Here is a 144,179-nt window from a genome sequence, read left to right as displayed (position 1 = left end):
CATCAAGCTCCATCTTCTTGTGGCCGGTTTTCTTGGAGGTGAAGAAGAGAAGGAAGTTTCCTATTTTGGCATTCCTTGGGTGGCCGAAACTTGTAGGCAAAGAAGAAAGGCTCGGGTGGATTTCATCTTGGTAGATTATCGCCCACATGACGCCCAAGAGGAGAAGAGGAATACAACAGAAGATCAAGAGATCTTTAAGATACAAAGAAAGGTACAACTAATTATTTATTTCCGCTGCATAATTAGTTTGTGTTCTTTGTATGGATCCTGAAATACCAACAAAAGAGGCTATCGATTTTATGTTTCGATTTTGTGTTTCGATTGTGGTCTCTATAGTTAAACCTAAGATTACTGTAAGAAGTTTAAATATTTAATTTCTTTGAAAGGCTTTGTTTAGGAAGTGGTGGATGATCTCATACCCAAGAAGGTCGAGTGACTCGCCATGTTTAACCTGGAAGCCAATCTTTGAAATAGATATTTAATCAACTTCTGTAATATGGTTTAACTTCTGAAGAACACATGGGTTGAACTTGGAGTAAAAATGTTAAGTTCTGTTTCCAATCCAAGTTTAACTTATGAAGAACAACTTAGATTAATAATGTTAAGTTTCGTTTGCAATCCAAGTTTAACTTCTGTAGAGCACATGTGCTGCTAGGAAAAGTTTTGTTCTTGTACAAATTTTTGTGCAGGGGTAACAGAACAAAATTCTAAGTAGCACCCAACAATTGGTATCAGAGCAAGTTTTCTACCTCTATGTGTTTGGTTTTCAGTTAAATTGTGCACTTTTCATACATAAATTTATGCAGGATAATTGTAGGATATGTAAATAGATTAACTCTGTGGTTGTAGGCATCCTAGTTCCAACTATTATAGCCCTATTGTGTCTGTACATGATTGGACCCTCAGGCATGTCGAGAGCATTTTATGTGTGTGCATGATTGTAATTATTAAATATAGCAGGAGCTGTATTAGTTTTACATCGGATGAGTTTTTTGCGGATCACTAGATTAAACTCCCTTTATGGATGATTATAGGAAATTATTTAGGTTTGTGTGATCTTCTCCATCTGAAGGGCACAATCCTATTTAATGGACTAAGTATCAAGTAATGGTATACACTTAGGCGCATTTAATAGTATCCTCCCCATCGGAGTCACTGCTATTATTTGTGTGGTCGAAGAAAAACCAACTATTAATTTTATTTGTCATAAAGTTAGGTTGACAAGATAATAAAATTAATGGATAAACCCCCCTCTTACAAATGTTTGAATTTGTATATGTCCACACTATCATGGCATACAAAATTCAAGGTGTTTTGAGGTGTTGGTGAATTTAAATGATATTATTTGAGGAATCAATATTATTTTAAATTCTTAAGTTTTGACCAAATATTTTATGATTCTTAGGATTTCAAATGGCCTTCAATCCTCTTGCTGTTATATTGAAAGAGAACAAACTTACTGGACCCAATTATATTGATTGGAAGCGAAACTTGGGCATTATCTTAACTGCTGAAGGCTACAAGTTCGTACTTTTTGAGATATGTCCAAGCTTTCCTAATAGTGATTCTAGTGAAGAGGAGATTGAGTGTCATAAGAAATGGGTTAGGGCAGATGAGATGTGTGGTGTTACATTTTGGCTTCTATGTCAAATGTACTACAACATCAACATCAGACCATGCCTACTGCTTATGACATGATGTGCAATCTCAAGGAATTCTTCGGACATCAGAATCAAGTTGCTAGGCAAGAGGCTATGAGAAACTTGATGACGACCACCATGACTGAGGGGACACCCATAAGGGATCATATCCTCAAAATGATGGCTCATTTAAAAGAGATATAAATCCTTGGGGTTGAAATCGATGGGGAAACCCAGGTCGATATCATTCTCCAAACACTGCCTAAAAGTTTTGAGCAGTTCCGCTTGAACGACAACATGAGCAAAAGGGTTTATTCGTTGGTAGAACTTTTGACAGCACTTCAAGCAACAGAAGGGTTATTTCGTCAAAGCTTTGAAATTCACATTGCTGAAAACGTTTCTGCTTCTAAATCGAAAGGTAGAAAGAAGAAAAAGAAATAAGTTGGTTCAGCAAAGAAAGTGAATCGATCTCTAGGGACTTGACCGAAAGTAGGTGTGAAGAAGTTGAAGGGCAAGTGCTTCACATGCAAGCAGTTTGGACATTGGAAGATGGACTGTCCTCGTAGAAAGGAGAACAAAAAAGGTATATCTTATTCTCTAGTAGTTGAAACATGTTTAGTGGTGTTATCTACCAGTACCTGGTGTGTAGATACGGGAGCCACTGATCATGTCTGCAATTCATTGCAGGGGTTCCAAGAAACTCGACGACTACATGAAGGGGAGATTACCGTCTACATGGGCAATGCTACAAAAGTGGCGGTTGTTGCAGTGGAAGATGTTTATTTGTCCTTTGATAGGAATAAAATATTGATTTTAAGAAATTATCTTTATGTACCAAGTTTTAGAAAGAACTTGATTTCAGTTTCTAAACTATTTATGGATGGATATTCTGTTTTTTTGATGATAAAGTAGTTGTCAAGAAAAATAAGGTAGTTATCTGTTCTGGTACATTGGTTGACAATTTGTATACTCTAAATCCAATAACTCCCATGATGCAACAAATGGAAATTAATAACACATCTTCTAATTCTAATAAGATAAAGTAACCTTCGGAAATGAACCAAACATATCTTTGTCATCTAAGGCTAGGTCATATTAACTTAAGTAGGATTAAAAGGTTAATAGCTGATGGACCTTTGGGTTCATTGGTGGTAGAAAATTTTCCAACCTGCGAATCTTACTTGGAAGGAAAAATGACTAAGAGACCTTTTAAGGCCAAGGGGTATAGAGCCAAAGATGGGTTGGAATTGGTTCATTCTCATTTGTGTGGACCTATGACTATCCAGGCAAGAGGTGGTTTCGAATATTTTAACTCTTTTATAGACAACTATTCGAGATACAGGTACATTTACTTGATGTGTCGCAAGTCTGAGTGCTTTGATAAGTTCAAAGAGTATAAGGCTAATGTGGAGAAATGTCATGGTAAAAGAATCAAGATACTACAGTCTGATCGTGGTGGCGAGTACCTCTTAGGAGAGTTTAAGAGTTACTTATCAGAGGTCGGGATTCAATCCCAACTGTCTGCACCTGGTACACTCCAACAGAATGGTGTGGCAGAACGAAGAAATAGGACTCTTATGGAAATGGTTAGATCAATGATGAGGTATTCAGAATTACCAAATTCATTTGGGGATATGCTCTGGAAACGACAGTGTGCATTCTGAACTTGGTACCTTCTAAGTCAGTATCCTCTACTCTCACAGAATTATGGAATGGGCGTAAGCTTAGTCTGAAGCATATTCGGATTTGGGGTAGTCCAGCACATGTACTGAAGGGAGACACTGATAAGTTGGAATCACGTACAGAAGTTCGCTTGTTTGTGGGTTTTCCTAAAGGAACGAAAGGTGGTTTGTTTTATAGTGCTAAAGATCAGAAGGTCATTGTTAGCACCAATGCCCGATTTTTAGAAGAGAACTATGTAATGAACCACAAGCCCATGAGTAAAATTATTCTTGAAGAAATAAGAGAAGATACGCCTACTTTAGTACCAACGGTACAAGATGAGATACCACGAGAAACTACAATACGTGTCACAAATGATGCACAATTACAAGCAGTGCCACGTCGTAGTAGGAGGTTGTTCGACAACCTGATAGATTCATGTTTTTGGGAGAGTCTTCGGACTTAATCCATGGTAAACATGAACATGATCCCTGCACATATGATGAAGCACTCCAAGATAAAGATGCAGCATCTCGGGAAAGTGCAATGAACTCTGAAATAGAATCTATATATTCTAATCAGGTCTGGGAGCTTGTAGAACCACCAAATGATGTAAAAATCCATTGGATGTAAATGGGTCTACAAAAGAAAAAGAGGGGCATATGGGAAGGTGGAAAACTTTAAAGCAAGGCTTGTTGCAAAAGGGTATACTCAAAAAGAGAGAATCGATTATCAGGAAATCTTTTCGCCGGTAGCCATGCTTAAGTCTATCCAGATTCTTTTATCTATTGCCGCTCATATGGATTATAAGATTTGGAAAATGGATGTCAAGACAACTTTTCTTAATGGAAGTCTTGAAGAAAACATCAATATGAAGCAACCAGAGGGATTCATTACGAAGGGCAAAGAGCATCTTGTATGTAAACTCAATCGATCTATTTATGGACTGAAGCAAGCTTCAAGATCTTGGAACATCTGGTTTAATGAGGTGATCCAGTCTTATGGATTCATTCAGTGTCCGGATGAGTCTTGTGTATATAAGAAGAGTGACGGAAACATGGTGGTATTTCTTGTACTATACGTAGATGACATTTTATTCATTGGCAACAATGTCAAAGTGTTGTCAGACGTAAGGGTATGATTGTCCAAACAGTTTGATATGAAGGACTTGGGAGAATGTGGACATATTCTTGGGATCAAAGTAATAGGGGATCACAAGAAAAGAATGTAGTGCTTATCCCAAGCTTCATACATTGATACTATCCTAGCTCGTTTTAGCATGCAAAAAACTCCAAGAAAGGTTTTCTACCTTTTCGACATGGAGTACCTTTATCTAAAGAGATGTGTCCTAAAACATCAAAGGAGATAGAGGACATGAAGGCAGTTCCTTATACTTCGGTTGTAGGAAGACTAATTTATACAATGCTATGTACGAGACCGGATATCTATTTTATCGTGGGCATGGTTAGCAGATATCAAAGTAATCTAGGACAGGGAAATTGGACTGTCGTAATGCATATATTAAATTACCTGAGAAGAACTAGAGATTATATGCTGGTTTACTAGGCAGATGATTTGCTCCCTGTGGGTTACATGGATTCGGACTTACAATCAGATAGGGACAATAGTAAGTCAACCTCAGGGTATGTGTTTACTTTGGAAGGTAGAGCCATAACATGGAGGAGTGTTAAGCAGAAATACGTTTCAGACTCCACTATGGAAGCTGAGCATGTGGCAGCCTCTGAGGCAGCTAAAGAAGCTGTATAGCTCAGAAACTTTTTGATGGACTTAGATGTGATTCCTGGTTTGCCCAAAATTATCATAATTTATTGTGATAATAGTGGTGCAGTAGCAAACTCGAAAGAACCATGAGCCCATAAGCCTAGTAAACACATTGAGCACAAGTACCACCTGATACGAGACATCATAAAGCAAGGAGAAGTTATTATCGCCAAGATTGCATCAGAAGATAACCTGGCAGATCCTTTCACTAAGGCTCTTCTGGCGAGAGCTTTTGATAGGCATGTTGAGGGGATGGGAATCAGATGTATGACAACATATATGGCAGCATAGTCTTTTAGTATAAGTGGGAGATTGTTAGGATGTATACTAAAAGCCTAGCTTTTTGTATGAACATTTATTTTGTAATAAGAATCACATTGGTCAAATGTCTGCATTTAGTTAAATGCAGTTATCCATTTAATTTATATTACATATAACATGGTGTGTGGTGTCACATAGAAGATCATGTTATCAATTTCTTAAAAATTATAAATAGTAGCTCACAACCAAGATGGATTATGACAAACCATTGGAATGGTTGTAGTATAATTTGGTACTAGTTTATCTTAACTATAAAATTATACTAGTAGACTATGTGTGTATTTAGCAGGACCATTTGAGGTTGTTCCTTTTATACTAACTGCATAAAAGAACATAATCTCTGTTATTATGGATGTGCATACTCTTAATCCTGATATAATAACAAGCACATATACTTAGTATTTATTTCTTTAATTTATCAATGGGTGATATTTATTTGTTAAATCAATAGGCTCGATAAGTTGAGAAATAATATTATTTATATGGTGTGTTGTTGATTATAGAAGGAAACTATGTCCTAGTTATCTAGGTTGATGATGTCCCCTTGAGGAACTCATAAGGATTGTCATGTAAACCCTGCAGGTAGACTTAGTCCGACATGACAATGAAGTTCAGTGGTACTACTCTTGGAGCTAGATATTAATTAAGTGAGTTGTCAGTAACTCATTTAATTAATGGGAATTCAATATCTTAAACACAGGGAGACTAATGCACTCATGATAAGAAGGAGCCCATAATGTAATATGGGATTGGTGCGGTAGTTCAATAATAAATCTTTAGTGGTATGAGTTATTATTGATGAACTTAAGTTGGGGGTTCTGGTCGAACACAGGAAGCTCAAGCTCATTAGGAGATCATAACCAATTCCTCCTCTAGGTCCCTGTTGTAGCCTCTTATTAAAAGCCTTTTTAGCTACCCAAAGTCCAGCTTCTTACCCAAGCTAGGGGTCGGCCACATCTTTGCTTGGTGCCCAAGCAAGGGGCCGACCAAGCCCATCTTGGTGTCCAAGATGTGGCCAGCCAAGCCTTGCTTGGTAACCAAGCAAGGGGCCGTCCACTAAAGTAGTAAAAAGAGATATTTTAATTTTTGTTAAAATCTTTCCTTTTATAACAATCAACAAAGGATTAAAAGAGAGATTTTATTTTTAAATTCTTTCCTTTTTTGAAGCTATCCACATGGTTTTAAAAGAGAGTTTTAAATTTAAAAATCTTTCCTTTTTTGTTGCCATCTATATTGGTTTAAAAAGAGAGATTTTAATTTTGATAAAATTTTCCTTTTTTGTAATCATGATTTAAAAGAGAAGTTTAATTTTTAAACTTTCCTTTTGTAGCCATCACAATAGAAAATTTAAAGAGAGTGATTTTAATTATTATTAAAATTTTCTTTTTTTTGCCATGATTGGAATTAAAAGGAAGTTTTAATTATGTTTAAAACTTTCCCTTTTGGCATTCACCAAGGATTATAAAAGAGAGGTAGATGGTGCCTTATGAAACAACACAACCTAAAGTTCCCTCTTCTCTTTTCCTTGGTGGTCGGCCCTTCTCTTTCTCTTCTCCCTTTGTTTTCTTCTCTTGAGGCCGGTGGCACATCAAGCTCCATCTTCTTGTGGCCGGTTTGCTTGGAGGGGAAGAAGAAGGAAGGAAGTTTCCTATTTTGGCATTCCTTGGGTGGCTGAAACTTGTAGGCAAAGAAAAAAGGCTCAGGTGGATATCATCTTGGTAGATCGTTGCCCACACGACATCTAAGAGAAGGAGAGGAATACAACAGAAGATCAAGAGGTCTTTAAGATACAAAAAAAGGTATAACTAATTATTTGTTTTCGCTGCATAATTAGTTTATGTTCTTTGTATGGATCCTTAAATACCAACACAAGAGGCTATCGATTTTATGTTTCGATTTTGTGTTTCTATTGTGGTCTCTATAGTTAAACCTAAGGTTATTGTAAGAAGTTTAAATATTCAATTTCTTTGAAAGGCTTTGTCTAGAAAGTGGTGGATGATCTCATACCCAAGAAGGTCGAGCGTCTCGCCATGTTTAAGCTGGAAGCCAATCTTTGAAATAGATATTTAATCAACTTCTGTAATATGGTTTAACTTTTAAAGAACACATGGGTTGAACTTGGACTAAAAATGTTAAGTTCCGTTTCCAATCCAAGTTTAACTTCTGAAGAACAATTTGGATTAATAATGTTAAGTTTCATTTGCAATCCAAGTTTAACTTCTGTAGAGCACATGGGCTGCTAGGAAAAGTTCTGTTCTTATACAAATTTTTGTACACGGGTAACAGAACGGAATTCCGAGTAGCACCCAACACATACAATATATCCTACAAGAAGTTCATCAAGGTTCATGTGGTAGCCATATGGGGGGGAGATCTCTAGCCCGTAAAATATTACTTACTGGTCGGGTATTTTTGGCCTACCTTACAAGAAGATGCGGCTCAATTCGTAAGAACATGTATGTCTTGTCAAAGACATCAGAATATCTCACATCATCCTACTCAACTATTGAAAACTTCTATAGTTTCTTGCCCTTTTAACCAATGGGGTATGAATATAGTAGGTCCATTCCCCTTGACAACGGCTCAGAGAAGTTTTCTATTAGTAGTTGTGGACTACTTCTCTAAATAGGTGGAAGCTAAACCATTAGCAAGAATTATTGAAAATACGGTTATCAAATTCTTGTGGCAACACATTCTTTGCAGATTTGGTATTCCCCATAAATTAGTTTCTGATAATGGAAGATAATTTCAGGGACGGAGAATTGAAGAATGGTGTGCAGGATATGGCATTACACAGGCATTCACCTCTGTGGCATACCCGTAGAGTAATGGGCAAATCGAAGTAACCAACAGAGAAATTATCAGAGGACTTAAAACTAAATTAAATCATGTTGGTGGTAGTTGGGTAGATGAGTTACCCAGTGTACTATGGGCCTACTGTACCACTGGTAGTGAGAGCCCTAGAGACGGGCATGTGATGATTGTTGTATGGACTCGATGTATCATATTCCTATATATATATAAAGGCATTTCTTTATGGTTATTATACTTACTTGTATTTGTGCCAAATAACTAAGTATATGATAGCGTCCTTAAGTTGAAGGTTCATATCTATATCAATCGATTGGTTGAATTGATAATGAGATGATATAGAGAACACTACTCTGAATCATTCCTAGTCAAGTATTAACATTCAGGGACAATGTTAATGCGATGAGATTAGCATGTAGGTCAACTCGATGCTTGATCTCATAAGTCATGGATATTAGATATCAAGTTGACACATGGGTATGTATTGGAGAATGTATACTGAATGACCCGCTATGAGAAAATATCATGGATCATTATATGAGTGTCATATACTTTCTCATTTAACTATTAGTATGACTATCAATCCTTGGACCTGAAGTCGCCATGGTTCCCTACATAAGGAGTTGCATACTTTTTCTTCGTCAAACGTCACCCATAAATGGGTGGACTATAAAGGCGACTACTGGGTATGTAACAAATTATGCGGAGGGATATGAGTGATGTAGATGGGATCTATCCCTCCTATATGACGGGAGTGACATCATGATTCTTGATAGAGTGAGACCACTAAGTGCATGGCCATGCCCAAATGAGTCAATATGAGATATTGAGCTCATTTGAATAGAGTGAGTCTACTTGGAGTTCAAGATATAGATTGATTAGAGGATGACATGGTCTATGCCTCAATTGATCAATCTAGATGTCAAGGATAGAAGGACATTGTCACATATTGTGAGAATCACAATTAGTAGTCACAAAGGTGATGTTGGATCTCAACATTCTTGTAACTTGGGTAGTAATGATGTGTTGCTAGATACCGCTCATTACTTATATTTCTAAATGGATTTAGGAGCATTGCCAACATTACAAGAACCTATAGGGTCACACACAAAGGGCAATTAGATGGAGAATAAGTTCATATGATGGACTAAGAGGATTAGGTTCATGTGATGAACCAAATTGGATTACGAGTAATCCAAATTAGACTAATTGAGATGGACTCAATTTGATTCATGTGTACAATGAGTCTATTTTAGATTATGATTCATTGAGTCAATTTAGATCAATGAATAGAGATTCATTAAATTAAGTTGACTTGAATCAAAGGTTGGATTTGATCAACCATGGGAGATAAGAGGTCAAGTTTGACTTGACTTGAGAGGGAAGATGAAGGGTCAAGTTTGACTTGACCAAATGCCACCTCATTGTGACTTGGCATGGGGCCAGCCAATGATGATGGTCCACATCATCAAGGCTACATCAAGTGTGTGCCACCTCATGAGGGAGACCAAGAGTCATGACTCTTGGTATTACATGGAGGTTTAAAAGCCTCTAAAAGTGGCTGGCCACATTGTGGGTGCATGAATGCATTTTGTGTGCTCATTCAAGGCATCATCTTATTCCTTTCTTCTTCTTCTTCTCTCCCTCTCCTCCATTGCCAAAATCCCTTGAGAGTGCTAGCACACTCTAAGTGGTTTATCTCCACCTTTTATCCGTGTGGATACTTGTAGAGGAGTGTTCACTTGACACTCTACAAGACCCGGCAACGTTTGGACGAGCGGGATAAGCGAAGTGCTTCGCTACAAAGGTATAATCTCTACCATGTAGATCTAGTGTAGATCTAGGAGAAAACTATGTATATGTAAATTTTTATCTTTGCACGGATCCGTGGCAAGAACTTCGAGGTTTTCCGCAACGTAAAAAACGGTTTTTGCGGCTCGAAAGTTCCTACAGTGGTTATCAGAGCCACGTGCGAAGCATATACTAGTTTTATTTGCATTTTTATATAAAATTTGCAAATCTGTAAATTTCTGTAAATTTACTAAATTTTAACATCTTTATGAGTATATTTCTCTTGGGGGCAAAACAACAAGTGTATAGTCACTTGGAGGTTTCGGCCACTAAGAGAAAATTTTTGCAAACGAGTTGGTCTCGGCCAAATCGGTGATCTAAATGATTTTAGGTACTGTAAGGTCTATGTAACACTCACAAAATTATTTTTGTGAGTAGGGGTGCTGCCCCTAAGGGGAGTTGTTACTTGACCTCGGTTGATAAATCAACAAACTAGACCGCCGCGAATTTGCGGCTCATAAAGGGTTGTTAGAATAGTAGTAAATTTATGAAAATTTATGAAAAATGCATATTTTGAATATGTGTGTGATGTGTTCATGGTTATGGCCCAAAAGACCCAATATGATTGTAAATTATGTGTTGTAATTCATAATACGGTCTGCGAGCCGTCATTTGGTTGTGAGTGTTGTATTTTGTTACACGACCTATGTGTCGTGCCCTCCTTCTTTTAATATTCTTATTGTAAAATAATTTTAGACTCGAATGTAACTCGAGTTTCACTTTTGTAATGTACAATTGAAGATGGAGTTACAAGAAGGAAGCCGACAACACAAGGTGGTCAAATGAAGGCCTTAGAGAAGGTGTTATCCCTAGGTTGACCATTCGATCTTCTCTTTGACTAGAGAGGATCGTAGTAAGGCCATAACCATGTCACATTATCTTTGAATATTGATATATTCTTTGTGTGTATGTGATGCATGCTATTGTAGGGTAATTAGTGCCTTGATGCGTATATGATACACATTAACGATTATATTAGATCTTAATCAAGTCAACTCGAAATGCCTACCAAGTTTTGATACCCATCACTACCTCGATCATTTGTTGTTGTTGAATCTGTCAAAGCAGAGCAACACATATTATTTTGGTAGGGTGCGGATGGACAATCTTGGTCCCTCCTATCAAAGCTTGGGTGAGTACAAACTCAATTAGATTGAGTATAACTAGTTAAATCTATTTGATCGGGTATAACTATAGGCATTTTCCAATGGTTGGAAGATAGGATACAAATCATATTTATACTAAATCTTGGGTGATTTAGCCAAAGCTAACTCAAGTTTTAGTATAAATGAGGATCTTGATCCTATAAACAAGAGTTGCATAGAGATGTAATTGATAATTCGTTATCTACCAATCATACTAAGTCTTGGGCGATTTAGCCAAAGCTAATTCAAGTCATAGTATGATGTGGATCTTGCCCCATGAGAATTATAGCTAATTGATATGAATCTAGTAGTGTGGTATGACCACATCCATGACTTGATTTTACAAAAGTCCTATAATTCAGTGGGAGCATCATTTAGTTAAAGGCCTAATTAAATGATAAATGGAATATGATATTTACTTTCTGCATTATTTCTATTGTAGATTGCCATATCGACAAACACGAACACTTTCTCCCTGCGTTCTGTCCTTGAGAAGGACAAGCTTAATGGAGCTAATTTCCTGGACTGGTACAGGAATCTGAGAATTGTTCTCACACAAGAAAGAAAACTGTACGTCCTGGAGCAGCCCATTCCGGAGGCACCTCCTGCCACTGCCACGCGAGCCGACCGAGATGCTTATAAGAAGCATCAAGATGATGCATTAGATGTGTCATGCCTCATGCTCGCGACCATGAACTCTGAGCTTCAGAAGCAACATGAGTTGATGTCTGCTTATGATATGGTTGAACATCTTCGTCAACTATATCAAGGACAAGTGAGGCACGAGAGATTCTAGATCTCCAAGGCACTGTTTCAGTGCAAGATGCAAGATGGGACTCCCGTAGGTCCATATGTACTCAAGATGATTGGGTACATAGAGAACCTACAGAGGTTAGGATTCCCACTTGGCCAAGAACTGGCCACTGACTTGATCTTGCAATCCTTGCCAGGGAGCTACAATCAATTTGTCATGAATTACAACATGAACGAAATTAACAAGTCACTGCCTGAGCTGCTAAGCATGTTGAGAACTGCTGAGCTCAACCTTAAGAAGGTAAAGCCCAACTCCATTTTGATGGTGCAAAAGCATAAAGGTAAAGGCAAGCCTAAAGGTAACGAAAAGTCTCAAGCCAAGGGTAAAGGCAAGATAATGAAACCGAAAGGAGGGGTTGCCAAGGATGCTACCTGCTTCCACTGCGGTCAGACCGGGCACTGGAAGAGGAACTGCAAAGGATACTTGGAAGATCTTAAGAAGAAGAGAAGTGAGAATTCTACTTCAGGTATATATGTTATAGAAGTCAATCTATCTATTTCTGCATTGTGGGTTTTGGATACCGGATGTGCTTCTCACATTTGTACTAATGTGCAAGCACTGAGAAATAGCAGGGCATTGACGAAGGGCGAGGTGGACCTACGAGTAGGCAATGGAGCACGGGTTGCTGCTTTTGGTGTAGGAACTTGCTTTCTATATCTGCCCTCTGGGCTTGTACTAGAATTAGATAAATGTTGTTATGTGCCTGCTCTCACAAAGAACATCATTTCAGTTTCTTGTTTAGACAAGAAAGGTTTTTCGTTTATAATAAAGAACAAATGTTGTTCCGTTTACTTAAACGATATGTTCTATTGTAGTGCACCTCTGATGAACGGACTCTACATTCTAGACTTAGAGAACCCCATCTATAACATAAGTACCAAAAGGTTCAAGTCAAATGATATGAACAGAACCTTTCTCTGGCATTGTCGCTTAGGTCATATAAATGAGAATCGCTTATACCAACTCCATAAAGATGGTTTGCTGGACTCATTTGATTTTGAATTATATGAGACATGCGAGTCATGCCTATTGGGCAAGATGGCCAAGACTCCCTTTAGTGGACACAGCGAAAGAGCGACTGGCTTTTTAGGACTTATATATAGTGATGTATGTGGCCCTTTCAATGTCGCTGTCAGAGGTGGTTATAGGTACTTCATTACATTTACTGATGATTTCAGTAGATATGGTTATGTGTATCTGATGACACATAAGTCACAATCCTTTGAAAAGTTCAAAGAATTCAAGAATGAACTATAAAACCAGCTAGGCAAGAGTATTAAAATACTTCGATCGGATCGAGGTGGTGAATACCTTAGCTATGAGTTTCATGACTATCTAGCTGAGTGTGGGATTCTATCCCAACTCACTCCTCCTGGAACACCACTGTGGAATGGTGTATCTGAAAGGAGGAATCGTACCCTATTAGATATGGTACGATCTATGATGAGTCACACAGATCTTCCTATATCTTTTTGGGTATATGCTCTAGACACAGCAGCCTTCACACTTAACCGTGTTCCATCCAAAGCTGTGATAAAAACACCATATAGGATATGGACTGGGAGAGATGCCTAGATGTCTTTTATGAGGATTTGGGGTTGTGAGGCTTACATTCAACGTCAAGTCTCGGACAAACTGGGACCCAAATCCGATAAGTTCTATTTCATAGGATATCCCAAGGAAATGAAGGGATATTACTTCTACATTCCCAGTCAACACAAAGTGTTTGTGGCTAAGACTGGGGTATTTCTAGAAAAGGAACTTTATTTCTAGAAAAACTAGTGGGAGTACGTTCGATATTGAAGAAGTTCAAGATATAGACCATAGCACTGAAGCCATGATGGAAGTTGAACTGGAACCACAAAATGTTGTGGATGTTGAGATTGTTCCACAAGGAGTTGAGGAACAACAACCAGTTCAAGTAGACCTACCTCTTCGAAGGTCTGATAGGGTACGTCGTCAGCCTGAGAGATACTCATATCTCTTGTCTGACCATGATGACGTTATGCTCATTGAGAATGAGTCTACCTCCTATCAAGAAGCTGTGATGAGCCCAGATTCTGAGTCATGGCTAGAAGCCATGAGATTCGAGATGGAATCCATGTACACCAACCAAGTATGGACTTTGGTTGATCCACCTGAAGGCGTGAAACCCATTGGGTGTAAGTGGGTCTTTAAGAGAAAGACTGACATGGATGGACTTATTACCTATAAGGGTCGTTTGGTAGCTAAAGGTTTCAAGCAAATTCATGGTATTGACTATGATGAAACTTTTTCTCCAGTAGCGATGTTTAAGTCCATTCGGATCATATTTGCTATTGCAGCATACCACGATTATGAGATCTGGCAGATGGATATCAAAACCGCGTTTCTGAATGGAAATTTGATCGAGGATGTGTACATGACACAACCTGAGGGTTTTGTAGATCCACTACATACTGGCAGAGTATGCAAGCTGGATAAGTCCATCTATGGACTAAAGCAAGCTTCTCGGAGCTAGGATCTTTGATTCGATGATGCAATCAAATAGTTTGGTTTAATCAAGAATGAAGATGAATCCTGTGTCTACAAGAAGGTTGTTGGGAACATAGTTGTCTTCCTTGTATTGTATGTGGATGACATACTACTCATTGGAAATGACATCCCTTTGTTGCAGTCTATTAAGACTTGGCTGGGGAATTGTTTCTCAATGAAGGACTTAGGTGAAGCAGCCTGTATTCTAGGCATAAAGATCTATAGAGATAGATCTAAGAGATTGTTTGGCCTAAGTCAAAGTACATATATTGACACGGTATTACTACGATTTACCATGCAGAATTCCAAGAAAAGGATTTATGCCGATGTCACATGGTGTGAGTCTTTCGAAGACTCAAAGTCCCTCTTCTAGAGAGGAGAGAGACTGCATGGATAAGATCCCTTATGCCTCAGACATAGGATCTATCATATGCGCCATGCTATATACTCGTCCTGATGTTTCGTATGCTTTGAGCATGACGAGCATATACCAGTTAGATCCAGGTGAGCATCGCTAGATAGCAGTCAAGAATATTCTTATGTACTTGAGAAGGACTAAAGAATATTTCTTGATATTTGGAGGTGATGGCGAGCTAGCTGTAAAGGGTTACAGTGATGCCAGCTTCCAAACTGACCAGGATGATTATAGATCGCAGTCTGGGTTCGTGTTTTTCTTGAATGGTGGTGCTGTGAGCTGGAAGAGTTTGAAGCAGTACACAGTTGTTGATTCTATAACAGAGGTCGAGTATATTGCTGCATCAGAAGCAGCAAAGGAGGCAGTTTGGATCCGCAAGTTCATTACTAAGCTTGGGGTGATTCCTAGCATAGTTGATCCTATAAAGCTCTATTGTGACAACAATGGACCAATTGCGCAGGCTAAGGAACCTCGCTCACACCAGCGGACCAAACACATACTACGGCGCTTCCATCTCATTCGAGAGATCATCGATAGAGGAGATGTGAAGATTTGCAGAGTATCCACAGAGGCTAACATCACTGATCCCTTGACCAAGGCTTTGGCACAGAGAAAGCAAGATGGTCACACTAGGTCATTGGGCCTTAGAGCCTACACTGATTGGCACTAGTGCTAGTAGGAGATTATTAGTGAGAGCCTTAGAGCGAATCATGTGATGATTGTTTTATGGACTTGATGTATCATATTTCTATATACTTATAAAGGCATTTCTTTATGGTTATTATACTTACTTATCTTGGTGTCAAATAACTAAGTATAATAGCGTCCTTGAGTAGAAGGTTCTTATCTATATCAATCGATTGGTTGAATTGATAGTGAGATGATATAGAGAACACTACTTTTAATCATTCCTAGTCAAGTATTAACATTTAGAGACAATATTAATACGATGAGACTAGCATGTAGGTCAACTCGATGACTTGATCTCACAAGTCATGGATATAGAGATATCAAGTTGACACATTGGTATACATTGGAGAATGTATACTGAATGACCTGCCATGAGAAAGTATCATGGATCGTTATATGAGTGTCATATACTTTCTCATGTGACTATTAGTATGTCTATCAGTCCTTGGACCTGAAGTCACCATAGTTCCCTACATAAGGAGTTGCATACTTTGGCTTCGTCAAACGTCACACGTAACTGGGTGGACTATAAAAGCGATTACTGGGTATGTAACAAATTATGCGGAGGGATGTGAGTGATGTAGATGGGATCTATCCCTCCTATATGACGGGAGTGACATCATGATTCTTGATAGAGTGAGACCACTAAGTGCATGGTCATGCCCAAATGAGTCAATATGAGATATTGAGCTCATTTGAATAGAGTGAGTCTACTTGGAGTTCAAGATATAGATTGATTAGAGGATGACACGGTCTATACCTCAATTGATCAATCTAGATGTCAAGAATAGAATGACATTGTCACATATTGTGAGAATCACAATTAGTAGTCACAAAGGTGATGTTGGATCTCAACATTCTTTTAACTTAGGTAGTAATGATGTGTTTCTAGATACCGCTCATTACTTATGTTTCTAAATGGGTTTAGGAGCATTGTCAACGTTACAAGAACCTATAGGGTCACACACAAAGGGCAATCAGATGGAGAATAAGTTCATATGATGGACTAAGAGGATTAGGTTCATGTGATGAACCAAATTAGATTAAGAGTAATCCAAATTAGACTAATTGAGTTGGACTCAATTTGATTCATGTGTACAATGAGTCTAATTTAGATTATGATTCATTGAGTCAATTTAAATCAATGAATAGAGATTCATTAAATTAAGTTGACTTGAATCAAAGGTTGGATTTGATCAACCATGGGAGATAAGAGGTCAAGTTTGACTTGACTTGAGAGGGAAGATGAAGGGTCAAGTTTGACTTGACCAAATGTCGCCTCATTGTGACTTGGCATGGGGCCGGCCAATGATGATGGCCCACATCATCAAGGCTATATTAAGTGTGTGCCACCTCATGAGGGAGACCAAGAGTCATGACTCTTGGTATTACATGGAGGTTTAAAAGCCTCTAAAAGTGGTCGGCCACATTGTGGGTGCATGAATGCATTTTGTGTGCTCATTCAAGGCATCATCTTCTTCCTTTCTTCTTCTTCTTCTCTCCCTCTCCTCAATTGCCGAAATCCCTTGAGAGTGCTAGCACACTCTAAGTGGTTTATCTCCACCTTTTGTCCGTGTGGATACTTGTAGCGGAGTGTACACTTGACACTCTACAAGACCCGGCAACTTTTGGACGAGCGGGATAAGCGAAGGGCTTCGTTACAAAGGTATAATCTCTACCATGTAGATCTAGTGTAGATCTAGGAGAAAACTATGTATATGTAAATTTTTATCTTCGCACGGATCCGTGGCAAGAACTATGTTTTCCGCAACGCAAAAAATGATTTTTGTGGCTCGAAAGTTCCTACACAATTATCAAAGTCTAATCCTCACAAGCATCCAATTGAACTGCAGCATGGTTGAAAAATTTTATAATTGGCATGGAAAGAGAATATGCATCTATAGCTTGTGACCACCATGCCAAGAGAATGAAATATTTTTACAAAAGTCAACAAACCACCAGTATCGATACCAAATTATGGTCACAATTATAACATATCTCAAACTATCTGAATCTAAAGCAGGAAATATGGGTTAATCAGTTCCATGATTACATACATACATACAAGCAGATCCCATATGAAGAGGAATTTAGCTAAGAAAAAGTTACCTCCTACACTATGCATTCCCCCACCAGTAACAATGGAGAAAATTCTAGCTGTACGGATGTATCTCCACTAAGCAAACATGAACTCGACGTTAACCTGTAGATTTCATTTCCAGATTAAATACTCTTGAAATTTTATCAGACTATAAGATTGTGCTGCAGAATATGATTTCTCAGCAACTGGTAAAAACCATGGGGCGTTAGTTATTTCTAAGGCAATAATAAACTTAATAAAGAATCATGAGTTTGGGATAAGACTATATTAAATGAAAATCTATTAAAAATTTTGAAACATTCTACTTTTGGATAAATTGCTTCAAATTCTTCAACCACAGCAAATACTCACGATTGTCTTTATTTATCATGTACTCATGCAGGAAATTGGTTGTCAAAGGGGAAATTCCTCTTATCACTAGATACTTGTGAAAAGGTTTATGCAGATTCTCATCCAGATCACTGCACAAAAAAAATATTGTATTGTTGTTCCTTAGCATAATCATACAAAATAACAAAATGAAGGAAAAGAATACAAACCTGAAATCAGGTCCTTCATAGGCAAGCAATGATAGTTTCTCTTCATAAGCTAGGCATGGAAACTATGACCTCGACACTCTCTCTCCATGATAGTTTCTCTTCAGAGTAACAGTGCTCATTCCCTTCTCATCTTGGATCTCAAAAGGAAAGCCACCTAGTTTCTCCTCCACCTGCTAAACCCATGTGTATATCAAGAACAACATGAATTAATTGGCTAGAAAAGTATTTTTGTTTTCTAGCAAAAACAAAAATTATTCGATAATGATAATAATCACCAAAGAATCATTACTAAACTCATCACCAAAGAATCGTCGATAACGATCATTGTAGCAAAAAAAAAATCCATTCAGTATCAGCCAAGTGCCATGAAGTGGTTGCATACCCATAAATTATTCAATTTAATCAAAAAATATCTCATGAGAAAAGTGATCGGACAATAACGAAGGAGGAATTGATATACTAGAAAGGAGTTTCCTTCTCTATGGGAGACGTCGGGCTAGGGATGATTGGAGGATGCGGTAGTCTTCCAAGGTCGTCGAGGTTGCCATTAGTACGATCCGTGGCTGCAGATCAGAGGTACACGATGAGGTTTAGGATGCCTCGACAGAGATCGCCGAGCATTGAAAACCTCTAAGCCTTCTTCTATCCTTCCATTCTACTCCAATCCCACGGCCGCACGCTCACCATCACCATAGAAAATGAGAGAGAAAGTGAGAGGTTTTAGGGATCAAGAAGGTAAAGGGGCGGAATGCGGCGGCAAAAAATTTCAGAGAGAGGGAAAGACAAAATGCAGTGGCAAAAAATTACGAAGGGGAAAAAGCGGCGAAAGAAAAAAAATAATGGTATTCAACAACACTTAATAGACAACGGTTTTCAAAAACCGTTGTCGTAAACCCAAAAAACGCATATAGACTACAGTTTTCAAAAACTGTTGTCGTAGCCTTTAAAAACCGTTGTCGTAGCCCCAAAAAAGCATAAATAGACAACGATTTTTAAAAACTGTTGTCGTAGACCAAAATAAATGCTAAAAGACAACGATTTTTATTAAAACCGTTGTTAAAAGGAAAAAAAACAACGATTTGGTATAAAATTGTTGTCGTTTGAGTGTTGTTGAATGAGGATTTTCTTGTAGTGAAAAGAACACATTTAGAATACTTACAGCAACGACTTGATGATTGTAGTTGTCAACCTAATCGAAAACACTTCTTCCCTGCATAGAACTCTGACTCTGTAACCAAGAAGTAGCCAGGGAATCTTTCAACTGAAGGAACCCATAAGAAGAAGGAGCTTGATTTTGTCCCAGTAAAGAAGGCAAGCCTTAGGCTTGCCTGAAAAGAACTTGAGGAGGAATAGGGGTAGAGGGCCTTGCTCAGGAAGAAGGTAATGAACTTAGACGAGGAAAGGAGGGACCAACACTAAAAGTAAGAGGAGGTCTTGGTACAGTAGTAGGGACAGTAGGAGGTAAAACAGAAGGCACAGAATCAATAGTCGACCCAATGATAACATCTTGGAGGGCAGAACTAGAGGATCTTTTACAAGGGGTCTTTCTAGCTCTCACTATGAGAAGAGAAGAAGAGGAAATCTGGGAAGGTGAGGAAGACACTGATACGGCCAGAGTCGGCCTAGAAGCAAGAACAACTAGAGGAACTAGAGGAGTCAGTAAAACAGGTCGCATCATGTTAAGGGAAAAATTGTGACGAAGATGACTATAAGGCATTGGCTCCTTACCTCTCTCGTGAGAAATCTCGGAGGGAACAATGGGGAGTTGTTCAAGCTCAGAGATGATGATCGGAGTCAAACTGTTCTTTAGGATGTGAGTCCATTTGTGTCGAGCAATGAAAGGACTATATTCCTCAGAAGATTTAGAGGATTCTGGGGCTACCTCTGGGGTTACTTCGTTAGAAGGAAGCAAACCGAGAGATGAAGTGTTGGGATTGAGGCGACCATTCTTCAATAAGTCTGCTCCCAATTTAGCTAAAGATGATTTATTCAGCTCAGGGTTTCTGTACATGAGGGCTGGAAGAACGCCATCAACTGGAAAGGGTAAAACGTATAAATTTAAGAAGGAGGCAATTTAAAGATGATGAATAGGAAGCTAGTCTAGAAATAGAAGGAAATGAAAACAATACACGTCAATGTAACGTGGTTCGGAGATAACTTGCTCCTACTCCACGGTTGTCCGTAAGGTGGACGATCCCGATCCTTCGATGGATTAGCCCCCAGTAAACTCCAGCTACTCAAGCAACTCCTTGTGGGTGGAGAAACCTCACCACAACACCAACCAAGAACACTTGGACATAAGAGAACCTTGAGCACTTTGGTGACTACTAATTAGGCTTTAACCAAGTCTAATTTCATCGCCTTGGTCGGCCATCCCAAGCTCCTTCTTATAGAGTTTGGAAGAAAACAGCCTTGCTGTTTTACCGTTACTAATCGACTGGTCCTTGCAACAGTCGACTGGTGCCAACCCAACAGCTCTCTACCAGTCGACTGGTCTATGGACCAGTCGATTGATCCCAGCCATTTTAGTCACAGAACCTCTCTGTGCTCACCACCAGCTGACTGATCCCAGTACCAGTCGACTGGTATAACCCTAAACTTAAGGTTTCCCATCCCAAGTACATTTCTCTCACACTCGGACCCTCACGACTCACTTTACACTTATTTGCAGTTTTGACCTCTTGCCTTCAAGCCTACTTCCTTTGGCTCTCGCCCCTCGGATGCATTCAAGCCCATGGCTCGTCCCTAATGTCATCCTTCACGTATGCATCGAAGTAGCTTCCCTCGGCCCTTGTCCTTGCTGTCTTGTCCACGGCCCCTCGGATGCTCCATCCTTCACTGGACCCGAAGTCATCAAGCTGAGTCATATGTGTATCCTGCAAACCTGCATACTCATATACACATATAAAATAACAAGGGTAAACTTAACTTAAACCCTTTGTCCAAACACCAAAACACATGGTCACATGGACCATTGGGATTGCTCCAATAATCTCCCCATTTTTGATGTTTGAGTTAGGGAAAACATAATAGAAAATAAACATGCTAAAAAGAAACAATAGACTTACGTTGTCAAGGCTACACACTTGGACTTATACTGCTGAATGGACTTACGTTGCCAAGGCTATACACTTCGACTTACACCGCCGAATGGACTTACGTTGCCAAGGCTACACACTTGGACTTACACTGCCGGAATAAAATGCAACATGCATTAGAACCTATCCCAAGGCTCCCCCTACACCTGAGCTCCCCAATGAGCTAGGATTTTAGGATTTTTCTACTGGGATATTTAAGAACCTATCATAAGACTCTCCCTACACAAAGGCACTTAAGGTTTTCCCAACTAAATCTTACTTCTCCCCCTTTGTCTAACATTCAAAAAGCACTCCAACAATATCGTAATTGTTGAACACTTATCGTCCAAACTGACCCTAAACTCATGTATTTATCCTCCATGGATCCCATACATCTAAACGAGTTGACATGGTCAAGAACAGCACTGAAAAATAAGTTCAAGCTGGTATCAGTCGACTGCCCCTTGGTACTAGTCGACTGCCCCTATTGAAATCAACACACAGAAGCATTCTGTGTTCGAAATCTACTGTTACTAGTCGACAGGTATCGGCACCAGTCGACTGGTATCGACAAAATGAGCTTACATAGACATTCTATGCTCAAAAATATTGTTACCAGTCGACTGGTATCTATACCAGTCGACTGGTATCTGTACCAGTCGACTGGTACCCTATTTATGAAAGAATCAATCTTTTCTAGCCAACTTCAGAAATGCACCAGAAATTCCACAGACCTCTAAAATTTTCCAAATTTTGTGGAGAGGTATATTTTACTAGTGTCTACTTGGGAAAAATACATTACAAAATGTCTATCACCAATCCCAAGATTGACACAAAATCCAAAACTAGCTAAATTGTTTAATTGAACATTGACCTAAAGTCCTAATTTTGGCTTCCTCTTGATGTATTTGCCCATACCAACCCATAATGCATCCCTAGCATTGATTTATATGGTATCCATACATCCAAAACTAATTATCATGCTATATGACCCCAAATGTCATATTTCTTGCATGAAACACAAACCATGTGTGCTAAATCCCTAGGTTTGAGACTCAAGCCTGTCTCCAAACCATTTGGTATACTCCATGGCTCCTCTAGACTCCCAAGTAGTTCCCACTTGAGACCCATTGTCCATGGGTCCCAAATTGACTCTTTGAGCTCCCCTAGAGCCCTTAGCCTTAGCCACCTCCCTAGGTGACTCATCCACAATTGCTAGGCCATATAGGTGCACCTCTGGTGACACTTGGCCTACAAAACTAACCTTCTTAACCTTGGACACCTTGTCCTTGGTTAATTTAATCTTACCTTTAAATGGCTTTCTTTTGCCATTTATTGGCTTCTCCTTGCTATAGTCATATGCAACCCTAGCATAAGACTTTTCCTTGGCATTGGAGACATTAGATTGGTATCCCAAACCCGATCTATTGTTGTTGGGTCTTTGGCTACCCAACACCATATCTAAACCCTTAGATCCAATAGTGAATTTCTTAAGGAATTTCTCTAAATTATTAAGCTTTGACTTCAAATTTTGATTTTCCCTTTCTAGGTTCCTAAACCTAGAGTCAACATGTCCACCTTGGACATTCCTAGACCTACCGTTCCTAGGCATATGTCTCCCTTTCTTGGGATTAATGCCTTGGTTCTCTATTACTTTCTTCTCCTTAGGTGATGAGAATTCAACTTTCCTAGGTCTATCATGCATAGGTCTCCTAGGGTTATAATCGATATTTACCCTATTCCTATCATGATATTTAAATCCAAAATTTTGCATGGGATCTTGAGCACTTTGGTGACTACTAATTAGGCTTTAACCAAGTCTAATTTCATCACCTTGGTCGGCCATCCCAAGCTCCTTCTTACAGAGTTTGGAAGAAAATAGCATTGCTATTTTACCGTTACCAGTCGACTGGTCCTTGCACCAGTCGACTGGTGCCAGCCCAACAGCTCTCTACCAGTCGACTGGTCCATGGACCAGTCGACTGATCCTAGTCATTTTGGTCACAGAACCTCTCTGTGCTCACCACCAGTCGACTGATCCCAGTACCATTCGACTGGTACAACCCTAAACATAGAGTTTCCCATCCCGAGTATATTTCTCTCGCACTCGGATCCTCACGACTCACTTTACACTTCTTTGCAGCTTTGACCTCTTGCCTTCGAGCCTAATTCCTTTGGCTCTCATCGCTCAGATGCATTCAAGCTCGCGGCTCATCCCTAATGTCATCCTTCGCGTATGCCTCGAAGTCGCTTCCCTCGACCCTTGTCCTTGCTGCCTTGTCCACGGTCCTTCGGATGCTCCATCCTTCACCGGACCCGAAGCCATCAAGCTGAGTCATATGTGTGTCCTGCAAACCTACACACTCACATACACATATCAAATAACAAGGGTAAACCTAACTTAACCCCTTTGCCCAAACACCAAAATACATGGTCACATGGACCATTAGGATTGCTCCAACAGAAGAATCAGGGGGGAAGTATATAACTTACCAAAAGGAGCCTCCAATTCTGTGTTGGTAGAGCTTATTCCAAAGATAAAAAGCAGACCTTCGACAACTAGTGCTTGTAAATAGAATTTAGCCCCTTTTAATTTTGACATAGACACATAAAAGGTCAAGTCAATAGTATCATCCTTTGGATTTGGAGGAGCAGGAAGAGTCTGTTGCCAAGTGATAGGGTATGGAGGAGGAGAAGGAAGGCGCAAAAAGAAGAACTTTTGTCTCCATTTCGCTTTGCGCTGAGATTCTATTGAATAAGATAGCCTTGGGATGACTCTAGAACTTAAAGAGGTTATCTTCTACTTGACGGAGAGCAAAAAAGCGATAGAACAAACGGGGAGAGGGGCGAAAGTCAAGTAATTGGGAAATAGCGACAAAGGTAGATAATATAGAGAAAGATTGAGGGATGAGTTGATTCAGGGGTACGTTAAAATATTGACCTACAACGACAAAGAAAGGGTGGAGAGGGAGTCGAAAGCCAGATAGTGCTTGTTCCCAAAAGACAGTGGCACTCCCTGGATGAGGAAGATGTGGGCGGTCCTCTGGATTAGGAAGGACCAAATAGGAGAGGAATCCATAATCTAAGCGCATTGCATAGACTTCTGACTCACTGGCACTGGAAGAGCAATGGGTGAACCACTCATGGGAGGAAGAAGAAGAGGCCATCATGGACAAAAGATCAGGGAAAGAGAAAGAATCGTGAATGGAACAGAGAAAGAAGGAATGTTGCAGAGGAGGAAGACGACAGGATGAACCCTTGATTCATCTCTAAAACCCTCAATGCAATTATTGAGAAGGGTAAATAGCGGATAGAAAAAAAGGTAGGGGTGAGAGAATCGATAGCGAACCAGTAGACACATAGGTAAAATATTAGGTATACGAAAATAGGTACACCTATAATCGCAAGGGTGACATTCCCAAAGTACAAGTTCAAACTGAAAAAGTTGCAAGATCCCGAGGGAAAGCATGACCAATCTTTTGAAAGCCTGGTAAACTCAGATTCATTGGACGTATAAAATAAGAAGCAGATCGGTCGAGAATAGGCTCGCCATGTCACCACTGGCTGAGCAGAGAATACATGTGTCCAACTCATCCGACCAGACAGGCCGAGTCAATAAGCTCGCCCTGCCATTATATATCGGGCGAGAAATAACCAACCTCTGGTGATAAGGGAAGTCAAGATGATTTCGCTCAGCTCTCATGTACAAATATGATAACTAATGTCAAGGGGAAAAACATATGTAAGTGCACGGGGTTACTCTATACTAAGCAAACATATAGTGAATATACCCTGTCCCTCATAGGGTGACCAAATGTATGAAAAGAAGAAAAAAAACAATATATATATATATATATATATAGACTAAGTTATATAGTCATTAATGATAGGACTGAGCGGTTAGGATGGGTCAACCGGGATATTAATTTACATATGCATGAGCACACAATCATTCGTTCGATCCCCATAAATGTATGCATAAAGAAGATGAACAAATATTCAGAAAATATAATTAATTAAAGGAAAGTAAAGTGAGTTATATCAAATCCCAAAAGAGAAGTCAGCGTGAGTTCATCATAGAGAAAGGGTCTGCAAAAGGATAGAAATACAATAGGCTAACAACTACACCAACTGGGGAAACAAGCCAGGAGGGTGATCCTTTAGTAATTCCTTTGATTAGGGAAGCTGGAGGGAGGATCAGACACCAATACTTTCAATTCCTTTAACTCTCTCACCCCCCCCCCCCATCAAGTGCGTAATTCACAGTCCATATAAGAGATTCATAAACGGGGACGAGGAAAGCAGGAAACTTAAGATACTCCTTCTTCTTCTTCTCAAAGCGGCCATCCTCGCCAGCTTTATAATCTGCCAATTCTTCCTGAGAAGCCTTCAGAGCAGCCCCTTTAAGGTTCAAAGTAGATAATTGTTCGGCCAATGTGGTTGCATGGGTGTCCTTTAATGACTGTAGTTGGGAGGATAATTGAGCAATTTCATAGGTGTATTTCTCTAACTTGGAAGAGAGCTCATCACCACGGGCATTGGCTGATAGCAGCTGAGACTAAAGACTCTCCACATCAGCCTTGTACTGGTGGGATTACTCAGTCTCAGTTTTAAGTGACTGATGGGTCTCTTTCAATTGGGTGGACAAAGTCTTTATCTTTTCAGCCACCTGGTCGAGAGATAACTCGGAGACCTGTTTCTTCAGTGCCACATTCTCTTCGATTAAGGTATGTAATAGATGGGCTACACTCATGTTATATATCCAACGTTGTAGAACAATGAGCATTAAGAGGATACTTAAGAAAATAGGACCGTAAAGGAAAATAAGGGTACCTTCGTCTCTTCAAGAGAAAACTTATCAACCACTTTGGAGCGATCGATTCCTTCAATTAATTGGTGCACCTCCTCCCAAGCTATAGCGAAAGACCCTCCCAAGAGTATGGGTAGAGTAGCAATAAGGGAAGAAGTGGAAGACAAAGTAGTCTGAATCGAAGGGGGACAAAAAATAAGGTATGGTGAGTTATGGGGGGGCCAGGTCATTTGTTCAGGAAAATTCACAAAAAAGGCCGACGAAGAACTACCACTGGGAATAGGTATGGTTGTAGAGGAAGAAGGAACAAGAGCAGGATAAAGGGCTAAGAGAGGGAGATCAGGAGAAGGAGGAGCAACATCTACGGGGGGAAGGTCTTCAGAATGGGAAACAGATTTTTGTTTTGGGGGCAGAGCAAGGGTTAGTTTGTGTCTTTTCTTGGTGGGGGCTTCTGAAAGAGATTTCTCTAAAGCCGAAGGTGAGGCAAGCTCAACAATTGTGGGAAGTTTAGGAAAGTTCCCTTCTAGAACTACAGCTTGAGAAATAGAAACGTCCTCTGTGGTAGCGGGGGCTTCTGACGAAGAGGGCTGATCCAATGCGGTAAGAAGTTCTTGCTCCTTAGCTTTAACTGCTTCTACCGCCAAATACAACTGCTCATCGATTGTAGCTTCGAACAAAGCATCCACTACACAAAGCAAAAAATATCTTAGTTAGTAAAAAAGGATTGTAATAGATAAATGGTGACTTACCAAGAGAGCCACGAAGCCCTATCTGGATGGGGCTCAATCCAAAAAGATAAAGGAGGTCATCCCGAATCCATTTGTGAATGAATAAACGACAACCTGATAGCTTCTGTGAGTAAGTAGTGAAGGAAGGATGTCTATGCAATTCCTTCACATCAGGAAGAGTAGGAAGAGGGAATTTTATAAAGAAAAAACGTGATTTCCATCTCTTGATGGAAGAGGACATTTCTTCAAAAAAGGTCATTTTAGGCCTGGATTGAAACAAAAAGATACCAGGCTCTGACCTCTTAGGATAGGAGAACATAAAGAAATTCTGAGGGGTTGGAGGGATATCAAAGAGGTGGAAGAGCATGAACAAACCACAAAGATAATGAAAGGCATTGGGGGTGAATTGTTGCAAGGGGATATCGAAGAACTGACTTATTTCTACCAGAAAAGGGGGAATGGGAAAATGTAAACCGATTGCTATTTGATCTTTGAAGAAGGTGACATGATTCTCAAGAGGGAGATGAGGGCGAGAATCAGTATCAGGAATAGCAATATGATAGGCTTTGAGAATTCCATACAAGGAACGAAGAGCAGACCTATCATCTTTGTGAAAGGTCGAAGAGGTTTGAGCGTACCATGCGGAAAATGATTCTTCAGCCATATATAAATATAAGAATAAAAGACAACTTACTGAAGCCTTAGGAAGAAGGACGACAAGGAAAGGCTGGAGAAGAAAGAAGGACGACAAAGGCTAAGTTATGGCACCAACAGAGAGCGTAAGGAAGAAGACAAAGAAGTAAGGATATAACGGGTTTAGGGTTTTTCAAAAATATTGACTGACAAAAATCACCATTGGATGTGAGCAAACTTCACAAGAGTATTCGTTGATTTATCGAAGAAAGAATATGATAAGGTGTTGCCAAAAAGTATACGAGTGATTACGTCAGGAGGAAGAAAGTGGTAACACGTGTCGAAAATCCATTCATGCTCGGATCAGCGCCGCAGCATAGTACATCACCGATACTCTCTTTCCGTTGAAGGACCAATTAACGAGAAGAAGATTTTAAAAAAGGTATTCGACTTCCTAGGTGTAATAAAGGAAGGAATGGAAAGAAGATATAAATGACATTATCAAATCGTGACTTGTTAAAATTTAAAATATATCAACAGACTATGATGCCGACCTGTCTTATAGACAGACCGGGACTCAGAAATTTGACCAAGTTCAAACCCGCCCAAACTCATACACAAAGTTTCTTATTTAGTTATTTCTTACACAATCAACTACGTGCTTACACGTGCTCTTACTCTCAAGTATACACATGAAACTCTGATATCATTACTAGTAACTTTATAACCACAGTAAGGAAGGGGGAATATTTTGCCCGGTACTGTTATAGGTCGAAAATATGTCATCCAACGGAATCTCATTTCCATTTAGAGACGCCAGATTGTTCTTCTACACCTAAATGGGGGCGGGAAGTAGAATGATAACTTGGACAAAGAGGAGAGGTTTGCCCTGTCCTCTGGCGCTTGTGTGATTCACTCCCCCAAACATGTGACTGAAAGGTCCCTTCTGACTTAATTTAATCTTATTCGGCTTACAGAGTATCCATCTTAGCCTTCTGTCGATCCAACTCTTGCTGCTGCTGTGATATTAGTAAACCATTTGTATGATCTTTTTTGTTTAGAGCGACTACCTCTGAGGTATGCTGGACTCTTAGATTATCCAGCTCCCTAGTCTTTTGTTTCAACTCTGAGTAGGCTTTATTCCTCAAAGTCACTTCTGACCGAACCTATGATTGAGCTGATAGCAGACGCACCTCTAGTTCTTGTTGAGAGGAATGATGTAAATCCAGGGCTTGCACAGCCTCGTTTAAAAATGTCTCCTTCTCGCACAGCAATTGATCCCAAGGAGGGGGTTCTGAAGCCATGACTCTCGATAAATCTTGGGAGGAAAGTAAGACTACAAGGAGCAAATGTGAATGGGAAAGGAAGCAAGAGCACATCTCTATTTAACTTGCCAAAAGGAGTCACGAGATCACTGTAGGAGGAGTCACGGGATCACTGTAAAAGGAGTCACGGGATCACTATAAAAAATATCACAAGATCATTGTAAAGGTTATCACGGGGTCGCCACAGAAGGTATCAAAAGGTCAGAAATAGACTTAGGTATAGTCAGTCGGCTACACCTCCTTTGATTAGACTTGAAGGGGAGACTAGTGATACGGATTATGATAAGTGGACCCTTTGTAGAAGAGAAAAAGGGGCAATAAGGAAAAGGAAGGCTGAAAAGAGCAAGATAAGGATATAGTGGGTTGTCCGAAAAAGGTTTGACCGAGTAAGAGTATTGCTACACGTTTGGTAGGCAAAGACCGGTCGAACGTAATAGATCGACCAAGCATATGAGTTCAGCGGATAAAGATCGGTCAAGTATAAATAGCTAACCGAGTATAGAAGTACTTAGCTTCATGCAGGATGAAGGCATAGCACGTTCGGCAGTAAAAGACCGGTCGAACGTAATAGATCGGCCGAGCATATAAGTTCGGTAGGCAAACACCGGCTGAGTGGAAGAGACCGACCGAACGTAGAAGCACTTAGCCTTAAGCTATCCAGAATGCTTATATACGCCCGACTAGTTAATCTCAGTCGATAATGTATGGTCGATCGGGCTCAATAGACCGACCGAGCACAGAGGCATTTAGTCTCGCACGACCCTTAGCATACGCCAACCGAGGGAAGGTCGACCGGGCAATAGTGTTTGAACACACTCGATTATTTAATCTCGGTCGATAATGTGTGATCGGTCGGGCTCAATAGACCAGCCAAGCACAAAGGCATTTAGTCTCGCACGACCCTTAGCATACAGCCGACCGAGGGAAGGTCGACCGAGCAATAGTGTTTGTACACGTCCGATTAGTTAATCTCGATCGATAATGTGTGATTGGCCGGGCACAATAGACTCACCAAACATGGAAAGTCGATCGAGCATAAAGGTCTTCAACCTTACACAGTTTCTGACATATTTATAATAGTAAAGTCCTAATCGGGTATAAATAACAGATCGAGTATAAAATACCGATCGAGACTAGTACAACAGAAGATATTCCTCATATATACAGAATGGGCTTATGTAACTAACCAAGTGTATGTAATAGGTGAACCATAAGAATATGTGATCATATGATAGCTTAATTAATTTGGCGACAAATAGCTTCTAGAAGTCTCTACAGGTATGCTAAACGACAAAGAAGGTACATCTAGGATAAGAAAAAGATTCCTTAAACTATTATTGCAGTTTTGGCTTACATCATCTCCTAACAAACTCTAACGAATCGGGGTTCACCTCATGACTGTGGAGGTTAGATGAGGTGGAATAAAAGGGGAATCCTCTCCACTAGCAAAGTACGCAAACATACGCATTGCATCAGAATCAAACCCTAATTCCATTTTCCCGTACTTCTTCTCCGAGAGACTGACTTGAGCGTTGGAGGGCCTAGCCAGGGATTCCCACCCCGGTCTTAGGTCGCTAACGCTTTGTTAGTTGGTCTCATAGTGCGCAGGAAGTGGAGATTATCCATTGGACCGCCGAGCCTTCACTGATCCACGGTGTTCCTCATCGGAGTTTGCCTTTCCACGGGGGTACCTCGCCAGAGTTCATTTTTGCGAGGTATTGTTCACAGATCCGCTTTGGTTTTCTCGAATCTATTATTCTACATTTAGGCTCTTGTGAGGTCCGCTGTGATTTTCTCGGAGGCTCCTCTGTTCTCCGGCATTCAAGTTATTGTTCATCACCGCCCATCATCGCCCATCACATCATCCTGCAAGCTCTCAGATAGGATTAGATGACATCAAAGTCCACGTCAACAATAGTCTGAGCACCCAGGCAAGAATAATGTATCATCATCAGACTGTTGTGTATCCATTGCGAGCAAATAAGGTGCACCACTAGGGGTGCCTAGATTAGGTCCAGACACTTGGATCAAGTCCAAGCGCCCGGAAATGCCACATCAGCAAAATGACTAGTTCGACTAGTATGCTATAAAATAAAGCCCTGGTCTTCATCATTCTACACAACACAAGTTAACGAACTCTGAGCTTTCATTTCTAATTCTATAGTTTTCTGTAAGAGGTTTCTCCGCCTACATCGAAGGAGAATCTTAATGAACCTCCACTGCCTTGGATTAGTAATCTCCCCGGTTGCAAACTAAGTAAAATATTCTTGCATCTTCTTGAATTTATGTTTGTTTTATTTGTTACCTTAACTTGTGTTTGTCTTTGCTAAACTTGAAAAGCAATAGAAAGTCTAAATCTGATTGCAGGACTATTTACCCCCTAGCTGGCGTACTGGGACCAACACCTAATTCTGGCAGTTACATATTACACTAAAATTAAAAGAGTGTAGATTATATAAGTTTATGATTTAATTAAAGTTGAGAACATGAATAAAATTATGTAAATAAAATAAAATTTTACATACATATAAATGAGCTCTTTATGAGATACCAAATATAATATTACATTTTACTCTGTGGACTAAAATACAATTTGTTAGTGATACTCTCTGATATAACTCAAACTTTAATTAGTCACACAATGTGTCTTCCTTTGGACCGACATATTGTACACATAATATGATACTTTATATGAGTTATATATTGGTTCATAACTCACAACAAGCTTAATTAACTATATAATATGTTTTCCTTTGGACTGACATATTATATACATGTTCTAAATAAATTTATTCCATATTGAACTCATAATATAAAATTAATAAATCCTAATTTGTCAATTTTACCCTCATATATATATATATATATATATATATATATATACAGAATTGCTATGCTGCGGACAAAGCCCTTGCGGACCGCTGCGGACATGCTTCCTGATCGGGCACCAGACCAATCAGGGACCTCCTGATCGGTCACCAGACAGATCAGGGATCCTCCTGATCGGTCACCAGACCGATCAGGGAACCTCCTGATCGGTCACCAGACCAATCAGACCTGATCGGTCTACAGACCGATCAGGAGGTTCCCTGATCGGTCTGGTGACCGATCAGGAGGATCCCTGATCGATCTGGTGATCGATCAAGAAGCATGTCCGCAGCGGTCCGCAGGGACTTTATCCGCAGCATAGCAATTCTATATATATATATATATATATATATATATATATATATAAACTCATATGATGTTTTCGAGAAGTTCTCACATAAAAGGACTCGTAATCAATTAATGTTCCTTGGAAGTGGGATCCACTATCAATTGATTTTCTTAAAAGTGGGATCCACCATCAATTGATGTTTAATACATTTAAGAGCATTCTCACCGTAGAAAGATATTTTAATTGATTAAAAATTAATTGAATCCATTAAGAAATATTTTAATCGATTAGAAATCAATGGAATCAATTGACAAAATTTTTAATAGATTTACTGAATGCTTTAATCGATTAGAAACACATTCTGTCATAGGTTTAAGGTTTAAGGTTTAAGATTGTTAATCGATTGAAAAAAATTCTTAATCAATCAGGAAAATTTTAATTTATTAATCAATTTCAATTATTTCTGTCGTGATTTCAAAGCTTTCAATCAATTGGCGATAATCATCAGTCGATTGGTAAGAAATAATCTCATATTTGATCGTGTCGTGACAATCAATTGGTGTCAACTTGATCGATTAACCAATCATTACAAATAGTTCTGTTCACTAATTTTGGCTTGTCAATCGATTGACCAACCAAGATAATCGATTGAACCATCATTATTCGACCTAAAATTAGGTCAAACAGTGATAATTTCCGTCATTCTTAGTGCTCTTCAAAGAACTACGAAAAACATGGGAAAACAAATCTTTCCTAGGTTTTCATATCAATAGTTTTCAACGATCAAATATGGTATATACTAGTAAATCCTAATCTAGCATCAACACCACAAATCGAAGAAAAAACTCTAACTTTATTGCCATGAAAATGATGAAACAAAGTCTTAGCTATGATACCACATGTTAGTTCTTGAAAAAATTAAGTCGCATGAATTCGAAAACACAAAGAACTCACATATAGGATATACAAGAATAAGAAGATCTGGTTTCATCAATTAAACATGACATAAGAAAGTAATATATAAATATAAAGACAAGAAATCTGATTGAAGAATCATCCTTGTCTTTAGTGTCGTCAAAAATAATTCCTGAGGAAAAAGAAGAAGCGGAAACAAAACGAAGAGATTTCCAAGGAGCTTAAAGGATGACGGTGCCGAAATGTAAAATACCGGAAATAGGCGAATATGAATAAGGGAATTTTTCGGAATTTTTGGAAATTTTTCGGGAATTTTTCATAGCTCGTATGGACGAGTTAACGGGGATAAAAATGAGGTCGGGAAAAGCCTGTTTTGGCTACCCCATTTAAATGAGGAAAAGTTGAATTTCTTAAATTCCTTATTTATTTTCTCTTTGCTCCATTTTTTCGCCGATTCCTCTGTTTCTCCTCCCCGTCGCCACCCTTTACTCTTTCCCGTGCCCTAATCGCACGAGCGGCTTCTTCCTCGGGCTTATTTCCTACGGCGCCGCTACTCCTTTTCATCTTTTTCCTTCCCAAGCCGAACCCCTCTCCTCCTCTGCCCTAGACCTTTCGCCGACGCTGAGCCACGTGGCCTCGCCACACGACAACGGCGCTGACGACGAGCATCCGCGTGAGATCTGCCGGCAACACAGCAGCCATTGCCGGCCGATTTTCACCTCTCCTTCTTGCTTTACCGGTTGCCACCGCCGACCGCCAGATGCCCGACGCTGCACCTCTGCACAGCCGCCACTTGAGGCCGTGCCACCGTGTACCGATCGCCACGGTTCCTCTGCCCTAGGTCGGCTGAATCCCGACTCCCTTCCTCTGCACGACACTGACCCGATCTCTGACCGCCGTCTCTTTTGTGTCCGAACCCTAGCACTGACATCGCCGATCAGATCGTCACCAGAGACTCGCCGGAAAGGAATTGAGCATCTGAGGCTCCACCTCACTCTCTGCCATGTACGCCGTTGTGCCCTGGATTTTCTTTTCTCATGACGCCACCACAGCGACGCCGTCCCTGTGCCCTGGCCGCCGGCGACGCACGGAGCAGCGCCGCACCTCTCTGTGCCTTAGGTCCGATCTGCCCATCTCCTGCTATTCAGGTCAGCGACTCCACCTGGGTTTTGTTTACAGCAACTTCATGGGCAGTGAGGCTATGAATGAATGTTCGGATGTGGTATTGATGTGGGTTTGATTTGTCTAATCAGTTTCAGTGATAATGTTCGCCATCCATTCGGAGCATCGGTTGTTATCACCGGTTGTACACCATCTCCGATTGTAGGACACTAGCGATCGCCTTGAAGATTAGTGAGTATTGGCTTAATTTATGTTGTTAAATAGATATGGAATTGAGGTAAATGTATTTGTTGTATTCCATTTGGATAAGTTAATTGATGATCCAATTGAGGTTTATAAATTGGATTTGTATTTAAGTTAGATTTCAGGGATTCGATTTAGCTAATTAATTTGTATATAATTAGCTAAACATGTGTGTCGTATTGATACAGGACTTTAACTCGAGACGGTGTCTCGAAGAGGGATCTATTTTGGATACGACTTTTCTTTTGTCGGAGGCGGGTACTTTTGACTTATTGTCTTTGATATGCTTAGTAATTAAATTAACAAGATGCATTAATTGTGTTTCTTACTTGTTTCGGTTAATCACTGCCCAATACATGCTACCTGTTGATTGATTGTTTGTTTACATCTTGTATGGATATGTACCTGATTCCACATGCTCATGGGTAGTGATATAACCATATTTTACCATGTCAGGACCTAGGTTTGATACCTTATATGATCAGATACCTTGATATGATTCATTCGCTTTGGTGCACATTATGATATGTCCAGAGATTGGTTTAGTATATTACCATGTTTAGTGACATGCACCATTCGCATGATTGCATGCTGAGTGATTGATTGCTCCTTTATTGTCGAGCACTTTGCCCGTTTTGTGCTCCGTTGTGACGCTCATGGGTAGCGGGACACGGCGGGTAGCAGTTTGGCTCTTCGGTGCTCCTGGTCCACTCATGGGTAGTGTGATGCAGTAGCACGTTAGAGATCCCTCCCGTCACAGGTACGGGGAGATGAGAGCATGGCGCCCCATTTATGATTTGGGGTAGAGTGTGTACTCCGACATCCCGTCCACTTGGTCCTCATCGAGTAGTGATCAGAGTGCACGTCGTCGCCCCTACCCTCGGTCCCACCTGTTGTTGTGAGTCGGTGGCGTCGCATGGTGACCATGACATTGGCATCATATGCATGATGCATTTATTGTTTGTGTTTGTGTTTGTTGCACTTATATGTTGCACATTGCTTTGATACCTTGATTGACATGCATATAGGTCTTCTATACCTTTCGGACTGTTTGTCCTTTTACCGGGTCCTGGTTAGTGCAAATTCCCTCCAGTTCTCTTCGATTTACATCTATCTTTATTATTGTCAGGAGACTGTATGCATGATTAGTGCTAAGTGTTATTTCTTTACTTTGCATATCAACTGTACCTGCTGAGTGTTGGACTCACCCCGCCTCCATTGTTGTTATTTTCAGGTTGATGCTGTCAGGAGGGAGTTCCAGTTGCTAGTCCCCTGCAGACCTCCAGCTATTTGCTATCGTTTGTATTATTTTTTATTCTCACTTGACTATATTTGGATTTGGATGTTGAATACTTAGATATTATATAATTTGTCTCGTTGATGGATTTGTTTTCGATTTTATACTACTACATGCCTGCCTGGACGGCAGAAGAGGTAAGAAAAATTGGATTTGGGCTTTACGAGTGTAGTTGAGTAGGGTTGATTTCGAGTCAGAGTATTACTATGTTGTTTATTTTATTAACTGCGTGGTTGTGACAGCCAGAGGCTGAATACTTATATAAACTGCGTGGTGATTGGTTTTATTTACTGTTATTATTCCAGCCGCCTGTGGCTGAGGTATATGGGTTATGTAGAAGTTTCAGATTGTCCGCCGTACAAGGGAGATGTTTCCGAAATTTCTTCGGACATGGACTCCTCTGGGGCGTGATAATTTAGTGGTATCAGAGCACAGGTATACGATCTTTTGTTTTCGTATTTTTGATGTTTGGGATAACCTGATACCAATTTATTTACTTGGTATCAGAGCGCCAAGTTTGGCGATACTTGTTGGATTTTTGTATTTTGGATTTTCGAGATTTATCTGATACCAATTTATTGGTATCAGAGCAGGTTATGGATACCTACTTTTGGTGTTTTGGAGATTTATCGGATACCTGTTGTTAGTATTCTGGATATTTGGGTTAGCCAGGTTTGCGAGTCAAACTGGGCATTTTCAGATTTTTGATATGGTTATGTTTCGGATTTCCGTTTCGGATTTATTTGGATTTCCGACGATGTTTCTCGTTCGTAGTTTGAGGTCAAAGGTTGGGGACAGGACAGCGACGGAACATCTCCAGACAGCAAATAGGTATGATGTTTATTTTATGATAGTTATGACATGTATTAGCACTTTATCTTTAGTACCTGTCTGGTTGTTGTAGCCATATTACATGTGATGGGTTAGCCACTGATCTGGGTCGACCCTCATAGAGATCAAGGATTATAGTCTCTGGTGATTTTTCATATCATACCATCAGTAGTTTTAGCTTCTGTTACTACTACTAGGAGATGGAGGCACATATCAGCCTCTGCTATTGTTAGTTGGGTAATGGATGATACCTATATATTCCTGTGGACTTAGCCAGTAGAGTTTTTATACTCGTATCTTATGGATAATAGGGTATCTGATACGATGAAAATTGGGCATTGGAGAGTTATCATGTTTGATCATTGTTGAGAATGATTTGAGGTTGAGGGATATTGGAAGATCGGATATTGTGATGTGTTGATTTCTAATGATTTATGAGAGTAAATGTTATGTGGTTGTTTGATGATCCATTATTAGATATTTGTTTTGATGATCTATTAGTGGATAACTATTTTGATGATTTATATTTGGGTTGTCATTGATGGTGACATAGTGAGTGTCATTTATGATATCCACAGGTTTGATGATTATGGTTGGTGATCAGATTATAAATTGGGTACTGGAGAGTTTTACGGTTGAATGTGCCTATGAGATTTTAATAAACCTGGTTGGTTATGGATAGTTAACAGGATGATATAAAAAAAAAATGATATATGCTTCCTCTGATATGGGACTATGTGGATAAATAATGATTGATGTTTTGAATGCTAACTTGCCCTCATGGGGAGTAGAGATTTATTCATCTGATATAGTGTGGGCTAATGTTTTTGAGGATGAAGATGAGAGTGTCTTGATGTTCTTAAATTCTGACTTTTTCTTTGGGTCGTATACATTTATACATATGATATTATGTGGTTGGATATACCTTAGTTGCTTGTGGAGGATTAAGGTATTCTTGATTAGTTAGTAGATGAATGATTTAGTTTTGTTGGTTGATCAGTAGAGGATTGTCATACTCTATTTTTAGAGGTTCGAACCTTTAGGTTATTTGTGCTTAGTTATGTATCTAGAGCACATTTGAGTACATGTTTTGTACTGACGTGAAAATGACTGATTTAGCCATATATCATTATCGGCTTTGATAGGTTATAAAGGATCGATGTATCTTATTCCATGAAGATTTTGACCGTGGATTGTATATACCTGGTGGGATAACTTAGAGGGTGCTTTGGGATATGTGACCCCGCTGATGTAAGGAAGTGTAGAGCTAATTCCTTAACACTTATGGGATTCAATCGTTACTAGTGTATACTGGAAGAGTACATTTGGATTTATGATGATAAAATTTTCCCCATTAGATATAGTCTTGGTAGTGTATGACATTGACTTGCAATGTTATACCATGGTGTGTATATCTTTCTTGTCCGATACTAGTTCCTTTGAACCTATAGCAGGGTTGTTACTGGATGATTAGGCTGCTTTATTTGGGTTGCTTTTGATTGATGTATTCATGCTTGATACATATGCATGAATTTTGTTTAGATATACCGGTAACCCATGAGTGTTGGTAGCATAAGGTTAGTCTCTTTGATTGAGCTGGTATGCTGATTTTCCATGTATATCAGGATTGTTTTGGGTTGTAGGAGTCCTGTGGTAGACTGTCCATTTGCAAGTAGTATATGTATCCATGTTCTGATATGATTTGAAGGTTCCTTGTGGATCATAGATATGTAGTTCGGTGTATGTATCTGGAGGTATTATTGAAGATAGCTTGTTGATTAAATCCGAGATGTAGTATAAGTACATCGGTGGTGTTTTGATGGAGGCATTTTGTCGATTTAATCTAAGTTGTGATATGTACATATGTGTTTGGTGTGGTATCTGAGGTAACTTTTTGATTATGTTTGATTTGTGAGTGCACCTGAGTTTAGTATGCTTTATTGGAAGTATATGTTGGTTATACTCTTGGCATAGGTGAAGATATGTCATGTGAGTGTTGTTTGTGGTGTATTGTTGATTTTACCTACATTGATTTTTGCACACGTGTTCGGTATGTATTGTTGGAGGTATCATACTGAATATACCTGAGTTGTGAGTAGGTTTGGTGTATAATAATTGGAGGATTTTGTTGATCATACATATGTTGTGTGAGCATGTGTGCTAGGTGTATACATTGGTAGCAGTATGATGATTCTACTTATACTGAATGCAGAATGTGGAGTGACTGCATTATGTCATTTGTTGAATTAACCCATCAACTAATTTTCCTATCAGTGGATGACCCACTAGGATGCTGATAGAGTTGATGATGGATTTGATTAGTTACTAGATTGTTATATCCTAGGCTAACCACAGCGAATTGTGGTAGAGAGATCTTGTACAGTCTCTAGCTGGATAGTTAGGTGCCTTGGGGTACTTAGGTATTGTTTTGTGGTGGAGCGTTGCTCCCACATATCACGGATTGCTGGTAGCGGAGCATTGCTCCTATATTTATTGCAGATACATATTTCAGATTATTTGTGGTGGAGTGTTGCTCCTACATATTGAGGATTTCTTGTGGTAGAGCGTTGCTCCCACATATGTGGTGTTTCCTGTGATGGAGCGTTGCTCTCACCTGGAGGATTTATTCTTTGGTGATTTATGTTATTGATGATCAGATTTTTGATTTATTATTGGAGATCTTATGGATAGGAATGTCTGTGATACGGACATTATGTGTATTTGTTTTTGCCATATAGGCTTACAGTGCCTTAGATGTTTTCAGGGACTCGATGATCCTGGTATGTCGAGGATGTTTGGATAGGTGTCCATTATCTTTGTGGACGATGTTGTGATCTATTACGGATCCGAGGTGAGTCACGTACACTACCTTTGCATAGATCTAGAGATGATTCGACGAGAACATCTATATATGATTATCAGTAGTGTTGGTTTGGATTGTCTTCTGTTATGATGTTTGGGACACACGGTCACCAGTAGGAGTGTACCGTGGTTCCACAGGAGATAGAGGTTGTTACCGTTGGAAGCAGCCGAAATCAGTGTAGGAGATCCGCAGTCTTTTGTGACTCGCAGGATATTACAGACCTTTCGTCGAGGGTTTCTTCCGCATAGCTATGCTACTTTCACGCGTGACCATGAAAGACGTGAAGTTTACTTGGACTGAGGATTGCAAGACCAGCTTCTAGGAGCTGAAGCGGAGACTAGTGTCGGCTTTGATTTTTGGTTTTTACCTTCGGAAGAGGACGAATTTGTCCTCTACACCGACACGTCTCTATAGGGTATGGGTGCTGTTCTGATGCAGCACGGTATTCTTATATGCTTCTCGATAGTTGAGGGAGCCCGAGAAGAAAATACTGTTCATGATCCGGAGTAGGCGCCGTTATTTTTTGCCACAAGATTTGGCGGCGAGACTGCATGATATTACATTGAGATTCTCACTGACCATCGGAGTCTCAAATATCTGTTCACTCAGAAGGAACTTAATCTTCGACCGAGGAGATAGATGGAGTTCCTGAAGTATTATGACTGTACCATTAGCTATCACCTGGGAAAAGCTAATATGGTTACCGATGCACTTAGCTAGAGGTCCAGAGGGACTTTAGCTTGCCACCGAGTTGTGGTCACAGATTTGATTCAGGATTTCTCTGAGTTAGACATTGAGGAGCAGGGACAGACAGAGCAGGGTATTCTTGTTACCATAGTTGCTCAGTCGTCGATCAGGACGAGAATCCGAGAGACCCAGTTGTTGAGACCTCATAGAGCTCAATGTGAGGCAAAGTGGTCCATATTATCAGACAGAGGATGTCAGAGGCATAAGACTGCCAGAAGTATTATGTTGACCGGAGTCGGAGACCCTTAGAGTTCTCCATTTGCGACCAGGTATTTCTACGAGTTTCACCCACGAAAGGGGTGAAGAGATTGGCCTCAGAGGTAAGCTAGCTCCGCGATACATTGGACCTTTCCAGATCTCGGAAAGGATTGGAGCAGTAGCTTATCGGTTGGCACTATTGCCGTCCTTGGCAGGCGTTCACGATGTATTCCACGTATCCATGCTGAGGAGATACGTACCTGATCCGACGCATGTGCTGACAGATATCCCAGTTTCCCCTTCAGCCTGATGCTACTTATGAGGAGGTTCCGGTACGGATTTTGGACCGGAAGGAGCGTCAGTTGCGGAACAAGACTATCTGGCTGGTTAAGTCGGATGTCAGTATCATTTGGACGAGGAAGTTACTTGAGAGCTCGAGGATACGATCCGAGCCCGATACCCCGATCTTTTCACTTGAGATATGTGATTTAATTTACCGTTCAGCATTTTATACTCTATATCTGTTGTTAGTACTTGCTGATGGTAGATAACGAAATTTGGGGACCAAATTTTTATAAGTGGGGGAGAATGTAAAATACCGGAAATAGGCGAATATGAATAAGGGAATTTTCCGAAATTTTTGGAAATTTTCCGGGAATTTTTCATAGCTCGTATGGATGAGTTAACGGGGATAAAAACGAGGTCGGGAAAAGCCTGTTTTAGCTACCCCATTTAAATGAGGAAAAGTTGAATTTCTTAAATTCCTTATTTATTTTCTCTTTGCTTCATTTTTTCGCCGATTCCTCTGTTTCTCCTCCCCGTCGCCACCCTTTACTCTTTCCCGTGCCCTAACCGCACGAGCAGCTTCTTCCTCGGGCTTATTTCCTCCGGCGCCGCTACTCCTTTTCATCTTTTTCCTTCCCGAGCCGAGCCCCTCTCCTCCTCTGCCCTAGACCTTTCGCCGACGCTGAGCCACGTGGCCTCGCCACACGACAACGGCGCTGACGACGAGCATCCGCGTGAGATCCGCCGGCAACACAGTAGCCATCGCCGGCCGATTTTCACCTCTCCTTCTTGCTTTACCGGTTGCCACCGCCGACCGCCAGATGCCCGACGCTGCACCTCTGCACAGCCGCCACTTGAGGCCGTGCCACTGTGTACCGATCGCCACGGTTCCTCTGTCCTAGGTCGGCTGAATCCCGACTCCCTTCCTCTGCCCGACACTGACCCGATCTCTGACCGCCGTCTCTTTTGTGTCCGAACCCTAGCACTGACATCGCCGATCAGATCGTCACCAGAGACTCGCCGGAAAGGAATTGAGAATCCGAGGCTCCACCTCACTCTCTGCCATGTACGCCGCTGTGCCCTGGGTTTTCTTTTCTCATGACGCCACCACAGCGACGTCGTCCCTGTGCCCTGGCCGCCGGCGACGCACGGAGCAGCGCCGCACCTCTCTGTGCCTTAGGTCCGATCTGCCCATCTCCGGCTATTCAGGTCAGCGACTCCACCTAGGTTTTGTTTACAGCAACTTCATGGGCAGTGAGGCTATGAATGAATGTTCGGATGTGGTATTGATGTGGGTTTGATTTGTCTAATCAGTTTCAGTGATACTGTTCGCCATCCATTCGGAGCATCGGTTGTTATCACCGGTTGTACACCATCTCCGATTGTAGGACACTAGCGATCGCCTTGAAGGTTAGTGAGTATTGGCTTAATTTATGTTGTTAAATAGATATGGAATTGAGGTAAATGTATTTGTTGTATTCCATTTGGATAAGTTAATTGATGATCCAATTGAGGTTTATAAATTGGGTTTGTATTTAAGTTAGATTTCAGGGATTCGATTTAGCTAATTAATTTGTATATAATTAGCTAAACATGTGTGTCGTATTGATACAGGACTTTGACTCGAGACGGTGTCTCGAAGAGGGATTTATTTTGGACCTTTCTTTTTTCGGAGGCGGGTACTTTTGACTTATTGTCTTTGATATGCTTAGTAATTAAATTAACAAGATGCATTAATTGTGTTTCTTACTTGTTTCGGTTAATCACTGCCCAATACATGCTACCTGTTGATTGATTGTTTGTTTACATCTTGTATGGATATGTACCTGATTCCACATGCTCATGGGTAGTGATATAATCATATTTTACCATGTCAGGACCTAGGTTTGATACCTTATATGATCAGATACCATGATATGATTCATTCGCTTTGGTGCACATTATAATATGTCCAGAGATTGGTTTAGTATATTACCATGTTTAGTGACATGCACCATTCGCATGATTGCATGCTGAGTGATTGATTGCTCCTTTATTGTCGAGCACTTTGCCAGTTTCATCACTGTTCGGTGCTCCATTGTGACGCTCATGGGTAGCGGGACATAGCGTGGTAGCACGTCAGTTTGGCTCTTCCGGTGCTCCGTTGGTCCGCTCATGGGTAGTGTGACGCAGCGTGTAGCACGTTAGAGATCCTTCCCCGTCACAGTGTACCGGGAGATGAGAGCATGGCGCTCCCCCATTTATGATTTGGGGTAGGAGTACGTGTGTCTCCGACAGATCCCGTCCCACTCGGTCACTCATCGGGAGTAGTGATGCAGAGTGCACGGTCGCCACGCCTACCCACTCGGTCCCATCACAGTGTTGTGAGTCACGACTAGCGTGGTGACCATGACATTGGCATCATATGCATGATGCATTTATTGTTTGTGTTTGTGTTTATTGCACTTATATGCTGCACATTGCTTGGATACCTTGATTGACATGCATACAGGTCTTCTATACCTTTCGGACTGTTTGTCCTTTTACCGGGTCCTGGTTAGTGCAGATTCCCTCCTGTTCTCTTCGATTTGCATCTATCTTTATTATTGTCAGGAGACTGTACGCATGATTAGTGATAAGTGTTATTTCTTTACTTTGCATATCAACTGTACCTGCTGAGTGTTGGACTCACCCCGCCTCCATTGTTGTTATTTTCAGGTTGATGCTGTCAGGAGGGAGTTCCAGTTGCTAGTCCCCTGCAGACCTCCAGCTATTTGCTATCGTTTGTATTATTTTTTATTCTCACTTGACTATATTTGGATTTGGATGTTGAATACTTAGATATTATATAATTTGTCTCGTTGATGGATTTGTTTTCGATTTTATACTACTACATGCCTGCCTGGACGGCAGAAGAGGTAAGAAAAATCGGATTTGGGCTTTACGAGTGTAGTTGAGTAGGGTTGATTTCGAGTCAGAGTATTACTATGTTGTTTATTTTATTAATTGCGTGGTTGTGACAGCCAGAGGCTGAATACTTATATAAACTGCGTGGTGATTGGTTTTATTTACTGTTATTATTCCAGCCGCCTGTGGCTGAGGTATATGGGTTATGTAGAAGTTTCAGATTGTCCGCCGTACAGGGGAGATGCTGCCGAAATTTCTTCGGACAGGGACTCCTCTGGGCGTGACACGAAAAGTTCTAGGTCAATGGAAAACCAAAAAGCTCTATCAAGATTATGCCTAAACCTTTGGAGACTTCCCCTTATATAGGCAATCAATCTGTTATCAAACCATAGATGATAACGGATTAGGCTAAAGAATTCTACACATTCAACCCACATCTGATAACCCGAAACCCAATAAATTTAAGTTAAAACATTTTAATGGATTCGATTTGTACTCATATACATAACATATAATTAAGTCCACTAATTAGAGATAATAACTAATACAAGAATCGTCCCCTCCACTTAGCACCCCAATTCAAGTGCTTAGCTTCCCAAGTCCCATTTAACTCGACTTCTTGAATCCATTCACGTGGCTCAGCCATCCCAGTCCCTCCTATAGCTCAGCCCTTCAAAATGACCTAGGTGATGGATCTCTGAGCTTCATATTTAACCTCCCCTCTTAGCATCATGGCCTTCCTCAAGCCCCTTATGATGGGCTTGGCGTCTGATCGCTGCCCTATTCCTGGGTGTAACCTTTGACATGGAAGGGGTCGGGAGACACTCCCTGACCATCATTGGTCAGAACCTCCTTGTAGTTTGTATGTATACAACAGAGCGTGATATGTATTTGTACAATAGGGCATGGTGCGAGCAAATCCCAACCATTACTGGTCAAAGCCCCCCTCACAGTGTCTATTGGTCAGAGCTTCCTCCTCACTATCCATACTTAACACGACTTATGTTCCCTAGGGCCCAACAACCTTAGGGCTCCTTAACTTGGTCATATAAAAAGGGTAAAGTTAGTGCTGATAAAGGAAGGGGCCTCTGATTCTCTTTTGTGCTCTCTTTACTGCTTATCATGAGCTTCTTCTTTCAAGAACTTTACATAAAGGAAGTAGAATTAGAACCTCTTACTTAGCATACTAGACAACACGTAGCGTACAAATACAATCCCCCCTATTGAACCACGGAGACCGACCAACTCTTGCACACATCAGTTAGGGCACTGACTGAAAGTGGTACCTTAAACAATTCATTGCTTACCCATTTGTTAAGGTTAAGGACTCCCTTATCGTAGTAAAGATACTTTATCGAACTTCTCTAGCACCCTGACACATGTTTAATCCACGTAGATTCATCCATGTCATTGGAGAAAGCTTTGTAACCGGCGATCCAATTTGGACGCATCAGTATACTAATTTTTTAAAAAATAAAAATAAAAATAATCACTAGTTATTCTTCAAAATAGATCTAGGTCTTCGGAAGATGGAGAGGTATTTTTGATCTAAGACAAGAGAAAAGGTCTTATTTTGGCATTATAAAATATGTATAAAGTGCTTAAATTTGCATAATTGCTCAATATAAATCTGTCCTCAAATAATTCTAGATTCTTTTTGTTGGGTTTTTCAGACCGCGAAAATCACTTTTTCGCATCGTGGAAACCCCGAAAGTTCCGTCACCGGATCTGTGTGAAGTAAAAATAAAACAAAATTCGAGTACGAGTTTACTAAAGCCTAGATCTATACTAGGAGAAGAGCCTTTTACCTTTGATGCGCGCCCTTCGCGAATCCCGCTCGTCCAAGGTGTCGGATCTCAAGATTGTCATAGTAGACAATCCTCTACACGTATCCACACGAACAAAAGAAGGAGAAAACCAAACTAAAGTGTGTTAGCACCTTAGTATGGTTCGGCCAAGGTAGGATGAGAGGGAGAGAAGAAAGAGCTCTAGGAGGAAGAAGATAGAATGAATACACTTAAATGAAAAATTCATTCTCTTTCATTTTGAGTGGCCAGCCACAATTGTAACTTCCTTACAATTAATGTGGTCGGCCACATTAAATGGAAAGGGGTTTGTAACCTCCATGATGTGGCACACACATGTGCTAGCTTTGATGATATGGCACATCATCATTAGTCCTCCTATTGCCAACTCACAAATGAGGAGGCAAATGGTCAAGTCAAACTTGACCTTTCATCTTCCTTCTCAAGTCAAGTCAAACTTGACCAAATCTCTCTCATGGTTGATCTAATATAACCATTTGATTCAAACCAACTTAATATAATGAATCTAATTCATTTAATTAAATTGATTCAATGAGTCATAATCTAAATTAGACTCATTGAACACATGAATCAACTTGAGTCCAACTCAATTAGCCTAACTTGGATTACTCTTAATCCAATTTGGTTCAATACATGAACTTAATCCTCTTGGTTCATCATATGAACCTAATCTCCATCTAATTGTCCTTAGTGTGTGACTCTATAGGTTCTTGTAACGTTGGCAATGCTCCTAAACTCATTTAGGAGCATAAGTAATGAGCGGTATCTAGCAACACATCATTACTACCCAAGTTACAAGAATGTTGAGATTCAACATCACCTTGTGACTACTAATTGTGACTCCTCACAATATATGACAAGTGTCCTTCTATCCTAGACATCTAAATTGATCAATGTGAGGCATAGACCGTGTCATCCTCTGACCAATCTAAATCTTGAACTCCAAGTAGACTCACTAAATCAAATGAGCTCAATATCTCATATTGACTCATTTGGGCATGGTCATGCACTTCGTGGTCTCACTCTATCAAGAATATCGATGTCACTCTCATCATATAGGAGGGATAGATCTCATCTATATCACTCACATCCCTCCGCATAATTTGTTACATACCCAGTAATCACCTTTATAGTCCACCCAGTTACGGGTAACGTTTGATGAAACCAAAATACATAACTCCTTATGTAGGGATCCATGGTGACTTCAGGTCTAAGAACTAGTAGTCATACTAATAGCCACATGAGAAAATATATGACACTCATATAACGATCCATGATACTTTCTCATAGCGGGTCATTCAGTATACATTCTCCAATACATACCCATGTGTCAACTTGATATCTCTAGATCCATGACTTGTGAGATCAAGTCATCGAGTTGACCTACATGCTAGTCTTATTGCATTAACATTGTCCCTGAATGTTAATACTCGACTAGGAATAATTAAAAGTAGTGTTCCCTATATCATCTCACTATCGATTCAACCAATCGATTGATATAGGTAAAAACCTTCCACTCAAGGACGCTATTATACTTAATTTATTTGGCACCAATACAAGTAAGTATAATAACCAAAATAAATACCTTTATTTATATAAGAATATGATACAATAAGTCTATAATACAATCATCAAATGATTGACTCTAGAACTCTAACTAATACATTTGAATCAGAATAACACAAAATACAATCACAATTCATGAATTCCTTCATGATCGGGTCCACTTTCCTGTGTAAGTCATGACATCATTCTAATGAACACTCACATAATTCACTAGCGTCCTCTAATTAATGGATACATGAGACCTTTTTTTTTACTCTGATGAGCATCAATCATCTCTACTAATTTATTTAATTCAAAAATATCCATGTCTAGTGATTATGAATAGAATGATTAGAACCGAAAGAGAAGATGATCATACTCCGTTTCATTATTAACATCCAATGCACAAATACTCTTGTAGCCCTATTGAGCACATAATAATTTAAAAGAAATGGCTGGCATAAATAAGATATATCAGTTAAACTAAACATTAAAATGAAAAATTATCAAGAGAATTATGACATGTAAATGAAACTATTTATCGTTTACTTGCTAACAATCTCATTTCATAAGCATCAACATGAGGACATCAAATCGATCCCAAGTACAATTCATGAGATAAAATTCCACCGACTACATTTATGCATGTGATTGAAAAGGAGATAATTGTTAGAATCCCAACAAATATACTTGCACATAAACCTCGCAATTGAATCCCTCTTTACCACACTTACACCACTTAATCTTTTCATTCCAATCTAGAATATAGGCACTTCACTTCCTGAAATTCAAGTATCCTTTCCTTCCTCCGGTGAGAGTAAGTGTTCCTATCTTCACATCCCACTTAGGGAATTAAGACAGAGCTCCATAGCATGCCACATATGTTGGTTACTGTAAAGGGATCTTCAACTTGACAGCTATATGCGATAAATTTAACTAACTCACCTATGGGAGGTGAAAACTACATATTGCTTAAGTCACTTGAGGAATCAGAAATGTCATCTCTCAGAAGAAGCATCAATGGTAGTAGTCTCCTGCTCTTCTTCCATAACCAAAGACAAAACTGAATCATCAGATGGTATATTGATCCCAGTAAAACCAACCATAACAACAACAGCTCCAATGTAATCCAGCAGGTGAGGAGCATGTCCAGTCAGAGAGTCCACAACTGCAGCAATCGGAACCTGAATTGTGAGACCTGCTGTTGCCACCGTTGTAGTTGTTAGATGGATTGCTTCTGCCCACAAGTAATCACTTAGCACATTGTCCAGCAAACCTGTATTGAACAAATGAGCTAGTGTTGCATTATTTCCCGACCTTAAACCAATTTACACAGCAGAAATGCTTATGTTTGTAAAAGAAAAAAACTTGTGTGACCAAATGAAAGTGAATTTGAGATTTTAAACATAACGTGTTTTTTGGACAATATTTTTCTTACATAACAAGTATATGTAGATGGATGATACGGATAAAGCTGCAAATGGAAGTTTATTATTAGTCTTTGGATCTAGTTTGGACCTTGGTTAGGAAAATGAACTAAAGAAAACCAAATTGAAAAGAGTTGAACTGAGTTGGATTGTGAATTAGGTCTAGTACAATTGACTGGTAGGAGCATAGTAGTAATAAGGCTTGATCAAGCTAAAGACAGCTTGACCAAGGTGAGCTGGCCTAATGAATTGTATTAGGAATTTAGGATTAAGGTGAAGCTGGGTTGTGGGGTGTGTAATACGGATTAATGTGCCAACGTGGCAAATATTGAAGAGATTAATGTGAGGTTGCTATTATTTGTTGGTTGGGACTAGGATTGAGTATTCAGTTAAAATTGAACCGAATTAACCGAAACCGAACAAACTGAATTTTTTTCAAGTTAATCGAACCGACCGAATTTTAGGACAAAAATCGAATAAACCGAACCGATATAATATCAATTAATTCGGTTTTAATCGAATTAATCGATTTCTCAGGCTTTAACTTCATTTTAATCCCTACTGAATTTAACTGATTTCTTGCAAAACTAATCACCGAATATGCTTTCAAATAATCCTTGTGAAAAGCATCAAATTAATCACCGAAAATTAATCACCGTGAAAAGCAAGCAACAGCTAAGGAATCTTTCAAATTCTTTGAAGAGTGATGGAAGGAGACAGGGAATCAAGAGGAAAGGGAAAAGGGGGAAAAAAAGAATATTAGAATGAAGCTTACTTCGAGAGGCGAGAGCGAAGGAATTCTTCCAAGGGCCTTAGTTGTGGAAGCCTTGGGGGAGGGCATTGGGAAAGAGGAGTCGGCGGCGGCGTCTAGCCTAGCCCTTAGGTTGTCAAAGCCGCGAAGGGGAGGCATCGGGCAACCGAGCAGAAGGTAGGAGGAGTCGACGACTAGAGCGATGAGATCCTTCAGTTGTCGAAGTCGCGGAGGGGGCAGGGGGGAGGGCATCAAGCAGCCTGGCAGAAGGTAGGAGGTAAGGAGTCGACGATGGCAGGTAGGGCGCCGAGCTCAGCATAAGCCTACGTAAGAATTAGCGTGCAAAAGGAATTTGGGATTTTTATTACAATTTTGGGATTTATTCGATTTGCCTCAAAAAAGATCATTTTTTTCAATTTAACTAAATTTTAACTTTTAAAATCGAACCGATTAAAATCGATATAATCAATATTTTAATAAAAAAAATTGAATTTCTAAATTAACCAAACTTTAAAATCCAATCAGTTCGGTCGGTAAAGCTGGTTTAATCAAAATTTTGCGCACCCCTAGCTAGGTCTTGCCCAGAGCATAGCCAGTCAATGTAGCAGATCTCCAAACTATTCATTCCTCCACGTGGCCCTAGTCCCTCGTCCCCTTTGATAGGCCTCAAATTGAACATCACCAAATTGCAGTCCACCATGTAACCAAGGAGTGCAGGTGGATCCAACTATCCCAGTAAATTGATTGGGCACATGTCGGCTTCTCAGTAGTCAAGCTTAGAGCCTTAGTTAACCTCTACTCACACTATTAATCTCCACAATATACGCATCACTCATCCAACAATTCCTAAAAACAAGTGGATAATTTTACCCATATCAATTACCTTCCCATATATCAAGCATTGTAAAGCATTTAGGTGAAATTTTATGCAAAATCTCACTTGATCTTTCCCTATCAGTATCCTAGTATAACTCTTGATCACCACTAATTATTATCTACCTCGAACCACACTCACACTTAATCTCTCTCCTCTAATAATCTTATGATATTAATAGTGCGGCTGGTTATAATTTTTTACTTTTGCCTACTTATTGTAGCATCCTAAATAGCATCCTAAATGAATGAGCCATTCATGGGTTTTCTCAACCTTTGCCATCTGATTTGCATCTCCCGTAACTTGAATGCTTACTCATTCCTTCAAAACTCTTGATTCAACCGAAGCATAACTTAGAAAAATTGCTCTTGTCAAGGCTTTCCAATTTCAAGCAGGGCAGACACAACCTATTCACCTATTCGTGCTATCCCTGATTGATGTGGCCCACAATCAAAAAGATATATAGGTTGCCCAAATTCATGATCCTAGTCTTGCGCCAATTACTCATTCGACGGCCAGGAACTTGGACTTCTAGAAGAAAGCTCAACCCACTTGATGATTTAGAGTCCAAGTTAAAGAGTTGAAGCCCAAAAAATCTCACAACTTAAGTGCTTCGCAGAGCAGTAATGAGCTGAGCACGAGGCAAACTTTGGAGACATAACTTTTGACTGAAGTGGAATCAAATGACTTTAATTTGTATATCAAACGTGTATTTTGAAGTCTTCTAGAGAAAGTTATAACTAGATTAGTCCAAGCTGTTCAAGTTTCAAGAGAATTTGTTTTTGTTTTATAGTTTGATGTTTATTTATTTTCTTTAGTTCTCATACTTGGAGAGGGTTGTTCTAAGAGTATTATCTACATTAAAAGGTTTAATGTAATGAAAGAGCTTGAATTTTAAAATTTAAGTGTTGATTGCATTTTTACCCTAAGTTCTTATTTAAGCAATTTACTTGTTTAGTGGCGAATTACATAGATTTTTATCATTCTTCCTTAAGAGTGTGGCAAATCAAAACTAGTCTCTCTTGTTTGTGGTGAACTTTTCTTATCAAACAAGGCTACTGGTGATTCTTATCACTCTTCTATCTTAGAGTGTGATGAATAGAAGCTAGCCTCTCTTGTGTGTAGCCGAACATTTTCATCAAACAAGGATGTTAATGTTTCTTTTATCTTTAAGGCACATCACTAATGCAACCTGAGCAATTGGAAAGGATTCTAATCCAAACCCTCCTACCATATTGATGTTATACTTGAGAAGATAACTGCATTTTGAGGTCCTTCCTCCTCTGTGCTCCCTCCAATACAGATAAAATATACCATTTGACTGTATTACTATCTTCTAAGAGTATTTAAATGTCGGACTCCAACTTCCACTTCACCCTCATACTTCAACTACAAAAATCAAAAGGGAGGGTGTGCATCACTCAATTTTCTTTAACATGTTGGCATCATTTAGAAGTCTTCATTGTTGAATGTTATGCTCTAAGTATCGAGGCAAATGTCAAGCTATTCCACAAAGAACCGGCTTGGTTTTTGAAAGGAAGCTCAACAAGCCCTCTAGAATAGATGGAAAACCAAGGAGGTCTCCTCTTACATCAAAAGAGGAAATTCTTTATTCCTAGCCAGCACACCCACTAGTGATGCCAAGATCCTCTCTAAGAGCATTAGCAACTAGGGGTGTAAACGAGTCAAGCCGCTCGCGAGCTATTCGGGTATCGGTGCGAAAAAAAGTTCGTTCGAGTTCATTCGATCAAGTTAACGAGCCGAGCTCGAGCTTAACAGCATTTGGTTCGTGAGCTCACAAACATATTCGTTTAGAGTCTCACGAACGTGTTCGTTAAGAGGCTCGTTTATCTTATTCTATATATATATATATATATATATATATCTTAAACGAGCTCGAACTAAGCTCATTTAATTTTTAAACGAGCTTTTTTCCAACCAAACTCGAGCTATTTAATTTTATTACAAGCCAAACTCGAGCTTTAAAACTAAAGCTCGAATCAAGCTCAAGCTTAGGGATAATGAACCGAGCCCAAGCTCAAGCCTCTTACTATTCGGCTCAGCTCATTTACAGCTCTATTAGCAACTCAATCTTCCTTAAAAAATTATGCAAAGTCAATTTTAAATTACAGAATTAGGAGTCACAAAGGTATGACCCTGATACCAGGGAGCAATTTTACTACTTTAGCTCTATCCTCTTAATATTCTTCCCATTTTTTAGATATAGACATCAACTTGGTGGACTACAAGTCAGATTTTTTAAATCATTTCTCGAGATATCTTGAAAAAAAAAAACATAAGGAAAGCACCTCTCACAATCCAAAACAAAAAACCCTTGCTCCAACCCCTAAGGCCAAGCTCCCTCCACAAGAGAATCATGTTGTCAAGATCCTATTGAACCTTTTGACACCCACCACTCCCGAAACATTGTTTAGCTACAAGAGGTCAACACCCTCTAGGAGTTTCCAGAACCATATATAGCCTATAAACTTTAAGGCCGAGGTATTAAGCACACAAAAACAGCTCTCACGCCCCAACTTTGTTAGATTTTGAAGCTTTTAAGGATTCAAATGAAGGATCCTCTCAAACTGAGTTCAAAGGCCCAAATTGATACAACATTAAACTTTGTTGAGTTGCATACAACTATATAATCGGAATCTTCAAAATCACTTTCCATAACCTAAGGACACTATTCCAACCCCAATAGGAAACTAAAGACACTAATGAGTCCTGAAGAAGCTCGAAACAAACCAGAAGCCTTCGTGGTGTGCTGCTGCCCATTCTTTCTGTCTAGCTTCACAGTATAGGCACCTCCAAAATAAACTCCTTTTTTGTCAAACACAAACTACTTCTTCCATGAACACATGGTTCTCAAAAACTATGCACAAGATGTTGGAGTTCATATTAATTGGCTGCTTAAGCAGGCCAAGAACAAGAAGTTCCATATAGAGAATAAAGATTTACTCAAGAAAGGATCTCAATTTGATATCGGCCAGCAGAAGAAACTCACAAAGAAAATGGAAAATTTGTGAATTTCACTCGCCTAATCAAAAAGCAAAGAATAGTAACTTGCTGGGAAACACGAACAGTTAGTTCTAGAGCACAGTTAGGTCACCTCATCCCACCAAGCTCTACTCCATAATACAAGGCGCAAGCAATGAGCATCTTTGGCCTCGATACCTTACTTAAGTAGCAGTAAAAATACTTAGCAAAGGTGGTAAAAAAGCTTATAGAAGCTCACCTCTAGGAACTTAACCTGAAATCATGTATAACAAGAGCTCGATATGGCAATTCAGGCCTATAAGGACTCTAATCATTTCACAGCGGATCTACTTAAATATGCTAGAATCTTCTTCCACCTGAGCTACTAACTTTTCTGCCATCAAGCTACTCAAGTCATACCTTCCTTGGAATCAACCTTTCCCATAAACTACAAAAAGGCTAAGGGTGATGACCAACTCGAAGAAGGGTAGATCTATTTGATGACAATGTGGAGCTTCACCCCATTCCTGGAACAAAATGCTAGAAGAAAAGGAAGGTTGCATAGAAAAGCTCACTCAGCTCAATTTCTAGTTGTTAGCTAGAGTCACTATGTACTTTGAATTTCTGTTGTTTGGCTAGGCATATAATTGAATGTAATTTTAAATCAGTATTGAAATAGATCAAAATTTCAGTCTGCCATTTACAACCAACAGGGCTCACTTTCTTTCCTTTTTGTGGGTAAGGACTTCAGATTTTTATTTTTTATTTTTTCAAATCTGCCTTTTTATGGCCTTAGGGTTCACCTCTTTACTTCAAAACAGGCTTACCTTTTACAGTCTTTAAGGCTCACCTCTTTCCTTGACAGAGAAGAACTTGGGACCTTGTCTTTTAGGTCTGCTTTTTATTACTTGTATGGTTCGCCTCTTTACTTGATGATAGATAAGGCTGTCTTTTGTAACCTTAAGACACCTTTCTTCTGATGTGATCTGTCCATCAGCAGTTCAACCTAGAGTCTTTACCTTATTTTAGTTAAACCAAAGGGTATACTTTATTGGCAACTCGTTCCGAGAATCATACTTGTTGCATTCAATTTGTCAGAGATGTGATCATTTCACCATCATCTTGCTCGATTTCTTTGCTGACTGAATATTTTGAAATGTTAGAATTTTATTATGAATGACATCATAATGCCCAAAGATACCCATTTAGTAATGGAAATGCATATTGAACTTCAAGTAAAACTATCAGTAATTTGGCTGCATGCCATGTTTAGGTTCCCTTCCACAGTAGTAAGTTTGAGTGTTCTGAGTTGCACCCTGACCTTGTTTAGCCTCTCCAAGTTATGCATAATTGCATATTTTTTCCTTGCTGCGTAGGCAGAGTTGCTTCTTATTTCCATATGACCATATCTTCCACCTAAAATGTAAAATACACATTTCTATAGGAACTGTAATGCTTCTAATTTAGACCTTCAATTCCCATTTGTACATATTCTTATTATACACTTGGACAATGATCAACTTAAATTGTAAAATATGCCCTCAAGTATGATTCTGAACAGACTCTAGAAAATTCATGTTCATATATAACTGCTGAGTGAAGTTCAGCATCTGATATGATGACATTGTTGTTTCTACCAAAATTATTACCTCAAAACCAAAGACCACGTTAAAAGGTTATTCTCCTGTCATTGACCTCAATGTAGTTTTGTATGCCCAAAGCACTAGAAAGCTCCTCCCCTCGCGTTGTTCTATTCAATATTGCATCAAGTACTATGAGCCTCCTCCAGTTGACAGTTTGTGCTTAATGCACTACCGAGGTGAATCTTAAATCAATATCATATTCTAAACACTACTTCAATTTAGAACTGAACTGTCCATTGTCCAGTATCAGAACTCTAGGTATTTCAAACTGAATTAATGTTCTTCCATGAGGAATCCTCCGATTGCTTCTTTGTGCATTCCTCACTATTTCTTCCCATTTAGAAAAGTGATCAACTCCAACAACTAAAAGGTTTTGCTTAATTATTTAACATGGAAAAGACTCAAGGATATCAACCCCCATAAGTAGAAAGGTTATTTTAACAAACTTTTTATAGAACTCACACTTCACAAATTCAGCTACATTGTGCAAACTAAGCCAAAAGTAACCTGCTCTCAGAACCTTGAAAACCACAATCTTTGCACTTACGTTGTTTCCATGCATCACATCTCGTGAACTTTCTACCTTGTAATGGCAATTTCCCCTTTGCATGTATGCATAGATTTTTTCCATCCAATAGCGACATTTAAGCATGTTAACAGCAAAATCCTTGGATAATTTGGGTTAGAATCATTCCTATTTCACACATACCCCTTAATGCCATTATGACAACCTTGGGAGGGGCATCAAAATTGGTATCACCTGGTCTCAGAATATACACAATGATGCTAAAAGACTGGAATTGCTCCCTCAACAGTTGCACTTTTCTAGGTATGTTGCCATACTGCTTTAGTCTCAAACTCAAGCACGCTTCACTACCATGTGAAAATTACTAAACACATGAATGTTATTTGTCATCATCGCTATAGCAAAATTAACCCCACTACTATCTGACTTAGTCAACACAAACTAAAATCTCAATGGCCTCTCAAAAGAACACCCCTCTATATTCATTAACACTAAACCAGCTCCCCCGTTGCTTCTAGTGGTGGGTACATCTATATACGACACTCATCTTCCAAACTCCTCTATGAACTTTGTCATTTCTGCAATAAAATCTGCCACATTTGATCCTTCACGCCAATTTCCTTTGGAACACCAGCTCAAATTCACTCACTTCGATGGTCTGATATAGCATTCTCCCTGGCACATTAGATTGATATAATCTGTTGTAAAGGATAACTTAACAACACTTGAATTGTATGTCCCTAGAAATATGCTTGAAGATTGGGGTTATCACCGATGAATAGACTGGTTTTTCAATGTTGCTTATCTTAATTTGACCCTTTCATGATAAGACACACAGTAAATCAGTCACCCCAGATCCTCTTCTTTCACTAAAACAGGATTCAATGCATGTTCTAATATTTAAGTGAATTATCATCTGATTCCTCACACTTGGTCAAGCTAATTGCAAAAGACTATCAAAAATCTTCTTTTAATCCTTTAAAAGCATCTTTTTCTTCGCCATTCACTTGGTCTTTAAGGTTTTCAAGAAAGGAGTAGAACTTTGAAAAAAATCTACATAGTGTTGCCAAAGATCTAAAATCTCATTCGAAGTTAGGGTTTTGATGTTAGAATGTATACTAAAAGTCTAGCTTTTGAATAAATATTTATTTTGAAATGAGAATCACATTGGTCAAATGTCTGCATTTAGTTAAATACAGTTGTCCATTTAATTTATATTGTAGATAACATAGTGTGTGGTGTCACACAGAAGATCATGTTATCAGTTCCTTATAAATTATAAATAGTAACTCACGACCGAGATAGATATGGACAAATCATTGGAACGGTTGTAGTATAATTTGGTATTAGCCTATCTTGACTATAAAATTACACTAGTACACTATGTGTGTATTGAGCAGGACCATTTGAGGTTGTTCGATTTATACTGACTGCATAAAATAACAGAACCTTTGTTATTATGGATGTGCGTACTCTTAATCCCGATATAATAACAATCACATGTACTTATGATTTATTTCTTTAATTTATCAATGGGTAAGATTTATTCGTTAAATTAATAGGCCCGATAAGTTGAGAAATAATATTATTTATATGGTATGTTGTTGATTATAGAAGGAAACTGTGTCTTATTTATTAGGATGATGATATCCCCTTGAGGAACTCATAAGGATTGTCATGTAAACCCTACAGGTGGACTTAGTTCTGACATGACAATGAAGTTGAGTGGTACTACTCTTGGAACTAGATGTTAATTAAGTGAGTTGTCAGTAATTCATTTAATTAATGGACATTCGATATCTTAAACACAGGGAGATTAACACACTCATGATAAGAAGGAGTCCATAATGTAATATGGGATTGGTGTGGTAGTTCCATAATAACTTTTTAGTGGTATGAGTTATTATTGATGAACTTAAGTTGGGTGTTCGGGTCGAACACAAGAAGCTCAAGCTCATCAGGAGGCCAAAATCAATTCCTCCTCTAGGTCTCTGTTGTAGCCTCTATGTATAAAGTCTCGCATCCACCCAAGTCATCCTTATGGCCGGCCAAGATGGGTTTAAAAGTGGGTTTTTAATTTTTTAAATCTTTCTTTTTGTAGTCATCTACAATGTTTTAAAAGAAAGATTTTAAATTTTAAAAACTTTCCTTTTTTGAAACCATTCACATGGTTTTAAAAGAGAGTTTTAAATTTAAAAAAATCTTTCCTTTTGTAGTCATCTACAATGGTTTAAAAGAGAAATTTTATTTTTGTTAAAACTTTTCTTTTTTTGTAACCATGATTTAAAAGAGAGGTTTAAATTTTAAAAATCTTTCCTTTTTGTAGCCATCTACAATGTTTAAAAGAGAGATTTTTAATTTTAAAACTTTCCTTTTGTAGTCATCCACAATAGGAAATTTAAAAGAGAGATTTTAATTGTTGTTAAAATCTTTCCTTTTTAGTCATTACCAAGGATTATAAAAAAGGATAGATGATGTCTTAGAGGAAATAATCATCTACACAATTTCTATTCCTCTTCTATTCTCCTTGTGATCGGCCCCCTCATATTCTTATTCTCCCCTTGCTTTCTCACCTAAGGTCGGCGGCATCAAGAGGCTTCAATCATCTTATGGCCGGCGGGTTGCAAGAAAGAAAGAAGAACAAGAGGTGGTGTTCCTAGCTTTGATCCCTTGGTGGCCGAAAGTCTTAGAAGAAAGAAGGACTTGGGTGATTTTTGCATCTTGGTAGATCGTCGCCCACACGACGTCCAAGAAGAGGAGAGGAATACAGCAGAAGATCAAGAGGTCTTTAAGCTACAAAGAAAGGTATAACAAGTTAATTGTTTCCATTGTGTACTAGTTTATTTTTCCTTTGTATGGATCCTGAAGTGCCAACACAAGAGGCTAGTGATCTTGTGTTTTAATCGAGGTCTCTGTAGTTTAACCTAGGGTTTACTGTAAGGAGTTTAAATATTAAATTTCTTTGAAAGACTTTGACTAGGAAGTAGTGGATGATCTCATACCCAAGAAGGTCGAGTGTCTCGCCAACGACCTGAAAGTCAATCCTTGAAATAGATATTTAATCAACTTCTGTAATATGTTTTAACTTCTGATGAATACATGGGTTGAACTTAAATTAATAATGTTAAGTTTCGTTTGCAATCCGAGTTTAACTTCTGAAAAGCACATGGGTTGCTAGGAAAAGTTCTGTGCTTGTACAAATTTTTGTACAGGGGAAACAGAACGGAATTCCGAGTAGCGCCAACAATTGGTATCAGAGCTAATTTTCTGCCTCTGTGCGTCTGGTTTTCAATTAAATTATGCACTTTTCATACATAAATTTAGGCAGGATAATAGTAGGATGTGCAAATAGATTAACTCTGTGGTTGCAGGCATCCTACTTCCAACTATTATAACCCTATTGTGTTTGTGTGTGATTTGGACCCTCGGGCATGCCGAGGACATTTTATGTGTGTGCATGATTGTAATTATTAAATACAGCAAGAGCTGTATTAATTTTAGTATTTTACATTCTGTTCGATCTAGATTATATGTACATTCCCTTGTGGAATATAGGATCGATAAATGTAAAATTTTATTTTATCGCGGATCATATTCTTGCGAGGCGTGGTGCTATTTGAGGACTAGAGGCGCAGCGGAAAAGGAAGATAGACGCGACGACATAACCCGTTAATGGCGGCTAGGGTTGGTGGCACACGGAGTACAGTTATGGATGAGGTCATAATAGTTGAAAAATTATTTTTCATATTTATTGCCTTTTATGTTGTTTATATGTGTTGTGTGTGTGCATGTTAAAATTCCTCGTTTTAAATAACTAAGTGGGAGAGGAATTATTTAAATTCCATGGTCTCCATTGCTGGTTTGTAAGTGATGCATTCAAACTTACGCATTGGCTTTGAGTGCCTTCCTCCACATCGGATGAGTTTGTTTGCGGATCACTAGATCAAACTTCCATTATGGATGATTATAGGAAATTATTTATGTCTGTGTGATCTTCTCCATCTGAAGGGGCACAATCCTATTTAATGGACTAAGTATCAAGTAATGATATACACTTAGGCGCATTTAATAGTATCCTCCCCATCGGAGTCATTGTTATTATTTGTGTGACCGAAGAAAAATCAACTATCAATTTTATTTGTCATAAAGTTAGATTGACAAGATAATAAAATTAATGGGTAAAACCCCTCTTATAAATGTTTGAATTTGTATAGTGGCATACAAAATTCACGATGTTTTGAGATGCTGGTGAATTTAAATGATATTATTTGAGGAATCAATATTATTTTAAATTCTAAAGTTTTGACCAAATATTTTGTAATTCTTAGGATTTTAAATGACTTTCAATTCTCTTGTTGTTATATTGAAAGAAAACAAACTTACTGGCCCTAATTACATTGATTGGAAAAGAAATTTGGACATTGTCTTAACAGCTGAAGGTTACAAGTTCATACTTTTTGAGATCTGTCCAAGCATGCCTAATAGCGATTCTAGTGAAGAGGAGATTGAGTATCATAAGAAATGGGTCAGAGCAAATGAGATGGCACGGTGTTACATATTGGCTTCTATGTCAAATGTGCTGCAACATCAAGATCAGGACATACCTACCGCTTATGACATGATGCGCAATCTCAAGGAACTCTTCGGACACCAGAATCGGGCTGCTAGACAAAGGCTATAAGAAACTTGATGACGACCACCATGACTAAGGGGACACCCGTAAGAGATCATATCCTCAAAATGATGGCTATTTTGAATGAGATGGAAGTCCTTGGAGCAGAAATCGATGGGGAAACCCAAGTCGATATCATTCTCCAAACGCTGCCTAAAAGTTTTGAGCAGTTCTGCCTGAACTACAACATAAACAAAAGGGTTTATTCGTTGACGGAACTACAGACAGAACTTCAAGCAGTAGAAGGGCTATTTCGTCAAAGTTCTCAAATTCACATTACTGAAAATGTTTCTGCTTCTAAGCCGAAAGGCAGAAAGAAGAAAAAGAAACAAGTTGGTTCAGCAAAGAAAGTGAATCGATCTCTAGGGACTGGCCGCATGTAAGTGTGAAGAAGCCGAAGGGCAAGTGCTTCACATGCAAGCAGTCTGGACATTAGAAAGTGGGATGTCCTCTCAGAAAGGAGAACAATAAAGGTATATGTTATTCTCTAGTGGTTGAAACATATTTAATGGTGTTATCTATCGGTACGTAGTGTGTAGATACGGGAGCCACTGATCATGTCTGCAATTCATTGCAGGTTCCAGGAAACTCGACGACTACATCAAGGGGAGATTACCGTCTACATGGTCAATGCTACAAAAGTGGTGGTTGTTGCAGTAGGAGATGTTTATTTATCTTTTGATAGAAATAAAACATTGATTTTGAAAAATTGTCTTTATGTACCATATTTTAGAAAGAACTTGATTTCAGTTTCTAAATTATTTATGGATGGATATTCTGTTTCTTTCGATGACAAAGTAGTTGTTAAGAAAAATAGGGTAATTATTTGTTCTGATACGTTAGTTAGCAATTTGTATATTCTAAATCCAATAACTCCGACGATACAACAAATAAAAATTAATAACACATCTTCTAATTCTAATAAGAGAAAACAACCTTCAGAAATAAACCAAACATATCTTTGGCATCTAGACTTGGTCATATTAACTTGAGTAGGATTCAAAAGCTAAAAGCCGATGGACCTTTGGGTTCATTAGTGGTGAAAAATTTTCCAACCTGCAAATCTTGCTTGGAAGGAAAAATGACCAAGAGACCTTTTAAGGCCAAGGGGTATAGAGCCAAAGATGTATTGAAATTTGTTCATTCTGATTTGTGTGGACCTATGACTATCCAAGCAAGAGGTGATTTCGAATATTTTATCTCTTTTATATACGACTATTCGAGATACGGGTGCATTTACTTGATGCGCCACAAGTCTGAGTGCTTTGATAAGTTCAAAGAATACAAGGCTGATGTGGAGAAACGTCATGGTAAAGGTATCAAGACACTACGATCTAATCGTGGTGGCAAGTACCTCTTAGGAGAGTTTAGGAGTTACTTATAAGAGGTCAGGATTCAATCTCAACTGTCTGCACCTGGTACACCCAATAGAATGGTGTGGCAGAACGAAGGAATAGGACTTTTATGAAATGGTTAGATCAATGATGAGTTATTCAGAATTACTAAATTCGTTTTGGGGATATGCTTTGGAAACGGCAGTGTACATTCTAAACTTGGTACCTTCTAAGTCAGTAACCTCTACTCCTACAGAATTGTAGAATGGGCGTAAGCCTACTCTGAAACGTATTCGGATTTGGGGTAGTCCAGCACATGTGCTGAAGGGAGACGCTGATAAATTGGAATCACGTACAGAAGTTCGCTTGTTTGTAGGTTATCCTAAAGGAACGAAAGGTGGTTTATTTTATAGTCCTAAAAATCAGAAGGTCATTGTTAGCACCAATGCACGATTTTTAGAAGATGACTATGTAATGAACCACAAGCTCATGAGTAAAATTGTTCTTGAGGAAATAAGAGAAAACACGTCTACCTTAGTACCAACGGTACAAGATGAGATACCACAAGAAACTACAACACGTGTCACAAACGACAGACAGGGCCTCGTCGTAGTGGGAGGGTTAAGCAACCGATAGATTCATATTTTTGGGAGAATCTTGGACTTGATCCCTAGTAAACATGAACTGATCCTCGCGCATACGATAAAACACTCCAAGATAAAGATCGGCGATCTTGCAAGTCGATGAACTCCAAAATAAAATCTATGTATTCTAATCGGTATGGAGCTTGTAGAACCACCAATGGTGTAAAAGTCATTGGGTGTAAATGGGTCTACAAAAGAAAGAGAGACAGGAAGGTGGAAACTTTCAAAGCAAGGCTTATTGCGAAAGGGTATACTTAGAAGAGGAATCGATTATGAGGAAACTTTTTTGTCGATAGTCATGCTTAAGTCTATCCGGATTCTTTTATCTATTGTCGGTCATATGGATTATTAGATTTGGCAAATGGATGTCAAGACAGCTTTCCTTAATGGAAGTCTTGAAGAAAATATCCATATGAAGCAACCCGAGGGATTCATTACGAAGGGCAAAGAGCATCTTGTATGTAAGCTCAATTGGTCTATCTATGAACTGAAGCAAACTTCGAGATCTTGGAACATGAAGGGTTCGGGAATTCCCTTCGGTTTTAATTTCCCTGACGAAAAGTATACAAGAAGAGTGACGAAAACGTGGTGGTATTTCTTGTACTATACGTAGATGACATTTTGCTCATTAGCAACAATGTCAAAGTGTTGCCAGACGTAAGGGTATGGTTGTCCAAGCAGTTTGATATGAAGAATTTGGGAGAATGTGGACATATTCTTGGGATCGCAAGAAAAGAATGTTGTACTTATCTCAAGCTTCATATATCGATACTATTCTATCTCGTTTTAGTATGTAAAACTCCAAGAAAGGTTTTTTGCCTTTTCGGCATGGAGTACCTTTATTTAAAGAGATGTCTCCTAAAACATCAAAGGAAATAGAGAACATGAAGGCAGTTCCTTATGTTTTGGCTATAGTAAGCCTAATGTATGTGATTCTATGTACGAGACCGGATATCTGTTTTGTCGTGGGCATGGTTTGCAGATATCAAGGTATCCAGGACAAGGACATTGGACTGCCGTAAAACATATATTGAAGTACCTGAAAAGGACTAGAGATTATATGCTAGTTTACCAGGCAGATGATTTGCTCCCAGTGGGTTACACGGATTCGGACTTCCAATCAGATAGGGACAATAGTAAATCGACCTCAGGGTATGTGTTTATTTTGGGAGGTGGAGTCATAGCATGGAGGAGTGTTAAGCAATCGCGCTTTGGACTCCATGGAAGCTGAGTATGTGGCACCTCGAGGCACCAAAGAAGCTGTATGGCTCAGAAACTTCTTGATGGACTTAGATGTGATTCCTGGTTTGCCCAAAATTATCACAATTTATTGTGATAATAGTGGTGCAGTAGCAAACTCGAAGGAACCACGAGCCCATAAGACAAGTAAACACATTGAGCGTAAGTACCACCTGATACAAGACATCATAAAGCAAGGAGAAGTTGTTGTCACCAAGATTGTATCAGAAGATAACCTGCCAGATCCTTTCACTAAGGCCCTTCTGGCGAGAACTTTTGATGGCCATGTTGAGGGGATGGAGATCAGGTGTATGCCAGCATATATGGCAGCATAGTCTTTTAGTATAAGTGGGAGATTGTTAGAATGTATGCTAAAAGCCTAGCTTTTTGTATAAACATTTATTTTGAAATGAGAATCACATTGATCAAATGTCTGTATTTAGTTAAATACAGTTGTCCATTTAATTTATATTGTAGATAACATGGTGTGTGGTGTCACACAGAAGATCATGTTATCAGTTCCTTATAAATTATAAATAGTAGCTCACAACCGAGATGGATAGGGACAAACCATTGGAACGGTTGTAGTGTAATTTGGTATTAGCCTATCTTGACTATAAAATTACACTAGTACACTATGTGTGTATTGAGCAGGACCATTTGAGGTTGTTCGATTTATACTGACGGCATAAAAGAACAAAACCTTTGTTATTATGGATGTGCGTACTCTTAATCCCGATATAATAACAAGCACATGTACTTATGATTTATTTCTTTAATTTATAAATGGGTGAGATTTATTCGTTAAATCAATAGGCCCGATAAGTTGAGAAATAATATTATTTATATGGTGTATTGTTGATTATAGAAGGAAACTGTGTCTTATTTATTAGGATGATGACGTCCCCTTGAAGAACTCATAAGGATTGTCATGTAAACCCTACAAGTGGACTTAGTTCCGACATGACAATGAAGTTGAGTGGTACTACTCTTGGAGCTAGATGTTAATTAATTGAGTTGTCAGTAACTCATTTAATTAATGGGCATTCGATATCTTAAACACAGAGAGATTAATACACTCATGATAAGGAGTCCATAATGTAATATGGGATTGGTGTGGTAGTTCAATAATAACTCTTTAGTGGTATGAGTTATTATTGATGAACTTAAATTGGGTGTTTGGGTCGAACACAGGAAGCTCAAGCTCATCAGGAGGCCAAAACCAATTCCTCCTCTAGGTCCCTGTTGTAGCCTCTATGTATAAAGCCTCGTATCCACCCAAGTCATCCTCATGGTCGGCTAAAATGGGTTTAAAAGTGGGTTTTTAATTTTTTAAATCTTTCTTTTTGTAGCCACCTACAATGTTTTAAAAGAGAGATTTTAAATTTTAAAAACTTTTCTTTTTTGAAGTCATTCACATGGTTTTAAAAGAGAGTTTTAAATTCAAAAAAATCTTTCCTTTTGTAGTTATCTACAATGGTTTAAAAGAGAGATTTTATTTTTGTTAAAACTTTCCTTTTTTGTAACCATGATTTAAAAGAGGTTTTAATTTTAAAAATCTTTCCTATTTTAGCCATCTACAATGTTTAAAAGAAGGATTTTTAATTTTAAAATTTTCCTTTTGTAGTCATCCACAATAGGAAATTTAAAAGAGAGATTTTAATTGTTGTTAAAATCTTTCCTTTTTAGTCATTACCAAGGATTATAAAAAAGGATAGATGGTGTCTTAGAGGAAATAATTATCTACACAATTTCTATTCCTCTTCTATTCTCCTTGTGGTCGGCCCCCTCATATTCTTATTCTCCCCTTGCTTTCTCACCTAAGGCCGGCGGCATCAAGAGGCTTCAACCATCTTGTGGCCGGCAGGTTGCAAGGAAGAAAGAAGAACAAGAGGTGGTGTTCCTAGCTTTGATCCCTTGGTGGCCGAAAGTCTTGGAAGAAAGAAGGGTTTGGGTGTCTTTTGCGTCTTGGTAGATCGTCGCCCACACGACGTCCAAGAGGAGGAGAGGAATACAGCAGAAGATCAAGAAGTTTTTAAACTACAAAGAAAAGTATAACTAGTTAATTGTTTCCACTGTGTACTAGTTTATTTTTCCTTTGTATGGATCCTGAAGTACCAACACAAAAGGCTAGCGATCTTGTGCTTTAATTGAGGTCTTTGTAGTTTAACCTAGGGTTTACTGTAAGGAGTTTAAATATTCAATTTCTTTGAGAGACTTTGACTAGGAAGTAGTGGATGATCCCATACCCAAGAAGGCCGAGTGCCTCGCCAACGACTTGGAAGTCAATCCTTGAAATAGATATTTAATAAACTTCTGTAATATGATTTAACTTCTGATAAATACATGGGTTAAACTTGGATTAATAATGTTAAGTTTTATTTGCAATTCAAATTTAACTTCTGAAAAGCACATGGATTACTAGGAAAAGTTTTGTGCTTGTACAAATTTTTGTACAGGAGAAATAGAACGGAATTCCGAGTAGCGCCAACATTTGATACCCCCAATAGAGCAAGAAGTTTTAGCATCATGCTGACACATGGTGTCGAAGACACTGGAGGTGGAAAGAATTGGATTGGAGGAGAAAAGGAATGTAGTGCTTGCATTTTAGATCAAAGGGCATGACTTGTAACAACAAATCCATTTAGTAGTTCATAGGGATGTGGGTTTCCTCTTTGGCCATTCAAAACGTTTGAGAAAACACCTAAACAACTTAACATTTCATATTGTGTTGTGTTGTTCACTATCTAGTCTATCAGAAGTAATAAGAAGCAATAATATGAGCATGCTTTATCAGATCAGTAAAGTCGCATCCATCATTTTCCATTAGGCTTCTTTAACAACAACAAGATGTTGACCAACCAAGTCAGGAAGTCTATTTCTCTAATGTAATTCACCTTTTAAGCAATATCTCAACCACTTCATCCACTCCTTCCTTTCTCTCGAGGACTTCTAGCTTTTTGATGAATTGGTTGTATCCACCTTTTAGTTGACTTATTGAAAATCCACCTCTCCTTTCTTGAGGACTTTCAGCTTTCTGATAAATTGGATGTATCCACCTCAAGCTTCCACCTTGTTTTATCTTCTTCTATACCTCGTGCTTCTTCATCTATGCTATGGTTTATCCACCACATGCTAAATTCTCAAATATGCAGTACTAAAAGAGGCTAAATGGGAGAAAATGGACCAGGTTCTGCTCAAGGCTGTCAGGCATAAGAAGAGGATGAAGTAGAAGTAGAAGTAGAAGTAAAAGAGAAGCACCCGAAAACTAGCTAGGATTTGAACATTTCAACTTTAGGCAAGTATTTCCACTTGTTTTTTCTTCAATTTGAGACTCTCATTGAGTTTCCTTATCTTTGAATTTACACTTTGTTTAATTTTGTTTTATTGAAGGTGCTAGTAATTTAAACTAATTATAATTTGAGATTAAACATGTTAAACACTTAGAATTTGCAACTATGATCTTCTTTTGACCGTATGATACTTTGACTTATGAATGGTTTGCATGTGACTGGACATGCTCATGGGACTGTTTATGACACTCTCATGTTGTGAGAAGGGTTTGTTGAGTGAAGTGATACATGTAAATTGCAGGTGCCTACCCCTCAAATTAACCACCCGACTATATGGGATTGAGCTCAAAATATTCCTTGTTGGTTTATTTCTTTGTCCAAGTTCAAACTTGGACTTTGGTGTTTGGCAAATTTGAAAAGCATTTTGTATATGATATCCATGAAATTAAACATCTTTGCTATAGATGTTGTATGCACCTACTAGCACTTGTTATATGAAATTACTATGAAATTAAAATTGCATATTTCTTACCTGATACTTTTGACATGTGTAACGTTGGTCAATTATATGAACATCTTTCATTTTAGGGTAAACTTGTTAAATAAATCTTTAATTATAATTACTTGGGGAAAATTTTAACTTCCTTATCCTTACTGGGATTTGCATCTCATTTGCTTATTTGGTTTGGCTTACTTTACAATGGTTGAGCTAATTACTTATTCAGATTAACCTAGGAATCATAGTTTAGAAGAGAACTTATAATTATAAACCATGGTTTTAAATCTCATGCTAGGCAAGATGGACCAAACGCATCACTCCGATAAATTATCAAACTTGTATTATTCGGCACAAACAATGACTCTTGTGCGGTTGTGAATTGCATCGATGAGTACTGTGCCAACCCAACACTTGTGTCGATGAGTACTATGTCAACCCAATACTAGTCTTCCCTTGTCATGCTAAAATACATGTCGAGATGAATTGCGATAATCTTGTAATTTTTTAGATTGTGTTCATATAAGATAATGTGAAAACTATACTACTTTAGATGGAACACAAAATCCGAATTATTAAGTTTATAGTTGTCTTATTTTCGTCTTTCTCTTCATCCTTTCATCTCCAATTCACCGCAAGCGCCATATATCAAAATATTGACACAATACTAAATAGTATAAAGATCAAAACTCCGACATAGCTCAAGATTTTGAATCTTGTTATGAACATCTTTTATGGTGTGGTCATTTTTTAAGCAAGTTGCATAGTTTAATAGATAGCTTTATGTGGATTTTCTTCAAGTGTTTACATGTTTTGGTTAAAAATATGTCAACATGGACTAAGTTTGTGTTTTGATAAAACATTGTATGTTATATATGATTTTGGGATATTAATTGTTATAATTATGCGTTGATGCATCTAATACTTCAAGTTGAACTTCATTATTTGATTTTGATTGGATTATAATTAGGATTTTAGTCCTATATGTTAAGAAACATTTTACTATTTGCCACAATTTGGCACAGGTGTTCTGTCTCACTAATATATTGAGAGAAATACTATCAAATCCTTTTCTTATTATTCTTCTTAGGGTGGGATGTCATTAATTGGATTGGTTGTGCTGAGTATTTAGGGGATTAGTCCGAGGTGGCAATTAGTCGTTGCCTACCAATAGCGTCGGGCAAAACAAGTCACTATGGCAGTCTCTAAAAATGCAACCATTATAGACCTCAAAGAGAGTGAGCACTTAATCATGGTATTGCCAGCCCTTTCATGTGGACTTAGACCCCTTTCACATTGTCCAAGTTGATTGAACACATGTTGGTTTTCTCATTGCTCAACCTTGGAGCATTTGGATAAACCTTTTCACACTACTTATCTCCATAATTAAATAAAAAGCTCATACATTAATCATTGGTTGCAGTAATATACAAGGATTTGAAACATCTCTTTTTGTGAAAGCCAATAATAATGGGAAAGGGCTAGCATTTATTTCTTTGATCAGAAACCTCATTTTCATCATGTAAAATCTTTTAGTTCTCCAACAATCCCTTATATCCGTAGTGATGTGGAAATACGAAATGCCAACTTGGTTAACAAATATAGAATCTTGATCTTTTAATCGATTTTGATAAAAATCTCTTAACTGTTGATTGCTTCATAGAAAGGTCAAATCTAGGGCAATCAGTTCCACGTACATGTGAAAGACATGAAAGCAACAATAAACAATGCAACTCGAATGTTGGCATAAAACATTTTATCAATAATGAGATAAAAAATATTCATGATCGTTTTAACCTAAAGAACATGTGGTAAAATAGATAGAAGGTATTCTATTTTGCTAAGGAATGAAGTTAAGTGTGCGGATATACGAAGATGGACATAATAAAAAATGACATTAGAGAGAAAATAGAGATTATGCCTATTGAGGAAAAGTCCAAGAGACACATTTAAAATGATAAAGACATGCACTTAGGCATCCAATAAATACCCCAATTAAGGGATGAAAAATATGCACATTAATATAGGAAAAGGAAAACCAAAGAAGACTTAATTAATAACAATAAAATAGAATATGATTCATTTAAATATAATGAGGATATAGTGAGGGATCAAGCCTAATGGCATAGGAGGATGAATAGCCGACCTCACTTATTGGGATAAAGACTTGATTGTTGTTGTATTTGTTTGTTCGAACATCAAGAGGTAGGACCAATACCAATTATTATAGAATTCATGTCATATACTTCTATTTTTCAATATAAATGTCCCAACTTTGTGTAGTTTTCAATGTGATATTTAAATCGATGTGAAAAATAAGATATCATCAAGACCCAACAATAGCAACCATTAGTCCTAGTTAGATGTATATTTGAGCGAGATATATTATTATTTTTTGAGTGAGAGGACTAGGTCTAATTTCTATATTTTTCTTTTTATTTGAGGTTGTTTTAAGTAACCCAAATTTCAATATCTATAACTCAAAAAGTGACTTTCTTGTTCCAACTCTATCCATCCATGCCCCTTATCCACACAAATATTGTTGGGGACCAATGTTTACGGATGGTTAGATGAGGTAGCAAGGGTGTCTATTGATTAGACTAGCACATGAATTCTTTCTACTCATGTTACAACACTAGCAAGGTCACACAAAACAATTAATAGCTCACACAAAACAATTAATAGCAGAATAAAACCATACAAATAATTCAAGCATACCAAACCAGTAATGCAGACATATAACGTGGTTCGAACCCACATTCCTACTCGGCCTATGATGCATCGGTGAGTCACTCCTGGAAAGTCCGCTATCATTCTCCTTCGCATATAACTTTGAGAGCTGGAGACCTCTTACAACATGAATAATTACAAGAAGAATTAAAAGAAAGGCTAAGAATATAAGGGAAGGCCTACTAGAATCTAACCAATCTATTTTGCTAGCCATCAACCGTCCACCTTGCTTCCCTTATTTAGCCTTAGCCTCTTCAAGCTTGATTTGTTGTTGAATTTATTGTCGTTGATCAAGTCAACTAGTTCCTCTAATTGCTTTAAGCCAGTCTACCAATAGCTACTTGAGTCAATTGGATTCGATTGATAGTTCCATTGAATCCTTTAAATCATCTGACCTTGTACTACAACTTTATGATCAATGGCTCCTTTTGACTTTCCTGACTAGAATTTTTCATTAGTCAATTATCCAATCCATGATTTAAAATTTTGTGTTGTGCAGAAGTTTCGATCCGAGACTAAAACAATACAATATCATATCATGCTAATAAAGTTTCGGAACTCTTTATTTTTTAAATATTAATGTATATTAATTAAAAAATAAATTCTATTTAATATTTGATAGTTATAATGCTCACTATTGATTTAATTTTACGTGTTTATTGCCGAGTTTATATCACCACTGTCGTCACTTCCATAGTACTTACACACATCACTGTTATCATTTGGAACTTCTCGTCGGATTACAGTGTCAGAAGGTGCACTGTCATCATGTTCTCACAAATTTTTAATTGACCCCTTTCCTTAAAGGCATAAGTTTTGCCTATTCATTTCTGTTTAGTAAAAATTGCAGAGGCTTTGTCTTTGCCTTTTTCTATGAACTTTGGTTGGGTTTGGGGTTGCGATGTTTGAGAAGGTTTGGGTCGAGATCCATAAAATCAAATTTTCAATCAAAAACTTCATCATCATATCTTCTCTAACTTGTACATTTTTAATTTGTTGGGCAAGCAATTGAGATGGTCGTGGTGGATCTCCTGCTTCATCAAATAACGGATTCTCAGCTTCAACCACACTCCACCAATCTATCATTGGATCATCCTCAATTTAGACAAATCTAATATCAAATGGATCTACATCATACTCTTGTTCTTTCTTTTCTTATGTTATGGCTCTTAGTTGAAAATACATATGATAATGAACATAGACCATCTTCTTAAAGCGACGATAAGAGAGACGATTTCGTACATTTTATGAATGAGAGAGAAAGTTAACTAATTTCTTTCTCAACCACTTGAAGATGCAAGAGAATTCGTATTGCAATTTTTTTCAAATTTGGGGTTGATCCTCTGTATTATAATTACCATACAGCTGTAAGATAAATAAAAAAAATTAAAATAGTATTCATATTTGTTGTCAATAATTTGTAATAATTTATGTTATATTTACCTGCATCCATTGCATATTTGCATGACACTACAAAAGGATTGTAAAAAAAAAACCATACTTCTTGATATAATCGACTTTTCATAAATAGCTTTAGCAGTTAATTCTCTATTTGTTTGTAGTTTTAATATATTTCTGAGAGTCACTAATAGATTGTCATTTATGGCTAAACTATATTAGCATTGATATGTTGGATTGAAATAATAGCCTAAAATAACTATATATATTTATTAATAGCAGTATTAAAAAAATATATATTATTAAAAAATTACATACTTATCAAATGAATATATTTTCCCATTTGGTTGTCCCATCTTGCGTTGATTATATCAATATAATTTTGATACTTAGTTGGTGATTGTAGACGTCTCTTAATTTCTTCTTTCGCTTCAGGAATTAGATGATAACATTGCTTATTTGTAACTTCTACCTTCTCTTAATTAACTTTACGCTGAACAACGTACAAGGGCTCTACTACCATATGTGCAATGTGGTCCCAAAATCTAGTATATATAATAATTTTTTGCGCCTCCCTACCTTCCATCATACTAGAGTATCGAGAGACTTCCTACATGGCCTTCAATTTGACTTTTTTTTCTAAAATAACAACTTTAACAAGAGAAAGTGAATCACAAACTTAATTGCTCCTAGTCGTAGAATCTTCCTATCAATAAATTTTCTCATTAATCTGTGAACTTGATGATGATTATAAAAGAATTTTGATAACGACTAAACTCTTTTCACTACCTTATTCACTATATCGAGTTTACTAATATATGTCATCATCAAATCAATACAGCATGTTGCGCATGGTATCCAAAATAATGTTTGATACTCTTACCCCAATAATTCTCCAATCCTCTTAGTTAGCATCATTGTCGGTAATCACCTGCACTATATGTTCTAGACCTATCTCTTGAACTAAACCATCCATCAAACGATATATGTAAGATGCATCATGATACTCTACAGATACATCAATAGATTTATGAAATATCACATTTCTATTGCAGTATAGAATAAAGTTGATAATACTCATTCGTATAAGTCCTGCCCAACTATCACACATCAATGTAACCCAATATAAGCCCCATTGTTTCTTGCATGACATGATCCAAGTCTTGATATCCTCCACGTGTTCATTTAAATACGAACCAACAATTTCATATGCAGTCGGAGGTTAAATACTAGGACAGATTTTTGGATGTTGGACATCATGCTGCGGTAGTATGTGTTATTTGCTGCATTAGGAAGAATTTGATTGAAATAAAAAATTTAGCAATACTTTGACCAATTGATTTTTTCTCCCTTGTATATGCATCATCAATCCTAGTCTGTTGCCAGTGGATTAATATTAGCAATATCGACTACACGCCTTCGTCTCATACAAAGAAAGAAACGACCAATACCACGTTGTGTTGAAGTTACACGAACACTTGTACTCCTCCAAGTTATTAGGGCAATTAAGTCACTTCTAGCACCGACTATATTATCACTATATCGCATATGTTGCTTACATTTATATTGAGTTTGAGCCGCACTAAGAGCTACTAAAAGTTCTTTGTTATTTGGACCTTCATCATGACCTTCAAATTCATCATAGGGTCTCAAGAGACTCACCAATCAAAAATTTCAATAATATAATTTAAAACTTTTAAATAAGTATTAAATTGCATAATAGAATTTTTATCACAAACTAAAAGTTCAAATATTCATAAATACGTAGAAAAATAAATTAAAAGTTCAAATATAATTTTAATTTTTTTTAAAGTCAAGGAAATATTAAGAATTATTAATTAAATTTTAAAGTTATTTGAAAGTTTTAAATTATTTTTTAAACATATTTAAAAGTTTATATTTAAAATTTAATTTAAATATTAAAATTATACTTTGGGAAACTAAAATTATTTAAAACATCTAAGATCATATATTTTAAAAAAAATAACATAACCCAAATTTTAAAATTAAATTCAGAAATATTTTAAATATCTTTGAAATTTTATTATTTTTTTAAGATTTTAATGATTATAATTTGAATTAATTGACAATATAAGTTTAAATTTTTTAATTGAAAGATTTTTTTTAATTTTTTATTTAACTTGTTTATATTTTTCATTTATATAAAAAATATAAATAATAATTATATTAATTAATTATCAATGTAATTAATTACTAATCTATATAATAAATATTTACATAGTTATATTATATATATATATATATATATTAAAAATTATTATTTATATATATAATTTATATTATAGTTCTAAAACTAAATTTATTTAAAACATCTAAAATTATATATTTTTTAAATTATTTAACAAATCAAAATTTTTAAAATTATTTACTAATTTTAAATATTTTTTTGAAACTTTGAAATTATTTTTTAAAAAATAAAATTAATTTAAAATTTCCTTTATTGGAACAGAGTTTAAAATTTTCAATTCATAAGCAGCAAGTCTTCGTAAAATTTTCAATTGTGAATGTTATGTGACATAGTGCATGGTTACGATCTTTTACCCCGATGTGATTGGATGTGTGTTGTAATTCATAATATGGCTTACGTGTCGTGTCTCTCCCTTTTCTTTCTTGTTGTAAATTTAGACTACCCTCGTATATAACTCGAGGCTTCTTTAGGTTTTGTAATCTACAAATTATAGAAGAACAAGTCTACTGGACGACGGTGAAAAGGGAGGAGGACAACAACACATGATGATCGAGGAAACACTTGGAGAAAATGCTTTGACCTAGGTTGACCTTACGATCTTCTCATTGGCTTGAGAGGATCATAGAAAATGGGGTCATAACCATGTCACGTTTATTTTATGCGTATATGTGATGTATGTCATGATATGTTTTGTATGCGATGCATGTGTAGTTTAATCATGATTAGGTCTTTTTAAATATGCCTACCAAAGTTCAATACTCTCTACTACCTCGATCATTTGTAGTCAAGTTTACCAAAGCAAAGTGACTCGTTTTATCTTGGTAGAGTGCGACAGGACAATAATGATGTCCGACTATTGAACTTTAGGTGTGACTTAACTAAGTTGAGAACTTAGAAGCATATCCCATATGATATAATTCAATTATACTAGTCTTGGGCAATTAGCCAAAGCTAACTCAAGATGTGTTATAATGTGGATTTCATAAGATGGGCAAATGAACAAATAGTCTTGTTCACCTAATGATACAAGAGTTACATAGGATGTAATTGGTAAACATTGTCTACCTAAGTTATACAAATCTTGGACGATTAGCCAAAGCTAACTCAAGAAAAGGTATAATATAGATCTTGTCCAATTGGTACACGTTGCCTACCTAAGTTATACTAAGTCTTGGACGATTAGCCAAAGCTAACTCAAGATGAGATATACTATAGATCTTGTCCCACATGAATGTTATCGCGATTGGATTTGAAGCTAGTAGTGTGGGTAAAACTACATCCATGACTTGCTCCTACTAAAGTTTTACAATTTAGTAGGAGAATCATTTAATTAAAGACATAGTTAAATAATCAAAATATGATACTTATTTCTGCATTTCATTGTTGTAGATCACCATGTCGTCAAATACTCTCTCTCTGCAATCTATCCTTGATAAGGACAAGCTCAATGGAGCTAACTTCCTGGATTGGTATAGAAACCTTAGAATAGTTCTTAAACAAGAAAGAAAACTGTACGTCCTAGAACAGCTCATTCCTGAAGCACCCCCCATGACTGCTACTAGAGCTGATAAGGATGCTTATAAGAAGCATCATGATGATGCATTAGATGTATTATGTCTTATGCTCGCCACCATGAACTCTGAGCTTCAGAAGCAATATGAGAACATGGATGCTTATGATATGGTTGAACATCTTAGACAGCTATATCAAGGACAAGCAAGGCATGAAAGATTTGAGATCTCCAAGGCTCTATTTCAATCCAAAATGCAAGAAGGAAGTCGCGTAGAGCCTTATGTGCTCAAAATGATCGGGTATATGGAGAACCTACAACGATTGGGATTTCCACTAGGTCAAGAATTGGCCACTGACCTTATTTTATAATCATTGCCTGAAAACTACAGTCAATTTGTCATGAATTATAACATGAATAAAATTGACAAGTCATTGTCTGAGATGTTGAACATGTTGAGAACTGTTGAACTCAACCTTAAGAAGGCAAAGCCTAGTACCATTTTGATGGTGCCAAAGGGCAAAGGCAAGTGGAAGCCTAAAGGTAAGGGTAAGACTCAAACTAAAGGCAAAGGCAAAACACATGCACTGAAACCTAAAGACGGGGTAGCTAAGAAAGGAACCTGCTTCAACTGTGGTGAAAAAGAACACTGGAAGCGGAACTGCAAGTTGTACCTAGAGGAAGTGAAACGAAAGGAAGTGAGACTTCTGCCTCAGGTATAAATGTTATAGAAGTCAATCTATGTATTTCTTCTTCATGGGTATTAGATACCGGGTGTGCATCTCACATTTGTACTAATGTGCAGGGGCTGAGAAATAGTAGATCTTTGACAAAGGGCGAAGTGGACCTACAAATAGGCAATGGTGCAAGAGTTGCTGCTATAGTTGTAGGAACATATTCCTTATCTTTGCCCACTAGGCTTGTTTTAGAACTTGAAGAGTGTTGTTATGTGTCTGTCTTAACTAAGAACATCATCTTTGTTTCTTGTTTGGACAAGAAAGGATTCTCATTTGTAATAAAGGACAAATGTTGTTCCGTTTATTTCAATGAAATATTCTGTTGTAGTGCACATCTCGTGAATAGACTCTATGTTCTAGACTTTGACAACCCAATTTATAACATAAATACCAAACGGTTCAAGTTTAATGATTTGAACCAAACATATCTCAAGCATTGTCGCTTAGGTCACATAAATGAGAGTCACATATCTCAACTCCATAAGGATGGACTTTTGGACTCATTTGATTTTGAATCATATGAAGTATGTGAATCTTGTCTTTAAGGCAAGATGACAAAAATTTCATTTAGTGGACATGGTGAAAGAGCTAATGACTAGCTAGTACTCATACATACTGATGTATGCGGCCCTTTCAGAATAGCAGCTAGAGGAGGCTATTATTACTTGATTATTTTCACTGATGATATTAGTAGATATGGCTACGTGTATCTGATGAGACATAAGTCAGAATCCTTTGAAAAGTTCAAAGAATTCAAGAATGAAGTACAAAACCAACTTGGTAAGCGTATTAAAATGCTTCGATCAGATCGAGGTGGGGAATACCTTAGCCAAGAATTTCATGACCATCTCGTTGAGTGTGGGATCATATCTCAACTTATTCCACCTGGCACACTACAATAGAATAGTGAATCAGATATGAGAAATCATACTTTATTAGATATGGTACGATCGATGATGAGTCAAACAGAACTTCCTACTTCCTTCTGGGGATATGCTCTAGAGACGGCCGCTTTCACACTTAATCGCGTTCCATCTAAGGTTGTCATAAAGACATCATACACAATATGGACTGGGAAGAGTCCCAAGATGTCTTTCATGAAGATTTGGGGATGTGAGGCTTATGTTCAACGACAAATCTCAGATAAACTAGGACCCAAATCAAACAAGTGCTAATTTGTAGGATATCCCAAGGAAACAAAGGGATATTACTTCTAAATCTCACACAAGGCAAAGTGTTTATTACCAAAACTGGTGTCTTTCTAGAAAAGGAATTCATTTCTAGAAAAACTAGTGGGAGTCAAGTCGATCTTGAAGAAATTCAAGATACACAAACTAGCACCGAAGCCTTAATAGAAATTGAACAGGTACCACAAAATATTGTGGATCATGATTTTGTTATACCACAAGAAATTATGGAGCAACAACCTGTTCAAGTAACACAAACTCTACGTAGATCTGATAGAACCCGTCGTCAACCTGAGAGATATTCTTTTCTCTTGTCTGACAACGGTGATGTAGTGCTAGTTGGTCTCAACGAGCCTACGTCTTATCAGGAAGTTATACAGGGCCCAAATTCTGAGAAGTGGCTAGAGGCCATGAGATCTGAAATGAAATCCATGTACACTAACCAAGTATAGACTTTGATTGATCCACCTGAAGGGATCAAACCCATTAGGTGTAAGTGGATCTTCAAAGTGAAGACTGACATGGATGAGCATATGCATACCTATAAAGGTAGATTGGTAGCTAAAGGTTTCAAGCAAATTCATGGTATAGACTATGATGAAACTTTTTCATCAGTTGAGATGCTCAAGTCTATTCAGATTTTACTTGCTATTACAGTTTATTATGATTATAAGATCTGACAGATGGATGTCAAAATCACATTTTTTAATGGAAATCTGCTCGAGGATGTGTACATGACACAACCTGAGAGTTTTGTAGATCCAAAGAATGCTAGAAAGGTTTGTAAGCTGCAAAGATCTATTTATGGATTAAATCAAGATTCTAGAAGCTGGAATCTTCGATTCGATGATGCGATCAAAACGTTTGGTTTCATTAAAAACGAAGATGAACCTTGTGTCTACAAGAAAGGTAGTGGGAGCACAGTCATCTTTCTCATATTGTATGTAGATGACATACTTCTCATTGGAAATAATATCCCTATTTTTCAGTCAGTAAAGACTTGACTTGGGAATTATTTTTCAATGAAAGACTTAGGCGAAGCAGCCTATATTTTAGGCATCAAGATCTATAGAGATAGATCTAAAAGATTGTTTGGCCTAAGTCAGAGTACATACATTGATAAGGTGCTAAACGTTTTGTCATGGAGAATTCCAAGAAGGGATTCTTGCCGATGTCACATGGTATGAGTCTTTCGAAGACTCAATGTCCCTCTTCTAAGGAAGAAAGGGACTGCATGGATCAGATTCCTTATGCATCTGCTATAAGGTCTATCATGTATGCTATGCTTTGTACTCGCCCAGATGTCTCGTATGCTTTAAGCATGACGAGCAGATACAGTCAGATCCAGGTAAAGGTCACTGAACAACAATCAAAAATATTCTAGGACTCAAGATTATTTCTTAATCTTTGGAGGCGATGAAGAACTTGTTGTAAAGGGTTACACCGATGCTAGCTTCCAAACTGACAAGGATGATTACAGATCACAGTCAGGGTATGTGTTTTGCTTAAATGGTGGTGCTGTGAGCTGGAAGAGTTCAAAGTAGGACACAGTAGCTGATTCTACAACAGAAGCCGAGTACATTGCTGCTTCAGCTACAGCAAAGGAGGCTGTTTGGATCAGGAAGTTCATCATAGAGCTTGTTATTGTTCCTAGTATAGCGAACCCAATAGACCTCTATTGTGATAACAATGGAACTATTGCACAGGCTAAGGAACTTCGCTCTCATCAGAGATCCAAACACATACTACGACGATTCCATCTCATTCGAGAGATCATCGATAGAGGAGATATGAGGATATGCAGAGTCCCGACCGATGTTAACATTGCAGATCCTCTGACCAAGGCTTTGGCACAGAGGAAGCATGATGGTCACACTAGGTCAATGGGTATTCGATATCTTAGTGATTGCCACTAGTGCTAGTGGGAGATTGTTAGTATTAGTCCTAGTACCAATTATGATATGATTGTAAAGGGCTCATTTTGTATCATACATCATTATTAATAAAAGGCCAAGTTGGTTATTATATTTATTTCAATTCAGTGCTGATTGAATAAGTATAATAATGTCCTTGGGTAGTAGGTTCTTATCTACAACACATCAATTGGTTGAATTGATACTAAGATATTGTAGATATACATGAAACACTACTCTTAACTATTTCTAGTCAAGCATTAAGATACAAGGCCAATATTAATGCGTTGAGACTAGTATGTAGATCAACGGATTACTTAATCTCACAAGTCATGGATATGAGATATCAGGTTGACACATGGGTATATATTAGAGAATATATACTGAATGACCCGCCATGAGAATGTTTCATGCATCGTTATATGAGTGTCATAAATATTCTCATGTGACTATTGGTATGAATAGTCCTTAGACCTGAAGTCACTACGGTTCCCTACATAAGGAGTTGTGTACTTTGGTATCGGCAAACGTCACCTGTAGCAAGGTGGACAATAAAGTCGATCATTGGGTATGCAATGAATTATCCGGAGGGATGTGAGTGATGTAGATGGGATATATCCCTTCCATATGACGGAAGCGATATCTGTGAGCTCCTTGATTAGTAGACGCAAGAATGCATTGTTATGCTTAAATGAGTCAATATGAGATATTGAACTTATTTGATTGAGTATGTCTACTTAGAGATCAAGAAACACAAAGATTGATAAGAGGATGACACGTTCTATGCCTTATTGATCAATCTAGATATCAAGGATAGAAGGATTGAGTCATACAAGATAATAGACACGAAAAGGTTAGATCGGATCTTGACATTCTCGTCACTTAGGTAACAATGATGCATTGCTAGATGTCACTCATTGCTTATGTTTCTAAAATAATTTTAGATACATTGTCAATGTTACGAGAGTCTATTGGGTCACACACAAAGGATATGTTGATTTGGAGTTGGATTATAGGGTTAAGTTTAATCCGAATTAGAAACATTAGGTTATACTCGAATAAATTCAGATTAGACTTATTGAGTAATGGGTTAGACTCATTGGTTTATTGGGTTAATAGCTTATTGGGTTAATGGTTAATCCAATATTCTAAATTCAACCCATTAAGATTAATGAATATTAATAGAAATTAATATATCATTAATTAAAAGGAAGACAAAAATATTTTATATTCATTGGATGAATACAAAAGTCATTTGTAAAAGTAACCTTTAGGTGAAGTAATCTTTTTGGTAAAGTAACATTCTTGGTGAAGTAACATTTTTGGTGAAGTAACCCTTTTGTGAAGTCCCCTTATATAGATAAAGTGGCCTTTTGGGTGATTATGCTCTTCTTAGTTTTTGCTCTTCTTCCTTCTTCCACTCTTGGCCAAAAACTTCCACAAGAGGTTGCTAGCACAATCTTTGGTTGTTTCTTTCTCCATTTCATGAGTTCGTGAGACGGACGGAGAACGTGTTCGTCTGGATAACATAGAGACACGGACGTGTTGATCGCGCTGAGATCTACATCTTAAAGAAACGTTGCTGTTGGGTTACGAAGAACACGCAGTAAAGGTATATATCTTTTAACAAAACTTAGTATATGGTTTCCTTTGCATGGATCTTCTGGATAGGAACTTATTTTTCTGCTGCGCTTTTCGGCGTGTTTAGCGCTATAGTTCCTTACAACTTCAACACAAAGTGGTATTGGCCGTTTCTTTCCTTCTATGGGACGAAGACGTACAGTTGATATTGCTGATATTGATCCACTAACATTCTCAGACCAAGCTAGTAAATAGACTAGGATTGATTATACTTATACAAGGGAGAAGAAGAAATCAATAGGTCAAAGTATTGCTAATTTTTTTTCGTTGTAATCGAATTCCTCCCAACGCAGCAAATAACACAAACTCCGCAGCATGGTATCCAACATTCAAAAATCTGAATTTGGTATTCAACCTCCGACTGCATATGAAATTGCTGGTCCGTATTTAGATGAACAAGTAGAAGAAATCAAAACTTGGATCCTATCATACAAGAAACAATGGGCTTATATGGAGTTACATTAAAGTGTGATGGTGATTTTTCATAAATCCGTTGACGCAACTGCAGATTATCATGACGCATCTTATATATATCATTTGATAGATAACGTAGTTGAAGAGATAGGTGCAGAACATATAGTGCAGGTAATTAACAATGGTGCCAACTTCAAGAGAGCTGGAGAATTATTGGAGCAAAAATATCAAACATTATTTTGGACACCACGCGCAGCCCACTGTATTGATTTGATGATGGCAGATATTGGTAAACTCGATATAGTAAAGAAGACAGTGAAAAAAGGTCAATCGTTAACAAAATTTCTTTATAATCATCATTGGGTTCACGGATTAATGAGGAAATTTATTAATGGGGAGATTCTACGACCAAGAGCAACTAGGTTTGCAACTCACTTTCTCCTATTAAAATCATTGTTTCAGAAAAAAATCGGATTGAAGGTCATGTTCACTTCTGAAGATTGGGAATATACTCTAGTTCTACTGAAGGAAGAGAGGTACAAAAAATTATTATATCTGCTAGATTTTGGAACTATATATTTCAGATATTCTTATAGCAGTAGAACCCTTGTACGTCGTTCTACGTAAAGTCGATATGGACAAGAAGCCATAGATGGACAACGTCTACCATCTAATTTATGAAGCAAAAGAAGAAATTAAGAGACGTCTACAATCACCAACCAAGTATCAATATTATATTGATATAATCACTACAAAATAGGACAACCAAATGGGAAAATATATTCATTTGGCAGGTGCGTATGATAAAGAATTTTTAATATTGCTATTAATAATTATATATGCTGAATTATTTTAGGTTATTATCTCAATCCATCATATTAATACCGTTACAATCTTGCCACAAATGAAGATCTATTAGTAGCCCTCAAAAATGTAATATCAAGACTCCAAAAAAATAGAGATTTGGCTACTGAGGCTATTAATGAAAGTTGATTATTTCGAGAGGCATATGGTTCTTTCAGCGATCCTTTTGTAGTGTCATTCAGATAAAAAATGGATGCAAGTAAATATAGAAAAAAATTATTACTAATTATTGTCAACAATTATAAATACTATTTTAATTTTATTCTTATTTATCTTACAGCTAAGTAGTGATTACAATATTGAGGATCGGCCTCAAATTTAAAAAAGATTGCAGTACAAATTTTCTCACAGACAACGTCTTCAAATGATTGCGAAAGAAATTGGTTAATTTTCTCCCTCATTCATACAAAAGTACGTAATCATCTTTTTATCGTCGCTTGGAGAAGATGGTCTACCTTCATTATAATATACATCTTCAACTAAGAGCGATAACAAAAAAACAAGAACAGGAAAAACAAGAGTCTAGTGATGTAGACCCATTTGATATTGAATTTGTCCAAACTAAGGATGATCCGATGATGGATTGGTGGAGTGTCGTTGAGGCTGAGAATCTCTTACTGATGAAACAAGAGATTCACCATGACCATCTCAATTTCTTACTCAAGAGATTGAAAAAATACAAGCCAGAGGAGATGTCAATGAAGAATATAATGATGAGGCTTTTGACCAAGAATTTCAATTTTCCGGATTACGACCAAGACATTCTCAAACATCTGAATCTCAAAGTCAACTAAAGTCCGTAGATAAAGACAAAGGTAAAACTCCTGCAATTTTTATTTAAGAGAAAAGAAAAGTCAAAACTCCTACTTTTAAAGAAAGGGGTCAATTGAGAATTAGTGAAAATTCACTACATAGAATTAGTGAAAATTCACTACATACAATTGATGAGCAAGAGCATGATGATAGTGATGAACATCATCACCTTCTGACACTATAGTCCGATGAGAAGTTCGAAATAATGATAGTGATGTCAATGGCAATGCAAGTACTAATGAAAGTGATGATAGTGATGATGCATCTGGTAGTTGTAGCACTTATGTTCCCCCAACTCCAGCACCGGAGCCTTGGATATGTGAGAAAGATTACACACATACAACCCAAGATGATGATCATGGAGGTAGAATTATTAAAACTCAATATCAACATCGATCAAAGGGTGACAAACAAAAGAAAACTCATAATTATCATGATATGCGGGAGAGTTTAGCTGAGATTGATTCTGATCGAAGTTCATCATACTCTCAGTCATCTTATTATAGTTTTGATGCATCATATGGTGATCCATCATATCAGAGCTCACGGACGTATGCTTATCCTTATCCTGTGTTTGTGCCTGTACCAGTTCCAATTCCAGTGGTGCCAATTCAAATTCAACTTTCAATGATCAATCGAGACATGCTGATAGATATGTGGAGAAATCAAAATCAATATTGCATGTCATGGGATGATTATTTAATCTGGGCATTGGAAAACTATGGATTGATTTAACCAGAATGTTGCAAGAACCAATGTTTCAATCTGATTCACGTCACTTCTTTTGATATTAGTAAGGTATTGTATTATGATGTAGTAATTTTAATTTGAGTTGTTCATATATCAATTTTCTTTAAAGAAAAATATATTTATTTGATTTTGCCTAACATTTATATTTAAAATTAAAAACTACCAAAACTATATCGACACGGCACGATATGATATCGAAACTATATCGTTCTGGTCTGAGACCGAAACTCCGACATAGTTCAAAATTTTAAACCATGATCTAATGTCAACTTAGTTATTTAAAGGAAGTGTTTTCCACCCAAGTAAGAAGTCTAGATCTAAATATAGAAAATAACTAATAGACAAGATATACAATAAGTAAGCACATTCTTACTCGATGTTTTTTTTATTTTTTCACTTTAATTTATTGTCATATTTTATTTGACATAAAAAATAATAAGAATATAAATTTATATATAATAAGAATATAAATTTATATATGATAATTGTATTAAATAATAATTAATTTAACTTTTATATATATATATATATATATATATATATATATATATACTGTCATTTATATTTTGATATACAATAAGTAATCACTATAATAAGACTCCTTCAATAGTATCACTTGATATAATTTTTAATTTTATTTTCATTTTTTATTTGATATAAAAAATAAGAAGAATATAAATTTATATATGATAATTATATCAAATAACTATTAGTTTACTTAATTAATTATTAATTTATATAATATATATATATATAAAATTTTGCAATTTAAATATTAATATATATAATTTATATTGTAGTTCTAAAACCAAATTTATTTAGAACATTTAAAATCATATATTTCTAAAAAAATATATAACAATTAATGATTTTAAATTTATTTACAAAATTTTAAAATATTTTTATAAAAAATAAAAAAAAAACTCAAGGTTTGATTGATTTTAATTTGAATAAATTATAAATACAATTTTAAAATTTTTAATTAAAATATTTAATTTTTTTTACTTTAATTTATTACTATTTTTAATAAAATAATAATAACAAAATTTATATTATAATTATATTAGTTAATTAACAATTAATTTAATATAAGGATAGGCTTGGAACAATGATAAAGTTACTGTCATGTGACTCTTATAAAGTCACATGACTCTTATCTTGTATTTTTATAAAATCATGGGTTTGAGTCAAAAACATACTCTTATAAAAATACAAGATAAGACCATGTACACTAACGGGAACTTCGTGCATTGGACTATTTTTTTTAGACCGTTAATTTAATTAATTATTAGTTTATATAATATATTTAATACAATTTATATATATATATATATATATAGGATTTTGATATCCTGCGCGCCCGCACAGTGCGCGACTGCGCGCGCGCAGGATATCATCCGTTTTAGTTTTTTTTTTTACTTTTTTTTAATTTTTGAATTAACAAAAATAATTAAAATATTTTTTAAAAATTATAATATCAAAACTATAGGGTTCAGACTTTGAATTATAGTATCAAAACTATTTTTTTTTAGATTTTACTTCTAGGGTTCAGGCTTTGGATTATAGTATCAAAACTATTTAGGGTTCAAGATTTGGGTTATAGTATCAAAACTATTTTTTTTTAGATTTTACTTCTAGGGTTCAGGCTTTGAATTATAGTATCAAAACTATTTAGGGTTCAGACTTTGGGTTATAATATCAAAGCTATTTTTTTTTAGATTTTATTTCTGGGGTTCAGACTTTCAAATTAAGTTATAGTGTTTGGCTTAAAAAAAAAATTAAATTAAATTAATTTAAGTATTTATTGAGTATTGTAATATATTGAGGGGATATATTAATGTATTAGAAATTTATATAAAGAAATATTAATTTTTTTAATTTAAAATATTAAAAAAACAAAGCTGTTGATATCTGCGCGACGCGCAGGATATCACTGTTCTATATATATATATATATATATATATAACACTGTTATAATTTTATAAAAAAATCATATAACACTAATATAATAATTATATATAGTAATGAAACCAGACTGCTCAATCACAGCCCCCCTACTCAATCATCCTAATGATCGAATCTCGCCTAAATTAAAACTATACAAGTTTCTCAACTGTTACCATTTTAAACTAGAGCTTATCTTAACTTCAGCACCATGACTATCTCCCAACAGATTATCCATCATGCACTAAGCTTGCTCACTCTATGTGTCATCTTTCACGCTTCACATACTTTGCCTGCTCCTGTTGTCGTCAACGTTGCGATTCAATGCTCCTACTCCCTCTAGTATCCCATACCAACCTTCACCCCTCGAGCCACCGAACTACTAACTTCATCACACCAAGCCATGCCCAACGAGTACTCCGACACCACTTCAATGCTTTTCATCCTACAGTCCCTCAATTATCTCATGCAACCTTCTCCAATGGATCTCAAAGCCGCTAAACGTATTAACTTAGTCGCCCAAACTCATCAACATTAATCGACCTTGTTGTGTCACGAGATCTCCAAGCTCTGTGTGTCATGTCAAGTCCATGCACAACTTAAACACATCAAAATTATGAGGCCTAACTTAAATCCTTTGCACAAATATCAAAATTCGGCAATATCAAAATTCAAAATCGAATGTGACCACGTAGGGTACAATTGCACTAACACATACAAGGTTAGAATAATATGTCCGTAGATCTATCTACCAGAAAGATTCAACTAGTCAAAATTGGATAAATAACCAAAAACAAAGTTTCAAGCCAAAGGTTTCCTATATGATTTATGTGTTAGCAAAGAGTGTGAAGAAATGTGTATGCAAGTGTAAAAAACAACAAATCAAAATCCACTTTGATATAACAATTGAACTTGAAATGATAACTAATTGACTACTAACCTTTTCCCACAATAAGTCCAAGTTGGTTCCAACTAAGTTTGTGAAAGGGCTCCAACTTTGTGAAATTCAAAACTAGCAAAACAGGGAAAAATATAAGTAGATTAAATAGACCAAGAAATCCAAGGAACTGAGCAGTGTTTGCTTGACAATTTTTTTTCTCATCAGTCAACTTTTGTCGAATAAGGGTGATATAAACAGCATATATCCCTGCTGAGACGAGAGCAAGAATATCCCCAAGAAGAGGATTTGTTGCAATTGCATTTAACCCAACACTTGAATCGGATAGGCTGACCATTATTGTCCCGCCCATGCAAAGAAGAACACTGACTAGCTTAACCCATGTGAACTTTTCTCCTAAAAATGCTACCGCAACCAAGAAAGTAAAGAGGCTAGACGAGCTGCTTAAGATAGTATTTGACTGCAGAAAATAGCAAAACCATTAGAATGCTAACAGAAAAAAAGAACAAAAAAAGGAACAGATAGGAACACCAACCGTAACAGTTGTGTATTTAAGAGAGAGATTGAATGTCAATTGAGCAAAGAACCAAAAAGGGCATATCAAGAAGCTAACTTTAGCTACTTGACAACGAGTCCAATGCTCCTCCGTATTCACTTGTTTAGTGCTATCGACAGTCATCAAGCAAGATTCTCCACCACTGAACGCAATAGCATGAGTGGATAATATGCTCTCAGAATCTTGAATTCTAGAGTGAATCAAAGAAATGTTTTCTTGTTGATTATTACTCAGCACATATGGGCCAGTATGTTGACCAGTCTGCACTAGAAGATTAACTTCCTCTGAATTAACAGACAATTGTGAGTCTGGAACATTCCTATTCCGAAACCAGTGCCAAGAACCCTTTAATATAACCTCAAGATACCGAGAGATCTCAATAATTGGAATAAGAACAACAAACAACGAATTACAGATATAGGTAATCAGAAACGGAGAAACACCAGAATCTACAACAGATTGAACTATATAACTAGCAGCAATCCATATTATTGCCACTGCAACAATGTATATGAGACCTAAAGCCCAACGCCAAGTTTCTCTGCTGAACCTCATCGGAGATGCTAGGAATGTTCATTCAAACCTGGGCAAATTGAAGCTCATAACTATTCCCTGCTGAAAATAAACCACCAGTCGACTTAACTTGTACCTAAACATTTTGAATTTGTAATCTTTAGAGTTGTGCATTCAATAATTAGTAAAAGGACAAAACAACAGCCAGCCACATAACGAACTGAATCGATTTAATAGAGAAACAAAATAGGATTGCAGATTTTGTTAGAAATTATACTTCCCATTACAATGTATTGGTGCAATCAACCTCCAGGATTGTGAAATTTAACAATATACCACTAGTCGAGATTGACCGAGGATTGATCCAAAATAGGTCAAGGTTGACCAAATGTTTGGAAGTAAGTGAGATATCAGTTGCTTGGCAGTCAAAAAGTCTAGTCAAGTCAAGGTTGACCGGATGACTAGCAAAGGGAAAGTCTAGCCATATCAAAGATAACCGAATGACTAGCAAAGGGAAAATTTAGCCAACTCAAGGTTGAGCGAATGACTAGCAAATGGAAAGTTCAAGTAGGTTAAGGATAACAGGATGTTTGGCAAGGGTAAAGTCCAAGTTAACCGAATGAGGGAAAGTCCAAGCAGATCAATATGACCAAATGCTTGGGAAAGTGAAAAACTGTTGAGAGTAAATCCTAGATAGTGAAAAATCTTAGAGAAGTAAAATCCAAGCAAGTGAGACTAGTAGGTCAAGTATAGGAAGTTCAAGAGACCGAAACAAGGTTTCCGGTTCAACTAGATATTCCAGTTGACCGAAAGCATAGTAAAATGACATGGCAAATGATGTGTAAAGGGCTAAGCCTCAGCTGATGTGACATAGATAAGCACTAGCCTGATGATGTGGCAATTAATGTGACATGGATAAGCACCGACCTGATGACATGGCAACTGATGTGTCATGACTAAAATATTGACGTGGAAGTTGAGTTGCCAAAGATGATGCCAGATAAGCTTCAGGAAGGTGGCATGGCCAAGAATAAGCATCGGGAGTTGATGTAGCAAAATATGATGTAAGAACAGATACAGATAAGATTTGATCTAGATAAGGTAAGAATAAATCCGGATAAGCTGTGGATCGGCCGACCATATATGCTTGTTCGGTTGACTGTAAAAAGTCCATAAAAGAGACTCGAAACAAAGACACAATATAATGATCAACTCTCAAATCTCTCTAAGATCTGTGCTCAAAATTCTCTCAAAGCTCTACGACCGAGGAACCGCCAAGAGTAGAGTCGCAGCACTCAGGACCTCCGGATCGGATCGACAAACCTTTGTTTGTATTAACTATTATATGCTCATTTGATTTATCTACTTGTGATTACTTTTACAATTTTATAAAAGATTTCTCCGCCTCCGGAATATTTCCGGAAATGAGAAAGAAAGTGGACGACGTTTCTATACGCAGGTCTTGGACGTAAAACCCTGGGAGTGTAAGCGAGAAAAATATGAGCGTTATTCATCCCCCTCTAGCACTAACTTAATAATCCTAGACAATATTGCATGATATTAAAAGTGTGGAATCAACAGGAAGACAAGCAATAACTTTTACTTGTTTAGTCTTCAAAAGAAGGCAACGAATTTGACAAGTTTTGCCAATCACAAAGTAACTATTAAATTAAGTTATTTATAGTTCCGTATGTGCTAATTTGGCTTTTCATATCTCCTACAATTTATTAACTTCTCATTCTAATCATTCATTGAATTAACATGTTAATTTCATCTCTCATGGTTATAGTTCATTATCATTTTTCATTGCAATCAAAACAAAATTTAGTAGATATTCTTGTGAAACTTTGAAATACCCATTCTTGTCGAGATAATCATTGATCTTTCCATATTAAAAACCAACACTTGTACTTGTTAATGACAAAAATAACTTACAGAACTTGTACTTGTTAATCATGATTTTTTCAGATCATGGTTTGAAATCTTTTTCAATATCCGTAGACTCAGTGAACTATATAGTTCTACCCATGGAATGAAATCAAAATTTATCTCATGAACACCATGTGTGGTTGCTCTCTCTTTCTCACTCAGTCACTAAATATCATATGAATTTTGATAAAATGTAACTATATACAATACATGCAACTTCATATCCAAATTCATATCTAAGTATTACAATGAGTAGTATCATACTTTCTCTAGTTGTGTCATATTAACTCATCAAATCATGAGATAATAATTTAGGTAAATAAGCCAAGTAGAATGAGGTCATGGAAGTGATACTAATTCAAGGTTCAAACCATACATGTTAAACCAATTCATGGAACGGTCTAAACCATGTCAACTTAAATAGTGTGCCAATATGATGCAATTAATAGCATACTTGTTCCAATCATAGATCGAAGCTAGTATCATTAACAAAATTTTAGAAGCTAGCTCAAATTATGTGATCTTACCATCCAAAGCACATGGGTATAGGTTAACAAAGCTTTCCAAGAGGCTAAATTTTAAGAATCCTAACGGAAATAAGTTTAAAGATAAGAGTGTTGAGTGTAGGAACATTGACTAAAAGAGTGGTGAATAGACGGTGCATGATTTTTATATCAATCCTAAGAGAGATTCAAGGTGAATAGATGGTGCATTATTTTTCTCAATCAAAAGAGTACTTCAAACCAAAGGTTGAGACCATGTTTTTTCTTCCAAATTCTCTAGGTATTTCCTTTGGCACTCGAGAGAAATAAGGATGATGACTATTATTTGTTGGGATCTTGATCACCGGCTAGAGGGAGAGTAAATAAACGGTCACCCACTTCGTTCAATTTTCTATACTTGTTAGCACAATGAAAATGCACACAACCAAATATGAAAGAAAAAAGAAAATAAACCCTAACACGTTTGTCTACGTGATTCGGAGATAATCCTCCTACTCCATGGCTATTCGTAAGTTCGACGATCCCTCAATCCATCATTGGATTAGTCTCCGGAACTCCGACTAGCTCAATCCTCCTTGTCGGCAGAAAAACCTCACCACAAATTCGATCAAGAACTCTTGGATTGCTCTGAACTTTAGAGACTCTATTAGGGATTAACCACCTCTAATTTCATTACCAAAGCCAACTAATCCGAGTTCCATTATATAGAGCATGGGAGGAAACACCCAAGCTGTGTTTCCGTCACCAGTCGACTATCATATTTACTAGTGGCCTCTATGGAATTCGACCTTTACAACCTAACGGCTTGATTCCAATCAACTGCTCATTATTCACTACTAAAAAATTAGGCTTTTGAGACAAATTTTAAGACAGTGACAAAATTTATCTCAAATACTAAGTAATTAATACAGTAATAATAGATGTCTCAAAATTTTACATGGAGACATTAGATTTAAGATAGTATTTAAGATTTTGTCTCAAATTCAACTAATAAGGCACCTAATAAAGACAGTTAAAAATATAATTATATAAGACACATTTAAATAAGACGGAAAAAAATGTCTCAAATTAACTTGAATATGGTTCGTTGGAACGGTCACAGTAACCATCACAGACTCTACCATTCCAGTTCTAATATCATTTCACGGAACAGTCGCAACGTGGATATATATAGACACACACATACAATAATAATATAGGAAAATACATTTAAAATTTTTTAATTTATAATGTGTATTTAGACTATTGATAATTTAAGAATTATGAAAATAAAACATATTAAATATTTAATGATGTACTAACCTTTTAGGATATGCCTAAAACACTAAATAACATAATAATAAGAATAAATAATAAATTTATTATATATAGAGAGGATGATGATTAATTAAAACTAATTAAATTTAATCTAATTAAATTTATTTAGGAAAATAATAATAATATAATTAATAGTTAATAAGAAAATAAATTTACATGATTATATATAATTTTTTTAGATTTTTAAAATTTTAAAATGAATTTTTATTATTTTTTATTATATTATATTTTTAAATGATTATTATCAAAACTTAAGTCCTAACTTTCCATTAACATTGTTTCGTCTTCTTATCTTCTCATACGCCGAAACCTAAAAGCATTGCCGCTGCCGCTACACCATCGCCTTCGTCTTCTTCTTCTCACCCTGTCGTGCTCGCCTGCCGCTACCGCCGCCACCTTCTTCTTCTCGCCCGTCATGCCCACCACGTGAACTACCCGATCAGGCCACGTCGGAGCACCTTTGACGTCATTGTCCGATTCATCCAGAGGTAATCATGGCTCTATGTTTATATAGGATTTACGCCTCCGACCTCGAATTATGCCTCCAACAGCTATTTTTCTTGATTTTGATATAGGATATTGGACTTGGAACAATGTTTGGAGATGAACCAATAAATCAATCTACATGGTACATCTCTTATTGCCTTTGATATCATAATGCCCTTTTAATTTTTTTCAATTTCGTTTGTATTCCCTGAATACCGACAGTTCTGAAATTAGAGTTTTATCACTTTTAGAAAAGGTTCTATTCTTTCATTAGTTAAAATTTAATTGTACTTGTAAGTATTACCCGTGTAGTAAATATTTAGTTGTGATCTAAGAAGTAACTTTTTCTTTTATAAATGATTGTTTTTATCAGTAAATTGTTCCTCAATGAAGACCGGTGATATGGAAAAAAGTTGGATTCATTCAAAGAATAGGAATTCAGAAGAATATAGGAGAAAAGTTGATGAATTTTTAGAGTTAGCTTACAAAGACAAGACTGAAGATAGCCGAATTTATTGCCCATGTTGTGATTGCAAGAATCATTATTTTGTCTCTAAGGTAGATGCTAGAATGCATATTATTGTTAGAGGCTTTTATAACAAATATAGAGTTTGGGTTTACTATGGCGAAATTTACAATTCGCAACAAACAACCTTATCTTATGGAGGTACAAGTGATATAGATACAGATGATGATATGTTTAGGATGGTTCAAGATGTTTTTGGTGCCAACAATAGCCATGATTTTAGATTAGAAGATGATTTAATTGGGATGGATAAAAAACCAAGCAAGATATAAAATTGCAAGAGGCTGAGTGTGAATTGTATGAAGGTTGTAAGAATTTCACAAAACTAGTCGTCATTGTTTATCTCCTACAACTAAAAGTTTTAGGTAGTTGACTTGATAATTCCTTCATTCTTTTACTTCAATTATTGGTAAAAGTTTTTCCTCACGTAAAGTTACCTTCATCCTTTTATGAAGCCAAAAAAATAACTAAAGATCTTGGCTTCACATATCACACTTGGGATGTTTACCTGAATGACTGTATGTCATTTCATGGTGAAGATAGTAAACTTAAAGAATGTGAAGTATGTGAATCACCTCAATACAAGCCGAGGGGTAAGCAAATTGCTGCAAAACAAATAAGGTATTTTCCATTAAAGCCAAGATTGCAAAAACTTTTCTGTCATCTGAGATTGCTTCATTAATGAAGTGGCATGAAAAAGAAAGAACCAATGATGGTGTCCTGAGACACCCTGCTGATTCCCAAGCTTGGAAGTCATTTGATAATAAATATTCACCTTTTGCTAGTGATTGTCATAATATTAGACTTGGATTAGCTGCAGATGGATACAATCCTTTTAGAACAATGAATATATCTCATAGTACGTAACCTGTTGTGCTTATCCCATACAATTTACCCCCATGGCTGTGCATGAAACAATCAAATCTCATATTATCTATGCTTGTTGATGGGCATAAAGCACTTGGAAATACAATAGATGTGAACTTACAACCACTCATATTGAAGAATTAGTAGAACTATGGAATGATGGTATATGTACTTATGATGCTTCAAGTAAGCAAATGTTCAATCTTCATGCAGTTTTATTATGGGCAATCAATGATTTTCCAGCTTATGGAAATTTGTCAAGGTGGAGTACAAAAGGGAGGTATGCTTGTCCTTGTTGTGGTAGCACAACTCGATCATTGTGGTTGAAACATAGTAAGAAATTTTGCTATTCTAGTCATAGAATTTTTTATTGTCTCCTAATCACATATTTCAAAAGTTGAGAGCATCCTTTGATAGAACACGAGAATATGGAAATAAGCCAAGAAGGCTTTCAGGGTTTAAAATGTACGAAGAAATGAGAGATGTTTTAACGGATTATAAGAAAGAAGACATTATCAAAAGGCACAATGGGGAATTTCATTTACCAAGTGAGACCAATTGGAAGAAAAAAAGTATATTTTTTGAGTTGCCTTATTGAATGGATAATTTGGTACCATATAATATTGATGTGATGCATACAGAGAGAAATTTCATGGAAAATGTACTTTCTACAATACTTGCCATAGCAGAAAAATCAAAGGATCATCTGAATCCCATTGTGATTTGAAAGAAATGGGAATAAGGAAAGCATTGCATTCTACTCTAATGGCCTCAGCTAAAAAGTGCATTCTTCTTGCCAAATTTACAATGTCCAAGGATGAAAAATTGATTTGTGGTAAAGTTTTGAAAAATATCAAACTTCCAGATGGCATTGCATCAAATATATCAAAATATGTACACTTGGAGGAACGAAATATATGGGGTTTCAAATCTCATGATTATCATATTCTTATACAACTGTTGCTTCCGTTAGTATTCGCAAAGCATTGCCTAAAGATATAGTTGAAGTTCTTATAGAGTTAACTAATTTTTTTAGGGCCACATAAATGATTTGGAACGCATCTAAGATAGAATTGTTGTTATCCTATGTCATCTTGAGAGAATATTTCCTCCATCTTTTTTTGACATAATGAAGCACTTACCAATACACTTGGCCGAAGAAGCATTACTTGCGGGAGCCGTACAATTTCGATGGATGTATCCTAGAGGAAGGTTAGTTTTTGTTTCCTTTATGAATAGATTATATTTGTATGAATATTCAACATTTTGATTAATTGAAACAAAATAATATCTCTTTAATGTTTCCAAATATCTATGTACTAAAAAATACATGCGAAATCGTGCTCATTCTAAAGCTTCTATTGCTAAAGATTATTTAATGGAAGAGTGCATGAATTTCTGCACAAGGTATCTAGATGATGTGGAAACCAAATCTAATCGACCCAAAAGAAATTTTGACGGCGGTAATGATAAATCACGTGCTACAAGAAAAGGAGTGAACATAACTCTTGATAGAGTTACATGGACACAATATCATTGTTACGTCTTAATGAACACTGATGTTGTGCAACCATTTATTAAGTAAAAAAATATTTACAGTACCTGGTTAGTTTAATATTGCACCACTTTTATATTATAAACATATTATATTGAAACAAAATCTACCGAATGAACAGCACGTATATGATAGAACTTTGTGTGAAGTTTTCACATTACGGATACCATCAACTTCAAAGTGTGCATAATGACACATTTCATACATGGTTCAAAACTCATGTAAGTTTTTATTCTATTTTCTATTTAGAAATAAATCCTTGATTTCATTCAACGAACTTTTCTGAAACTTATATGTGCATATTCATGTATTGTAGGTTGAAGAGCATCTAAATGTAGGAAATTCCAAATTTTCAAAAGTAATCAAAGCATTAGCTAGAAGTTTCAAGGCTTATATAATTAATGAATTTCATTTTCGTACAGAGTTTCAAAACTAGTAAAACAACTCAAAATAGTGGAGTAATGCTTAGGGCAAAAACTACTAGCTATGCTAGTAGGAAAGAAAGGAATCAAATTACTTGAGAAATTATTTACTTTAGAGTATTGAAAGATATTATTCAAGTACACTATAGTAATAGGATGAAGTTTGTCATGTTCAATTGTGATTGGGTTGATAATCAAAGAGGGAAAATGGAAGATGATTTCAAATTTACCTTGGTGAATTTTGATCATCTAATGTATAGAGATAATCAGATGTCGGATGAACCATTCATATTTGCTAGTCAAGCAGAGCAAGTATTCTATAGCAATGATCCAGTGGAACCAAATGGCATGTTGTTCTGAAAATGAGTCGCAGAGATAATTATGATGTTTACTCTTCTTTGGATCAAGCGGATTCATATTCTTCTCAAACTTTGGATGATAATATTCCTATTAGGGATGAGGATAATGCTGGGGTGAGGTGAAGATGTTGTTGATGGAGCCATTAATCTTGGACAGGACGCAGAAGTTGTAGAGAATGATGAAACATATTAAGATTGTTTTTTGTATTGTTATTCTTTAACGCTAATAAGGAGAATGCATTTGAAAAACCTACTTTAGTCTCAGCTTTAACGAATCTGGTGAGCTTAGAAATCATTCTCTCAAAGCTCTTTCTTACATATGGAAGTGGAGAGTTGGAAGCAGATGATGTTTTGATTTGAGAAGTGATAGTCCTTGGTTGGCATGCACATTTGCTTTTTGTTTCCGGCATTGCTCCCCATGTCTTCCTTTTTCTTCCTTGTTTCCGGCATTGCTCCCCATGTCTTCCTTTTTCTTCCTAATTTATTATGCTCTGAATTCATTCTTAATTTATTCTACCTAATGCATTGTTTCAGGAATTGTTCCCCGTGTATTCCTAATTTATTCTGCCTAATTCATTCATAAACTCCTGGTAATCGAACAAATTCACATCGCCCAAGCAAAATGAGCTTCTGAACTTTTTAAAGAGATCACTAACTGCAATGGTCATCAATTAGTGTCGATTGATAAGAGAGAGACATAACATAATGGTTAGATTCGTACAATCGGTAGTATTCTTATATTTACTTTACTATTTGAATTTAAGAGATACTTGTCCACTTTTGTTTTTCAATATTCTTGATAAATAAAATAGAAAAGAGTACCCCTTTTTACCCGAGTACATATGCAAATTGTTTTTTGTGGGGGGGGGGAACAATCTATCTCATTTTCATTCAAATAAACTAAATTGCACACTCAATTTTTTATGTATGCCTTCCAGTTCCAGTTCCAGTTCCAGTTCCAATTGAAGAAAGAAATACTAATACAATAAAAGAGGAGTGTTTTATTCTTCTTCATTTATGCTTAATGTATAATCAATTTTTGAATATTAGTCTGATTGATTTATTTATAATTTAATAATTAGTTATCATTGTTTTCTTTTCTAAGTTTAGCTTCAAATGTGTAATTGTCCTTTTATGACCTCTGGACTAATATGTTGATTTTTTTTTTCATGATAGGTCATCATGGTTAGACAAAAAAATAAAGGGACAACTATGTTGGAAAAGTTAAATGATGATCAAGCAAATGTGGTAAGAGGTAATTTATCTCTAGTGCATCCTCCCACACGTATAATAGAGAAATCACAACAAGAAAGACCAAATAACATATTACGTCCAATAGTTCATCATCCACAAACAAGATCCAAGCATCAATCACAAGTTCAACAAGCATCAACATTACAAGCTCAAACTTTGGAGGTCATTGATGAACAACAAAATTCACAATCAATTGATCCACTTAATTCACAACCTAGTTTAACCTTGCCAAATTCAGGTTAGTGTATATAGATTTCCAAAGTGTTCAATTATTTTTTAAATTTCTCGTATTATTTGTCGCCCCTCTTTGTTGGTTCTTTTTTACTTATTGTAATTTACAAGTCTTTTACGTTTCTTGAATTTATACAAGAAACTAACAATGGAGTAACTAAAAAACGAGGAAGAGGCTCTGCTCAAGGTAATTTATCTCAAGTGCATCCTCCCACACGTGTAATAGAGAAACCGCAATAAGAAAGACCAAATAACATATTACATCCAATAGTTCATCATCCACAAACAAGTTCGAAGCATCAATCACAAGTTCAACAAGCATCAACATTACAAGCTTAAACTTTGGAGCTCATTAATGAACAACAAAATTCGCAATCAATTGATCCACCTAATTCACAACCTAGTTTAACCTTGCCCAATTCAGGTTAATTTATATAGATTTCCAAAGTGTTCAATTATTTTTTAAATTTCTCGTATTATTTGTCACCCTTCTTTGTTGGTCCTTTTTTACTTATTGTAATTTACAAGTTTTTTACGTTTGTTGAATTTATATGAAAAACTAACAATGGAGTTACTAAAAAAAATGAGGAAGAGGACCTTGAGGGATTTACATGAAAGTGAAAAGTTAATAGTTGATTTCAACGAATCATTCCAGGCTATTGGACGGAATGTGAGCAAGTATTCATCATTGCTTGGTCGAATTGCTCATAATGGTGTACAAGTTCCCTTAACATATGTAGAATGGTCTGACGTGCCCACACATGTTACAAATTATATCCGGAATGAAGTTCAAGTAAGTTCTCTATTTTTTACCATTTTTGACCTATTATTAATCATATCATATGACCGATATGACAAAGCAATGTTTCTAACCTAGTTATAATAATTATGTTTGTAAATTTTTTTTAACAAACTGTTTATATATCTCCTATATATTATATAGGAGAATAGCAATACCCCTACCTTAAATTTGGCGACAAATAGAGAAAGTGGAACAATCGAATTAAAACTTATTATTTTAATGGAAAGACCCATGACCAATTGTTAGCCAATGTTCCTAATCATGTTGAACCTGAGTAATGGAGGATTCTCATCGAGTATAGAAAAATTTCAAGTAATTTCTTGTCTCAAATAACATTGTGTATGATTTTTTTATTATTGTCTCAAATTTCAAGTAATTTCTTGTCTCAAATAATATTTTTTTTTCTCATCAAATAATTTCTTGTCTCTATTTTTTCTATTTTTAAGGAAATTTCAAAGAAAAATACACTCAATAGAGAACTTACGAGACCAATATATATGACCGGAACGACTTTGATGCCTAACTATAAAATAAAAGTATGTATAATTATAATAAAGTATATATAATTATAATATATTATGTTTTTTTTAAGTTTTAACAAATGTCTAAGGATTTATCATTATCCCTTAACAACGTCCATTGAGACCCGTTGCAAAAAATGGAGTTCCAGCTGATGCCGAGGTTGCAAATTTAATAGTAAACACATTCATTTACAATTATTATATTGTTAAGACATTATCATTTTTAATTACTTATGAAGGATTTATATTTATTAATGTTAATAAACATATAGGGTCAAATGCAAGAAAAGTTATCAGTGTACCTATTGAGGATCAAACACATGAGTTGAGGCAGAAGATTTTCAATAGTTTCATGGGAAATGAAAGGCATGGTTATGTTCGCACTTTGGGTTTAGGTCATAGTCCTTCTGGCATGTGTACTCACCCCTTCCCTTGTTATCCAATGAACATTCAAATGAGTTAATCAAAATGGCTACGGAGAAAACTGTAACAGAGTATATGAAAGTAGTTCTAAATCAAATGAAATCTCAAATAGATGCACTTCAATCAAAGTTTATTTCACATATATAAGGATTGGGTAACCAATCGGTACATTGGTAGTTATTTTCACAAAAAAAAAATTATTTTATTAACAATTTTGGCGATATAGTGTATATATTTTTATATTGTAGATAAATTTATTTTACAAGTACAACAACTTGAAAGGTACAAAGATATTGACAAACACATGAACCATCATTTCTTATTACAAGATGAGAGGTTTGTTTAACTTGGGGATATTTGTGTTGTATTATACATAGTTGCAAGAAAGATGATTATGTGTTAGATGATGAGATTTCTTATTGAAAAGTTTTATTTATTGATTTTTCTTATCAGTATATATTATAAATCATTTTTATCTCTAATAAGAGGTTTTTTTTAATATTCAAGATTCTGATGAAGAAGAATTATAGAAATTATCTCCAGACCACGAGGAATTGTTCTTTGGACTTTCTCTTGTGTAACTTTCATGGGAATAATAATTTTTTTCTTATCAAATTAATGATGGATATGTAGATATTTCTATTATTAGATGAATGTTGACATGAAATCTACATACTAACTTGTAAGTTAAAAAATATTAGAATTTTATATTATGTATATCACTTTTAATTTATAAAGAGAATTTTTCCTTTTGTTTTGAAATGATAATACAATAAATTTGATTTAAATTAATTTGTATAGTAAATATTTTTTTAAGATTATTAATTTTTGTCATAAATGGTGTATCTAACAAATTAAAGCATTAGAGACCAATTTACTATCTTCATTTCTATTTGAGACAGCACAGTACCATCTTAATTTAGTATCTCTAGTTTTTTTTACAGGATAAGATATAATATTTTAGACAAAAAAATAACTATCTTAAATACTTTTGAGACAATTGAACAACCGTCTCATCACTATCTTAAATAGTATTTGAGACGGTACAACTGTCTTAATATTTTTTCAAGACATTTGTATTGGAAACGACTACATTACTGTCTCATCACTGTCTCAAAAATATTTTGAGACACTAAATTTATAATTTAAGACATATTTTGTTGTGTCTCAAAAAGTATTTTTTCTAGTAGTGATTGATCAGTCGACTAGTATTCATGGGCTAGCGAACAGAAACATTGTGTTCGCTCCTAGTCGACTGGTAACCCTAGAACCACAAACCCCGAAATTCCATTCTGGGGTTTGTTGGTTCTCAACGACTGAGACATATATTAGTAAACCCTAACTTACGATTTTACCCCCGAGTACAATCACTTATGCACTCATCTTTATCCACATAATCTTGACCTTGTCTTCTAGACTCCTCCATCAGCCTTGTGTCCCTCGGATGCTTCCTCATCCTTCACGCCTTACCTTCAAAAGCTTCTTTCAGCATTGTCCTTCCTGTCAGGTCTTCCTTTGTCAAGTCACACTTGGACTTATACGGCCAAACCTCAAGCTTGGAATTCATCTGTGCCAAGATCACACTTGGGCTTCCTTTGCATCTGTTAGTTGCTGCACACTCAATAGTGCATATCAAATACAGATGCAAACCCTAACTTAAACTCTTTGCCTAAACATCAAAGTACCGATTGCTCCAACAATCTCCCCATTTTTGATGTTTGGCAACGTTTAAGTTAGGGGAACAAATAATGCAATACATATGTAAATAAATATACAATATACTCATACATATGCAATGGAACATAATCCTTAGCTCCCCCTTCACTTAAACTCCTCCTTGAGGTAGGATTCCTTGCAAAGGTATTTAGACTTCCTACTTAAACCTAAACTTCTCTCCTTTTGCCATACATCAAAAAGAGCAACAATATCCCAATTATTGGACTCTTATACCTCTAATGACTATAATTATCAGGTATTAATCCACATATATCATCCTTTTGGTTATTTTTTATTGCTGAAAATAGTTTCAGACTATCTCAGTTGACTGTCATAATCCCCAATCGACTGTCCTTATTGAATCAATCTCATAGAGTCATTTTGTGTTCGATGAACAGCGTTACCAGTTGACTGATTTCTGATAGCAGCCGACTAGCATCAAAATTTCAACCTAAACTCATTTCTAAACTCATTTTCAAAAATGCACCAGAAATTCTCTAGACCTCCAAAAATTTTCAAATTTTGTAGAGAAGTCTGTTTCACTATTTTCTACTAGAGAAAAATAAAATTAAAAATTAATTCATCACGGATCCAAGATAGATATAAAATTTAAAACTATCTAAACGGTTCAATTGAACTTTGACCTAAAGTCTTAGTTTGACTTCCTCTTGATGTATCTATCCATACTAAATCGTAATGCATCCCTAGTATTAGTTTATATGATATCTATACATTTAAAATCCATTTTCATGCAATATGAATCTCATTTCATATTTTCATACATGAATCTCATCCTAATTGTGTCAAGCAATTAGGTTAGATACTCAAGTTCATCTATAAACTCTTTGGCACATTTTATGACTCATCTAGAATCCCAAGCAAGGTTCATCCGTGGGTCCCAAATTGACTCTTTGAGCTCCCCCTAGAGCTCTTAACCCTAGTCACCTTCCTAGATAACTCATCTATTATGGCTAAGACCACTATGATACACCTCGAGTGACAATTGACCTATAACCATTGTACTCTCTTAACCTTTAACATCTTGTCTTTGGTAAATTTCTCCTTGTAATTAACCTTGGATGATTTATCCTTTGATTTGTTATCCTTTGATAACTTCTCCTTGCCATAGTTATATACAACTCTTGCATACGACTTTTACTTGGCTTTGGTTGACTTTGCAAATGCATTTCCACCAAAGTGCCTCCATTTACCCTTATTTGATGAAGATCGGTATTATAAACCGGATTTATCACCATTAGGTCTTTAACTACCCAATACTAAATCCAAACTCTTAGATCCAACATTAAATCTTTCTAGGGTTTTTTCTAATTCCTCAAGCCTTGACTTTAAAGTTTGATTTTCTAATTCTAACTTTCTAACCCTAGAATCAACACATCATGAACATTCCTAGACCTACCCTTCCTAGACATGTGTCTCCCCTTTTTGAGATTAATGCTTAGATTTTCCACCGCCTTCCTCTCTTTAGACAAAGTGGGTTGTTTTTTTTTTGTTGTTAGATCTAACCTTTAAATTTAATTTCTTAGGGTTATCAACCATATTAACCCTATTCCTATCATGGCATCTAAATTCAAAATTATGCTTGGGTAAATAAACGACATTGTTATTTCTAGCATGCAAATCCCTAGAACTTGAATTAACATTCGAATTAAAATTCAGGTTAGGGTTTACCTTTCTACTTATCATTGGAGTTCCCACACAAGCATCCGTATAGTTTTTTCCACTTCCTCCATTGCTTCATCCGCTCCATCTTCTTGAGTACTCCCTTCCTTGGGTATTTGTGTGGTAGTTGTTGGTGCGGTTAGCACTGACGGTCTAACCTAAGTTTTGATGAATGACAAAATAGGTTAAGTTAGTTTTGTTGTTGATCTAACACTCTGACCGAGTGTGCAGGAAAAGTCCAGACAGGTCGACGGGCTGACCTGATGTCTGGCACGAAGCCCAACTAGGTCGACGGGCCGACCGGATAGCTGGCACGAAGTCCAAACGGGTCGACGGGCTGACCGGACGTTTGACACGAAGTCCAGCTAGGTCGACGGGCTGACCGGATAGCTGGCATGAAGTCCAGACGGAACTCTAAGTCGAGATCTTGACTAGATTCCGATCTTGGAGAGACGGAATCTAATTACTATTTTTTTATCTATAAAACTGTACTAACAATCTGTGTTGCAGGGTATAATTGCCTCGGACTAAAGTTTTTCTTGCAGGAAGGAGTCTGCTGAAAAACTTGGGTCCGGGCGCCCGGGAGGTACCCGGGCGCCCGAAGGCAAATTCTATCATCTTCGCGTCGCCGCCACGTGGAGCCTCCTGATTGAGTCGGCTACGTCATGGTCGAGGCGCCCTGAAGGTTTCAGGTGCCCCGAGCCTCCTATATAAGAGGGTCAAAGGCGGAGCTCTCACAACAACCGACAATCAGATCTTCAATGCTCCTGCGACGCTGCCAAAAACTCACTGACAAGTTTCTTTTCTCTCTGTTTTAATTTTCATAATTGTCGACATTTTGTTTCTAATAATTCCTGTACTTTCGTTGTAATTCTCATTTCGGACTATTAGTGATTGCCCACCGAAAGTACCCTTGTGTGCGGACCTTGGAGTAGGAGTCGACACAGGTTCCGAACCAAGTAAAAATTACTTGTGTCGTCTCTCTTTACTTTACTTTTTTCTGCTGCGTACTCTCATTAATTTTGAATCGATATTCACGCCCCCTCTATCGATTCTTCACGATCCAACAAGTGGTATCAGAGCGGGTACCGCTCTGAATTGGTGCAACCACCAATCGAGCAAGGGGGGTTCTTTTTAAAAGAAAAATAGATATTGTTTGTCTTTAAAATAAAACCTTACGCCTTTCGTTTTTCCCCTCCAAAACTATTTTTGAAAAATACATCGTCATCTCTTCATCATTGCTTAGTATTGACAAAATATTACATTTCCAAAATTTTGAAATAATATTTTTTTAAATATTTTATTATTTTTTTCGAAATTAGTGCAATACTATATTCTTTCTCCAACACTGCTAATCCAAGACCAAGTCTTGGGATTTTGTCTCTGTTTCCTTGTGTGCAAGACCAATGTCTCTTCAAGAAGGACGGAACTCCCACGAACCACCACCATACGATCAAGATTTCAACTACTGGAAGCGATTAATGGAATGCTTCTTAGAAAGCTTAGATTTCGATAATGTGCTAATATTGAGAAAACCTTCTCAAGACTCGGAACTGAACAAAAATGTAAGTAAAATTATTTGTGATGTTTTACCTAACAATGTTTTATGCAGACTAGAAAAGTACAAGAATGCATATAAGCTTTGGACCAGTTGATCAAACTTCACGAGGAGCCGATGGAGCTCGAGGATCAAGTAAAAATCGAATTCAAACTTGAGTCAGATCCAACAGAAAAGCCTACTGAACTAGGGGTTGCACTCAAGATTAGTAATATTTACCAAAATACCCCTGCTAATAGTAGTTTAAAGAATATGCATGTTAATTTGGATATTTCTGAAAATATATGTGAAAATAGTGTAGCTGACAATACTTGCAAAAATACCCCTAAGATATTTTCTGATAAAACAAATCTAATTAATTTAGAAAATTCAGAAAATCTGAAAATAATTAATAATCCTAAAAATTTAAATTTAAACCTAAACAAATCTGAAAATCAAATGATAATGATGATAAGGTCAATATTGATCTAGATAAAATTAATAAATTGTTTAATAATCTAGACAATATCAATCTGGAAAATTCTATCCAAACTCAAGATAATTTAATTAACAAAAAATTAAATTTTAAAGATAAGACTTATCTAATAAATTCAATTAATCATTTCAATATAAAAGACAAAGATAAAATAAAGATAAAATCAAACACTTTGATAAAATCAAAATTTAATCTAACACACTTAAAATTAAATGTTAAAGATAAACTTTTAAAGAAATATAATTCAAACAATTTAATTAATTCAAATTTAAAAATTAATAAAAATTTAAACTTTAAAAATAAGCTATTAAAGAAAGATAATTCAATTAACCTAATAAAATTGAAATTAAATGTAAATTTAAATATTAAATACACTCTTTTAAAGAAAGATAATTTGACAAATTTAATCAATTCAAAATTAAAAACTTAAATTTAAATTACAAATTAAACATCAAAACTTAACTAAAATCAACTCTAATTATACAAAAATCTTAAAAGCAAAGCTAATAATTCAGGGAGAGGCTCCAGAATAGCTGGCACCTCCGAAACTAACCTATCCGAAAGGGTAACCCAAACAAATCTACCCAGCAGGGTAATTAGGACTAGTTAAAAAAGGACAAAGTTTAACTTGACCTATGGTACTGGTGAAGTTTTGGATGATAGTATGTTAGGGAAGCTTAGTCTATACATGTCTAGGAAGATATAGCTTCGACCTGGTGCATTTGGCTAAGTGGAACTAGCCGAAACTACCCCTTACGGATCCTAACCAGTTAGATCAAGGTTTTGTATTAAGTTCAGTGAATAGGACTATTTGGAAAACCTCGAAGGCATGGTTACTCTAATGATGTCCAGGTGACTCACCATAGCCCAGAAATTTATCCAAAGAATGTCTATTTGTTGAGCCCAAAGCTAAAACTGAATCTAACACAAAGTTAAACCAAACCCTATAATTAAATCAAATTCATCTCACAAAAATATAAGATTCACTGATTGAAAATTTAGATCAGGAGAGATGACTAAGGATCAAAATTAAATTTTGAATTAAAATTAAATTTAAATTTAAATTTAAAATTAAATTAAAATTAAAATTCATTTTAAAAATTCTTTTAAAAAATTATTTTAAAAACTTTTAAAACTCATTTTAAAAATGCTTTTAAAAATTATTTTAAAAAAAATCCTTTTAAAAATTATTTTTAAAATCTTTTATCTTAAAAATTAGTTTAAAAAATATATATTTTAATTTAAAAAGCATTTCAAGTAAACGTAAAGTTAGAATAAAATAAAAAAAATAAATTTAAATTACATTAAAATATATTAAACTAAATCTAAATCTTAATGACATTATTAACAAATAATTAAAATTTGATTAACTTATGATTATAAACTTAATAAGTAAATAATTGAAGTACGAACTTCAAAAATTAACTCTAATCTAAATTAGATTTGACCTTACATTAAACAGTTAATTAATACTTAACCATAATTTAGCTCAATAAATCTTAATTTTAACGTTAATCAAAATCTCAATTTCACTATAATTAAATCATAATTTATCATTATTAACGATTGATTCAAATTGAACTTTAACATTGTTTAATAACTTTAATAAATTAATACTAATTCTAAACTTAGCTAATCCTAATAAATTCAGAGGGATTATCAAATTCAGGGGAGAAATAAATTAAGGAAGAGTAATAAATAAATAAAAATATATTAAATTCCGAGGGAGATTCACATCTTTTTATATTTACTAAAAAAAAATCTTTTTATTTCCCTAAATTTTTTTTATTTCTTAGATTTTTTTTAATTTCTCTTTAAAATTTCTTTAGAAAATCCTACCTCAATTTTAAAAAAAAAATAAAAAATAAAAAAATAATCCTACTTTAAATATTTTTAGCAAATGTTTTCAAAATTTTATGTCAGGTTCAGGGGGAGGGTTAATTGTTTTCATATTTATTTTTCCTTTATTAAAAATATTTTAAAATTAATTTTTGAAAAATATTTCCTTAAAGATATTTTAACGTTATTTAACAAATCTGACTTATTGTTGCAAATCTAATTTGATAAACCTTAATTTGAAAAATAACTTTTATAAAAACTAAGTTGTTTTTTTTTAAAAAAAAACTTAGTTTTAAAAATTGGACTTGAAAATTAAATTTTACAAAATAAGTTATGTAAACTAGATTTTACAAACCCAATTTTACAAATTGGATTCTTTTTCTTGGTTTTGAAAATCAGAGTTTACTTGCTTTTGAAAATTTAATTTGAAAGTTGAACTCTATTTTGTTTTGAAAATTACTTAGTTTTTGAAAAACAACCTTAACTCAGTCTTGAAAATTCATTTGTCTGAAAATTAAAGGTTAAAAGATAAAATTCTTTAAGTGAAAAAAAAACTGAATATTTCAAGATGTTTTAAGTTTGCAAGCTGTGATTTTGAAAATTCCTCTTTAAGGTATCTTTGAAAAATTATTTTAGAAATTGAATTTCTCAAAATTAGATTTTCCTATTTTTGAAAATTAGACTTTACTTAGTTTTGAAAATCTGAATTTTGCAAAATGAACTTTATAAATTACTATCAACTTGGTTTCGAAAATCTTACTTTTATAAATTATCTTTGTAAAACTTATGTTTGAAAAATATGTTTCAAAACTTAGCTATTTTACAAAAGTTAAAAGATAAAATTTAATTGTCTATGTTTTGACATTTACACTCCCCCCAATTAATCTGACTTATGGTTTTGTTCTTGTAATTTTTCTGTATTTATGGATTTGATCTATGTTTATATTTGATAAATGTCAAAGGGGGAGGGTTAGGTGGTTAAGTTAGCTAAAACAAATTGAAAATAAAAACTAACTTAAAAACCTGTTAATGCTTGTTTTACTTGCATTTTACCCTAACTTAACCAGGTTGTCATTCCATCAAAAAGGGGGAGATTGTTGGTGCGGTTAACACTAACGGTCTAACCCAAGTTTTGATTAATGACAAAATAGGTTAAGTTAGTTTTGTTGTTGATCTAACACTCTGACCGAGTGTGCAGGAAAAGTCCAAACGGGTCGACGGGCTGACCGGACGTTTGGCACGAAGTCCAGCTAGGTCGACAAGCTGACCGGATAGCTGGCATGAAGTCCAAACGGGTCGAAGGCTGACCGGACATCTGGCAAGTAAGTGGAGGTAAGTCACTCGAGGGAAGTGATTGTGATGACGTGTTCCCGGGAAGGGAACTTAGGCACCGATCCGACTTAGAACCATCTCGGAACTCTAAGTCGAGATCTTGACTAGATTCCGGTTTTGGAGAGACGGAATCTAATTACTATTTTTCTTATCTATAAAACTATGCTAACAATCTATGTTGCAGCGTATAATTGCCTCGAACTAAAGTTTTTCTTGCAGGAAGGAGTCTGCTGGAAAACTTGGGTCCGAGCGCCCGGGAGGTACCCGGGCGCCCGGAGGCAAATTCTATCATCTTCGCGTCGCCGCCACGTGGAGCCTCCTGATTGGGTCGGCTACGTCATGGTCGAGGCGCCCTGAAGGTTCCAGGCGCCAAAGGCGGAGCTCTCACAACAACCAACAATCAGATCTTCAGTGCTCCTGCGACGCTGCCAAAAGCTCACCAACAAGTTTCTTTTTCTCTCTGTTTTAATTTTCATAATTGTCGGCATTTTGTTTCTAATAATTCCTGCACTTTCGTTGTAATTCTCATTTCGGATTATTAGTGATTGCCCACCGAAAATACCCTTGTGTGCGGACTTTGGAGTAAGAGTCGACACAGGCTCCGAACCAAGTAAAAATTACTTGTGTCATCTCTCTTTACTTTACTTTTTCCCGTTGCGTACTCTCGTTAATTTTGAATCGATATTCACCCCCCCTCTATCGACTCTTCACGATCCAACAGTAGTATCCTCGCTCATCACACGTGAAACACACTATGTGCATCTTCTCCTTCTTCCTACAACTCAAATTAGATTCTAAATGAATTGAATTTAGTTTAGGAGTTACCTTTTTTCCTTTTTGAGCGAAGGACACTTATTCTTGTAGTGTCTCATCTCTCCACATTCAAAACATTTGATATGGGTCTTCTCACTCTTCTCGCAAAGGTGGTTGAGGGTTGAACTTCCAAGATCTTTACTATCTCAAATTGCTCTTCTTCTTCCCTCGAAGATATAGATGATTCCACTTTTTCCTCCTCTTCTGATGTTGAACATGTCCCAACATTTGAATGGTACTCTTCTTCCTCTTTCTCGTGGACCAATGAGTTCTTCTCCTTAGGCTCCTCCACTCTTAGATTTGTGTAGGATTTTCATGATAAGCAATTACTTTTTTCCAAAGGTCACATACATTCTTGTACTCACCTACACTAGAAAACACATTAGAAGGCAATAATTTTAATAAGATTTTAGTTACCTACTTATCCGCCTCCGATTGTTGTTTTTTCTCCTCACTCCAATATCTTGGCTAGAGACACTTCCTCTTCTTGTCTGTTGGAGCTTCGAAGGATTCTTCGAAGGCGATCCAATGGTTTATTTGGAACTATGTCTCCAATCGCTTCTTCCAATACTCGAAAACTCCTTGCTCATATAGAGGTGGAATTCAGATGTCCCATCCTAGTGCTCCTTCCGACTCCATTGCGATACCACTTGTTGGTATCGGACAATTTCCAAAAATTGTCGCCTTCTTCTTCTAGTGCTTACTCCTTTCGACGGCTAGTCCTTCAAGAGCGCTCCTAGCTCTGATACGAATTGTTGGGACCTTGATCACTGACTAGAAGGGGGTGAATAGACGGTCACCTACTTCATTCATTTTTCTATACTTGTTAGCACAATAAAAATACACACAACCAAATATAAAAGCTAACCCTAGAGACAAGAAGGAAAAAAACAAAACCTAACATGGTTGTTTACGTGGTTCGAAGATGATGCTCCTACTCCACGGTTGTCCGTAAGGTGGACAATCCCTCATCGATGGATTAGTCCACGAAACTCTGGCTAGCACATTCCTCCTTGTCGATAGAGAAACTTCACCACAAACTCGATCAAGAACTCTTGGATTGCTCTGAGCTTTAGAGACTCTATTAGCGGTTAACCACCTCTAATTTCGTCACCAAATCTAGCCAATCTGAGTTCCATTATATAGAGTTTGGGAGGAAACACCCAAGCTGTATTTCCGCCACCTCGACTGCCATACTTATCGATACCTCTGTGTCATTCGACCATTACAACCTAGCGGCTTGATTCCAATCTACTGCTCACCATGGATCAGTCGACTAGTCTTCATGGACTGAGCGAACAGAAGTATTCTGATAACCCTAGAACCATGAACCCTGGAATTCCATTCCAAGTTTACTGGTTCTCAACCACTGACATATACCAATCAACTGGTAAACCTAATTTACAATTTTACCCCCGAGTACAATCACTCATACACTCGTCCTCGCCCGCACAACCTTGCCATTGTTTTCTAGCCTCCTCCATCAGTCTTGCATTCCTCGGATGTTTTCCATTCTTCACGTCTTGCCTTCAAGAGTTTCCTTCGACTTTGTCCTTGTTGTCGGGTCTTTCTTTGCCAAGTAACACTTAGACTTACACGGCTAAGTCTCAAGCTTAGACTTGCACCGCCAAGACTCTCATGCTTGGACTTCACCTTTGCCAAGATCACACTTGGACTTTCCTTTGCACCTGTCACCCACACACTCAATAGCGCATAGCAAATAAAGATGCAAATTCTAACTTCAACCCTTTGCCCAAACATCCAAACCTAAGGGTACACCAATTGCTCCAACATTATTTTCATATCAGCATTAGGCACCAAAAAGGACTTTAAAAGAAGCCTTGACGTCTCTATTTAGACACTTGTGTTAATCTTAAACTTCTGCTAAACCAAATATGACTATTGGAAACCATAATATCACTTCACTCTCTAATTCATATCATATTTTCACACTTTATTGAACTTATCAAATACATATTTGACTTAAATTGTGTTGTTAAACCATCAAAATATTGAGTTCAAACCTAGTCATAAGGAGGGAACCATTGTCCTATCAATCTCTCTAAAGTTCCCCCTCAATCTTAACTCCCCTCACTCTAGATATCTTACGGAACCGTGCTCTTGATTAAAGCTACTTTGAGATGATGACTTTATTTTCAAATGGAAAAGGATAACTTAAACCTTAAGTGTCTCTCTCTTTTCCTCATACATTAAAAAACAAGTATAAAGAATTAATGATAGTTGTCAAACAAGTAAAAAATAATTAATTCATTTCCAATAGATAAGTGAAACATATTAGCATAATCACAAGAACTAAGAGAGTTGAGATGATAATCAAACAAGAAAATAATGAGCATTTCATTTCCCAAAATCCATGTATTCCCTCCATATATAAAGCATTTAAACATTTTTTTTTTTTGAATGATATGTAATTACGAAAGTCATGTGAAGCATGAAAAAAGTAAGTTAAGCATATCATCATGGTGTATAAATAATAGTTCAACTTTGTGCCCAATGAGCAGTTCAGGAAGAGGAACATGGCAACAATAACGACAATCCTCTAGATTTAATATCGATTATTTCATCCAACTAGTAAACATAGAATAGTAACCACCAGAAACTAGCTAAAGAAGAATAAAATGCCTCTAATCCCGTCGATTCAAAATAACTTGTTCGATAAAGACCAAGCCCTAACATAGGCTTAGAGATAATACAATATCAAAAACAATAAGCGATCTCAAATCTCTATAATACAATATCAAAAATAATAAACGATCTCAAATCTCTCCTAGTAAATACAAAACGACGAGTGATTTAGTGTACCTAGTGGAAGATTAGGCTTCTAAATCAGGAAACAATTGAGCCAACAAGCAAATCACGAGGAACAACAAGAAGGCTTTGAAATCGGTCGCTAGAAGATTTTCTTGCAACAAAAGCAACCTGCCCCTTTTTGTAATCTAGGTATCTAAGCCCGCTTCATTCCAACTAGTCGCATTTTCCTATTCAAAATTCAATGTGAATGAAAAATATATTAATAAGTTTTTAATGAATAGTGTAAACGTAATGAAATTTTATGTTTAAAATTTTTTTAATCGCTTATTTTAATATTTAATGTAGTGGATATAACAGTACCACAAGGCATGACTCAATCAACGCAACCAATTTGACCGACTTGGGAGGGATTTTGGTCAAGTTAGCTGGCTCCTACCTTATCTCGGGTCGAGTCAGTCAGCTCCCGACCGAGCACCGCCTCAACTCGGGTCAAGTCAATCATCTCCCGATCGAATTCAACCTCAACTTTGGTTGAGCTAGCCACCTCCTTAAAAGACGCAGTCGTGGCCAGCCATCCCAACCAAGCTCAATCTCAACTCAGGTCAAGCTAGCCACCTCCTTAAAGGATACAATCATTAGCAACCACCTCTTTAAAGGATGCAACTATTACGTAGGTTGCCAACTGCCTCAGTCGTTGCCAATCACCTCCTTAAAGGACGCAACAGTTATGCAAGTTGCCAACCGCTTCTTTAAAGAATGCAGTCGTTGCAAGTCGCCTCCTTAAAGGACCCAACCGTTACGCAGGCTACTAGCAACCGACTTAAGGGACGCAGTCGTTACATGAACTCAGCAAACCCAAGGGGAGCAACCATTACAGAGTTAGTAGCAAGCCCAAGGGGCGCGGCCATTTCAACAAGTAGTTAGAAAAACCCAAGGGGCATAACCGTTACAACATGAAGTCAATTGTCCCAAGGGACATAGTAGTTATGTAAGCCACCTATAAGAGTAGGTCACCTCTTAAATAAGGTAATGGTGGCTATATAAAGGCGAGACATTAACTCTTTATTATTTCTTTTCTCTTGATTCCTTTTCGAATCTAACTCGGATCTCTACCAGCCTTCACCAACCTTCCTCTTTCGCCCCTATCCTCGGTCGGAGGAGATGCGGAGTACGAGGCTAATGTTGCAATCAGCCTCCAAGGTTTCAATATTTGATAATATACTTGTGTCTGATCAAATATTGACCGAGGGTTGATCCAAACAAGATCAAATGTTTGGAAGTGAGTTAAGCGAGAAGTGTAATCAGGTCAAGGTTGATCGGATGACTAGTAAAGAGAAGTATAATCAGGTCAAAATTGACCAAATGACTAGCAAAAGGAAAATCTAGTTAGGTAAAGATTGATCGGATGGCTAGCAAGGGTAAAGTCTAAGTAGATCAAGATTAACAAGGTCAAAGATGATCGAATGTCTAGTAAGAGACAAGACCAAGTCGGTCAAGGTGACAGGATGCTTAGCAAAGAGAAAATTCTAAGGCAGTAAACCTTAGGTAAAGAAAAACCCTAGGAGAGTGAACTCTAAGTAGAAGTCTTGGAGGAGTGAACTCCAAGCAAGAGATAAGCTATAGGTCAGGTAGACTACACGGCTTTGTGTGTTTGCTGCTTGTGTTTTTATGCTTGTCTCACAAGAACCTAGTGTTGGAAGCAAGACGGCGAGGAGACGAACGCAATCGAACGCAGCTAGACCAAGTCCTAAGTAAATCGAACTTGACTTGGGTCAAACTAGACTCAAACAAATTTGATCAACCAGACAATGTCAGGTTCGAGCGACTAGAAGGCCAATGTGAGTGTTCGAAAAACCAATCTAATCGACCCGTTAGATTCAATTGACCAGGTTTGGGTCCGAACTAGATGCAATGACTAGGTTTAAAACCTTCTTTTCTTTTTATGAAACAAAACAGAGTCACAATGGAAATATTAAAACAAAAAACTTAACTCGATAACTTGGTTCACAGTCCAACTAGTGCTACTCCAAGGCCTACACGATCCCTTGGATCATTTTCGAATAGGAAATTTGATGTGCGTATTTCATGCATAGTTTTTAGTATTATTTTGCATGATTTTGTTTCATCACATAAGCATATCTCCATTACCTTATATAAGGGTAAAGAGGTGGCCTCTTCTTATAGGTGGCTTATATAACTACTGTATGATTTCATGTTGTAACAGCCACATCCCTTAAATTTACTAACTACCTGTTGTAACGACCACATCTCTTGAGTTTGTTGACTTCCTACTGTAACGGCCGTGTCCCTTGGATTTGTTGACTTCTTGCTGTAACGGTCTCGTCCCTAAAGGAGGTGGCCAGTAGCCTGCGTAAGGGTTGTGTCCTTTAAGGAAACGACCGGCAATGAGTGTGTTCTTCAAAGAGGCGGCTAGCAGCCTGCATAATGGTTGCATCGTTTAAGAAGGTGGTTGGCCGCCACCGTTACGTGGAATCCTTTAAGGAGGTGGTTAGCCGCCACCGTTACAGTGGAATCCTTCAAGGAGGCGGCTAACGACTGTGTCCTTTAAGAAGGCGACTAGCTCGACCCGAGTTGAGATTGAGCTCAATCAGGAGGTAGCTTGCCAACGACGGCATCTTTTAAGGAGGTGGCTAGTTCAACCCAAGTTGAGCTTGAGCTCGACCGGGAGACAGCTGACTCAACCCAAGTTGAGGTGGAGCTTGGCTGGGAGGCGGCTGACTTGATTTGAGATGAGATAACAGTCGGCTAACTTGGCTTAAATCCCTCCCAAGTCAGTAGAGTTGACTTGACCGAGTCATGGTCGATGCCATGTGGTACCGTTATCTTCTCCACATCAAACATAAAAATAAAAAAAGGACAGCCCCCACCATGCGGGGTCCTGGGGAAGGATCCATTATATGCAGCCTTAGCCTGCTTTTGCAAGAGGCTGTTTCCAGGATTTGAACCCGTAACCTATTAGTCACAAAACAATAACTTTACCATTACGTCAAGGCTCCAGCGATTAAAAAATTTAAAACATAAAATTTCATTACATTTACAATATTCATCGAAAGTTTATTAATATATTTTTCATTCACATTAGATTTTATGAATCGGAAAATGGGACTAGTTAGACCAAAGGAAGATTTTTAAAAAAAAAAGACGGATTGCTCCTGTTTACAAAAAAAATCTTCCAACAACATAATCAAAGCCTTCTTGTTGTTCCTCATGATCTATTGATTGGCTCAATTGTTTTCGGTTTCAGGAGCTTGATCTTCTGCCAGATACGCTAAATCACTCGTTGTTCTGTATTTGCAAGGAGAAATTTGAGATCACTTGTTGTTTTTGTTGTATTATATCTAAGCCCATGTTAGGGCCTCATCTTTCTATCGCACAAGTATTTCTGAATCAACGAGATTAGAGGCTTTATTCTTCTTTAGCTGGTTTTTAGTGGTTTATATTCTATGTTTATTAGTTGGATGAAATAATTGATATTAAATCTAGAGGTTCATCGTTTATTATTGCGAATTGGAGAGATTTTATTAGTTCTCTTAGTTCATTTGTGAAAGTTTTTTCTTTAGATTTTTGTACAAAGCACCCATGTTCCTATTCCCTAACTGCTCACCCACCTGGCACAAAGTTGTAGTATTATTTATACACCATGGTGATATGTTTAACTTACTTTTTTTCCAGCTTCACAAGGCTTTCATAATTACATATCATTCAAAAGAAAAAAAATGTTTAAATGTGAAAAAATCAATTCTATTATTATATATCTTGAAAGCCTTGTTTAAAATGCATCAAAAATTATCCAATTAGTAGAACTAATGCTTAAAGGTCTCAAAAACATAAGCAACAACATGCAATCCATTGCATAACACAGATGTGGGGGCCTATGTAATGTGTATTAAAATATGCATTGATATCTAACATCTTTATCATATGCAAAACAAGTATTAAAGGGCAGCATAAGATTTTTAAATCAATTTTTTCCCGGGCAAATTGTTTAAAATAATACCAAATAGGATGTTTTGATTGCAAATGTAGACCAAATATGCTATATGAAATTAAATGCAATGCCTATGTGGTCCCTGTCAAAATCCACTAAGAGACCATATTTAGGAACTAAGTGAGTGCTTTTAAAAAATAAATTCACTGCTTCCAATCAGCACACAACATGCATCTTTTTTTCTAATTTAGTCAAAGTATTTGTTATAGTTTAACTTATTGTTTTAAAATTTTAATTTAATTGGTAATAGAACTACTATATGCTTGTATTTAAAGGCAAAAAAGTAAATGGGAAGAGGATTCTAGAAGTATAACTCATCCAAGTTGATCGCACTATAAAGTGTGCTAAGTGTCAACACAATGGAACTGATAAACTGTACTATTCCAACAAAAGACTACGAGTTCGGAAGAGAAAAATCCTTTATTCCTTGTTTGAAAGACAAAATGAACTATTATTGAATCTCACATCTAGAGTAATGCATACAATTGATTCTCAAGAACTGACAATTAGGGTCTTTGATTCTGTTTGATAGTGAATGGAAGGACATGCACCATACTAATAAACCAATTAACCAAAACAAGCCTTGTGAAATAAATAAACAAGGACCAAAACATCAAATAGAGGTTGATATTTTTTGCTGAATATCCAAACAGTCTCAGTTCACTATTTATCCGAATCCATTAGGCACTAAACAAGCCAAAGTAGCAAATTCAGATAATAATTCTAAAGAATATGTACCAAGCAACTGAACAACTTATGATTCATAAACCAATAACCAGTAATATCATATTTAGGTGCCACAAAATTAAATACAGGAACAAGGAGGTTTTCGTTTTCAGTGGAACATAGGGATATCACAAAGGGCAAAAAGGTATTTGCAGCAGTAGCTACAACTTTACTAGTTCTTACACTAGCTACAACTTGATCAAGTGTCCAATCAAACCAATGGGACAAGCATATGATCCTTGACAATGAGGTGACGATCATACAAATAATAAAATTGTAACTAGTGAGCAGTTCAGGAAGAGGAACATGGTGTATCATACAGAAATCAAAATAAAACACAGTGAAAGATGAAACAAGAGAAAGAAATTTTCAACTAATAAAATCTCTTCTCCATTTAGCAACAAAAACTGACGAACCCCATATTGAATATCGGTTATTTCATCCAACAGGTAAATATAGAATAGTAACCACAATTATAAAACAAAAACCACCAGAAAGCAGGGAGAACAGGATAAAACCTCTAATTCCGTCGATTCAGAAAGATTGTAGGATAGAAACACGAAACCCTAACATGATCTTAAAGATCAGAAAATATCAAAACAAGCAATCTCAAAATCTCTCCTTACAGATACGTAATGACGAGAGATCGAGTGTACCTGGCAGAGGATTAGGGTTCGGAACCCGGAAACGATTGAGCTGATCACGATGAACAATAAAAAAGGGAAATCAATCGCTGGAAGCTTACTCGCGACGGGAGTAATCGTATGCAGGTAAAGGCGTAATCATAACCCTTACCATTACTTAAGGCTAGTGTAATCTGTCCCTTGTAATTTTAATTTTAAATTTGTAATATAATATAATTTGGATTATATTTTTAAGTTTGTAGTATAATATAATTTGGATTATAAAATATAGTGAAATTTTATAATCTGAATTACAAAGTAAATATTATGTAATTCGATTACATTACGAGTTCATCATTTAATCAAAATTTAAATGATAAATATATCCCTAGTCCACCACGACCGTCGCTCACCACCGTCGGTCGTCGTCAGCCATCGCAGGCCGCCGCCCACCACCACCGTCGGCCACCTCCACCACCGATCGTCGCTCGTCGCCGACGATTGTCGCTGTCATCGGTTGTCGATTGTCGGCGGCCGACGGTTGCCGGTGGCGACCGATGACGATCGGCGGTTGCAGGTGGCGGTCGGCAACAGCAGGCGGTTGTCAGTGGCGGCCGACGGAGGAGGCCAACGGCGGCGACCGCTGGTTGCCACAAGCTCCGTCAGAGATGTAGCGACCATCGATAGAAATCATAGAATATTTTTGTCATTTTATAATAACATGAATTACATTTATTATAAAAAATAATGGACACCAAACAAAAGAATATAATCACTCTTGTAATCAAAGATTACATACATTACGTTACCAAATGTAATAATATAATCAAGATTACGTTACTACGTTTGGTAATGTAATGTATGTAATCTTTTGTTTGTTGTCCATTATTTTGTATAAGGAATGTAATTTGTATTATTATAAAATGACAAAAATATCCTGCGACCTCTACCGACGATCGTCGCACCTCTGCCGAACTTGCAGCAACCAACGACCATCGCCGTTGGCCGACGGCGGGTGGCGGCGGGCGGCAATGGGTGGCGGCTGTCGGTTGTGGTCGGCGGCGGCGGTGGCCGACGGTGGTCGCCGGCGGTGGCCGACGGTGGTCGCCGGCGATGGCCGACGACGTTGGGCCGCGGTAGGCGACGGCAGTGGGTGGCGGCACCCGACGGAAGTGAGCGGTGGCGACGGTGCACTAGGGGTATATTCGACATTTAAATTTTGGTTAAACGATGATCTCGTACTATAATCGGATTACATAGTATTTGCTTTATAATCTAGATTCCAAAACTTCACTATCTTTTGTAATCCAGATTACATTACATTACAAGTTTAAAATTAAATCAAACAAAATAATCAGTGTTGCAATGTAATCCTGATTATATTACAAGGTAGATACACCCTACTAAACATAGCCTACATTACAACTTTGATTATATTATAAGCTAGATTACATTACACTCAATGAAACGTAGCCTAAATGATTAACGTCGAATCGGATGACTGGTTTGGTTGGGAAAGCACTTTGACGGGCGACTCAGAAGACTTAAATCGTCGTATCACAGTTGCATCTTATGTAAAAATTAATTTTAATTATTTAGAAAATGCACAAATCCTCTGGGCGCAATCACACGACCTTTGACTATTTATCCGGATAACATGCGCGATATATCCTGCGTAGGTGTGTTAGCATAAAATATTCCTCCTAATTTATCCATCTGATTTTCAACATGGACCGATAATATTGTGTTTGATAAGGTTTAATCTATCTTGTAATATAATTAGGATTATATTATCATGATAATTATTTTATTTAGTTTAATTTAAAATTTATAATGTAATATAATTTGGATTACAAAAGATAGTGAAGTTTTGTAATTTAAATTACAAAGTAAATACTATATAATCTAATTACATTACGAGAGCACCGTTTAACCAAAATTTGAATGTCGAATATTCCTAGTCTGTCGCAGGCCGCCACCGCCCACCACCGTTAGCCGCCGCTAGCCACCAGGCGCCGCCACCCACCGTTGGGCATCGCCAACCACCGCCAACTGCCGCCGCAGCCACCCTGTCGCCCCCCAGCCACCGCCCACCGTCGGGCACCGCCAACGGCCGGGCAACGTCAACCGCTGTCGCCGCCCACCGCCGCCCCCGCCACTGTTGCCCCCGACTGCCTGCCGTCCCCCGGTCGCCGCCCCCACCAACGACGGCCGCCAGTTGCGGTGGCGGTGGCTGCCGGTTGCTAGCGACAGCGACGATCGATGGCTAGCGATTGCCGACAGCAGTGGCCGCTGGTTGCGGGTGGCTGTCGCAAGCTTCGATAGAGGTGCGGCGGCTGCCAGTAGAGGTCGCGGGATATTTTTATCATTTTATAATAATACGAATTACATTGCTTATAAAAAATAATAAATATCAAACAAAAGAATGTAATGATCCTTGTAATCAAATATTACAAACATTATATTACCAAACATAGTAATGTAATCAATATTACATTACAAATTTAATTATATTACAGGCTTGATTACATTACACTCAATCAAACGTAGCATAAATCACTTATTGAAGAAGCGGTGGATTTATTATCGTTTGACTAATGCAGACGCAAGCACAGTGTGAGATAGGGTCATTCTGGAAGGCAGTGTATATGCTTCAAGATATGTGTGTATGCTAATGTTGATATTTGAGCGGTGGTGATCGATCACGCATGACGAGATGACTAGTTCAGTAAAATGAGAATGCGACAGATTCCACATGAACACTGAACCGGTCACCTATTTCAATTCAACAAATTATCAGGTTTTTTACCGAACCAGATAAGTTTTTAAAATTATATCGCATATGATAATTTTAAAATTATTAAATTATATATTCATTTCTTATTTTATTTTTATTATTTTTTTATCAATCGAATCCATGTCGTTTTATAACGAAATGCCAAAATTTTAAGTAAATCAGTCGATTGATTTTTTAAATTAGTCGATTGATTTATTTATTTTTTATCAAAATAAATTTTAAACAAAATTAGTTGATAGACCAAACAAATGATTTTGGATTGATATAAAACTAGTTTCTATATGTTTAGCTACATCTCCTAATTATATACATGTCATCAAATATTAATTTGACTCAATATATTAAGAGAAGTAATTTTTTAAACATTAATATATTTGAAAATTTTAATTTATAATCAAAAAATCATTATTCAATCAAACTGGTATTTGAGGACATAAATATAATTAGAAAAGGTAAATGAACATATAAAAACTCGTTTTATATCAATCCAAGGTCATTTGGTCCATCAACTGATTTTGACCAAAATCGACTGATGGACACTAGTTCTTATATGTCCGTCCACTTCTCCTAAATATATTCATGTTCTTAAATGTTAATTTTACCTAATATATTAAAAGCAATTATTTTTAAATACAAAAATATTTATAAAAAAATAATTTATGTTTAAAAAATCATTCCTCTCAATATATTGGGCTAAATTGGTACATGAGTGCATGAATATAATAGGAGAAGTAGACAAACATATAAGAACTATTTTCATGTCAATCCGAGGTCATTTGATCTATCAGTCAATTTTGCTCAAAATCGGTTGATGAACCAAATGACTTAGAATTGATATGAAAATAGTTCTTATGTGTTAGTCTATATCTCCTGATTATATTCACACTCTTAAACATCAATTTGACCAAATATATTAAGAGAAATATTTTTTTTTTAATATGAATCAAAATTTTCAAATATATTTGTATTTAAAATATTATTACTCTCAATATATTAGGTCAAATTGACATTTGAGTGTATGGATATAATCAAGAGAGATAGACGAATATATATAAACTAATTTCATGTCAATCCGAGGTCATTTAGCCCATCAGTCGATTTTGGGTAAAATCGTCAGATGAACTAAATGATCTCGGATTAACATGAAATTAATTTTTATATATTTGTCTACTTCTCATGATTATATCCATGCCCTCAAATATCTATTTTACATAATATATCGAGAGCATTAATTTTTTTTAACATAAATTAAATTTTATAAATATATTCATGTTTAAAAAATCACTACTCTTAATATATTGGGACAAATCCACGTTTATAAATATGGATATAATTAGGAGAACTAGCCAAATATATAGGAACTAGTTACATATCAATCCAAGGTCGTTTAGTCCATCAATTGATTTTTCCTAAAATTGATTTTGATAAAAAAAAAATCAGTGACTGATTTGCTCAAAATTTCAGCGTTTATTTTTTTCAAATATATATATATTAAAAAAATCACTGCACTCAATATATTATGTCAAATTGATATTTAAGGGTATAAATATAATCAGAAAAGGTAGACAAACGAATATGAGCTAGTTTTATGTCAAAAAAACTTGTTGATAGACCAAATGATCTCAGATTAACATAAAACTAGTTCCTATATATTTGGCTACATCTCCTGATTATATCCATACCTCAAACGCCAATTTGACTCATATTTGAAAATTTTAATTCATATCTAAAAAATTATTGCTCTCAATATATTAGGTCAAATTTATATTTAAGGACTAGTTTCATATCAATCTGAGATTATTTAGTCCATTAACTGATTTTATCCAAAGCATGTTGATGGACCAAATGACCTCAAATTGAAACTAGTTCATATATGTTCGTCTACCTCTCCTGATTATATTCATGCCCTCAAATGTCAATTTGAATTAATATATTAAGAGCAATGATTTTTTGAACACAAATATATTTGAAATTTTAATTTATATTCAAATTATTATTGCTCTCAATATATTAAGTCAAATTGATGTTTGAGAATATGAATATAATCAAAAGAACTATCCAAACACATAAGATTTAGTTTAATGTCAATTCGATATAGTTTGATTTATCTGCCAGTTTTGAACAAAATCGGTTGATGGACCAAATAACCTTGGATTGATATGAAACTATTTCCTAAATATTTGTTTACCTCTCCTGATTATATTCATGCCCTCAAATACCAGTTTAACCTAATATATTGAGAACAATTAAAATTTTCAGTCACATTCGTATTAAAAAAATCATTACTTTCAATATATTAGTCAAATTGTTGTTTGAGTGCATGAATATAATTAGGAGAGGCAGCTGAACATATAAAAACTAGTTTCATATCAATCCAAAGTTGTTTGGTCCATCAACCAATTTTACCTAAAATTGACTTTGATAAAAAAAATAAATCAATCAACTGATTTAAAAAATCAGCCCAATAATCTACTTAAAATTTCGACGTTTCGACATAGAGTAAAATCGATTCGACTGATAAAAAAATAAGTCAACTAATAGAGATAAAATGAAAAATGGGTATGTGATTTGGTAATTTTGAAACTATCTTGTGTGATTTGGTAATTTCGAAAACTTACCTACGTGGTTCAATAAAAAGTAAAAAAAATTAAATATATTATATGGTGTTCAATATTATAAAAATATAAAAGGATTTTCTATATAGATCCGATTCGAAATCAACGATTCAACCGTTTCTAAAAGATTGGCCCTTAATCTTAACTATCTAAGACAAATATAGTTCACAGTTCATAACATTTGGCCTCCATCACACGAGATGTCGTGATTCATCACATGATAACACCCTCTCCACCCCTTCCATCCTCTCTAAATGGTATGGAGTCCTCCCCAGGAGGAAGCTTCCCTCCATTTCTTGCCTCAGCGAGGAGGAAGCTTTCGTTGTTCGGAGTCATAGTCGGAGTCGGAATTAGAGTCGGAGTCAGAGTCGGAGTTAGAGTGGAGAGTGTTAGTGTCGCGGCGTCAGGATTGGCGATGGCTTTGAGATTGATGATGGCGTCAAGACCGACAGCAACATCGAAACCGATGACGGAGTAGAGGAAGAGGAGAGGTAAGCAACCGCGAAGAGAAGATTGCGATCAAAGACGAGGTGTCACAATTAATTGATTACCTGCTGCAAAAAAAATATACATTGATTAACTGGCAGTTCAACTATTATTTTTTGGAATGAATCAAAATCAACCCATTTCAGATCTGATTCAGACCCAACTCGGGGTTGGGTCTAGTCCTATCCCTACATTTTATCCGGATTTGAAAAAAATTCCCCAAAAGGCACCGCATTTAATTTTTACCAGGGAACTTTCAACTCCAAATTAAAATAAAGAATCAATTTTTCTTTATAAATTATATAACTAAATCAAAATAAACTTTTAATTATTTCATTCAAAAAATTCATATAAACAGTATTGGTGGTCTTTAAAAGAATTAAATTTATATCAAATTAATATTATTCATGATGAATTACTTCGTTTATTTATAATCTTTTTTAAAAAATTGAGTTTTTTAATTTATTTTTAATGAGTTTTGATTAAGCATGTGGCTAACTCTAAAGAACTTTTTTTTTCTTCAAAATTTACGTTGTTACACTCCTAATAGTCCCCTAAATTTATATATATTTTTAATTTTAATTTTGAAGCCTTAATAAAAAACTAAAAAATTTAAAAAAAATGCAAAAGAAGGTTAATAAAAAATAAAAAATCTATTTATTTAATCTTTAATTACAAAAGAATTTTAAAAAATAAAATAATAATAATTAATTAATTAATTATTTCATCGAGGATTTTTATATAAAATAATTGACAGTCTTAAAAATTTAACATTTATCACGTATTAATATTATTCACTCTCAATGACCTACTTAATTTATTTATTATTTTTTTTTTACTTTTTAAGTCTATTAATAAATTTTGACTAAAAAGTTATTAGAGCTCAAATTTATTTTAAATTTATTTTCTTACACTCATGGTGGTCCCTTAAATTCATCTATTATTCTGTTTTCAATTTTGGAGTCTTAATAAAAATTCACAAAAAAATTAGAAAAGAATGTTAATAAAATAAAAAAATAAAAATTATTTTTTTATTTTAATTTTCTATTAAAAAAAGAAAGAGAAACAAGACTAAAAAAAAAAATGACCTTGGAGTTGCTTTACGATTAAAGCAACTAATTATTTTTTTACTCTAAGGTAATCCGAAGCTCAAAGATTAAAAAGTTCGGTTCGATTTCTTCCATTTCTTTAGTTATTATGTGCTTAAAACTTTTGACTCATAAACCCTATTAGTCTAATAAACTATTTAAAATTTTTTATTTGTTTTACATTTGGCATAGTATTATAACTAGAGATAAACACGTCTGATTCATTTTAGGACAACACCAATAATTTATTGGTACTCCTGATTGTCTATGCTAAAATTTTAAGATCACAGAAGTATTTAAATCATCAATGAGTTTTAACTAAATCTCTAACTAAGTCATATCCAATTTAAATCTTATCTAACATGTTCCTTTCATTCCCCTTTGTCTTACTATGCCCAAAAATTTCTTTATTCATAATTCCTATTGATTTAGAGAAATTATTTAAAAATTTAACCTACTTTACTTTTGACATAATATTATATTTGGACCTAAACACCTTTGATTCACTTTAGGATAACACCAAAAGCTTCCTTGCACTCTCCTAATTTTGTCTATGCTAAAGTTTCAAGATTTCAAAAGTATTTAAGTTATGAATAAATTTTGATCAAAATTTATTGATGGACTTAACTAAGTCAAATTCAGTCCAAACCTAGTCCAACAAGTTCCTTCTACTCCCTTGATACCCATTATGCCCTAAAACTCTTAAATCATGACCTCTATTGGTTTAGAGAAATTGTTTAAAAAATTTAATGTTCTTTACTTTTGACCCCTATCATTGATTACTTAAACACTTTTGAAATCCTAAAACTTTTGCATTTTACCTCGGACTAACTCTTTTTTGTTGGTTGCTGAAAAGTGGAGGCCCGGGCACTCGAAACGGGTCTGGGCGCTCGGAAGGCAAAATCTATCCCCAACGAGGTTCGCCACGTGGAGCGCCCTAGTTGGCTCGTCTACGTCATATTCAGGGCTCCAGGTGCCTCGAACCTCTTATATAAGGGTAAAGCTGGAGTCAAAGAACAACAACGAACGATCTACTCTTTTGTGCTATTGCGACACTGCGAAAGCTCTCCGACAAGTGCTATTCTTTTTTCATTTTTTTATTGTCGGCTTTCTTTTACTAAATAATTCCTGTACTGCATTTGTAATATCTTTTCGAATTATTAGTGATTGTCCAACGAAAGCACTCAACGAGTGCGGGCCTTGGAGTAGGAGTCGCCGAAGGCTCTGAACCAAGTAAAAAATACTTGTGTTAGCATTGCTCTCTCTTTTCACTTTTCTTATTCCGCTGCGTGCTTACTCGATTTTTTTTAATCGCTATTCACCCCCCCTCTAGCGAAACTCATCGAACCAACAAGTGGTATCAGAGCAGGTACCGATTTGATTTGGTGCAACCATCAATTAGGTAAAGGGGGGTCTTTTTAAAGAAAAATTAGATATCATTTGTTTTTAAAATATATTCTTATGCATTCATTTTTTCCCTCCAATTTTTTTTTTTGAAAAATTTATTTTTATTTTTTCACCTTGGTTAATATTAATAAAATATCGCATTTACTAAAATCTGAAATAATATTTTTTAATATTTTATTTTTTTAATTAGTGAAATATTATATTATTTCTCCAGCACTGCTAATCCAAGACCAAGTCTTGAGATTTTTTTTGTTTGTTTCCTTGTGTGCAAGATTAATGTCTCTTATAGAAGGACGGAGCATCCACGAACCACCTCCATATGAGATGTACGAGAGACATGAATTCAATCAGTAGAGGATGTAGATGGAAACCTTTATTCTGATGGACAACCTCGATAGTGGCATGGCACTGAGAAGACCACCACAAATGTAACGTCCGAAAATTCTCAAAATACTTTTATAAATATCCTAGTATTTTTCTGGAATTTTAGGATATTTTTACAGAATTTTTAGAATAGCAGAAGTAGCAAAAATAAATAGAATCGTAAAATAACCTACGCGGGAATTGACCCCGGGACCTAGGAGGCCTATGTCTTATAGATAGTTTTAGTAACCAATTGAACCCAGCAAGGCCGTGTTGAAAGAAAAGGGAAACAATTTTATTTAAGTCAGAGTTGGGTGAATTAAGTCCTTAATATAAATAGGGAATTAATAAGTGGGGTTGGTTTTTAACGCAACTTCTCTTCTCCTCACCCTAATCCCGCCGAACCTCCCTTCTCCCTCATCTCTCGGCGCCAACCACAAGCAAACCTAGGGTTCCATCCCTAGGGTCCCAAGGGCTCCTTCCGGCGACATCGAGGATACGTGGACACTCCCCTCCGCGAGAGGAACGCATAGACGCGAGAAGATTGTTGAAAGGATCGTCTTCTCCGGAAATCTAGCAATTAGAATCGTAAGAAATCTAGCATAAGAGGTAAGAAACCCCTGACCTACAGTATAAGTAGCTTTTTATCCGTTTAATGCTTCGTTTGTTAGTATACAGACTTTAGGCACATAGGATGTGCATTAGCGCACACCAAATGCTTGATAGTATGTACAGCACATTCAAAATGCAACCTAGGCATTTTAATGGCTTAGCTAAATGCAATAGAAGCATTTATTCAGTATATTTAGTTTTAGTACAGCTTATATGGGACTACGATCTATAGGTGGGCTCCCATAGTCGCCTCTATGTTCAGATAACCTAGCTCTAGGTTTAGATAACCTAGAAATAGCAAGATAAGTAAAAATTCAGCTATAATCAGTATTTTATTTTAGCAATGACACTGTACTAGACTAGATGTCCATTGGGTTGAGCTCCCACAGTCGTCCCTAGGTTTAGATAACCTAGTAAACCCTACTAAATTCAGGACTTGCAAACCCGGGTCTAGTTAGAGATGCGCGCATAGCAAGTACAGTTGTCGGGCCCAAATAACAGCATGATTATTATTTTAATCTATTTATGAAAATAGTTTTCAAAACTTCACAATAATTAGGTGAATTCAGCACAGCTTTAACATTAGCTTAGAATTAGCTCAGTTTAGTTTGTTTGTATCAATTCAGTTTTCTAGTGATGCCATATGATAGTTTATGTTAGCACTTGTTGCCATGACTAGTTTGTTGTATGTCATGCTATGCTTTTACATGTTCAGTACACATATATTTCAAATAGCATGTTTTAAAAGCATGATTTCATTGTATGCATGTTTTGTGAGGTAGATGGTTTCTTACTAAGCGTAAAGCTTACAGATACTTCTTTTCCTTATACTGCAGATAAAGGTAAAGGAAAGATGGACTAGCGGAGGCTGGAGGACAATGCAACGAAGATGTGTGTGTGAAAAAGGAGTTTGGAATGAAGATCTTAGGGATTTAGCAAGTCTAACTATTAGAACCTTGTTACTTTTAGTTTTCGCATTTCAGTTTGCTTAAAAGTCATGAACTAGTGAAATATGCACCATGCCATGTTTAAAATGCTAGCTAATTGTTGTTAGAATGCATTTCAGTTAGTTTAGAGTTAGTATATGAGATTTCTGCTCGAACCAGGGCTGAAATCAGGTTCTGATATGAAATCAGAAACCCCGATCGATCAGCCGATAGATTGGAGGCTTCTCGATCGATCAGCTGATCGATTGGGCAGCTTATCCCGCGAACAGAATGCGTCTGGATCGATCAGTCGATCGATCCAGCCGAGTTTCGTCGCGGACAGAAGGTTTATGGATCGATCAGCCGATCGATCCGAGTTGAACCCGCGTACAACGCGCCGTCGAATCAATCACTGGATCGATTGGACATACTGGATCGATCAGCCGATCGATCCAGACGCTAGTTCCCGCGTACAGTAGGGTCCTGAATCGATCATTGGATCGATTGCCCGACCTGGATCGATCAGCCGATCGATCCAAATTAGTCTCCGTGCCCAGTAGCACGCTGGATCGATCCGAGGCCTAGTACTAGCTGAAAACACTTTAGTTCAGCCCCAGATGACAGCAAAGATCTAGAACACCCCTTCTAGTATAGCCACAGCAATTCTAGGGGTAGTTTAAACATTAAGTGCAGATAGTATAGCGATTAACAGAAGCATATTCATTAGTTCAGCAAAATTTTCATCAGATCAGCTTTCCGCACATGAATTTGACAGCATAATGTAACGGTCGGCCTCACAGCCTAGTTAGTAGAAGGCGGGTCATTACAGAGTGGTATCAGAGCAGAAAATTCCATACTTCCTACACATACATCAGCATTGAACCTGCAGCTTCCAAGTAAGAAACGTCTCTCACTTTATTATGTTCTTTCTTTCATGTTTACAGATACTGTAGCATGTTGATTGATGATAGTGCTTAACATGATAGTGGTAGTAGTTGTATAAACATGATTGCTTTAGTTACGTATGCCCTTTGTTCCTTTAGAAATGGCACGAGGACGCCCAGGTAGGAGGGCACCAGCTACTGAGCCCCAGCATGAGGCAGGCAGTTCAGTGCCTCCCCCATACCTTACAGCATTAGTGGCTCAATTACAGCAGCAGCTAGCTGAATAGCAACAGGAGATAGCCACCTTAAAGGCTAATCAGCAGAATACTCCCACTGTCACCCCGGAACCAAACATAGCAACCCCAGTAGTTATAGAGGTTCCACCAGTCCAGCCTACAGCACTAGCAGCCCCAGCAGCAGAGGCAAAGAGAGAAGCCTATCTGATCCAGTAGCAGAGAGTCAAACCCGAGAACTTCTCAGGCACCAGTGAACCATGGGATGCTCAAGCCTGGTTCAAAATACTAGAGAGTACGATGGAGCTTCTGGACTGGCCAGAGCATGAAAAGGTGAAGTGCGCCTCCTTCTGCTTGACAGGAGATGCACGTATGTGGTGGGAGAGAATTAGAGCGAAGCGCCCAGTGAACCAGATGACATGGGCTGACTTCGAGAAAGAATTCTTCGAGGAGTTCTTTCATATGCGGGTCACAAACCGCCACTACGACGAGTTCACTGAGTTTCGTTAGGGCAACCTATCAGTTGAGGAAGCCGTGAAGAAATTCAATAGGCTGGCTCGTCTATGCCCCGAACTAGTCAGTACAGAAAAAGAACGAGTCCGGTTGATGCTCAAGATGTTGAGGCCGGAAATAGCGATGAACGTGACTGGCGACGTTCATAGGCCGCAAACCACCAAAGAACTAGTCAGCAGTGCTCTGACCACCGAGCACTACCAGAATAATATCAAGTAGCAGAAGCAAGTCCTCTCAGAGTCCAAAGGGCAAGGAGACTCAGGTACTCAGAAACAATAGGGCCACAGCTCTAACTGGAAAGGGAACTCCATCAACAAGCGTAAACCAAGGAGTTACCCAAAGGGAGGACCAGCCAGCAAATAGCCTAGTTATCCCAAATGTGCTACTTGTGGGAAATTTCACCCAGGAGTTTGTCGCAAGGGCACACGAGGATGCTTTGAATGTGGACAGGAAGGGCATATGGCTAAGCAATGCCCGAACAAGACAAGTCTTCCTCAACCACAGCCGCAACAGTATGGAGGACAGCCAACACAACTACATCAGATGCAGGCCGTGTTAGATGGTCTACACATCAGCCAGGGTAGACTAGAAGCCCCTCCAGCTATGACAAATGCGAGGATTTACTCCTTAACCAGAGAAGACGTAGCGAATGCCTCGACAGTTGTTACAGGTCAGATTAGTATTTTACAGCAAAGTGCAACTGTCTTATTCGATACTGGGGCAACCCATTCTTATATATCCAGGGCATTCGCCGAAAAGTTAGCAGTACCCCCAGAAGTATTCAGTGGTCAGTTTTTGACGACGCTACCTTCGGGAAAAATTATGGCATCTACGCACTGGCTTAGAGCAGTGCCAGTCATTATAGTAGACAGAGAGTTGTTTGGCGATCTGATAATGCTAGATATGGCTGACTACGATGTCATCATGGGAATGAACTTTCTGATCAAGTACGGTGCTTCCATAGAGTGCCGTAAATAGAAAGTTATATTCCAACTCGAAGCAGGAGTGCAGTTTGAGTACAGCGGAGAGCCCAAGAGGAAGGCCAAGAAGTTCCTCTCAGCTATAAAAGCACAAAAATTAATGGATTCAGGATGTACGGGATTTTTAGCGCATGTAGTCAATGCCAGTCAGGACAAGGGCCAACAGCTAGCAGAGGTTCGAGTCGTATATGACTACCCAGCAATCTTCCCTGAAGAGTTACCAGGCCTAGCACCAGACAGGGAGATTGAATTCGAGATAGAACTCGTTCCCGGCACAAATCCTATCTCTAAGGCACCTTATCGCATGGCTCCAGCAGAACTGAAAGAACTTCAGGAGCAATTACAGGAGCTGCTTGACAAAGGTTTCATACGCCCTAGTCACTCACCATGGGAAGCGCCTGTATTGTTCGTGAAGAAGAAGGACGGGAGCATGCGCCTGTGCATAGACTACCGAGCACTGAACCAAGTCACCATCAAGAACAGGTATCCTCTTCCCAGAATAGATGACCTGTTCGATCAGTTAAAGGGAGCAGCAGTGTTCTCTAAGATAGACCTCAGATCAGGTTATCATCAGGTGAAAGTTAAAGAAGGGGATATACCCAAGACAACATTCAGGATTAGATACGGACATTACGAGTTCGTAGTCATGCCCTTTGGCGTGACAAACTCTCCAGCTACTTTCATGGACCTCATGAACAGAGTATTCAGGGACTACCTAGATAGATTTGTTATTGTGTTTATCGATGACATTCTCATCTATTCAGGAACTCAGGAAGAACACGTAAAGCACCTGAGAATAGTATTGCAGACCCTTCAGCAGAACCAGTTGTACGCCAAGTTCACGAAATGTGAATTTTGGTTAGATCAGGTGTCCTTCCTGGGTCACATCATCTCAAAGGATGGTATCATGGTGGACCCCAGCAAAATAGAAGCTGTGAGTAACTGGAAAAGACCCAAGAACGCCAGTGAGATCAGGAGCTTTTTGGGACTAGCAGGTTATTACAGAAAGTTTGTAGAGGACTTCTCCAGAATAGCCTCCCCACTGACAGCTCTTACCAGAAAGAACAGAAAATTTCAGTGGACAGAGGACTGTGAGAACAGCTTCAGCGAGTTAAAGAGGAGATTGATCAGTGCTCCCATTTTGACTCTACCAGCCAACACCGACAGCTTTGATATCTATAGTGACGCCTCTAAGTTGGGACTAGGAGTAGTACTGATGCAAGAAGGTAAGGTGATCGCCTATGCCTCCAGACAACTCAAGGATTATGAGAGGAACTATCCTACTCATGACCTCGAGCTTGCAGCAGTAGTGTTCGCTCTCAAAATTTGGAGACATTACTTGTATGGAGCTCAGTGCAGAGTGTATACAGATCATCAGAGTCTGAAGTACTTCTTCACTCAGAAAGATCTGAATATGCGACATCGCAGATGACTAGAGCTGGTCAAAGATTATGACATAGACATCCTCTACCATCCAGGAAAAGCCAATAAGGTGGCAGACGCACTTAGCAGGAAGTCCAGTGCCACCTTACTATTCCTAGCAGCCATGTCACCGCCCCTACAGAAGGAGATCACAGATTTTGATCTCGAACTCATAGTGGGACAGCTCTCTACTATGACATTAGCATCTAACCTGCTTGGTGACGTCCAGACAGCTCAGGAATAGGATCCTGAAATTTAGAAGATCAAGCAAGGGTTAGCAGAATCAAAAAGTAGAGAATTCAGAGTGTCCGATAGTGGGGTACTATACTTTGGTGACAGACTCTGTGTTCCAGATCAGGAGGAACTAAAGAGGAAAATTTGAGTCTCACAGGACTCCTTATGCGATGCATCCAGGTTCCACCAAGATGTACCAAGATCTAAAGAAACGTTTTTGGTGGCCCGGAATGAAAAGAGACATCGCTAGATATGTTAGCACCTGTCTGACCTGTCAGAGGGTCAAGGCAGAACACCAGAGACCAGGAGGAGTTCTGCAGCCTATTCAGATTCCAGAATGGAAGTGGGAAGACATTTCTATGGATTTTATAGTGGGATTATCCAGAACCACGAATGGTTTTGATACCATCTGGGTAATAGTTGACAGGTTGACTAAATCAGTCCACTTCTTAGCTATCAGGATATCCTACTCCATGGAGCAGCTAGCTCAGTTGTATCTTAAGGAGATCGTCAAACTGCATGGAGTCCCACGGACCATTATATCGGATAGAGATAGTAGGTTCACCTCTCACTTCTGGGAGTGTGTACAGTCAGCATTGGGCACTAAGTTGAAATTTAGCACAGCTTTCCATCCTCAGACAGATGGTCAGACGGAGTGGGTAAATCAGGTACTCGAAGATATGCTCCGCGCATGTGCCCTAGATTTCAAGGGAAGTTGGTGCAAATATCTGAGTTTAGCAGAATTTGCATACAACAATAGCTATTAGGCCACTATCGGTATGACACCTTACGAGGCTCTCTATGGGCGGAGGTGTAGATCTCCAATCTGCTGGTATGAGAGTGGTGAACAGAAAGAATTGGAACTTCAGACAGATCTAGTGGCAGATACCACGGCAGCCATACAGCAGATCCGCCAGAGGATAGAGACAGCTCAGAGCCGCCAGAAAAGCTATGCTGATACACGGCGCAGATCTTTAGAGTTTTCAGTTGGGGATTCAGTGTTCCTCAGAGTAGCTACCATGAAGGGAGTAATGCGTTTTGGGAAGAAGGGCAAGTTGAGTCCTAGATATGTGAGACCATACCTTATCACTAGGAGAGTTGGCAAGGTAGCATATGAGCTAGAGCTACCACAGGAGATGTCAGCCATCCATAATGTATTTCATGTCTCTATGCTGAAGAAGCATATCCCAGATGTCACCCAGGTGATTGAGCCACAGTCGGTACCAGTCCGCGAAGACCTCAGCTATGACAGTCGGCCTATTCAGATAATAGATTGAGCAGTTAAGAAATTGCGGAACAAAGAGGTACCATTAGTAAAAGTTATTTGGCAAAGTCATACAGCAGAAGAGGCAACTTGGGAGACAGAAGCCAATATGAGACAGAAGTACCCAGAATTATTCTAAGTTCGAGGACTAACTTTTTATAAGGTATGGGGGATTGTAACGCCCGAAAATTCTCAAAATACTTTTATAAATATCCTAGTATTTTTCTGGAATTTTAGGATATTTTTACAGAATTTTTAGAGTAGCAGAAGTAGCAAAAATAAATAGAATCGTAAAATAACCTACGCGGGAATTGAACCCGGGACCTAGGAGGCCTATGTCTTATAGATAGCTTTAGTAACCAATTGAACCCAGCAGGGCCGTGCTGAAAGGAAAGGGAAACAATTTTATTTAAGTCAGAGTTGGGTGAATTAAGTCCTTAATATAAATAGGGAATTAATAAGTGGGGTTGGTTTTTAACGCAACTTCTCTTCTCCTCACCCTAATCCCGCCGAACCTCCCTTCTCCCTCATCTCTCGGCGCCAACCACAAGCAAACCTAGGGTTCCATCCCTAGGGTCCCAAGGGCTCCTTCCGGCGACATCGAGGATACGTGGGCACTCCCCTCCGCGAGAGGAACGCATAGACACGAGAAGATTGTTGAAAGGATCGTCTTCTCCGGAAATCTAGCAATTAGAATCGTAAGAAATCTAGCATAAGAGGTAAGAAACCCCTCACCTGCAGTATAAGTAGCTTTTTATCCGTTTTATGCTTCGTTTGTTAGTATACAGACTTTAGGCACATAGGATGTGCATTAGCGCACACCAAATGCTTGATAGTATGTACAACACATTCAAAATGCAACCTAGGCATTTTAATGGCTTAGCTAAATGCAATAGAAGCATTTATTCAGTATATTTAGTTTTAGTACAGCTTATATGGGACTACGATCCATGGGTGGGCTCCCATAGTCGCCTCTAGGTTCAGATAACCTAGTTCTAGGTTCAGATAACCTAGCTCTAGGTTTAGATAACCTAGAAATAGCAAGATAAGTAAAAATTCAGCTATAATCAGTATTTTATTTTAGCAATGGCACTGTACTAGACTAGATGTCCATTGGGTTGAGCTCCCACAGTCGTCCCTAGGTTTAGATAACCTAGTAAACCCTACTAAATTCGGGACTTGCAAACCCGGGTCTAGTTAGGGATGCACGCATAGCAAGTATAGTTGTCGGACCCAAACAACAGCATGATTATTATTTTAATCTATTTATGAAAATAGTTTTCAAAACTTCACAATAATTAGGTGAATTCAGCACAGCTTTAACATTAGCTTAGAATTAGCTCAGTTTAGTTTGTTTGTATCAATTCAGTTTTCTAGTGATGCCATATGATAGTTTATGTTAGCACTTGTTGCCATGACTAGTTTGTTGTATGCCATGCTATGCTTTTACATGTTCAGTACATATATATTTCAAATAGCATGTTTTAAAAGCATGATTTCATCGTATGCATGTTTTGTGAGGTAGATGATTTCTTACTAAGTGTAAAGCTTACAGATACTTCTTTTCCTTATACTGCAGATAAAGGTAAAGGAAAGATGGACTAGCGGAGGCTGGAGGACAATGCAACGAAGATGTGTGTGTGAAAAAGGAGTTTGGAATGAAGATCTTAAGGATTTAGCAAGTCTAACTATTAGAACCTTGTTACTTTTAGTTTTCGCATTTCAGTTTGCTTAAAAGTCATGAACTAGTGAAATATGCACCATGCCATGTTTAGAATGCTAGTTAATTGTTGTTAGAATGCATTTAAGTTAGTTTAGAGTTAGTATATGAGATTTCTGCTCGAACCAGGGCTGAAATCAGGTTCTGATATGAAATCAGAAACCCCGATCGATCAGCCGATCGATTGGAGACTTCTCGATCGATCAGCTGATCGATTGGGCAGCTTATCCCGCGAACAGAATGCGTCTGGATCGATCAGTCGATCGATCCAGCCAAGTTTCATTGTGTACAGAAGGTTTGTGGATCGATCAGCCGATCGATCCGAGTTGAACCCGCGTACAGCGCGCCGTCGAATCGATCACTGGATCGATTGGACATACTGGATCGATCAGCCGATCGATCCAGACGCTAGTTCCCGTGTACAGTAGGGTCCTGAATCGATCACTGGATCGATTGCCCGACCTGGATCGATCAGCCGATTGATCCAAATTAGTCTCCGTGCCCAGTAGCACGCTGGATCGATCCGTGGATCGATCCGAGGCCTAATACTAGCTGAAAACACTTTAGTTCAGCCCCAGATGACAGCAAAGATCTAGAACACCCCTTCTAGTATAGCCACAGCAATTCTAGGGGTAGTTTAAACATTAAGTGTAGATAGTATAGTGATTAACAGAAGCATATTCATTAGTTCAGCAAAATTTTCATCAGATCAACTTTTCGCACATGAATTTGACAGCATAATGTAACGGTCGGCCTCACAGCCTAGTTAGTAGAAGGCGGGTCGTTACAACAAAACTCAGAAACAAACCAAAAGGTAATAAAGTTAGTTTCAGATTTATTACCTAATGAAGTTACTTGCAGGATAGGGAAAGTTGAGGATGCCCACGAGTTTTGGACCTACGACTAAACTTCACGAGGAGCCGTTGGAGTTAGAGGATCAAGTCGAACTAGAGTTCGGATCTGAGTCCAAATCCCCATAGTCATCCTCAGAATCAGACCAAACAAGCTTTATGGCCTTAATGACACAAGAAGAGATGGAAGGATCTGAATCAGAGTTAGAACAAAAGTCAGAATTTAAATTTGAGACAACGGTGGACAAGGAGGAGAATTCTAACAAGGATTCTAACGGTAAATTTGAAAATTCAAAATTTAAATATCATTTAATATGTTTTAAATGCAGTGAAAGAGAGCATTACAAAAGTAAGTATCCCACCTATAAGACTCGAACCACACAACTAGAGGTAAAGGAGAGGTCGACACCTAAAATTCAAAAAGAAAAGGAGCATATCCAATGCTTCAATTGCAAAAAGATGGGTCACTAAACACTTCAATGCCCAGAAAGAAGATCCAAGGATTCAGGGGGAGCAAAGATTAGTAAGTTTACTATACATGACAATCTAGTTTTTTCTACACATGGTAGTAAATTAGATAATTATCATTGTTATAGGTTGGATATACCTCAACAATTAGATGTGCATGCTCAACCAAATAAATTAACAAATAAAAATTTAAGCAATAATTTAGAATGTAATTCTTTAATCTCTTATTCAAGGTTTAGGAAATTAGAAAAATAAATCAATCTTTGGAAAATTAAAATTCATAAATAAGAATAGATAATTAAATCATTAAATCCAGACTTGAATTACAAGTCTAAACCAAATCTAAGATATAATCAAGTATCTTTTGATTATGAAATTAATCAATAGATATAATTCAAATAATTTAATTAATTCAAAATAAAAAACTTAAATTTAAAGTTACAAATTAAACATTAAATCTTAACCAAAACTAAAACCTAAATCGGATCAATGATTCAGGAGGAGGCTCTAGAATAACTGGCACCTCCAAAACAAACCTACCTGACAGGGTAACCAAAACTAACCTACCCGATAGGGTAACTAGGACTAGTTTAAAGGGACAATGGTTTAACTTAACCAACGGTACTGGTGAAGTTTTGGATGATAGTACGTTAGAGAAACTATGTTTATGTATGTCTAGGAAGATATGACTTCGACCTGGTGCATGTAACACCCGTAAAATTTCTTTCTTCCAAAAAGAGCAAAAAGGAATAGAAGAAGAGAAAAGAAATAAAAATATATTCATAAATGGCTCAGGCTAGGATTTGAACCCGAGACCTTTTAGTTGAGATTGGTTTAAGTAGCCATTAGGTGGTGGTAAAGCATCACATGAGCAATATGAAGCAATTCATTATATGTAAGTTATATGTGAAGAGATGCTTCAACTCCACTTAGTATACAAGGGGTGGATGATATCAAAAACATAATCTTCCTCTTCTTTTCCTCTCTAGGCGAATTCCCTCTTTTCCCCCTTTTGGTTTTCGGCCAAGATCAATAAATCTAGGTTCTAAGCTTCGAAGATCTTTAAATGGAGGATCTAGGAGGAGAGTTTTCGCAAGGATTATTACTTGGGTGAAGGGCGACTCGGAGATTAAGGCATACGAGGGAGGATAGTCTCCCCTATACCTTATAATAGAAAGATCTAGCGAAAAAATATAAGTACCCCTCGCCTACAGTATAAGTTGCTTTAAAAATGCATTTTAAAATGTCTTTTATGCATGATTTAGAATATGCATGTTGAGATATGCTTTAGACATGTAAAGGAAGAAGCATGCCATGTTATGTATGATGCCCTCTAAAGTTTTGGGGATTAAGAGAATGTGTAGGGAATCTAGAATTTGCTTCCCATTTAGTTTTGGGATTAAGAAGCAGATTCAAGTGGCCTAAAGTGATTCCCCATAAGTGGGAGGAGATTAAGCGCACATAAAGTGTTTGGTTAAATGCCAAGCAAGTGCAAGTACTAGAAATTAGTAGTTAAAAGAAAGTATTTTACTTTAGAAAGGCATGTACTGGACCCAAGGTCCATGGGTGGGCTCCTAGATTGCCCCTAGGCTCCTAGACCGCCTAGTAGTACCTTGATAGGTTCGGGATTAGTTACCTTGGATCTTATTAAGGATGCGTACAAAGTGGTACAATGTCGAGCCCAAGCAAGTGATTATTATTTTCACTAATTATGTAATATAATGTTTTCAAACTTTATGGTTTGTCTTAGTGGAGGTCCCCTAAGTTGAGAAGTTGAGTTATATCGTGTAGCATTGATGAACTCTATAATATGCCAAGAATCCTGTGTTCCCTTCATTATTAGCTTGATTTTTAAGTTGATGGTTTGCATGATAAATTGGTTTAAAAATGCATGTCACGTATATATTTTCGAAGTATAGTTTTCGTGTGAATTACTGTCAAGTGCATGTTTATGTTTCCCTAAGCAGTTTTAAAAGCATGTTTACATTGTTACATTTTCCTCAAGCAGATTAAAAAGCATGCCCTCTTTTAATGTATCATTTTGTGAGTAGATGGTACTTATTATGCATCCGCTTATAGATTTACATTCCCTTATACTGCAGATAAAGGAAAAGGAAAGCTTGAGTAGGAAGAGGCAGCAGGAGCAGTGCTTGGGGGTGTGTGTGTGACAGGACAATGGAAAGAAATCCGAGAATTTGTTATTATGGGGAACATGTAGAACTTTAGTAATTTTTTTCCCTCCGCTATACATAAAATACTGGCACTAATTGGTTTAGAATGAATTTGATGACTTGGCAGAATTTTGAATGGTAAGGATAAGTGAATGAGGGGAGAACAAGCTCCTTCGGTAGAGAAGGGGGATCCTCCGCACGACCCATGGCATGACCATGCGGGTTCACACGACCTTCCACTGCCTCCTCTCGACCAAGGTGACACGGCCGTGTGGATGCACACGACCGTGCCCTTCCTCCTCTCAGCCAAGGTGACACGGCCGTATGGAGACACACGGTCGTGCCCTTCTTCCTCTCGGCCGAGGTGACACGGCCGTGTGGAATCACACGACCGAGCACCTCCTCCTCTCGGTCAATGCTTCACGGTCGTGTTATTCCACATGGCCGTGTCTCTCTTTCTCTAGTCCGAAGTGACACGACCGTGTGGGTTCACACGACCATGCCTCTCCCATCCTCTGCCAAGGGTCACGACCGTGCGACCCTCACACGGCCATGCCCTACGATAGTCAGGAGTACAATACCTATCAGGGCCACACAACCCAGACCCGCTAGAAGCTTCAGACTCCCTTCGGCCCTACTTGGCTGCAAGTCATGTCCTACCAGTCATAACAGGTTAGAATAGATCTATGAACTAAGCAGTATGTAATAGGTAAGAATGCCAAAAATTTAGATGTACGAGAAAAGCGTAACATTTTTCCTATAAGTTGAGGTTAGTAGAAGGGCGGGCGTTTACAGTTTGGTATCAGAGCCAAGTTCCATCCTTCCGTTACACACCTCAAGCATTGATTCTGCAACTTCCAAGTAAGAAAGTACCTTCGCATAACTTTTACGCATTTATTTCTGTTATGATTAGTAAGAACTGTTGTTAAGAGCATGCCTATACATGAAAGTGCTAATGAGAGCATGCTTATTATACATGACAATGCTAATAATAGCAAGTAGGAATGAGGATGGGTTGACGCATTGTCTCACTGGTTGGTAATGTTGGATCGTGAGAGTTCGATAGAGGGGGGGGTGAATATCGATTCAAAAAAATAGCGTTAAAAAGAGTTAAGCACAGCGGAATTTAAAAACAATAGACACAGTAATTTTTACTTCGTTCGGAGCCTGTGACGACTCATACTCGAAGGCCCGTACTCCTTGAGTACTTTCGTTGGGCAATTCACTAGCAATTCGAAATAATGATTACAAAGACAGTACAAGAAATGCTAATGAAAATTTAAACAAAGCTATACCGACAGAAAGAAAACCAAAGAAGAAGGAGCACTTTGTCGGAGCTTTGTTAGCGTCGCAGGAGCGTAGAGCAGCAGAGCAATCAGTCGAAGAGTTCTCAGTTGTTTTTGAAGCTCCACCCCTGGGGCTTCTTTTATATGCTGCTCCGGGCGCCTGGATCCCTTCTGGGCGCCCTGGTGCGACGTGGCAGGTCTAATCAGCGAACTCCACGTGGTGACGACTCGGCCTGGATAAAATTGATCTCCGGGCACCCGGATCCCTTCCGGGCGCCCGGACCTCCTGTTTCCAGAAAACTTCCTTTCCTGCAAAACAGAGTTAGTCCGAGGCAAATATATATTCTGCAAAACAGATTGTTATCATAACTAAAGTAATATGATTTAACAAGAAAAGAGTATGACTTAGATTCCGTCTTTCCGAGACCGGAATCTAGTCACGATCTCGACTTAGATATCCGAAATGGATCTAAGCCGGATCGACGCCTAATGTTCCCTTCCTGGGAACGCGTCCTCGCAGTCACTCCCCTCCAGTGACTTACCTCACTTACCTGCCAGCTATCCGGTCAGCCCGTCGACCTAGCTGGGTTTCGTGCCAGACATCCGGTCAGCCCGTCGACCTGTCTGGACTTATCCTGCACACTCGATCAGAGTGTTAGATCAACAATAAACCTAACTTAACCTATTTGTCATTCATCAAAACCTGGGTTAAATCGTTAGTGCTAACCACACCAACAATCTCCCCCTTTTTGATGGAATGACAACCTAGTTAAGTTAGTGCAAGAAAAAAAATAGATAACATCATTATGTGGAAGTTTTTAAGTTAGTTTGTATTTTCAATTGGTTTAGCTAACTTAACCCACCTAACCCTCCCCCTTTGGCATTCATCAAAAATAAGCATGTTTAAAGTAATTAAAAATACAGACTTCAGACAAAGTAAGGAGTCATGTCAAGTTAACCTGGGGGAGTTAAACTTAGTAATTTATCTTTTGTAAAAGAGCTAAGTTTTGAGACAAGTTTAAAAGATCTATTTTTCAAAACTAGGTAAAATTGATTTTCTAAAACTGAGTTGGTAAAGGATTCAACTTTCAAGACTTAAGTACATAAAAGACTTGATTTTTTAAAAATTCAGATTTAAAGGCTAAGTTTTGTGAAAAATAGCTAACTTTTCAAGTATGGCTTCTGAGGTTAAGGTTTAAGAATAAGTTCTAAATTTCAATTTTTTTTTAAAACAGGTTTCAACTCTTTTCAAAAGCAAAATTTCAAAACTAAGTTTTAAAATATATTTCAAGATTGATTGAAGTTTAATTTTCAACACTAAGTTTGTAAAAGATTAAAAATTTTAAAAAGACTTAGTTTATAAACTTTACGCTTAGTTTACAAAAATTAATTTTTGTAGAATTAAGTAGAATTAAGTAAAGTCAAATTCTCAGAACTAGATTTTTAAATTCAATTTTCAATACTACGTTAAATCTAATTTTGAAATTCAATAACTTAGTTTTCAAAAATAGGTTTAAGAAATTTTTAATAAAACTGTTTTGAAAAACCGAAAATTTTTAATTGAGTCCTCCCCCTGGACCTGACATCAAATCAAATGTCTAACCAGTTAGTTACTGACTGACTTATCAAAAGATAGCAACTTTCACTTGGTTCGTCAAGTGAAGGTCAATCTTAACTTGATTAATATATATTTTGTTTTTAATGCCCAGACTTATGTCGATGCACTGAAATAAGCATCTTAAGTCTTAGGCAAGTGGCCTATGCATCTCACCCCTTTCTATTGTTCGGCAAACACAAGCAAGGTAAGCCTAGGGTTTTGGTGAGATGCTCAAAACTAGTCCTATGGGTGCATGTTCTCTAAGAATTTTGAACTAGTCTAAGGCTAAAAGTTTATTTAAAAATCTAAAAATAGGAAGGTTTTAAAAACTGACACATGTTTGAACCTATGAGTTAAAAACAATCATCTTTGAAAATATTTCTGAAATTCAAAATTCCTAGGCTACCAAGATAGAACATAATCAATGCAAGTTTGAAATATCACTAGATAGATCCAAAGTATTTTACAGGTAGTGTAGCTACATAAGTGAGTCATAACTAGAGCTACTGAGATGATGAAGGGGGTGGTCCAGATCCCAAGGATCGGAGCAGCGCCATTAGCTTAGTGTGTCGGGTCTCCCCGGTAGCTTGTAACTCGGCAACCTCTCGCCGTATGTCCCGATGAAAATCAGAGTTCTCCTGCTGGAGACTCGTCATAGCTCTCTCTAGTCCAGTCATACGGTCGGCTAGAGTGCGGGGAGCGTGACGTGGTGCTCGAGCTGGGGGCGGTGGTGGAGCCGGTGCGGCTTCCTCTGGAAACAGTGCAAGCATGAACTCGTCCCCCTGTGCGTCTGGATCGGGCTGGTGCTGTGCCCCCCTCCGCCAAGACATAGTCCCGTCATCCCTATCTACGTGGATACCAGCTAGGGAGAAGTTCCTAGCTGCTATAACATCGAACTCGGTCATATAGGCAATGTCTCCTCTAGTGACATCAATGTGCAACGAGGATATATATGCTGTCAGAATGTGACAGAATGGCATGTGGACTCGTCTATCAGTCACGTATCCAGCCGAGTAGATAATGTGACAGAGAGCCCTATCTATAACGTAAATACCAAGAGGTTCAAGTCAAATGACATGAACCAAACATACCTCTGGCACTGTCGCTTAGGTCATATAAATGACAAGCGCTTATCCCAACTCCATAAGGATGGTTTGCTGGACTCATTTAATTTTGAATCGTATGAGATATGCGAGTCATGCCTACGAGGCAAGATGACCAAGACTCCCTTTAGTGGGCACAGCGAGAGAGCAACTGATTTGTTAGGACTCATACATAGTGATGTATGTGACCCTTTCAATGATGCTGCTAGAGGCGGTTATAGATACTTCATCACATTTACTGATGACTTCAGTAGATATGGTTATGTGTACTTGATGACACATAAGTCTGAATCCTTTGAAAAGTTCAAAGAATTCAAGAATGAAGTACAGAACCAGCTTGGCAAGAGTATTAAGATACTTCGATCATATCGAGGTGGTGAATACTTAAGCCATGAGTTTCGTAACTATTTAGCTGAGTGTGGGATTCTATCCCAACTCACTCCTCCTGGAACACCACAGTGGAATGGTGTATCCGAAAGGAGGAATCATACCTTATTAGATATGGTACGGTCTATGATGAGTCACAGATCTTCGACATATCTATGGGGATATGCTCTAGGCAGCAACTTTCATTCTCAACCGAGTTCCATCCAAGGCCGTGATAAAGACACCATATAGGATATGGATGGGGAGAGATGCCCGGTGTCTTTCATGAGGATTTGGGGTTGTGAGGCTTACGTCGACGTCAAGTCTCAAACAAATTAGGACCCAATCCGATAAGTGCTATTTCATCGGATATCCCAAGGAAACTAAGGATATTACTTCTACATTCGGCACAAGGTAGTTGTGGCAAAGATCGGGTCTTTCTAGAAAGGGACTTTGTTTCTAGAAAGACTAGTGAGAGCGCGTTCGATCTTGAAGAAGTTCAAGATGCGAACAATAGCACTGATGCCTCGATGAAAATTGAACTGGAACCACAAAGTGTTGTGGATGATGTTGTTCCACAAGGAGTTGAGGAACAACAACCGGTTCAAGTAGACATACCTCTTCGCATGTCGATAGGGTACGTCGTCACCGAGAGATACTCATTTCTCTTGTCTGACCATGATAACGTTATGCTCATAGAGGATGAGCCTACCACCTATCAGGAAGCTGTGATGAGACCAGATTCAGAAATGGCTAGAAGCCATGAGATCCGAGATGGAATCCATGTACACCAACCAAGTATGGACTTTGGTTGATCCACAAGGGTAAAACCCATTGGGTGTAAGTGGGTCTTTAAGAGAAAGACCGACATGGATGGACTTATCTATAAGGGTCGCTTGGTAGCTAAAGGTTTCAAGCGATTCATGGTATTGACTATGATGAAACCTTTTCTCCAGAGTGGCGATGTTTAAGTCCATTCGGATCATGCTTGCTATTGCACCTACCATGACTATGAGATATGGAAGATGGATGTCAAAACAGCGTTTCGAATGGAAACCTACTCGAGGATGTGTACATGACACAACCCGAGGGTTTTGTAGATCCACAGCATACTAGTAGAGTATGCAAGTTGCATAGGTCATTTATGGACTAAAGCAAGCTTCTCGAGCTGGAATCTTCGATTCGATGATGCGATCAAACAGTTTGGTTTCATCAAGAACGAAGATGAGCCTTGTGTCTACAAGAAGATTGTAGGGGACATAGTTCTCTTCCTCATATTGTATGTGGATGACATACTACTCATTGGGAAGGACATTCCTATGCTTGATCTGTCAAGACCGGGCTAGGAGTTGCTTCTCAATGAAGGACTTAGGTGAGACATCCCATTCTAGGGATTCAGATCTATAGAGATAGATCTAAGAGATTGCTTGGCCTAAGTCGAGTACATACATTGACAAGGTACTCCTTCGTTTGCCATGCAGACTCCAAGAAGGGATTTCGCCGATGTCACATGGCGTGAGTCTTCAAGACTCAAGGTCCCTCTTCTAGAGAGAGAGACCGCATGGATCGATCCCTTATGCCTCAACCATAGGATCGATCATGTACGCCATGCTATGTACTCAACGATGTCTCGTATGCTTTGAGCATGACGAGATGATACCAGTCGTGAAAGTCACTGGATAGCGGTCAAGAATATTCTTAAGTACTTAAGAAGGACTAAAGAATATTTCTTGATATATGGAGGCAATGATGAGCTAACTGTAAAGGGTTACGGTGATGCTAGCTTCTAGACCGAACAGGATGATTACCGATCGCAGTCAGGGTTCGTATTTTGCATTAATGGTGGTGCTGTCAGCTGGAAGAGTTCAAAGCAGGATACAGTAGCTGATTCTACAACAGAAGCCGAGTACATTGCTGCATCAGAGGCAGCAAAGGAGGCAGTTTGGATCCGCAAGTTCATCACTGAACTTGGGGTGGTTCCTAGCATTGCTGACCCCATTGAGCTCTATTGTGACAACAATGGAGCTATAGCACAGGCGAAGGAACCTCGCTCACACCAGCGGACCAAGCATATACTACGGCGCTTCCATCTCATTCGAGAGATTATCGATAGAGGAGATGTGAAGATTTGCAGAGTACCTACAGAGGCTAACATCGCAGATCCCTTGACCAAGGCTTTGGCACAGAGGAAGCATGATGGTCACACTAGGTCATTAGGCCTTAGAGCCTATACTGATTGGCACTAGTGCTAGTGGGAGATTGTTAGTTAGAGCCCTAGAGCCAATCATTTGATGATTGTATGGACTCATTGTATCATATTCTTGTATATTAATAAAGACATTTGTTTGGTTATTATACTTATTTGTATTAGTGCCAAATAGACTAAGTATAATAGTGTCCTTGAGTAGAAGGTTCATACCTATATCAATCGATTAGTTGAATCGATAGTGAGATGATGTAGGGAACACTACTCTAAATCATTCCTAGTCGAGTATTAACATTCAGGGACAATGTTAATGCAATAAGACTAGCATGTAGGTCAGCTCGATGACTTGATCTCACAAGTCATGGATATAGAGATATCAAGCTGACACATGAGTATACATTGGAGAATGTATACTGAATGACCCGCCATGAGAAAGTATCATGGATCGTTATATGAGTGTCATATACTTTCTCATGTGGCTATTAGTATGACTATTAGTCCTTAGACCTGAAGTCACCATGGATCCCTACATAAGGAGTTATGTACTTTAGTTTCGTCAAACGTCACCCGTAACTGGGTGGACTATAAAGGCGATTACTGGGTATATAACAAATTATGCAGAGGGATGTGAGTGATGTAGATGAGATCTATCCCTCCTATATGACGGGAGAGACATCGATATTCTTGATAGAGTGAGACCACGAAGTGTATGGCCATACCCAAATGAGTCAATATGAGATATTGAGCTCATTTGATTGAGTGAGTCTACTCGGAGTTCAAGATTTAGATTGGTCAGAGGATGACACGGTCTATGCCTCACATTGATCAATCTAGATGTCTAGGATAGAAGGACACTTGTCACATATTGTGAGGAGTCACAATTAGTAGTCACAAGGTGATGTTGGATCTCAACATTTCTTGTAACTTGGGTAGCAATGATGTATTGCTAGATGCCGCTCATTGCTTATGTTTTTAAAGGAGTTTATAACATTGCCAACGTTACAAGAACCTATTGGGTCACACACAAAGAACATGTGCATGGAGATTAGGTTCATATGATGAACCAATAGGATTAGATTCATATGATGAATCAAAGATTGGATTCAAATTAGACTTAT

General features: G+C 37.2%; 1 protein-coding gene across 2 annotated transcripts; it reads right to left on the bottom strand.

Annotated features, from left to right (window-relative positions):
• Nucleotides 1–47,298: 47,298 nt before the first annotated feature.
• Nucleotides 47,299–115,643, bottom strand: LOC122034415 (thiamine-repressible mitochondrial transport protein THI74-like). 2 transcript variants are annotated; one of them, XM_042593662.1, is made up of 5 exons: nt 115,503–115,643; nt 115,365–115,412; nt 86,198–86,867; nt 85,705–86,122; nt 47,299–48,049 (listed from the first exon to the last, which is right to left on the bottom strand). In XM_042593662.1, exons 3-5 carry the CDS (start codon nt 86,771–86,773, stop codon nt 47,772–47,774), a joined length of 1,272 nt encoding a protein of 423 aa, XP_042449596.1. In that variant the 5' UTR covers nt 86,774–86,867; nt 115,365–115,412; nt 115,503–115,643; the 3' UTR covers nt 47,299–47,771. The 2 variants fall into 2 exon arrangements, with proteins under 2 accessions (XP_042449596.1, XP_042449595.1); XM_042593661.1 differs by lacking the exon at nt 115,365–115,412 and having other exon boundaries at nt 115,503–115,641.
• Between the last annotated feature and the right edge of the window lie 28,536 nt (nt 115,644–144,179).

The sequence above is a fragment of the Zingiber officinale genome, chromosome 11B (genome assembly GCF_018446385.1).
Source record: "Zingiber officinale cultivar Zhangliang chromosome 11B, Zo_v1.1, whole genome shotgun sequence".
Classification (NCBI taxonomy): domain Eukaryota; kingdom Viridiplantae; phylum Streptophyta; class Magnoliopsida; order Zingiberales; family Zingiberaceae; genus Zingiber; species Zingiber officinale.
The sequence above is the reverse complement of the archived record's forward strand: the minus strand, read 5'-3'. Positions and strand labels throughout refer to the sequence as shown.

Excerpts from the sequence above, each read along its gene's own strand:
- LOC122034415 (XM_042593662.1), bottom strand. The coding sequence starts at position 86,773 with ATGAGGTTCAGCAGAGAAACTTGGCGTTGGGCTTTAGGTCTCATATAC. Across the intron at positions 86,123-86,197 it reads TTAAATACACAACTGTTACG|TCAAATACTATCTTAAGCAG; the intron begins GTTGGTGTTCCT and ends TATTTTCTGCAG. Across the intron at positions 48,050-85,704 it reads TGGACTTATTGTGGGAAAAG|GTTTGCTGGACAATGTGCTA; the intron begins GTTAGTAGTCAA and ends TGTTCAATACAG.